Source organism: Apus apus, chromosome 26 (assembly GCF_020740795.1).
Source record: "Apus apus isolate bApuApu2 chromosome 26, bApuApu2.pri.cur, whole genome shotgun sequence".
Taxonomy (NCBI): Eukaryota; Metazoa; Chordata; class Aves; order Apodiformes; family Apodidae; genus Apus; species Apus apus.
In genome coordinates, this window is record NC_067307.1 from 1,852,111 (window position 1) to 1,993,327 (window position 141,217).

The window sequence follows — 141,217 nt, forward strand, 5'->3', positions numbered from 1 at the left end:
TGCCCCTGGCAGAGCCCTGAGGAGCAGGCAGGGGCTGCTCCTTCCAGCAGAGCCACGAGAAGCCTGAGGGGAGACAAACAACAGTTACACGTGGGGATCAAAGCAGCTCCTCCCGGCAGCAGCTGCAAGAACACGAAGCTGAGCCCAGGAAGAGACTGTCCCCCCAGCCAGGCCCAGCTCCTGCCCAGCTCCCAGCCCCAGAGCAGAGAGCGATCCCGACCCCCAGTGCTGGCAGGAGCAGAGCTGATTTCCCGGCCCCCTTCCAGGCGCAGGGAACAAGCCCAGCTCGAGCCCAGCCCCGCAGCCCAGGACGCTCCCTGTCCCGCAGCTGCAGCTCCAGCCCAGTATTCCCTGCTTCACCAGCACCAGTTTCCCAGCAGCACAGACACAACCACGCGTGTTAACAGAGCTCAGGGACCAGCAGCACGACCCCCAAGTCCCCCCTTGCCCACTGGAGGGTGCCCTGAAGTGCCACATCTGCCACATCCCGGAATTCCTCCTGAAACCCCGTCTGACCACACTTAGAACCACGGCCAGAGCCCCCTGAACACGCAGAACCTCGCACAGACGTCCAGCCCTGCCCTGGCAGGCACCAGGGATCTCCCGGGAGCATCTCCCCGGCTCCCCCAAACCCATCAGCCCGTGAAATGCCCCCCCAGCCCCACGGGAGGACACCGGCACCGTCCCGCTCCCGCAGCCCCGGCCCCAGCCCCCGAGAGCCCGCAGGGACAGAGGGGGCTCGGCCGGGCCCTCGCAGGGCCCCGGCACAGCCCAGCAGCTCCCGAGGCGGGGCCGGACTCACCTTGTCCCTCCCGCAGGAGCCACGGCCGGGGAGGAGACGCTGCGCTCGCTTCCCGGGGCAGACTCGGCAGCAAACGCTCTGGGCCTCCCGAAAACAGCAGAGAAAACACAGACAACACAACCAGGCTCCGTCCCAGCTTTTCCTTCCCCCCCAGCCCGTCCCCTGCCCCAGCCCCACAGCAGCACCAGCAGGTACCTCCGAGCGCCCGGGACGCGCAGCAGCTCCAGAGCCTCCGCCAGAAGCTGCAGCCCCTGCCCTGGCTCCTAAATCTCCGGCAGGAGCTCCCGGCAGCCCCAGGGGGGGTCCTGCCCCCGCCCCCGATGGGGCACAGCTGGGCTGGGGGCGGGGGGCTCAGCCCCCCACCAGCTGCGGGCCATCGCCTCGTTAGCACAGCCGGGCTCGGGACCCCGGCCCCCAGGCCCCCCTGCCCGGGGGGGTTCGCTCTGGGGCCCCCCCACATGTCCCCCCCCCCCCATCCCCCCCCACATGTTCCCCCCCCCCCCATCCCCCCCCATGGCCAGGCCGGGAAAGCCGCGTCCCGGCGCCGGGGACCCCCGGCAGGAGCCGGAGCCCCCGGGAAGCGGCGGGGCTGGGGGGCCCTTCCCCGGGAGCAGCCCCCCGCCGGCACGGGGGGCCGGGGCCGGGGCGGCAGGGGCACGGCTGCGGGATCAGGGCTGCGGGATCAGGGCTGCGGGATCAGGGCTGCGGGATCGGGGCTGCGGGATCAGGGCTGCGGGATCGGGGCTGCGGGATCAGGGCTGCGGGGTCAGGGCTGCGGGATCAGGGCTGCGGGATCGGGGCTGCGGGGTCAGGGCTGCGGGGCCGGGATGGAGGGGGAGGCTGCGGGATCAGGGCTGCGGGATCGGGGCCCCGGCCCCTTCCCGACAGCCACGCTCCGCTGCGTTGGGCGCCAAACCCGGGGCGGGGGCTGCGGGCCGGGGAAGGGGGGCTGGAGGCGGCCGCCCCTGCAGAGAAAGCGATGCCGATGAGGTGCCTGTGCCGCCGGGCTCCGCCTTCCAGGGACCGGGATCCGCCCGGGACCGCGATCCCCGCCACCCGATCCCCTCCCGGCAACGTCCCTGGGAAACTCCCTCTCGCTCCCAAAAGCAGCGCCCGGAACTCGCTGCTCTTTGGGCTTCAATGAATGAATTTCCTACCCGTCAAACAACCCCCAAGTATCCACAGATGCAGCCAAGGTCCCCCGAGACACCTCGGGCTTTCGGGACAGCCCTGAGCACAGGTCCCTGTCACAGGGTGAGGATTTTCCCGCTGGACATCGGGCAGGGCTCCCAAATTGGGAGGGAGTCTGGGGGCAAGCCAGGGCAGAGAGGAGACCCACACTGTCCCCATCCCCTGAGGGTGGGACAGGAGGTGGTGGGAGCAGCTCTTCTCCAAGTCAGGCTCCTTCCACTTCCAACTAATGAGATTCCACAGGGAGCCAGCATCCCAAGCTGGTCTCTGCCAGGAGAGAATCCATGGATGTGACCCAGAGGGGTCAGGGATGGTGGCAGGGTCCTCGTGAGCCTTTTCCATCCCTTTTCCATCCCGTAGGGATGCTCAGGGCTTGCTCCAACCAGTTGTGTGTGTGTAATGGGAACCACACGGGTAGGGAATGGGGGGGGGGGTGAGTTGGGAGACACAACACGGACAATCCAGATGCTCCAAAACCTGCTTCCCAGCTCCTCACCCCATGCAGCAGTGGCTCATCCCAGGACACACAGGGAAGCAGCCAGGGCTCCTGCAGCCTCCCCTCTGCTTCTCTTCCTTCAAGGCACCAGCGGGTCAGCAACAAAATATCACTTTATTTCACATCCAATGTCTTTTTTTTTCCGCTCCGCCGCAGCCCTTTCCCTTCTGAGTCTCTTCAGGGGGCTGCTCAACACCCCCACACACCCTTCCCCAGCCTCTCTGACCCCTCCAAAGCTTGCTCAAAGTGACACTCTGAGAGGCCAGCGTCCTGCTGGGTTGGTTTTTGGTTTTTTTTGGGGGGGGGGGTTCCCGGTGTGTTTGTTTCCCCCCTCCCCGCGGCAGTGGCTGGCTGGTGGCAGCAGAGGGCGGCAGCAGCTCGGAGCTGGCACCGAACAAATCCCCCTTTACCCAACACAAGAGCTGCCAAAAACTTCATTGGAGAAGAGCAGCAGAGCCCCCCACGTGTCCCCCCCCCCCAAACACAGAGGTGTTTGGCTCACTCCAGGTCTGCAGCCCCCCTCCTCAACCCCCCCCCCCCCCCCCCAGTTTTCCTTGGGTTGCGTTTCCTTTTGGCATCCCCCTCCTCGCCTTCCTCTGCTGTGGGGTCTGAGCTGCCCCCCACCCACCCACACCCCGGGGTGGTGGTGGGGGGCACCCATCACCGTACAGATGTGCACCCCCCCTTCCCAGCTGTGGGGCAGAGGCGTTTTGCCCCCATTCCTGCTCAAAACAGGGAGGATTCAGAGCGTGGCAACACGTGGTTCCCGGCTCGGAAAGCGCAGCCCAAGCGTCACCCTCTCCCAATGTCTCAAAACATTTAATTGCAATGATTTTACCACCCCCCCACCCGGGGAGGGTCGGGGGGGGCTGCTGGCCCCCCAAGGCACAAAATGAATGGCACAGCCAGCAGGAGTGACCCCCTTTTCCTGCCAGAAGGGAAAGGAGCCTGGGCTGGATCTGGAGCTGGGGTGGGTGCAGGCCCACTCCTCATTTTCTGCTGAGTTGGGTGATTTCCTTCCCCACTCCACTGCAGACCCTTACCTTAAGGAAAAACCTGGTTGCAGGAGGGGCTGAGATGACCCAGAAATCTGGCTGTGTGTGTGTGGGGGCCCTGCTGTGCATCCCCCCCCCCACCCCAACAATCATTTCTCCTGGCAGGCAGGCAGAGCCACAGGGGCAAAGGGAGCTCAAGTCCTCGAGTCCACACGTGGCAGGGGCAAAGGGAGCTCAAGTCCCCCTGAGTGGAGGGGAAAAAGGTGGGGAGCAGCCTGGGGGTTCCCCAGCCCCTTTTCCCTGTCATCAGGATGGTCCTCAGTCATCAGCCACGATGGACAAGGCCCTCAGCTCACTCAGCTTGGCATCGTTCTCCCTCTCCCGCTGCTCGTCACTCAGGCCGGGCCGGTCAATCTGTGCTGTCAGGTCCCCAAAGATCTTGTGCATCTCTGTGTAGTAAACAACCTGGGGGAGGGAGAATCACAGAATGAGTGGTGGGGGTTGGAAGGGAGCTCTGCTAGAGCAGGATCCCCTAGAGCAGATCCCACAGGAACACAGCCAGGAGAGGCTGGAATGTCTCCAGGGATGGAGACTCCACAACCTCCCTGGGCAGCCTGTCCCAGGGCTCTGTCACCCTCAGAGTCAAGAAGGATTTTCTCACATTCAGGTCAAACCTCCTGTGCTCCAGTTTGTGCCCATGGCCCCTTGTCCTGTCCCTGGACACCCTTGAGTAGAGTCTGGTCCCCCCTCCTGCCACCCCCTGGAGATACTGATCAGCACTGAGGAGATCCCCCCTCAGGCTCCTCTTCTCCAGCTGAGCAGCCCCAGCTCTCCCAGCCTTTCCTCACAGGCAGATGCTCCAGTCCCATCTCAGTGACCCACTGAGTGGGGCAGGGGGCTGGGGGTCTCCTCCCCACCCCACCACAGGAGCCAAGAGGCACCCAGAGCCACCCCCCCCCCCCTCCTCTTTAGCATTCCTCTTTCTAAAATAGCTTCCTCCCATGTGTTGATACCACCCCCTTGGATTATTACAACTCAACACATTTTAATAACACGCTGCCCTTCTCTGCTCGCTTCCCATCTGGGGAGCTGCCTGCACGGGGCTGCCACCAGCACCCAGCACCACCCTGCAGCCACCAGCACCCACCCTGTAGCCACCAGCACCCAGCACCACAGCCGGATCATCCCCTCCCTGTCCCTAGTGCCACCAGGACGAGCCCCTGGCCCCACGCTGCCCAGCTCTGAGATGGGGCAGGGGGGAGGCAAACAGGGAAAAAGCATCACTCCTGGCATCGCTGCACCCTGCGTGATGAGGCAGGGAGAGAGTGGAGGGGGGGGGTGTGTTTTAATAACGTGCTAATTAGCACCGCCAATTAACTCCGGCGCGGGAGCCAATGGGTCAGTGCAGGCAGATGGCTCCGGGCTGCCTGGCTCGGGGCCCCCAGAGGGCCCCCAGATTTGAGGGATGCTGTGCCCCTCCCCTTGGGGAGGAGGGTGGTGGGATCCCCTAGCTCTTCTGGGGAGGGACAGGGAATTATTTTGTGGGTGTCCCCCCCCCCCCCCCGATGTCCGTGGTGCCCCCAGGAACAGGCACCCAGGCCCAGCATCTCCAGCAGCGCCGGTGCGGAGACACACACGGTCTCCATGGAGACCAGCTCCCCCTAATCCTGCTCAAAATGATGTTTTATTTCGGGCAGGGATGAGGGGGGATGCTGGGGACCCACCCCCCCAAGCTGCCTGCATCCCTCTCCCCCCCCCCCCCCCCAACCTCTCCTGGGTCCCTCTGTACCGGGGTGCACGGGGGCTGCTCCGGGGCTGGGTCTCCCCACGCAGCGGGTGTCGGGTGATTCAGCATCAATGCTCATTTACACAGTGACTAATTAACCCCTCTCCATGGCAGCAGGGCTCCTCACAACCCCCCCCCCCCCCCCCCCACTCCACCAACACACAGCCCCACCGTCGGGTCACCCCAAAAGCATCCAGAGATGCTGCCCTGCACCAAACATGCCCCAAACACCCACTTTTGGCACCATTATCTCTCAGCGATGCCACGGGTGAGCTGGCACTCTCCATGACCGTGGCTGGAGGGTTGCAAAGGTGGGTGTCAGAGCTCTGGAGCAAGCCCTCTGTGTCCCTTGTCCCCAACCTGGCATCAGATGGGCTTGGTTCAGTCACATATGGCCAAGAGATGCTGCCAACTCCAGCATGGAAAAGGCATCGGCGTGTTGGAGCGTGACAGGGCTGGAGGGTGACAGGGCTGGAGGAAGCCAGGGGAGCTGCTGCCCCTCCAGAATTGCCCCCCCAAGTCCCAGCCACACCAGCAGCATCTCCTCCCTGTTGAACGGCCAAGCCAGAGCAAGTATCCTGGTCACTGCTCCCCCACCACCCACGTGCCACAGCCACCCAGTCCCTCCTGTGGGAGATGCCATGTCCCCAGAGGGTCTCCTTGGGGATGCTCTTCTCCCCCAGTAGGATCTAGTGCTTAACCAGTAGGCAGCCACTGGGGCATCTTGCATGCATTGCCATCCCAGTCTCCTGTGCTTTACCAACCAGATCCCACAGGCACTGATCCCCTGGTGCTTTTCTCTTGTGGAAATGAGGGTGAAATCCACCACCTTAGGGAGGTGGGGGGGGGGTGTCTGTGGGGAGGGGATGCAATCACACACAATCGTTTTGGTTGGAAAAGACTTGGAAAATCACCAACCATTAACCCAACTCGACCAAGTCCAGTGCTTAAACCCTGTCCCTCACCCCAGACCAAGGGACACTGACAGCCCCAGAAGCAGGAGACCCCACAGCAGCTCACCCCACGGTCACCCTCACCACGCCTGCCAGCAGCTCAACACTTTTCCCAGCTATGGATGCCATATGCTCCATCCCCATCCCATCCAATCCCATCTCCAACATGCCTCTTTGAGAGAGAGCCAAGGGCCCTGAGTCCACCTGTCTTGAACTAATTCTGTTCCGGGACACCATGTTCTCCTCATTTTCTATAGATCCCCTTTACAACCCCTCTGTGTTTATGTCAACCCTACACAAAACAAAAGTCACTGCCAGGCCTGGGCTGCAGCAACTCACCCCAGCCCAAAACACTGCCCCACGGCCACTCCTGCCCCTCAAACCCCATCTTTCCCCCCCCCATTTCATTCAAACCATGTTTTCCAGCTGGGAAATCAAACGCGAGGTGGGAAGTTCACCAGCAACGGGGCCCCAAATCCCCCCCTTTCATCTTCATGTGGCCACTTCAAAGTCCCCAGACCAGGGAAACATTTGCCTCCGTTGGCTTGGCCCCGGGGCACGTGGGTGGACAGAAGTATTTGGTGTTGAATGTTACAGCCCCTGTGAGCTCGGGGCATGTCACACATCAGGAGACACCCGGCAGCAGGGCTGGCAGCCAAGCTGTGCCATGGGAACCCACCTGCCCAGAGAGAAGGTCTTGGAGGGGCTTGTTGGGTCAAAGCCATGAAGCTGCTGCTCTGGAGCTGGTCTGAAGCAGGGTCCCTTCCCTTTGCCATGGTGTGTTCCCAGAGAACCATCCATAGTCACAGCTCATCGTCCAGTGCCACTTGTCACACACTTGTCCCACTTTAACCCCCTGCTTTCTCCAGGGACATAAAGAAAGGGAAAAGCACAATGTTTTGCACCCAGGGCCACCTCTGAAAGGTGGATTTGACCCAGGGACAAGCAACCCCAGAGTCACAGCCCCAAAATTAGTGCCAGACACTGGCTGCCCAGGGCCAAGGGCAGAGCTGACCCCAGCCTCTGTGTCTCCAACTGTCCCTTTCCTTGAGGGATGCAACCCTGGAGCCCCACAGGCCAACCCTCACTCCTGGAGGTTGCAAACAGAAATTCCACTAAGAGGAAACCCCTGAGATGCTGAACAAGCTCAGTGAGGAACACAGGGAGAGATGTGGGATGAACTGGGCTGGCCGGGAGCTGCAGCACAGCCTGTCACTGCTCTCATGCCTCCCACCACTGGGATGTTGGGATGGGGATGCTCCTGGCATCACAGCAGCAGCCCCCCTGTGTCCCCCCCAGGGTCCCTGCAGGTGAGCAGCCACCACTGTGAGTCAAGGGCTCCTGGGTGCTATTCCTGGCTCACCACTGGAAGTTACCTTGGGCAAATCACTGCACTTCTCTATTTCAGCCACCTGTGATGGAGGCAACGCTGTGCAATCCCCTGGGAAAGAGCTTCTGAACTGGGGGGGACGTGCCCTGAGCCCAGCCCTGCTCATCAGGGGAAGTGCTGAGCTCTCCTGCCAGCAGCAGAGACAGGGAAGAGGGATGCAGTTCCCATCCAGCTCGGGATGCGACACGCTTTAGCATCCATCAGGCACCAGCTTCAGTCTGGCCTGCAGGAGATGCTTCAGCTTTGTCATGACGCTGCCCCTAAAAATGAGATTTCCCTCCCCTCCTCTCCCTAAAATCCTCACCTGAAGGCAAGAAACAAAACTGGAGGGTTCCCAAGGAAGAAGAGGCTGGGGATGGAATCACGCTCCGTTCCCCGCTCGCATCTCCCGGCACCCCCAGCACGTCGCTCCCCCCTCGCCAGGGCAGGAGCCAACTGGGAGCCAGCAGGGACAGGGTGCCCAAGGACAGAGGGACAAAAGAAACTGCCAGAGGATCCCAAACACCCAGCCAGGACAGGCGGCATTCCAGGTTCCAAGGTCTCATCCAAACAACCCACCCACAGAGAGCAGCCGGGTTGGAAGGGGGGGGGGAGGGTTTGCGGGACAGGGATGAGATTTTGCGGCGGCTCCAGGGAGTCTGGTTATTCCCTCAGCGCTGGCTGGAACTGGGAGCCCTGCTCCCGATTGCTAAGGGAACAGCAAGAACAGCATCCCCAGCACCCACCCGGCGGCGGCAGGGTGCATCGGCACCATCTGCTGGGTGAATCAGCCTTGCAGACAACTTGCTGGCAGCTCCCGGCCGCCCGGGGAGGTTCTCCCGCCTGGGAGGTGAGATGGAACACGTGCTCCTTTGCAAGCTCCTTGCAGCCACCCCGTGTCACCACAGCAGCTCCATTCCCCCCCCCCAAAAAAAAAAAAACAAACCCATACACCCGAGGAAAAACGCCCACTCGTGGCACCTGGTTTTGCCCACCTCCTGGAGCTGGACCACCCCAGGATCCAGGGCACGGCGCACGCCCGAGATGCCAGGAGTTCAAAGCTACGTTAGAGCCTGATAATGTTCCTCTCCAGCCTTTGAAAAAAGAAAAGGGTGAGAGGAGAAGGAAGATGGAGGAGGAGTGGCACAGAAGGAAGCTGGAGGATGGGAATTCAAGCAGGCTGTGGTCTATCTAGGCCACCTCTTCCTGCAAATCCTTGGGTTGGAGACTGCACAACAGCCGCACCTATCCCTGCCAGCTTGGTTACCAAGAGGCAGGAGAGAGCCTAAGGATGAGCCCTGAGCATCCCATCATAGGCTCATGGAAGGCTGTGGGTTGGAAGGGACCTGAAAGATCAGCCAGATCCAAGCCCCTGCATGGGCAGGGACACCTCCCACCAGCCCAGGCTGCTCCAAGCCCCATCCAACCTGCCCTTCAACACTGCCAGGGATGGGGCAGCCACAACTTCCCTGGGCAACCTGGGCCAGGCTCTCACCACCCTCACAGCCAAGAATTCCCTCCTCATCTCCAACCTCCATCTCCCTCTTCCAGTTTCAATCCATTTCCCCTTCTCCTCTCCCTCCCTGCCCTTGTCCCAAGTCCCTCCCCAGCTTTCCTGGAGCCCCTTCAGGCACTGGAAGCTGCTCTAAGGTCTCCCTGGAGCCTTCTCTTCTCCAGGCTGAACACCCCAACTCTCCCAGCCTGTCTCCAGAGCAGAGCTGCTCCAGCCCTCGGATCATCATCATCTCAAACAAGATCCAACCCTGAGCTCAGGGCTACAAACACAAGGACAGGACAGACACAGATGAATAAAGCCACCAAATGCCAGCAGGCAGTGTAGATCCAGGGCTGGAACTGCCCTGGGCAGGGAATCTCCTGGGACAGGACATCATCAGGAGTTTCCCTGACACCAGGCAGAACCACATCAACCAAAACTCACCTCTGCCTGTCCATTCTACCTGACAACCATCACCGCAGGCACCAGCAGATGCCAACCTGCTCTTCTGCCAGGTGGTGACCAACCCAGTGTCCCACCACTGCTTCCCCATTCCCCCATAATTAAAGTCCTGGAGGTACCAGCACTTGGGCAGGGATCTGCTGCGTGTTACACGTGTTCACAAACACTCCACTTCCCCTTGCTCTAGGAGTGATTCACCCCCAGGTGGGACCCCAGAGGCTCTGCAGGGAGGGTGCCCACCAAAAGGGACACTTGGCAGGGCCTGGCAGACTGGGGACAGTGTCTCACCTGTGCTCGGACCAGGGACTCAAAGCTGGGTTTGAAGTAATCGATGCGGCTGCTGTAGAACTTGGGCATTTCCTCCAGGAGCTGCTTGTTTTTGGCTTCAAAGTCCTCCTTGACTGGCCTCAGCTCTTCACGGGCCTGGGAAAGGAGAAAGGATGGGGAGTTAGAAGATGTCCTTGCCTTGGGCAGACTGGACAGAGGCCAGGAGGCTCTGCTTGGACCCAAAGACAACCAGCAACCAGCTAAAGGAGCCTGGTGGGAACCAAGTGACCAGTTAAAGGAGCCCAGTGGGAACCAAGTGACCAGCTACAGGAGCCTGGTGGCACCCAAGTGACCAGTTAAAGGAGCCCAGTGGGAACCAAGTGACCAGCTACAGGAGCCTGGTGGGAACCAAGTGACCAGTTAAAGGAGCCCAGTGGGAACCAAGTGACCAGCTACAGGAGCCTGGTGGGAACCAAGTGACCAGTTAAAGGAGCCCAGTGGGAACCAAGTGACCAGCTACAGGAGCCTGGTGGGAACCAAGTGACCAGTTAAAGGAGCCCAGTGGGAACCAACTGACCAGCTACAGGAGCCTGGTGGGAACCAACTGACCAGCTACAGGAGCCCAGTGGGAACCAAGTGACCAGCTAAAGGAGCCCAGTGGGAACCAAGTGACCAGCTAAAGAAGCCCAGTAGGAACCAAGCTCTGAAAGCCATGGGACACCTAGAGAAGCTGCTGCAGAGATCACAAACCAGCCAGTCTTCTCCCCTTCAGAAGAATGGGGACAAAAACCAGCCCCAAGGCTCAGCCAGGCTGGAGAACATCCCCATCCATGTCTGTGTCCCCTCACCCTACAATCCCCAAGAGCATCTCCAGAGGATCCTGTCCCCACTGTCATTTTTGCCCGTGACCTTCAGCTCAGAGCATCCAACTGCCTTCTTTAAACAGAAGCGTGGGGAGAAAGGGAAATGTCTCTGAGATGGTGTGGAAAAGGGCAGGAGGGGGTGGGCTGTGAAACATTACACCAGTTCCAGTCTGCCACTTAATCCCAGTGCCATTCCAACGGGAGGGGGATGTGGGAGAAAGGCAGGGAGCCCAGCCCAGCAGTGGCACCCTGGGAGGGGTGGCATGGACAAAGCTCCAGGCTGGCAAAGCCTGAAATCACCACAGAATCATAGAGTAGTTGGGGTTGGAAGGGAGCTCTGGAGATCATCTAGTCCAACCCCCTGCTAGAGCAGGATCCCCTAGAGCAGATCCCACAGGAACACAGCCAGGAGGGGCTGGAATGTCTCCAGGGATGGAGACTCCACAGCCTCCCTGGGCAGCCTGTCCCAGGGCTCTGTCACCCTCAGAGTCAAGAAGGATTTTCTCCTCTTCAGGTCAAAGCTCCTGTGCTCCAGTTTGTGCCCATTGCCCCTTGATCCAGGTGGATCATCCCAGGCTCCAGCAGGTCTGAGAGGCAAACGACCAAATCCATCATCTGTCATGAAACAAGGAGCATTTAAACCCCCTGGAGTGGAGCTCAGGTGGGGCACCAAGCAGCAGAAGACTTGGAGCAATGAGAAGAGACACGTTTCCAGCTCAAGAGAAACACCTGGATGAGATTCTATTCCCCATCAAATCCATGGATCACTCAGATATCCCAGGTTCAGGATTGCTTAAGGCTCCTGCAGGCATTTCAGCTCACACAGTGGTTAGTTAAGATGATTTTTTTTGGGGGGGTGGGGAGGGGAGAGGGAACTAGATGCCACAGGAGTTCATTAAGGGGAAAAAAAAGATACATGAAATAACTAAAAGCTGCTTAATCACCAAGACAAAAGCATTCCCATTTTTCCAGGCACAGCTTTTGTCACCGAGGCTAAGCAAAGTAAGCTGCTTACTATGAAATCAGAGGTCTCTTTTGTTAAGGCTGATAGGGCCCTTTTTTTTTTTGAAACACAAAACTGAATTTCTTTTTTTTTTTTTTTTTTTTTTTGGTGGGGAAAAAGTCCTCAGAAAATACGTGTGTGTTTGATGCCAAGAAAGTCCCATCCGGGAGCAAGAAACATTCTGCTGGAGAAGGAGATGTGGGGAGAAATGCTGGGGTAGATTTCATGGAGGGGGTGGGGGGGAAAAAAGGAAAATGATGGTGATTTTGCTAAAATTGGAGAGAAAAGAATCTGGCAGAGCTTCCTGTTAACCAATTACTGCAATTTTCCAAGACGAATTTTTGCAGCAGGTGGCAAATTTAGAGCCTCAAAACTCTCTGATCTTCCCCCCTTCTCCCATCCAGCTGCTTGCTGGGGATGTGGGGAAACCCCCCCTGTGTGTTGGCTTCCTCCAAGTATCCCCAGCTCCCATGGCTTTCATTCCACTTGCTTTTGGGAATCTGGCTCTTTCCCTTCTTGAAATGCCCTAATTCCTGTTACCAAACACCCCAACGTGACAATTTGACATGGAGCAAAGTCAACCTTCCAAAACGTATTACCCAACGGGTGCTTGGCAGGGAGGTCCAACCAACACAAAAGCTCTTCCCAAGCCCTGGGGTACAACCCTGAGGTTTTCCCACTGATCCTGCTTGGAATTTGGGCTCGTCAGCAGTTGGGTACCTGGTGCAGCTTGGCGAGGACAGGGCCAGTTCTCTCCTTCTCCTCATATTTCTCCACCTTGGACTGAAGACGCTTGTAGTCCTGGAGAGTTTGTTCCCGTCTCTTCACTGCCATGTTCAGGCTGGGGAACACGCTGCTGAACCTACAAAAAAGAAGGGAAGAGGTTTTGAGGAGGGTGTTTTAGTGCCCAAATATCTTTGAAGGGGAGATATCCTGGCATCCAAGACAACCCCCTAGCCAAAAAGTCCCCAAATAATCCAAGGATTCAGAGCCAAAAATACCCAGAGGTTTAAACGAAGCCCGTTCCAAACACAAACCCCATTTTCCAGGGGGCTGGAAGAAAGGATTAAATGACAGAAAAAGATTTGAAAGCCTTGCCAAGACACGGTGTTTGAGGAAGAACTAGAAGCACATGTTGCTTTTTTCTTGCAAAGGTCAATCCATGTGTCAAAGGGCGTGTTCTTAAACCAGAATAATAAAAATCGAGCCAGTTTTGCAAAACCTGGTAAAAGTACACGAAGGTCCCATCCTGCTTCTGATTCCTCCTGCCAGCCCTTATGGTTTTACCATTAATTCTTTAATTTTAACCTTTTGTCCACCTCTCTTCCAGCTACTGGCTTTGGGAACGTGGAGAGCTGCTTTATCTGGGACGGGGGACGGAAGCTGCTGCGGAAAACAAAAGCTGTTAACTCCACTGAGCAAAGCAAAAAGGGAAACATAAACAACTTTCCCCCCCTTTTTAGCTCAGTAATGTGATATTTCCCCAATAATGTGTTTGGAAAAGGCATGAGAAGGGAGAGGAGCAGAATGAAAAGTCCTGGGAAAAGACATCTGAAGTGGAAAAAAAGAAACACGAAGTGCAGAAATAAAGAGGAAGTGCAAAAAGAAATACAAAGTGCAAAATAAATATGAACTGAAGGCATTTTGGGGGGGGATTTCTGGGGTTGCAAAGCCCAGCCTGCCATCCAGGAAGGTCTGTCCAGCTGAGGAGAAGCTCCCTACCCCACACAGAAGGATTAACAGCAGCCAAAAATTAGCCAGGCTAAGGGAAGATTCATATTATTAAAATGTGTTACAAATTGAGGAAACATGAACATCTGACAGCAAAGACAAGAGAGGATATTTTTGAATGTGACAGAAGAGGGGAAAGCCAGAAAAACTGGAAGCATTGCTCCTGTCTCCTAAATTTCAGTAGATCAGATTATACCAGAGGGGACTGCTCTGGTGCTGGGCTCTGGGTTCACACAAAACAGGTCAGATATATTCATTTAATTTCCACAAACTATAGGATCACTTTTTGGGGGGAGGGTCAAGGCCAGGAGCAGGTTGTGAAAAGCACATCTGAACAGCCTGGTGATGCTTTTCCCTTCTGAGAGGCAAGAAAACAGTGTTCTGATCTTTTTAGATGGGGGGGAAAAAAAAAAAAAGCCACACAACCAACTCTGTAACCCAAGCTGGAGGCCACATTAGCAACAAGAAAACAAAAAACCCAACGAAAAACACAAGGCAAATCCCACTTCAGCACCGTAATTTGCTTTAGATGTCATCAGATGCAGGGCTGGAGCACTGAGCAGTTGGGTTTAAACAAAACCACAGGCACCAGGGGCCCTGCCCAGCCACTCCAGCCCCTATTAAATCCCCATTTTCCAGCTCCCTGCTCACCCTGGAGGGTGCTAATGTGCCGGACTAGCGGGTCCAGAGGGAAAGCTTTTGTCCTTGAGCTTTCCCAGTCTGCAAAGGGCAAGTGCCAGGAGACTGGGGGAAGGGAAAACATTTGTGTTCGAGCATTTATGTTCAAGCATTTGTGTTCAAGCATTTTTGTTCAAGCATTTAAATCCCAGCATTTACATTTCGAGCACTGAAGTCCAAGCATCCCTGGTTTGAGACGGTGAACCAGGGGCGTGTTCCTGCAATCCTGACAGCTCCAGGAGAACCAGGCTTGGTCCCTGCCCCACCAGTAAAGCTCTCACGTGCTCAGCCCATGATCATTCTCCTTCTGACTGAGGGAATATTGCAGCTGGGGCCGTGGCACGAGGAGCAAACCTGGAAAAGTCATCAGGGAGCTGGCCCAGCGTCACCCTGCCGCCCGCGCGCGGATCAGATGCTGCTGCCCCTGGGATGGCTTTTTATGGTAACCTCCACACACTGCTCCCCATTATATTGAAATGCCACAGCAGCTTATGGGTCCTGGCTGTGCTGGGCTCCATGCATGGACTCAGCATCTCCTGGGCTATGGGCTGCTGCTAAAATATCTCCTCTCGTCTGCAGAAGGTCCAAAAATACGCCGGGAGAGGGGCTAGGGAACTCAGAGTCAGAGAATCCCAGGCTGGTTTGTGTTGGAAGGGACCTGAAAGATCATCCAGATCCAACCCCCTGCATGGGCAGGGACACCTCCCACCAGCCCAGGCTGCTCCAAGCCCCATCCAACCTGCCCTTCAACACTGCCAGGGATGGGGCAGCCACAGCTTCTCTGAGCAACCTGTTCTCTCCACCCTGACATGAAAGAATCTCTTCTTAATATACCATCTACATTTCCTCTCTTCCATTTAAAACCATTAGAGATGGGTAGTAAAGACCACCTAGAGGAAGGGAAGGGGTCCCCAGGCTGAGAGGTCTGAGGACCATTAGAGATGGGCAGTAAAGACCACCTAGAGGAAGGGAAGGGGTCCCCAGGCTGGGAGGTCTCCTTGGTACAGAAGCACAGACGTTCCCTGTCCATGGTACAAGCTTCATGTCAGCAGCTTGAGGCTGCAGCTCCTGCAGAATTTTCTCCCAATGGGCCTGGGCTTTGTGTTCTGTCCCTGAGTTTGGTGACAAGACCACACAACCTCTCACCTCTCCAGAATCAATGCCAAAAGCAGGGCAGGAACAAACTGCAGCTCACCAAGGACCACAGGGGTGAGCTTGAGTTGCTCCTCTGATCCCGGGAAATGCCAGAGAATACAGCCTAGAGCTGGGAATTCCTCCTTTTCCTGGTTTGTGCACCAAACCCTGAGCCACAGTTGTCCCCTCCAGAGCTGCCAAGCCACCAGCATGGCCTGGATGTGGCCACCACTGCCTGCACACCCATCACCTCCAGGAAAACTCTTCTCAACACACCTCAAGAAACACTCAGCCCCTGTGTCAGTTCCCGACACCAGCTTTTCAACACTGTTTCCCTGGTGGCCCAGCCTTGGAGCCCTTCTTCTCACCCACCCCTCCATGCTCAGCACTTCCAGGCTGCTTGCACATTCAAGGAGCCACGAGACACCAGAGAATTAGCACGGAGCCATTTCCATCTCCCACTCTCCACTGCAGGGAAGAGCAAACCCTTCGGCTCCCAAACGCAGCAGATGATTAGCAACACAGTTCCATTCACTTTGAAGTTAAATCTGGTTTGACAAAGGAAAAAAAAAAAAAAAAGCTGGATTTTTACTTTTTCCCACCCAAACCTCCCCCCCCCTCCATCTCTTTTTGTTCCTAGTATCAACTCAGTGTCATTTTTTTTGTGGCCCGGAATGGAAGGACACTGTTCCCCAGCAGTGATTGAATAAAATAGCTCCAGAGCTGGATCTGAAGAGGCTGTTCCTGTGTAGGCACAGCAACTACTCTCTCACAAGGACTTTTCATGCACAGATTATATGCTGAATTTCAGAGGGGGGGGGAGCAGCTCAGACCCACAAGCTGCCATTAATCAAACACACTGTAGCTCTAACCCACCTTCCTGCAGCCCCCGGTACTCCAGGATCCAAACCTGGGCTCTGGGAACATCAGGATGAAGTGATGGGATGTGCACGAGGTGCTCACATCACCCCCTGGAGAGGTTTGAAGGGTTTTAAGTTGGGAACAGCAGCGTTGAAACCCACTTGAGATCCTCCTGAACAGCCACAGCCCAGCAGCAAAGCAGCGTGGGGGTTTCTAAGTCACTTGTAAAACCTCAGGTGGCAGCTGAGGGGGGCTTGGTGTGGTGGTCCTTGACCACCACCACTGGGGGGAAGGATCAGGCTCCTCCAGACACCACCAGCATGCCAACCAAGCTCTCTCTATGCCAACCAAGCTCTTCCCAAGCTCTCCCTGTGAGTCACCTGCTTAAATTTCCACGCAGGATTAGCTCAGCTCTAGCAGGGAAGGATGCTCCTTCCTTGGGCTGACCTGGATTGAGGCAAAGCTGCCTCCAGCTCCTGAAGGAATTACTCCCTCTGAACTCCCCTGTTAACCCAGCAGCTCTGAAATTCACCTGCAGTTCAGGAGCTTCTTGCCCACGTTGAAGTCCTGCCTGGGTTTTTCCTCCCTCTGTGTCCAGAAATATGATCCCAAGCCAAGTGCCAGGGGTGACAAACACCCGTGCAGGCGGAGAGGGAGATCCAGGCTGAGAGGGAGATCCAGGCTCCCACCACTGCCAAGTTATTCTGATGACTTAATAAATTGCTGCATTTCACACGTCACCCCCAGTGCCTTCACAAATATCTCATGCATGTTATTTACAAGTGCTCCTCATGGAAAGCCTGGCAGAAAGGCCATCTGCAAACCTTCCTAAAGCTCTTGCCATCCACAAACACGTCCCTCAGTCTCCCAAGCCCAGCAAGAACAACCCTGTGAGGATCTCAAATCCTTCCCAAAGCCTCTGGCTAAGCCTTCCAAACACCCTGGCAGCAGACATGGGGTGGTGAGCAACATCCAAACAGCATCGACCACTCTAGAAATGACATCTGAACAATTAAACCCAAAACTATAGCATTTGAGCAGGACCAGGGAAGCAAATCCTGCTCGTTTCACCCATCCACTCCCCCTGCACGTGGAGCAAGGGTGATGATTCAGTTGGGGTGTTCAGCCTGGAGAAGAGAAGGCTCCAGGGAGACCTTAGAGCACCTTCCAGTGCCTGAAGGGGCTCCAGGAAAGCTGGGGAGGGGCTTGGGACAAGGGCAGGGAGGGATGGGATGAGGGGGAGGGATGAAAACTGGGAGAGGGAGATGGAGGTTGGAGATGAGGAGGGAATTCTTGGCTGTGAGGGTGGTGAGAGCCTGGCCCAGGTTGCCCAGGGAAGCTGTGGCTGCCCCATCCCTGGCAGTGTTGAAGGGCAGGTTGGATGGGGCTTGGAGCAGCCTGGGCTGGTGGGAGGTGTCCCTGCCCATGCAGGGGGGTGGATCTGGATGATCTTTAAGGTGCCTTCCAGCCCAAACCATTCTACAGTTCCTCCTGCTGCAAAGTGCTCCCAGAAGCACAGATGAAAATCCCTCCAGATGTTTCCTGATAAGCCCAGCACCCTCCTCCTCCTCCATCCACTTCACTCAGACTCTGTTTTTGCAGGGGATGAGAGGCTCTGACATCCATAACCACTCACAAATCCCCAGCACCACCCTCTCTTACTTGAGCCTGTTTTGGGTTTTTTTTTCCTAAATATAAAGCAAACAAAATTGAAGGCGACTTGGAAGAAAAAGGTGGTGGGTAGGGTGGTAAAAGCCCTGAGAAGGTAAAACAGCAGAGCAGGGCATTAAAGCCCCTGCCACCAAAGCAGCTTGCAGAATAAGCTGCTGTTGTTCCCTGTCACTTTTTAGGGAAGGCTGCTGAGAGGGGATTACAGCACAGGCAGCTTAAGAGGAGCAGGTGAGGGGAGATACGCAGGGATAACTACAAGAAAATACAAATTCCTGCTGTGGGGGAAGAGGGGGGACCTGCCCATGAACTCCTGTTAGGATGTTAGGATGACAGTTTAGCCTTGGGAAAAAAAAAACAAACCCAAACCACCTGGTTTTCTGAATGGTAAATCATGTTGCTGCTTCGTCTGCGTGTCAGCTTCCTGTAATTAAGGGATGGGGCTGGAGAGACACTGGCAGGGAAGATAAAAAGTGCCACCAGGATTGCTGTGGCTGCTGGATTTGTTCAACAGTCAGCCCAGCTGGCAAGTGGTGCCTGAAAACTGGCAACTTCTCTGCAGCCTCTCTGGTGGGGAAGCTTTTTGCTGGGGGGGGTGGGATCATCCTGTCACCTCCCTGCCTGCAGTGAGGTCCCCATGCCACCCTCCTCCTCCTCTCCCTCTCCATTCTGTGCCCTTTGGCAAGTGGCTTCCTGCAGCCCATAGTGCCAGGAATTCCCAAGAGGAGCTTTGGAACAGGGAAAAATACTGGTGAAACCTCAATTTTTTCCTGTTGGGAAGTGTCTCAAGCCCTCCTGTTGGCAGTCTCGTGAGCTGGACTGGGCTGGCATGGGTGTGTGCTCCATCCTATGGCATTTTTTAGGGATAACAGGTTGGAAAATGAAAGCAAAAGGAAAAGCAGGGTCTATGGGATGGGGGGAAAAGGCACAAGAGAGCTGGGGAGTGTGAGATGTGAAAGAAAGGAAGTCTGGAGAGGCACAAGGATGGCTCGGCCTTGTGAGCTGAACTAGGATGGCATGGGTGTGTGCTCCATCCTCTGGCATTTTTTAGGGATAACAGGTTGGAAAATGAAAGCAAAAGGAAAAGCAGGGTCTATGGGAGAGGGTAAAAAAGGAATAAGAGAGCTGGGGAGTGTCAGATGTGAAAGAAAGGAAGTTTGGAGAGGAAAAAGGATGGCTCGGCCTTGTGAGCTGGACTGGGCTGGCATGGGTGTGTGCTCCATCCTCTGGCATTTTTTAGGGATAACAGGTTGGAAAATGAAAGCAATAGGAAAAGCAGGGTCTGTGGGACGGGGGAAAAAGGCATAAGAGAGCTGGGGAGTGTGAGATGTGAAAGAAAGGAAGTCTGGAGAGGCACAAGGATGGCTGGGAGAGGCCGGAGCAGCCGGGCCCTGCTGGGGGATTCCTGCCATTCCTCAGCCCCTGCCCCCGCGTCCGTTCCGGGCCGTCCACCCACCAGGAAGAGGGAATGAAAACCAGCCCTTCTGAGGAGAGCAACGAGGAAGAAGAGCTGGGGATTAGGCAGGAGGGGGCCAGCAGCCGTGTGGCTTTGTGCACCAAATCCTCATTAGGGGCTCGTTAAGGACATGAAAGCTGCTTTTCCTGCTTCCGGTTCCTGGCACCCCTGGGGCTGCTCTGGGAGGAAAAGCAGCTCCAGGATCCTGTTCATGGGGAGAAGAAGGAGCCCTCCCTCTGCTCCCTGGGTAACAGGAGGTGGTATCACCTTCAGGTATCTGCTGGCATCCAGCTCTAATAGAATTTATGTATCCTGGGAACGGCTCCTGGGTCAACCTCTGGGATCTCCTGCAGTGGGGACACAAGTCCCAGGTGGTGGCACCTGCTGTGACACCCCTGCCAAAGCCTCTTCCTGTCCCCCAGCAGCCCCTTGGCCTTGGTGGCAGCAGCAGGACACACTCCAAGGCAAGGGGACAGAAATCCACAATCAAGGAATCATTTGGGTTGGAAAAAACCTTTCAAATCATCCAGCCCAACCATTACTCCAGCACCGTCCCTACTAACCCGTGTCCCTCAGCACCACATCTATATGGCTTTGAAATCCTTCCAGGGATGGGGACTCCTCCCCTGCCCCTGGGCAGCCTGGGCCAGGGCCTGACAACCCTTTTGGGAAGAAATTCTTCCCAAGATCCCATCTAAACCTCCCCTGGACAACTTGAGGCCATTTCCTCTTGTTCTGGAGACGGGTGGTACCACACCAGGGTGACCACCACGTCCCAGTGCTCAGGGAGGCTCAGACATCCAGAGTTTGTCAACTCCAGAGCCTGCAGCAAGGAAAATCCGCTCCAAACACACACACACACACACACAAAAAAGCATTAAAGCCTGTGATCTCCAAACCACCTGGCTTATTTAAGCTGCTTCCTTCCTGAAATCCTGCCACACAACATGTCACACCAAGATGACAGCACAGGGGCTGTCACCAACCCCCCATCCAGCCCATCCACCTCTCTCTCCTCACCCCAACCAGAGTGAAGAACTGGAAGACTGAAGTACAAACCAGCTGGTTTTCTCCCCTCCCTCTCCCCCCTCTTTGCCCTAGATCTGCTGATCTGGTGTCAATTTAAGCAGGCATCTCCCAAAGAGGGAAGCAGGACCCTCCTGACCTTTCCCAGCTCCTTGCCCAACCCACAGCTGAAATGTGCAACGTTCTCACCAGAGCTTGGCTCCTTCCCCCGAGTCAAAGGAGCCATCCCCAGAGCCAAAGGCTTCTTGGGGCTCAGAAAAGCCAAACTCTGAAAAACTCCACATCCCCAGAAGCAGAAGGATTTAAACAATATGAGCCTCCACACCCCTCAACCCCTCTAAATCTACCACTGCTTTCTTCTCCATAACAAATCCTCCCATTTTTTTGTCTGAAAACTACTATCTCTGGACAACTGAATGGAGATTTTACTGCACATGTGCCTCTGATTACAATGTACTACCCCTAATGATAATTGTCTGGATTAGACTTATCTGTTTCTTTGGCTAATAAAACTCTACAAGACCACCAGTGAAGATGTAATAAAGTGCAGCTGTTGTAGCAAAAGGCTTTTTTCTAGGTCAAAGCAAGTTTGGGAGAGGCTGGGGAGGACTCTGCAAAGGGAAGCAATACCTAACTGGAAAGAAGAAGAGCTCCTCAAGGCAGCTTGCATTAATCTGAAACTTTTATCCTAGAAATGTTGCTGGGGTTTCTCTGCCAGCAGGACAAGGGGAGGTGCAAACTCTGCATTTCTTCCCTGCATCTCATTAGCCTCAAAATGGACCCTTGGGCTCCTCAGAACTGTTCCTGGCTGCACGACTGGGCCCTGCACGTACCTACATGTTCATGGAGAAGCAAAAAGGAGGAAGGAAAGGAATGGTTTTTTGCTCAGAGTGGAGATGAAGCCTCTCTGAGCATGAAACATAAGCTGTTTAAGAGCACACAGCAACTGTTTGCAGGTGCCAAAGGGCAGGAAAGGGGGGGGGGGGCTGTGGAAAATAAAATACCATATTCAAGTCCAGGGGAAATTTAGGAAGTTGAAGAGAACTGCCAAGGCTGGAAAGCAGCCAGGATGGTGGAATAAACACCCTTACATGAACCAAGGACTGGGCAGATAATTGTTGAGGTGAGTGTTGCCTCTTGTGAGATAAAACCTCCCAAGGAGGAACAAACCAACTGTCCCCATGTCCTACAAAACTCCACATGTGTCCCACCATTTCCCTCCAGCAGGAATAATACACCATGATCTTGCAAAGCTGCCTCAAATCCAAAGCAAGAAAAGAAAAAAAAAAAGAGGTTTCCCCTTCTGGACCTTCTGTGCAGCATCTAGACCAGCAGCCAAACACTGCAGCAATGCAGAATTAAACAGTATGGAAATGGGTTTATTGTCTTAAATTAATGCCCCCCCACACTGCCCAGGGTTTGAAACACAAGGCCAGGTTTGCAGGGAAAGGTATTTTCCTTCATTTCATCAACTCAGACAGGTTGGGGGGGGGGGTGGAAAAAAAAAGACAACCATGAAGATTTCAGAGAATTAAGCCCTTCTTCCAATTTTAACTGAATGCTGGAAGAAGAAGTTAATGTATCTTTCATGAGGACAATCTAGATAATAAGCAACACAATTCCACAGCACAAGCCTGGGATCCTTCTCTTGCTTGCTTTCTTTCCTCCTTGTGGGTTGTTTTTTCATCTTAAATAATCAAGAATTTCTGGTCATGGCCAGACAGCCAAGGTGAAACTTGAGTCACCAAACATCCCCTGGATAGAAACACACCTTAACCTCATGCACTAAGTGGCAGGTGAGATTTTTCCTTTCAGATTTGGGCAACAACAACTTGAAAAATAAAAAAACCCAACCCAAAACAACGAACCACCCCTGTGTCAAACCTAAACTAAAATTGTTATTCAGCAAATTGCAACACTTAGTGTCATATTAAAGACATTTTATTTTCTCTTCTGGTAACAAAACAGCAGAGCTCAGGGTTTCAAGCAGAGGTTTGGAACAGCAAACTGCTAAATGTTGGGGGGGGGTAGAGCCTGTGACACAGATAATGGCTGCAAAAGCTGGGGGAAATGGTGCAGACAGAGGGAATTGCACCAGGTCAGACCAAGGTGACAAAAGTGCCATGGAGCTGAGGCACAACTGAGTCCTGATGCACCCAATGGCACAGCAAGGAAAGGGGGGGAAGCAGGGAAACCTGCTCCCAGGACAACACTGTCACCAGTGCCAGCTCTCTGATAAGGTTTTATTCCCAACTTGTGGACAGGCCCAGTTTGGAGCAAGGTTTGGATCCCAGCCTGGTGACAGGGTGGCTCTTGGTGTCACTCTGCTGTGGGTTTTCCCCCCACGCATGGTCTGAAGCTTTTCCTGCAGAGGTCTGCAAGACTTTCTCCAGGGGGGAGACCTCAAAGCAGCCTTCCAGTGCTTGAAAAGGCTCCAGGAAAGCTGGGGAGGGACTTGGGACAAGGGCAGGGAGGGATGGGATGAGGGGGAATGGATGAAAACTGGAGGAGGGAGATTGAGGCTGGACATGAGTGTGAGGGTGGTGAGACACTGGAACAGGGACTCAGCTAAACCATCCCACCTCCCAGTGACAAAGCAAGGAGGATGCCACAGGGATGTGAACTGTTAACCTCTTCAGGAAGACCTGATTTCTAACCTGACAAGATCTCCTTCCCTGATGCTCATCCCTAAAGCTCACAGTGATGACAAACACTCAGTGTGGCTCACACCGCAATGTTGGTACTTACTTTTTCAAAGGCTCTATGACTGTCTTTTGGATCTGATTCACCTGTTGAAAGCAAAAGGGATGATGATATGTCAGCCTTGCTGGAAAAAAAAACCTGTTTGCACAACGATCCATGTTTGCACAGAGCCTACCAGGGGGTGATGGGGGCTTGTGAGCACAACCACAACGACCAGCAAACTTCTCCTGTGTGCTCGGGATGAGCTGCAACCCCAGCACAACAAGTGCCAGAAGCAGATTATAAAGAAACTCACGTGGGAGATGGTGACAAAAAGGCAAGGAGGAGATACCAACAGCACTCTGGCACACCCTGGTCTCTCCCCTTCTTCAGCCAAACCACTATTTACCTTCTCCTGGTTGAAAGAGTCCATTCTCTTCATGGCAGTGTCGAAGGCCGTGACCATCTCCAGGAAGCTGGGTTCTTGTTCACACAGGGGGTTGGACAGCAGGTCTGAGGAGATCTTGACAGCTGACTTGGACATGGCTGTGGGCAACAGGAGCGTGTAAAGGAAAGCAGAGAGGGTCAGATCTCAGCAGCTGCCTGGTGGGGACAGCCAGGGCTGGCTCCTGCATCTGCCAAGGGTGACTGTGGGCAAAGCTCAGGGAGCTCAGCCACCGAGGGGCACAACTGTCCAGGATGATATTCCACATGGGTGGAGAGAAAGGAAAGGAAGAGCCACCAATTCATTCACATAAACCCCCAGAAAACTGGTTTTCTCTAAGCTAAAACTGAACCACTCCAATGTACAGCTTGTGATGTTGCCAGAAATAATGCCAGGCTAACAAAAGCACCGTTCTCTTAAAAAAACAAAATGTAGATGGAGGGTTTTTTTAATCCATCTTTTCTCAACAGACTATTAAGTGTCACTCTCAGTCTCACTACAACTCTTCCACAATGAGAAAAATCACAGTCCATTAAGTCTTTCAAATGGCTTGACAAAAACATAGATGTGAAGTGGATTTAGTGCTGGTGGAAAAGGACCAGAGTGACAGGACTGGAAGAGGTTTCTCTTTTCCTCTCTAAACAGGCCCTACACGAGCAGCAGAGACACAAGCTGAGGAAGCAACTTCCCTCAAAGAGCCTGAATTTGCTGCCTGTGGGGACCCACCCCACAAAGCCAGGGGAAAATGCAAAGGCTGAAGGTTCTACAGACCCTGAGGCTGCCACCAGGCAACCCAGGGACACCAGGTGACACTGATGGGCTTCAGTTCCTGTCTCCCTCCTGCTTGTTTTCCACCAGACACATCCCTCTTCCTACCCACCCCCTTGGTTTTCTACACCGGGAATGCTACAAAAGAGCAAGAATTGGGGGGAGAGGGGGAAAGAAAGATGAATAAAAAGGCAAGCATCGATATAAATGGGAAGAAAGAAGTAAAAAAAAAAAAAAAAGAAGTCATGGGTGCTAAAATAAAATGTTCTTTTTTGTCAGCACTGTTGCTGGAAGTTATTCCAGTTTAAGATCAGAAAGCCAGATGCTCAAGCCGTGCTACAGATGAGCTTTGGAAAGCCTCCCTCAGATATTAAAAGTTAAAGCCATCTGAATAATGGGGCTTAAGATCATAAATCAAGGGGTTAAACATTCTGATTTAAAGGTTAGACACAATTATACAGAGAGCTCAGAAGCTGAGGAGCCCAGGAAGCTCAATGCAGGAGGAGACGTGAACGACGGAGTAACAAAGCTACCGTATCCGTCTATTATCCAAACATTAAGGGTTTAGGCATTTAAACCCTTAAACAGATGGGATATAATCCATATGTGTGACCACATCTGAGGAAGGATTTGTGCCAAAACAGGACGGAGTTAAGAATGGCAGAACTCCTTCAGCTGGGAGGAAAATGAGTTTCCCTTCAGAAGGAAAGGGCGGAAGGCGCAGGCAGGGGAGCGCTGGGGTCACGCTGGGAGCCCAGAAATTGGGGCTTTTTCAGGACTTTTGGGGCAGGCACTTCCCTTGCCTCGCTGACCTCCCCCGTACAGCTCGAAAATGCAACCAGGGGGAGCTCTGCCCTTCCCAAGGCAGCTCTGCAGACCCTGGTGGGCTTCAGGGGGGTCTGAACGGCACGCTGCTCATAAAGCGTGAGGGACCGGACTCCAACTGAAGGAGGGGACTTCAGAGAGATATGGCTGGTCTGCATCACAATAGAACCACAGAACCATTTTGGTTAGAAAAGGTCTTCAGGATCACCAAATCCAACCACTAACCTGACTCCACCAAGTCCAGTGCTTAAAACGTGTCCCTCAGCACCACATCTACACATCTTTTGAACACCTCCAGGGATAGGGATCCAACCACCTCCCTGGGCAGCCTGTGCCAGTGTCTAATCACCCTTTACCTGAATAATTTTCTTCTAATACCTAACCTAAACCTCCCCTGGTGCAACTTGAGGCCACATCCTCTTGCCTTGCTGCTTGTTAGGAGGAAGAAGAGAGCAACTCCAAAACAAGAGCAGTGGAGAACAGCCAGGCATGCTCTGCCACGGTGATCCAGTGGGTCACCTGCACCTCAATTCAAAAGGACAACTTCCATCTCCAATTAAAGAACCTCCTCACGCTCCTTAAGATCCTATTTTGTTTGGGAAGAGGGTCAAGGAAGGGGGGTTAGTGATCTGAAGCCACAGTACAGAGTGCTGCTAGCAAGCCATGCCCTGTTCCCAGCTCGGGCAGCAGCTGAGCCCCACAGGAACATTTTTGCATGGATGGAGGAATTGGTTTCATCTTGAGCTGAGTCTGGTCTGGCAGAAGACAGAGACTCAAGCCACCAGGTCCAGTTTGTTAGGGAGTGTTTGCAGGCAGCAATCAACCCCCTCAGCACAGAGGTACAGTGGAAGAAATCAGACACTCAGGAGGACACAACAAAGCTGCCATCCTGCCATCCTTGTCCGATGTGGGGGCTGGATGTTGGCTGAGGAATCACCATCTCCTCTTGGGAATGGGCACTGCCAGGTGAGGAAACAAGTCCTCAGTGCTTGATCTGACCTACCTCCTTTTCCTTCACCCATCCCTCAGCAGATCACATTCGAAATCTTTCCTTACACCCATGATTTCATGCCTTTAAATGAGAAATCAGATCTCGCTGGAGTTGGCCAAGGCTCATTTGTGACTCTGCCATGTAACAGAACGGAAAAAGAAAGTCCTCCCACAGCTCCTCTGGGACTTGAAATGCTCCATATAAACAACGCCCACTGCAAGGGAGGGGAGGGGAATCCTTAACAAGGAAAAACTTACCAAAGGATCACTGACAATGACCAAAGCCCCCAGAAAGGGCAGTTTTCACCCTGGAAAGGAGTCCTGGAAGCTCCGGTTCCCTGCGCAGGCACACGCACGTGCCAGCCCGCTGCTGGGAAGGGGGGGAGAGAGCTGGGATCTGTGTTCATATCTGGCAATATTCAAGCATGCCCACAGAGTCACACCCAGGTCAGAGTCTGTATTATGAGAAGGCCCACATTTGCCAGCCCTGCCACTCGTGAAGCACCCAAGGGGCTTCTTCCCCATCCCTGCCCCTTCTCCAAGAGCCCCTCTGCTGGATCGCTCCAGCTTCTCTCTCCCATCTTCCTTTAAAGCCTGAGGTCACACCAGTTTCACAGAATTCCAGACTGGTTTGGGTTGGCAGAGACCTTCAAGATCATCCAATTCCAAATCCATGCCATGGGCAGGGACACCTCTCACCAGCCCAGGTTGCTCCAAGCCCCATCCAACCTGCCCTTCAACACTGCCAGGGCCTGGGGCAGCCACAACTTCCCTGGGCAACCTGGGCCAGGGTCTCACCACAAATTCCCAGTTTCCTACCAGAGAAGCTGTGAAGGGAGCAGGCAGGAGCTGCCATGCCTGGGGACAGGTCACCTGGGGGGCAGATGTCCCCTGTGCAGGTAGCAGCAGGCAGAGATGACTAATGAAATGCTTCCTCCATCACCCACTGCCACAAGGTGAAGCCAAAGCAAGCAGCCACCGAGGGAACACTGTAGGTTATTCCTGCCTGAGACCTGCTGGGCCAGCAGTTTGGAGGTGAAACACACACAGAGATGCCTACATGGTGCCCTGCAGACCCCCAAAGCCTCATCCCACCTTCCTTTGGCTTCAGGTTGCCCTCACTGAGGGAGATGAATATGCATGGCTCGACACAACAGGCTCAGCTGGAGACTGCTCCTGCCTGCCTAAGGTGACATCTGGAATAATAACTCCTATTTTCAGTCACAGAAACTGAGGCAAAGAAAAGAAAGTGACTTCTCCAAGGCCACACAGCAAGCTCAAGAGATAGGGACTAAGCCCATAACATACTTTCTGTTCCCTTGGTTGAGATACTGCTCGGCAGCCCTCATGCAGATGGCCTTGTAACTAAGCAAACTGAGTGGGACTGAGATCTAGATTTGTTTTCCAGACTTGTCACAGATTACTCATGTGATCTTGAGAAAGTCACTTCATCTCGTTGTGGCCAAGTTCACAGTCTATGTATCCTACAGTCACATACCCAAGTCTGCATCTGTGCTTTTCTTCATATCCTTCTGAAGTTTTTTGGTCTGATCTTCCAATCTGAAAGATGAGAGAACAAGGCAAAGCCTGAATCTTGGAAAGGAACAAACTGAAGTGCATCATACGTGCAACAAATCATTTATGGGCTGAATATGCTGGCTTCTGTTGTGAGTTAAAAATATCCAGGCAAGGCTCGATGAAGTTCAGTGCTGCCCAACCTTTGCTGCTTGTTCTCAGATAGTTTTCAACCTTCTCAACTGGGTGACCCCTTATTCCAAGTCACATATTTCCTTCAAGCCTCACACTTACCACAAATGGTAAAAGCCAAATGTTTCCAGATGGGAAGTGTGAGTTTATGGGACACAGTCAGTGTGGTAAAACCAATATTTGTCCTCAGAGGTGCTGAGCTGTTCAGTGACCCCACAGTTTTCTGGCCACTTTCCACTTTTTTACTTGAGAACTACCAGAATCTGCAAAGCCCAACCCCACTGCAAAAAGTTCTTAGGACACCTTGGAATACCCAGTCACTAGAGAAACTCCAAACAATCAGAAATTACAGGGCAGTGAGTGATTTCCTGGGAAGAGCATAAATTTCCTGGGAAGATGCAATAAGAGGGCACAACAGAGAAGTATGCTGCTGTTCCAGTTTAACCAGTGTGGTTGATACTTACTGCTGAAGCTTTCCATATTCCCTTTCAAAGTCTCTCTCCACCTGTGGAAAGAAGAGATGGAAATCAGCTCAAAGCCACTCCAGCAGAGCCTGGAGTGGCAACTACCTGTGCAGGGAAACCTGTCCTCAGGAAATGCCTACGTGAACCCAGGGAAAGCTGCAGCTGGAATGGGTGTGACACTTCAAGAGTAAATGAAGTCTTGGTGGTTGTTTTTTTTTTTTTCCTCCAGACTCTCTCAGTGCAAAAGACACTGCCACCAACTGCCTCAGCTCGTTCCAAGGATGTGCTCCAGCACATGAATTGGAAGCTGACAGTGTCAATGGGAATGCATTAAAAGCAGAGAGATGGCAACTTAGCACGCAGCAACACAGGCACCCACAGCTTGGCTTGGAGCTGCTGGAAAGAGCCTGCTCCTCTTCCAGAGGCACCATGGATGGTCCCAGAAGCTGAGAGGAGTCACTTCTCCCCCAGCAGCCACCCCACAAGGGGCCCCTGTGAGGGGTCTGCAGGAGTCTGACTGTCCTTGGCTGCCAGACCCCCACCCACTTGCTCTCTCCATCCTCCCCAGGATGGTTTTTCTCCCCATCCTCCCCAGGATGGTTTTCTCTCCCCCAAACCCCTCAAGCCAACACTGAGCCCTCCAGTCTCTCTCTTATTTGCTCCTCAAAACCCCCCTTAATCCCACAACAGCTCCCTAAGGTGAAATCCTTGGGCTTCAGCCACGGTCCAAGCCGAACACAGCACCTCACAAAGGGAGGTGAAGAGCACAGAACTAGAGCTCAGCCTTCTCCCCATGCTACATCAATGACTGCTTCCTCCTACTTGCTATCTGGCAGCAAATCTCCAGTGATACAAGATATTTTAAGGAACTTTGCTGACTGTTTTAACACACACATTTAAAACATCCATTCCGCACCTCACCGACCAAATAAGCAAATGGATTTGAATTGACCAGCCAAGAGTAAATACAAGTGGTTTTGTTGTCATGGGATCAAAATTGGGTTCATTTGTGTTGTCAAGCTACCATGCTATTAAGGAAATGCTAAGTGTTGCAAGCAGCCAGGACTAGAAGGATCCAAAGGTTTGTTCCAAATCTTCATGCTGTCCTCAGGATTTCAAACCCAGGCTGGGTGCAACAGCACCATGTGAAAGCAGAACGTTTCCTGGGGACATTTGCTTTTCAATCACAACTGCTATTAAAAGACCAGTATTTTGGGATGGAGCTGAGTAGTCCCAGTTTTCTTGAAACCTCCTTTTCTAAACATCTTTTTGGTTTGCACGCTGAGAGACTCCAGAATGGCAGGACCAACCTGATCCAAAGGGAGCCGTGCCCAGTTTCAGCCTCATCCCAGTGGACAGCTGTCCACACCATCAGCTCCCACCATCCGGGGGGGACACATGCTGGCTGTCCCTGCTGAGGGGGGAAAAAAAAACCTCCAGCCAGCTCCAGCTCCCTTTCACACTGCTAAAAATGGTGTCTGGAGAACAGGCATGGAGTGCTGTGGGGGCAGCTCACACGACTTCTGCCTGGTTCCCAGCAGCTGGTGCCTGCAGGTCAGGTAACCAGCACATAGTAAAAAATCACCCTCCATTTCTAGGGCTGTTCCGGCTGCTAAAATAACCAGGGAGAGTATTGCACCCTATTTATAGGCCTGATGTGTGAATTGTTTTGGTTGCAAACCCCGAGATGCTCGGGCATGGCTCAAAAATATGTCCTTTGGAGGCTGGTGGCATCCTTCCCCTGGCATGGAGCTCCAGCCCTCTCCATGTTCAGGAGGGTCTTCTTTGCGTCTGCTCAGGAATCAGTTCCTCCAAGAACATGGTTTTGGCCTTGAAATGAAACTACCTGCAAAGATCCATGATCACAGAATCCCAGACTGGTTTGGGTGGGCAGGGACCTGAAAGATCATCCAGATCCAACTCCCCCTGCATGGGCAGGGACACCTCCCACCAGCCCAGGCTGCTCCAAGCCCCATCCAACCTGCCCTTCAACACTGCCAGGGATGGGGCAGCCACAGCTTCCCTGGGCAACCTGGGCCAGGCTCTCACCACCCTCACACCCAAGAATTCCCTCCTCATCTCCAACCTCCATCTCTCTCTTCCAGTTCTAATCCATTCCCCCTTGTCCCATCACTCCCTGCTCTTGTCCAAAGTCCCTCCCCACCTTTCCTGCAGGCCCTCTGATTAAAAACATATAAAATTTGATGCAACTGAGTTCTAGGGAAAATAGTTGCCAACTGTTTTTTTTCTTCTAGCCAGAAATAAACTATCTCCACTCTGTACTGTTATGATCACAAGATGTCTATGCCTTCCTTTTGGCTGCTCCATTCCCTCAGTACTGAGCAATGAGCACAGATGAGCTGCAGAGCATAGGAAGGAAGGTGAAACCCTATAATGTGAACCCCCAAATCTTCCAGGCCTTCCCAGCTTCCTCAAAAACACCCAACCCAGTTTCCCTGTCTGCTTTCTCCATCTGATGGAGGTGACTCCCCCCAGGCAGCTCTTCAGCTGCCCGGCCTGACTCACATCTCCAGTGCCATCTCCACAGGGACAGCTGCCCAAGGACTGCTCTTATTTTTCACGCCCACAGTAGCAACTGGCTCCCAGTCATCACAGTCTGCAGGCTGGTGTAGCCCTCCCAGTCATCAGCTGCATTGCAGGAGCCCAGATACACAACAAAACCAAGGCCAGGTTGGATGGGGCTCTGAGCAACCAGATCTAGTGGGAGGTGTCCCTGCACGTGCAGGGGGTTGGATCTAGATGAGCTTTCAGGTCCCTTCCAACCCAAACCATCCCATGGTTCTATGAAGGGACAGGGCCCCCTGTGCACTAGACCCTCTCTCACCACGAGGATTTCCAGGCAGATCAGCTCAAGTTCAAGCCCAGCACATTTTGCAGAGCACTCAGCAATACTCCACCTCCCAGCAGCTCATCCATGGCCACCCCCCCCCACTCCAACACTTCCAGCAAAAAGGTTGGATTACCAGGTTCAGAGTGACAAGAACAAGAAGTACAGGCAAGAAAATGACAATATCCTGAAGGGAAGTTTCCGTGATATTGAAATAATCCCACTTCTCTGCAGCCTCCTTCTGAAAACTCCAAATCAAAACGTGTTTCTGCACTGAACGTTTTTTCTTCCAGGCACAGGGGCTGGTTAATGCAAGTCTCTAGATTTTTATTTAAATCTACATAAAGAACAAGGAGTTCTTAAAAGCCCTGGGATAAAAATGGCATTCTGCTTTTTGCACCCAGCTCTTTTCTTGTTTGCAAACACTGGGACCTTCCACCTGGAATAACATCCCTCCTGCTCTCAGGGCAATATCCTAATCGACACCATGGTTACAAGGCAATGAAGCAAGACCAAAGCCAATACTACAAAGAGATGGAAATAAGGGACTGTGATGAACCTTCTTATTCCCCTGAGGTTAATTTCTTTTCCTGGAGGAGGAGGAGGACTAGCTGATTGCTGCATGTTCCAGTGGTCTCAGCATCTTCATGGGTCTTGGGGAAAAAAGAGGGAAGCGAGTGCTTCCTCCTCCCTCCTCTCCAAAAAAAGAAATGAGAAACCCATATAATTGGGCCAGAAATTCTGCTACAACCTGGAACTTCACTGAGCTTGTACCACCCCATCAAGAGGACATTCGAGGCAGGCAATGGGGGGGAATATTTGCTCTGTGTTCACCAGCAGAGCCCCGAGCCAAAGGAAGGCTGCAGAAGGCAGAGGTAGCTGGGACTTCATGGGCTCCACAAGCTCTCCAAACCTCTGTCTAGCAAGAAAGCTTTCCAGAAAGGTTCCTCAAAGGGAAACTGGATGCACCTTTGAACCACAGAGACCAGCTACATCCTACTGAAGACAGAAGGGAGTGAAGACAAGTAAAATCAATTAACTGGCTTGACTTGATTTCACCCCACCATCTCTGTGACACTGGCTCAGTTGGTTTGGGATTTCCAGCTGGCTGGTGGAGCCCAATGGAAAGGTGTCAGCAGCTGCAGTGGAATCCTCCTGCTCATGGAGCTCCTCCATCTGACATCCCTGGGGAAGGCCGAGCTGCTGGGATGAGTCAAGGCAGGCTTGGCAGGCCCACAGCTCAGGTCTGCGCTCCCTGCCAAGCTGACTCACCCAAGGTTAGCCAGGGAGGAGGAGGAGGGTGAGCCATCTGAGTCAGCCCAGGCCAGAGCTGCTGAGGGAGGAAGGGGTAAACCCGAGCTGATGTGAAGGGGCTGTGTGTTGGTTGTCCCATCCCAAGAGCTGGCTGGCTCTCCTGGCTTCCCACCCGGCTCCGTGCCCCACGGGGACGCACAACCAGCATTTCTACCTGCTGGTTCAGATAACCCCAGCCCTGGTGAAGAGCAGGGAACAACCTCGGGGGGACACAGCTGAACTCCAGTGAGCTGGAGCTGCAGGAGAGCTCAGGAGACAAGCACAAGAGAGCTCAGAAGACAAGCAGGTTCCAGCGTAACCTCTGCTCGCACCGACGTCGCTGTCCTGGGGGAAGGAAGAACATCTCCGCCATAAGAAGCTTCATCTCTGCATGGGATTTGAGCAATAAACATTCTGCAGAGAGATATAATTCTAACAGGTTTAACTCCTATCACTGGGCATTAGTTTAATTGGGCTGTGCTACTGTGTCCTCTGTGGCTCTGCTGACAGCAGGTCCTCTCGGAGCATTAGATCCTCCCACCCAGCTCCCGGCCTCTCGGCGAGCCCGGTGACAGCTGCTCTTTTCAGGGGAGAGGAGGGGAGAGATTATGTTGTCTGGAATTGGATTTGCCCAGGTTAAGGTGGAAACAAAGCAGGGGCATGTCTGGGGGGCGAGAGATCACTTCAGTTCACCAGCTGATATTTTCTAGGGGGGGGTTTCCTTCTACCTGCAGAGCTCACCCGTGCCTGACACCGTGCCCTTCTCCAAGGGATCAGGAACGAGTGGGCACAGGGAGTCATGACTAATTCCCTCTGCAGCCTGGGCAAACTGCTTTTCAGTACTACTCGATTTGACACCAGCCCCAGCATCATTTCATCAAAGAGAAGGAAAAAAAAAAGGCTGGCTGGTGAGCCAAGCCTCTCTCAGCAAAGTGGTTCTCCCCTCTCCTGCACTCGAGTTACACAGCCTCATGGAGAGCCAAAGGGGTTAGATCCTAACAAACAGCTTGCTGCCTTTTTTTTTTTTCCCCTCCCCTCTCTCCTTCCCCTCCTCTTTTGTGGTCCAGCCTCTGTGAGTGGGAGATCATCTACCCACAACCACTTCCCTTCTGATCAGCTTGGGATGCAGCCCTGGAGATGCCACACCTTCCCACTTCCTGCAGCGGGTTCCCCAGCCCAACATCTGGAATATGACAGCCCTGGGCTGCTGCTCCCAAAAGTTCATCCAGATGGAGCATCTCAGCCTGCAACTGGGAGGTAAAGTTGGGGGCCTGGAGTTCACTAAAGCCACAAAGCAGCCTCATCCCTTTCACCCCAGGAGGCTGGAGGCCTCGCTCCCAGGGGAGATGAGTGGTTTCCTGCCATGGGTTCCTCTTTGAAGAGCTGCACTTTGCACTTGCTGTGAGGTTGGAAAGCTTGGAGCTTCCTGGTTGCTGCTTTCCATGGATCTGCTGCTTGCAGAGAACCATCATCCTCAACCCAGGGCAAGTGGAAGCCATTTACAAATCAGCATCTGACTCCTGAGCTGCCGAGTTGTTGACAGAAAAACTTGTTCTTCTTGGGGGAGCTGAGGAAGAGGGGGAAGAAAAGAAGGAAGGAAAGGGAAAAGGCCTGGAAATGCTTGTGCTGCTGAATGAACCTCTGCCTGCTGGGTGTTCTGAGCTGTTCTATTTAACACATATATAAAAGCAACATATTATCTGCCAGCTGCCTCAGAACAGCACAGACCAGCAGCTCAGGAGAAGAGCTCTCAGAGGTGCAACCCTTCATCTACATGGAGCCCAAGCTCCTGCCACAGCTCAGGGACAGCTGATTTCAGCAGCCAGGGAGCCCAGAACAAGGAAAACAAAGTGTTTCAGACAAACCTCTCACAACACCATACGCAGCAGGAGCAGAGAGAAACCAGCAAGTGCTGGCAAGAGAGAAAACAGAGTCCATTTGGATGTGAGAACGGGTGGGATGGGTATGTCCAAGAAAGCTGGCCCAGACACCCAGAGCTGCAGAGCAGTTCTTGCAACAGCCTGGAAGGACACTGGTGTTGGAAACACCAGGGAAGAGGACGAGACGTAAAATCCTGTGGAGCAAGGAAAAGTGGGGGCTCCTGAAATGAACTGAAATGGGTGCAAAGACCTGAGGCTGGTGGGCTGCTTTCCACAGACAGTCACCTGAAAAAAGGGTAGCTGAAGAGACACAAAAAAACACGGAGAGATTTATCAGCCCTTGCCTTCATCTCCTGCCTGGCTTAAATTTTGCACTGACAGTTTGGAGCCATTACAGAAGGTTGCTGCTCCATGGCAGCAGACAACTACCAAATCCTTTCAAACAAACCACGGCACTCGAGCCCTAAAGGGAGTGGCAGAACCAGCCCTCTGCCTCCAGGGGAAAATGTCATGCCCCAAGGAGAAACTGCCCCATAAACGAATGCCCACGCATCCTGAGGAATTAGCCACCATGAGTGTACCAGAGGGGAAGGATCAGAGATGTCAGCCTGTTCAAGGGATTAGGTCACCAACGCCGTTATAAAGACAAGGTCTCCACCACACTCGCTGGCAGGGCTCTTATTTTAGAGCAGGTATGCAGGTTAGTTTTCAGGGACAGCTACTGTGAGGTCCCACAGCTTTTTTTTGCACGGGACCAAGGCAAAGACCATCTGCTCAAGGAGGGAAAATACCACAGCCAGCTGCAAGCAACAGCACTTGGGATAGGAGTCTCAAACGCACGAGAATACAAAATGCTTTTTTAATTTGCTTTTAAAGCAAATGCTGTGCAGCACAAATTAATTCACGCCCGAGCACTAAGCATCTCAGCTTATAAGCCTTTCTTTGGAAACAGTTATATTCAGCAATCTGAACCACTCCTCCTCCTCCATCTGCTCAGAAAGGATGAACAAACAAGCCATTGCTGAAAGAAGGAAGGAAGGAAGGAAGCCCGTTCAGCCATCTCCCAAGGAAAACTGTGCCAGGCCCAAAGAGCTCTTCTCAAACCCCCCCCTCCAAAAAAAAAAAAATAGAGAGATAAAAAAGAATCATTAAAAAAAAATGAAAAATGGATCCCAAACCAAAATACTCTCCTTGGCTGGGGCTCCCCCTCACTCCCTGCACGAGGAACCCAGCGCTGGTCACACGCGGCAACAGGTTCTGCTCGCTCCCTCCTGCCGCCCCCGCGCGCGCACACGCTCCCGCTCGCAAAATGGGACGAGTCAAAAGTGCTGCCTTGACTCATCAGCCACATGATCAAAGGCTGGAGCTAAAAAGGGGGAACTGGTTTACTCACTGTCTTGGGTACAATCTGTTTCTTGGGCTGCCCGATCTTGAACGGTATCCTGGGAATGAGAGAGAGAAGAGGGGAGGTGTGAGCGAGCGATGCTGGGACCCAACAGCCTCGGGGGGCTTGTCCTTGGTGGTGGGTTTTAGGGTGAGTAGGGTTGTCCTGAGGCAGCTCCATCCCTTCCCATGTGTCCCCCCACCAAGCCAGCACCCCCATCCACAGGACCACCCCCCCTTTTCTTCACCCTCCCCCGTCCAAGTATGGCAAACAAACACAAGGGCTGCTCTTGGCAAAACAAACCTCTGAAGAACACGCTCTGTTTCAAAACAAATCTGAAGGGGAGGGGGGGGAAAAAACAATCATTAAAAAAAACACACCAAACCAACAAAACCCTGTAAATATTTAGAAATGTGGTATTAAAAAAAGGAACAACCCCAGTGTCTGGAGCTGTGAGCTGCTTCAAAGGATCTCTGTGATACAACAGCTGTAGGAGCAGCTCACCTGCCAGCAGAACAACCTTCATTCTTAAAATCCTTCATATGGTTGGGAGTAAAATCTGGGTTACCTGAATGATTTTCCCCCCACGAGCTTGCTGAAAGGTGAAGAGTACTCCAAGTAAATTACACAACATATGTAAGGGTGGCTGGGTCAGATAGTTACAGCCAGGCAGCATCCTGAAAATAATTGGATTTCTTTCACCTACCAGGAGAATGAAAATCGGGGGATTCAACTGCAGTTTTGAATGGATTTAATGAAGTTAAAGAGGTGCTGCCTGGTTATAAGCTCCTCATCCAAAATGTCCCCATGATTCCTGCATCATACTGATTTAAATCAAAAGGTAAAATTGATCCCCTAATTAAAAGGGAGGGAAAAAACCTTGTCCCAGAGATGCCTCACCTTGAGGATGCCTATCGCTCATCAGTCAGCATCCCATCCCAAATCCACACCAGGGGCTCCTTGGGAAGGTGCCCCAGGCCTTTCTTGGACCAGTCCAAATTCTCACAGTGTTACCACCCAAAATCTCAGCCAGGAACACACATTTTGGGACCCCAGCTGCTGGTCACACTGCCTCCCAAGTTGCTTTTTCTGACTGCTGGGCAACAAACACGAGGCTGCTTCTCACCAGGTTTCCCTGGTGTCCCTTCCTCACAGGTTCTCCCACTGCTCTAACACAGCTCGACCATCAATTGGAACCCCAAAAATATTTTAATTAGCAAAATGTGCTGTAAAACCAGCTAGGAGCAACGTCACCTGAGGGGAGAAAGTGCTCGTGACAAAGTGCAAAGTCCTGGACATGGGTTCTAACAATTCCAAGCACAAATCCAGACTGGGTGGACAATGGATGGAGAACAGAGCTGAGGAGAAGGACTTGGGGGTGTGGGGTGAGGAGAAGACAAACATGAGCTGGCACCATTTGCTGGCAGCCCAGAAACCAACCATGTCTTGTGCTGTCATCAGCAGCATGACCAGCAGGGCCAGGGAGAGGGATTGTCCCCCTCTGCTTTGCTCTAGTGAGACCCCCTTGCAGGGCTGGGTCCAGCTCTGGGGTCCCCAACACAAGAACACAGAGCTGTTGGGGAGAGTCCACAGGAGACCATGGAGATGATCCAAGGCTAGAACAGCTCTGCTCTGGAGACAGGTTGGGAGAGTTGGGGTGTTCAGCCTGGAGAAGAGAAGGCTCCAGGGAGACCTTAGAGCACCTTCCAGTGCCTGAAGGGGCTCCAGGAAAGCTGGGGAGGGACTTGGGACAAGGGCAGGGAGGGAGAGGACAAGGTGGATGGATTAAAATTGGAAGAGGGGAGATTGAGATGAGACTTTAGGAGGAAATTCTTTGTTGTGAGGGTGGTGAGACCCTGGCCCAAGTTGCCCAGGGAAGCTGTGGCTGCCCCATCCCTGGCAGTGTTGAAGGGCAGGTTGGATGGGGCTTGGAGCAACCTGGGCTGGTGGAAGGTGTCCCTGCCCATGCAGGGGGTTGGATCTGGATGATCTTGAAGGCCCCTTCCCACCCAAACCATCCCATGATGCTATGAACACCACACCATCCCTGCAGATGAAGCCAAACCAAGATCATCCAACAACCCAATCCCTCCTGCCCACCTTTGCTGCTGTTTTCAAACCAACAGTGTAATTAGCCACCAGTAACGAACCAGGGCTGCAACCAGCCTGCACCTCCTGAGCAGCTCAGGTAGCACAAGCCAACCTGAGTCACCAGGTTTAAATTTAAGGTGTTTTTTTTTCTTCTGGAGAGTTTCCTGTTTATGGTTCTCCAGTTGGACTGATATAATTTGAGGTTGTTAACCCTTTCCAGCTCCGGTGGCAGGCCCGGCAGCCCTGAATCACACTTCTTTTATAAACAAACACTTGTCTGGTGTATAATTACCCTGTCAATAACTGGGTGTGTGGTGCCTTACAGGAAGAAAGCAACCAAAAAAATAAGGATTTTTTTTTTGCTTTGTGTTTTCCTCCATGGGTCAAATATAAACTGAAATGAGGCACCTCCCTGACTCCGGCGGGCACAGGATGTCCCAGCCACAGGCAGGTGCTGTCACTTAATGTTTTTGGAAGTGATGGCATCAACCTACCTCGGTGGAAGGAGGAGAAAAAGATGTGGTCTTTACCCAGGGGAGTGAATTATCCCAGGAAAAACCAGTGGGGGCTGCTGGGCAACCTCGGGGCAAGCACAGGTTTCAAGCTGGAGCTAAGTTGGCTCCTAGCTGGAAAGCACAATGAAAAGGGTGATGAAATCATTACCCGTGTCCCCTCTGCCTTGTCTGGTCAACCCTACCAAGGAGGCAATCCCAACTGGAGCTGTCCACTGGGGAACTGGGTTAAACCAAGGCAATTCTGGTAAGAGAGACAGGGAATGGACAAGGCAAAGCCATGGATTGGCATCGGTGCCAAGGGGGACACAGGGAGACACCCGTCCTGTCCCCATCTCTGCACCACAAAGGGGAAGGAGAGAAAACCAGTCCAGCTACTTCCTCCCAGAACAAAGGAAAGTCACTGGAGTGCTTCACAAATCCACTTGGAAGCAGTAAATATCTCTATTAGCATCGTGATGCCAGTTGGCCAATTATGTCTGTCTCAGTCAAACCTCTTACAAAATAACCCGGTGCGAGTTATGCCTATTCCCCAATTATATTTCTTTTTGTTGTTATTTTACAATTGGAGATAATCTCCCTGGGTTTCTGAATCTTTGCCTTTTCATACGGTTCGGGGGGGGGAGGAGGTGGAGGCAGGAGAAAAAAAAAAAAGATGCCTAAGCAAGAAAAAAAGCAGTAAGCAAAAAAGATCAGGAGCTGAGCTTTTAAAACAAACGGATTCACCTCGCGCCTCGAAAGGCGACGGGAAGATGCTCCTGGCACCAGGGATTTTTGCCCCTCCAGGAGCCCTGGGAAACCTTACAACCTTAAAAATTTAAGAGGCAGCAGATGTTTTGTTCTGGCTAGGAAAGGTAGGATAACGGAAACAAGTCGGAAAGCAACCCCTGTTACCTTCAAAGCTGAGCACGGCTCTGTACGCACCGAAGAAAAACCGGAATTGGTGCATTCTTTTTTTTGATCTCTCATTTCTGCTGAGCGAGTGAAAGCTGGGGTTGTGTTTGGGGTGTGAAATCCCTTGAAATCCTGTTCCTGAAGAGCACGAGCACGCTGAGTCACAGCCAAAGCATTCCCAACCCAGTCCACCCCCCTCCCCATACCGGAGCATCTTGGCCCCCGACCCCGCCACCCGCAGCCCTCTCAGGGAGGTCACAGGGAGTTTGGGAAAGTGGTGGGGTTCAGCTGAGAGGGAGGAGGGTGAAGATCTGCAGGGAGGGGTTGAGAAGAGCTTCAAGTAGGAAGAAAAGTGTGGGTGGAGAGAATCCTGCGAGCTTCTACTCGGGGATGCTCAGGAACCCCAGGGAGGGGAAGGTGGGAGAAGCTGTGGCTCATTTTCTCTGAAGTTTCCCCAGCAATGTCATCTATTTACTTGGCTTTTCCATGTGCAAACTGCAGGGCCACACACCAAAGCTGCTCATTCTCCTCTGGATGCACAGGAGAGTTGCAAACAAACCTCAGGGGCAGGGGGGGGATACAGCTCAATGAGCTCTGCGGGGAGCTGGGCTTGAAAAACCAGAGCTCCCCCTCCCACTCCCTGCCAGTCCCCTGAAACCAAGGCAGGAGGAACTGCCAGACTAAAGCATTGTTCATTTAGGGAGGAGAGGGTCCTTCTGCCACTGTTGGACAGAGCAGGACATCAAAACTTGGCTCTATCCCTGGCTTGGGAAGGCTGGAGAGCCCAGCTGGCACTTGGGATAAATAATTAAGGGATGTGACTCTTCCCCCTGCAGCACCTTTCAGAGAATCACAGACTCACAGATTGGTTTGGGTGGGAAGGGACCTGAAAAATCATCTAGATCCAACCCCCTGCATGGGCAGGGACACCTCCCACCAGCCCAGGCTGCTCCAAGCCCCATCCAACCTGCCCTTCAACACTGCCAGGGATGGGGCAGCCACAGCTTCCCTGGGCAACCTGGGCCAGGGTCTCACCACCCTCACAGCACAGAATTCCCTCCTCATCTCCAACCTCCATCTCCCTCTCCCAGTTTTCATCCATCCCCTTCATCCCATCCCTCCCTGCCCTTGTCCCAAGCCCCTCCCCAGCTTTCCTGGAGCCCCTTCAGGCACTGGAAGGTGCTCTAAGGTCTCCCTGGAGCCTTCTCTTCTCCAGGCTGAACACCCCAACTCTCCCAGCCTGGCTCCAGAGCAGAGCTGCTCCAGCCATCCTATGAAGACACCTGAACATCACCATGCAACCCCTTATCAAGCCCCAGAAGACCCATCACTGATAAGCAAGGGATAAACATGAAGCATTTTCACCCACAGCTGATAAGCCCCTGGGGATGCCAGACTGAGCTGCTTTGCTGGGGGGGGAGGGAAGGCAGGATGGACAGACAGATGGAAAAGCAGCAGCTATGGGAAGCAGCAGGGAGAGCAGGGCTGGGACAACGGGCTCCCTCACCCCCAGTTTTGGAGGTGAAATACCCAGACACTATGGAAAAGTGACACCAAGTCTCTGGCACCATCAAAAATCAACATGCTGGACACAGCAGCATGTGCTGGGGACCTGCAGGCATGAGCTGCTGGTAACAACCAGTTCCCACCAGTAACACCGGCACCATCAGACCTCCAACTACACTCACATTTTGTGCCAAGTGCCCATGGAAAGTTTCAGGGCTTCTTTTTGGTTGTTGTGTTGTTTTTTTTTTCCAACCAACACCCCGAGTGCCAGCACAGCCTGGGTGGCTGCCAGAGCTCTTCACTCCTTGGATTGCCACCCAAACTCTCAGTTCTTTCACAGCAAAGAAACCACTCTCTGCCTGCAGCCTGGAGGACAACACCAGCCTCCTGTGCCAGCCCACTGAGGGTTGGGCTTCCCAAAGATTTCATAGAATCATGGAATCCTTTTGGTTGGAAAAGACCTTTCAGATCATCCAGTACCATTCAGCCAGCACTGCTGAGGCCACCACTGACCCCTGTCCCTCAGCACCATCTACATGGCTTTTCAAACACCTCCAGAGATGGGGACTCCACCACTGCCCTGGGCAGCTTATCTTTCTATGAAGAAACTGTTCCTCATATCTCATCTAAACCTCCCCTGGACAACTTGAGGCCATTTCCTCCTCTTCTATTACTTGTTATTTGTGAGGTGGCATGCTGAGGGCTTCTACAAAACCATCCATTTATACCTGTGAAGCCAAAAACTGTCCCTAAGCTACCCCAGATATTCCCTCTGTGAGAGTCAAGGCCCTTTCCTGAGTCCTTCCCTTCTCCCAGGCTGTGCCAAGCTCCAACTCTGGGAAAGGACTTGGCTGGAGGCATCATTCCAGCCAGATCACCTGCCTGTTCACAGGACTAGCCACTATCAGGGAGAGATCAAAGCATTCCTACGAACACCAAGAGGAAGGTTGAGAGCACCCAAGGAGGATGCAAAAGGGGAAGTAATGACTTTCACTTTCTCGTTGCCATTCTCGAGTGAATTGGAGTGAGGATCCCCAGGGCTGGGGGTGAAACATCCCCACAACATCCTTCTGTAAGAATCACCACAAGATTCCAAGTATCTGAAGGGGCTCCAGGAAAGCTGGGGAAGGAGTTGGGACAAGGGCAGGGAGGGAGAGGACAAGGGTGATGGATGAAAACTGGGAGAGAGAGATGGAGGCTGGACATGAGGAGGGAATTCTTGGCTGTGAGGGTGGTGAGAGCCTGGCCCAGGCTGCCCAGGGAAGCTGTGGCTGCCCCATCCCTGGCAGTGTTGAAGGGCAGGTTGGATGGGGCTTGGAGCAGCCTGGGCTGGTGGGAGGTGTCCCTGCCCATGCAGGGGGAGTTGGATCTGGATGATCTTTCAGGTCCCTTCCCACCCAAACCACTGTATGATAAAACATCTATGTTGGGAAAAGAGTTTTCCATGATTGGATACGGGAAAGCCAGAGAACCATGGAAGTCCAGGGGCCACCCTCAGTAGGTGCTCATCATCTCCTTAGTTCCTGAGTCCTAACAAGCTCTGAAGGCAGCATGCACAGGACCTGAGGAGAGGATGAACACGGTGCAAACCCAACTCCAGGATCACAGGACCCACCGCTTTGGACTTCCTAAAAATCCCCATTAAAGCTGCAGATCAGTGGCTGGAAGGGCTGCCCTGGAGCCAGGAGAGGGGGATCCCAGCCCTGCCCAGGTGAGAAAGGCAAGAAAAGGCAGAGGAGGGGGGGGGGGGTTATCCATGAATCCCAAGCAAGGCTCTGGATGCCTGGCTGTACTACATGGTGTCCATGGCAACCACATGAACCGTCCCACCCAGCTCCCCCCAACCAAGTAGGAACTCATGGCAACGGCTCCAAACACAGCACCAAGGCACAAAAAAAAGGGGGGGGAAAAAAAAGAATAAAAAAAAAAAAAGAAAAAGAAATTATTCAAACAGATCACAAACAGCTTATGTCGAGGGAGGCTGTGCCAAATCCTGGTCTGGGTTTTCTCTCGGGTGGAGGGGAGAGAGGGGAGGTCAAGGGGGTGGAATGTGGGTCCCTCAGCAGTAAAGGCATCCAAGCTTTTCCCTAGGAACTTGCAGGCATGAAACCACAGAGGGATGTCAGAGCGAGCCCCTGCAGCAGGGGAGAAGGAAAACCAGGAGGAAAACAGCCCCTTGCTGTTGGTTTAGGAGAAACGAGGCACCTTCCTCAACTTCAGCACAGGAGCTCGTCGGAGCAGGGGCTGCTCCTACCTCTGCATCCTGCACGGAGCCAAGCACAGTGTCAGTGCTCAGCAAATCCCAAATAATGTCAGAAATCGACTCTTCCCACCCATTCCAAGATGAGCATGAAAAAAATAATGATATTTTACTCACCCATCAAAAGAAAATTACTCACGCCAGGCGCGTGGGCGAGCAGAATTTTGCAAGGCTGTTTTAGGCCCTGACTATGCTACAAAAATATCCATGTTAAGCATCGTTGTGAAACACAGTTGTGGCTCAGCTAGAACCCTGGGTTTTAGCTACCTGCACCAAGGAGGAGGAGAAAAAAAAATCAGCATTAAGAAATGACCATGTGCTAGTCAGGCTCCCGGGACCAAGCTGGGCGCTGCCATCTCCCACCTTGGCTCATGCTGGCTGCTTCATCCAAGGGGATGCTGCAGGGAGCTGAGGTGCTGGCACTGCCCAGCTGGTGAAAGGGCAATGCCAGGGATTTGCTTTCACTGTGATAAAATCCTCTGGGATGTGGAAAAGCTCTGGGATGTGGAAAAGCTCCTTGCACAGGTGGTGCAGGAAGGCAGGGAGGTGCTGGGGAGCTGCGCGCACCTCGCTCAGCGCTTTGGTATCCAAGTTGCTTCATCCCATCTAATTTTATCCTGTGCTCATCTCCAAATCCCAGTTTCACTGAAACCCAAAGGGGAAGGGGGGAGTGTTGCCATTGCCCACGAGGAGACTGTGATTTGGGGCAAAAAAAAAACCCAGAAGAAATCAATCAACGTTGATTCACTGGAAAGAAAACGGCGCCTTGGTCTGTGCTGGCATCGCACCTGCCCGTGGCCACAGAACAGGGAAAACAAACTGGAAAACCCACAAACCTCCTCCCAGGCTACAACCAGCTATGCCTGCCACCTCCCCACACTCTCCCCATCCTGGGGAAGCAGGCACAAAACCATCCAGCCAACCATCCTTCCTGAGACAGGCAGCCCGACCCCTCTTCACCCCCATCCCCAAATATCGCAGAACACTCTGGATTGCATCCCATCAAGATCCGGGGTGAGGGGGGTTAAATATCACCCAACCACCCAGTTCCACTCCCAAACTTCAACTGGATGCCAGCTCCTCAGTCCACTTAGGGACATCTCCCTGCCAAGAGACACCTGGATTTGCAGCCCAGCAGCAGCAAAGCCCTGTGCAGACCCTTGACACGTGCTTCCTGCTGCTTCGCTTCACCATCAACATTTGCTCCACCTACTTTCTTTTGCTCCCAGTAAATACCAGTTGGTACTGGGAAGCAGCACTTGGACACCGAGCTTTTACACTACTGAAAAAAAAACCCCTTCCAGTTTGTAGTCACCTGCAGGAGCTGGGAAACATAAAAAAAACCAAGAGTGACTTAGGAGCTGCAGAGACATTTGGCTTTATGGGTTTAAAAATCCTTAAGATGGTCAAAAATGAGATGCAACAATTGAGGAGTAAAAGCTCTGACTCCTCTTTATTTTTTTAAAAGGAGTGATGGACTATTTTCCCCTCCCTCTTCCAAAACACATGCCTGCAGGTGAGGAAGAGGACACAGACACATCCAGGAGTCCCCAGGCCATGGTGGGAAGCCTCAGGAAGCTCTGCTGAGCTCTCATCTGTCCATGCAAGGCTGCTTCCCATAACAAGCCTGCTCCTGCTCTAAATAAAGCTCAGCCTCCAAAGACAGCACTGCCTAGTTGCCTAGGAGTTGGGAATTTGGGGGTTTCATCCAGTTTCTCTTACTCTTTACTCCCTGGAGCAAAGTTTTCCCCTGATGGGACAAGAGGCATCGCTGTGTTCCCAGTCCTGGTGCAGCACAGAGAGCACTGACCACAGAGGGAGGGAAAAGCAAAGGATTAACCACCCCCCATTCCACAAGGAATCTCCTCCCATCCTGCCTCTTTGCCCTTTTAATCTCCCGGGATTTCACCCCCCAAAAAAACCCCCCCCAAGACTGGTGTGATCTGCACACCCTCCCGATCCCACAGCCCCATCCCTGGGGAAAAAAAAGGGGGTTTCATCCCGGGTTTAATGGCACATGCAAACTAAGCAAACACAGGCTGGAACAAAACTTGCCCCCTCCGTGGGGACAACAGGGTGGGGACAACAGGGTGGTGGCACCAGGGCTGGGTTGTGACGCTGGAAGAGCAGGACATGACCCTGACACAATCAGCTCCCCCCTCAGCCCGGACGTCACGGCGAGCCTGGCCCTGCCAGCTGGGTGCTGACCTCCAGCCCCCCATCAATGGGGTGATTCATGGGTGGGGGGGATTAAGGGCTGGGGGGGTGACAGGGGGGTTGGCAGGGCTGAACTGAGAGCAATTGTGTCCCCAACGTGCTGCCCCAGGCCAGCAGGCTCCCAGCAGAAGCAGAGCCACGACACCGTGACGCTGGTGGAGAAGAAAGAGGAGCTCAGATCTCAGCCCCTTCCCCCCCCCCCAACCCCCCCCTTTTCCTGCAGTGACCTTTGCTTTTTCCCCAGAATTAAACAAAAAAAAAAGGGCCCAAACTCCCTCATCTCTCAGCAAAAGCCACGTGTGTGTGTGTCACAGAGAAGCCACCAGACCAGGCCCAGAGGAGGAAGCATCACCACTCTCTGCCCCAATGACTCCATGATGATTTATATTGATTATAAATAAATATTTATTATAAATCCATTGGTATGATTCTTTCTTCCTTACTTTTCAGCCCTGTGACTCCTCCCAGCAGAGTGGAGAAGGCCTCCCCCACCAACCAGAGCTGCCCACAGAGGACAACCCACACCCTCCTCACCCAACACCATCTATAATCATTACTTACTTCTCCCAAATAAATAAAACAGAACCAAACCCGGTGGATAAGTGTGTATTTTTAACCAAAAAGCCCCATTTTCAGGGGTATTTCTCTGTGTGTGTCACTATCTTGTTCAAGTCTTCCCAGACCACAACTTCCCACCCCAAAAACCAGCTTCATTTCCCCCCCTTTTCCCTGGCAAACTCAGCCCCAAAACAAAAATCAGGCCTGTTTTTTTTTTCCCTCCTTAAACCATCACATCCTTCAGCTCTTGGGACAGTGGGACGAGCCAGGATGAGAAAAGTGCAGCCAAGATTCATTTCTAAATCTAATTAGTGCAAATGAGGGGCAGGGAGAGGTGCAGCAGCACTGAGGTAACTGAGCCCTTCACCAGGCCCATCGAAACACACTTGGGAAATCCTTGGGTTTCACCCCAAAACGACTTGACTTTCACGGAGTTGGAGGTGGGTTTAAGACTCAGGGAAGCACTGGGGGCAGAGGGGAGGGTTGGGGACACCCCTTCCCCCCTCTGCAGAGCTGGGGGGCTCATCTGGGATGAGAGGCAGGGAGGTCCCGGGAGGGATGGGGGGGGGGGGGCTTCGGGGCAGCTGCACCGGGGCCAAACGGGGCCAGGACCGAGGGCAAACCCAGCCAGAACCGGGGCTTCCTCCGGGCCAGCTCCGAGGCCAGAATTGATGTCAAACCCGGTCAGAACCGGGGCCAGCTCCGGCGCAAGAACTGGGGTCAAACCGGGCCAGAATCAGGGCCTGCCCTGGGCCAGCTCCGAGGTCAAACCCGGCCAGAACCGAGGCCTGCTCAGGGCCAGCTCCAGGGCCCGATCCGAGGCAGCACCGAGGTGAAACCCGGCCAGAACCGGGGCCTGGTCCGGGCCAGCACCGAGGTGAAACCCGGCCAGAACCGGGGCTTCCTCCAGCCCAGCTCCGGCACCAAAACTGGGGTCAAACCCGGCCAGAACCAGGGTCTCCTCCGGGCCAGCTCCAGGCCCCGTTCGGAGCCACCTCGGGGACCCGATCCGAGCCAGCTCTGGGATCCGACCCAAGCCAGCACGGAGGTCAAACCCGGCCAGAACGGGGGCTTCCTCCGGGCCAGTTCCGAGGCCAGAACCGGGGTCAAACCCGGCCAGAACCGGGGCTTCCTCCGGGCCAGCTCTGGGATCCAATCCGAGCCAGCTCCGAGGTCAAACCCGGCCAGAACCGAGGCCTGCTCCGGGCCAGCTCCAGGTCCCGATCCGAGCCAGCACCGAGGCCAAGGCCGGCCAGAACCGGGGCCAGCTCCGGCGCCAGAACTGCGGTCAAACCCGGCCAGAACCAGGGTCTCCTCCGGGCCAGCTCCAGGCCCCGTTCGGAGCCACCTCGGGGACCCGATCCGAGCCAGCTCTGGGATCCGATCCCCCAGAACCGGGGCCTGCTCCGGGCCAGCTCCAGGTCCCGACCCGAGCCAGCACTGAGGCCAAGGCCGGCCAGAACCGGGGCCTGCTCCGGGCCAGCTCCAGGTCCCGACCCGAGCCAGCACCGATGCCAATGCCGGCCAGAACCGGGGCCAGCTCCGGGCCAGCACCGAGGCCAGAATTGATGTCAAACTCGGCCAGAACCGGGGCCTGCTCCGAGCCAGCTCTGGGATCCGATCCGGGCCAGCTCCGAGGTCAAACCCGGCCCGAACCGGGTCCCGCTCGGGCCCAGCTCCGCGCCCCAGCAGGCCCAGCCGCGGGGCCTCCCGAGGCCGCAGCGCCCGCCGCGACAACCCGCGGCCTGGCGGGGCGGGCAGGCCCCGGGGGTGCGGAGGACGGGCAGCCCGGCCCCGGGGGGTCCCGGGGGGTCCCGGGGGGTCCCGGGGGTCCCGTCCCGGGGGTCCCGCACTCACCAGCTCATGGTTCCCCCGCCGCCCCGCGCCGCTCCCGGAAGTGCCGCCACCTTCGCCCCGCCCCTTCCGGTTTGATGAACACCCACCCACCCCCCCCGCCGAGGGTGTGACGTCATCGAGGGGGGGATGGCGTGACGTCACGGGGGGATGGCGTGACGTCACGGGGCGGGGGTCCCGGGGCGGGGGGGAATTGGGGGGGAAAAAAACGATTTAGAAACGGGGAAAAAAGGTAAATGAATCTGCTGGTGTGGGTGGAAATGGTGGGAGGGGGGAAGGGGGGGGGGGGGGGCAGGGGCTGCGGGACCCCCCAAAGTGGGGAGGGGGCTGGGCGGGAACATCCCAGGGGTGGGAGAAGGGGAAAGGGTGTCCAGGAGGACTCTGGGGGTGCAGGGTGGGACACAGACACACAGACACACACACAAGGAGGGGGAACGGAGAGTTTTTTGGGGAGAAGCCCCCCCCCCCCAAATCTGGTCCCAGAGGTTTGGGGGGGGGGGGCACCCAAACCCTGTGGGTGAGCAAAAAAATAACACCCCCCCACCCCCCGCCCATGGCACCCACCATCTGCCACCACCAGCCGTGACCTGGGTGGGGGGATGAACCAAACCCCCCCCCCCCCAATTTCTGGGACCCCCAAAACCCCCCTCATCGCCACTCTGGGGTGATATTTGGGTTGTGGGGGGGTAGTGGGGGGGGGGGGGGGGTGGTGCTGATGGCACGTGCCACCCCCACGGGGCTGAGGGGAGCAGGCCCAGGCTGGGTGCCAAGGGGTGGCTTTATCAATTAGCAGGTGGAGGTAAAACAGCGGTAATTAACAGGCAGGGAGGATGATGCTAAACTGGGAAAGTGTCACCGACACCGCTGAGGACAGAGGATTAGCAGGAAAAGAGCCAGGGTTGGGGATAGACACGGGTGAGTGACCTGGGGGGGGGACTGGGAGGGGGGGGTGACAGTGGCCAGGGTGGTACAGCCCCCCAGTTTCTGCTGGGATGGGGGGAAGGAGCTGGGGTGGAGGGAAGGAGGGGCCATGGGGGAGGGGAATGGGCGTTGGGGGGGCTGAGGGGGTGTGGGAGCAGACGGAGAGGGGAGGGAACCAGGAGGACCCCTCCGTGTCCCCTGGTGGAGGGTGAGGAGGAGGAAGGATGGAGGCTGGGAAGGGTGGGTTGGTGGTTCCCACGTCCCAGTGGGACACGTGGCTGCTCCCAGCCACAGGCTCCACCACGGTGCTGGGACGCAGTGAAGATGGGCTGGAAGAAGAGCTGGGAAGAGCAGGTCCTGGCAGCCGGGTGTCCTGATGGCCACGGGATTTTGGGGGGCATCTTCCATGGAGGCTCTGCCCTGCATCTCAGGTCCGCCCTCTGAAAGCAGGGAGCTCAGAGCAGGGGTGGAGAGGAAGGGGAGGCAGGTCCACGTGGTGGGAGACGAGGGCCAGGTGATCCAGAAAGCATCCAGGCCTTCCTTCTGCAGCAGATGTCTCCTGCCAGGGCAGCAGGAGAAGCTGAGCCAGTGGCCAGAGCCCGAGATCGAGGAGGGATCCCACCAACATCTGTGGCATCAGGATTTTACCAGCTGCAAACCAGGAGCTTCTGGGTGTGTGTCCTCATCACTCCCCACCCCAGGGGACAGGGTCTCAGCTCTCCGTGCTCCCCGGGAAGCAAATCCCATTCCTTGGAGATCTCTTGGCTTTCAACAACCACTTCCAAAGCCCCCCCCCCCCAAAAAAAAAAAAGACCCTCAGCAGAGCAGAGCGAGGTGCTGGTGGCCTCCTCAGGAACCCGGAGCTGCCGTGGAGAAGGGAAGAGCAGCAAGTGGGGTTGAGCTGGTACGTGACTGGCAAGCCCTATCCCTCCTCCCCAGAACACAGATAGCCCAGAACGGGGATGGAAAGTGCCGTGTTTCCGTAGCAACCAGCATCTTCCTGCGAGGTGCCGCACGCGCTCCACGCGACTTTGCCACCCAAGGGTGCTCCTCACCTTCCTGCTCCCTGCAGGGTGGGCCTGCCTGGTGGGATGGCTGCACACGGGTAGCAGAGCAGGTCCATGCCCTGTTGGCACCTCCTTGGCTCCTTCCCTCCTCCTCCTCCTCAGTGAAGGAGCCCGAAGTGTTGGAGCAACTTCTGGTGGCTCCTCGGCGTGTGGCTTCTCCCGGGAACCTGTGCTATGTCTCCACCAGCATCTCCCAACGTTTTCCAGCACAAGCCACCACTGGAGATGGACAAAACGACCACCCAGGCACCTTCAGGTGATGCTGGAGGCCACTGTGGCTCTTCCTGCTGCGTCCACGGCGGCTCCAGGTCCTGCTCATCCGCCTTGGATTGTCCCACGCCACAGGGACCAGTGGCTCCAAAGCCAACACGCAGCCCCAAGGTCCTCAGAGCACCCAGGGAAGGGCTCACCAAGCACAGCAGCTCCTGCCACCCTTCCTGCCCTGCACCAAATCCAGCAGCTGCTCCAGCCTCCTCCGATCCACCAAAAGACTCAAACCCCTGGGAAATCGTTCGGGAGCACGGGAGCTCACCCAGCCCAGCCCCTGGAGGCTCCAGAGCTGATTCCCCAGTGCCACAAGGTCCAAGTCACCAGGCAGCCACCCCGGCCACTGCCTGCGCCTGGTTCTCCCCCAAAATTAAATCCAGGGAGCTCAGCGATGATCCAGGGATGATGGGCAGGAGCAGCAGCTCCTCTGGGACCCAGCTGTGGATGCAAATCAAAGTCAGGGAATACGAGGGTGGTGCTGGTACCTCCATGCCCTGGGAACATTGGGAAAGACCACGGTGCCAACACCTGGAAGACCACGGTGCCAACACCAGGAAAGACCATGTTGCTAACACCTGGAAGACCACAGTGCCAACACCTGGAAAACCACGGTGCCAACATTAAGAAAGACCACAGTGCCAACACCAGGAAGACCACGGTGCCAACACCAGGAAGACCACGGTGCCAACACCTGGAAGACCATGGTGCCAACACCTGGAAGACCATGTTGCTAACACCTGGAAGACCACAGTGCCAACACCTGGAAGACCATGGTGCTAACACTAGGAAAGACCATGGTGCCAACACCTGGAAGACCACGGTGCCAACACCTAGAAGACCACGGTGCCATCACCGGCCACCAACACCGCCGAGCCCTAGGACCAGAGGAAGCTTGTGGGACACTCCATCCCTCCAGCCACACTCCAGCCCAGAAGAGCTGGCCCCACGAGAACCAAGGGATCCTCATCCTCCACCTCCAGCACAATCCCAGCCCCAGGAGAGCCAGGCCTCACCCCAGGGCTGGATTTAACCGCGCGCCCACTCCCCACATCCGCAACGCCTCGCCCAGCAGCTTCTCCCACCCGTCCCTCGTGCCCGTCCAAGCTCCAGCTTTGAAACCCAGCGGGTTATTTTTATCCTGAACATCCCAACCTGGGGAAAAAAAAAAAAAATCCCCTCTGGGCTCCATCCTGGGGAAAAGGCCCGGGAGCATTACCGGCTGAAGCAGCACGATCCTCTTTCTCCCCCTTCCTTGATCCGACAGACGCAAACGAGAAACGGTGACGGGGTCAAGGCACGAGCCAAGGGGGGGGAAATAAGCCACAAGGTCAAGGATAAGCCAAGGACGTGACAGTTTTAGAGTGGGGGGGGGGTTGTAGGATGCACCCCATCCCCTTCCATCCCTGGGAAAAACCCCCTTGGGGAAAAAAGAGAGGTGGGATGGAGTCGCCTTTTGGGATCCCCCGTCGTCCTGGTGTCGTCCCGGGGATGGAGCTGGAGGAGAGAAATTGGGGGGGGGGGAAGCTGAAAAAAAAAGGGGTTATTTGGGGGTGTTTTTCACCCAAAAAAAAGAGAAACAACTTCAGAAAATACAACGCTAGGGAAAAAAAATGAGTATATATATATATATATATATACACACACAAAGTTCCCCGTCAAGCAGCACAACACCCACCACCCCACACATTTCAACCCCCCCCCATATTTTTTTTACATATTAAAAACTGCTTTTATTCTTTTTTTGGCTTGGGGTGGTTGTTTCCCAACCCGTCGAGATCTATTTTTTTCTTTTTTTCAATTGAAAAAAAAAAAATAAAGCAAGGTAAAATAAAGATATTTACTACAGCTTTTGATTGTCAGCAAACACAATATATTTACTGCATTAGCATTTGCTCACAGTGCAAATGGTACAAACAATACATCGGTTCCATAGTTCTGGGTTTCGTGTGGGTTTTGTTTTTTGTTGTGGTTTTGTTGTGGTTTTTTTTTTTTTTCCCCTTAAAAATGCTGTATGCATCCAACTATCATACCTGCAGTACAACATGACAAATGAGCAAATGAAATGTGTGTGAAAATTATCACCTTTTCACGATATCGAGCATAATTATCTTCTTTTTTTTTTTCTTTTTCTTTTTTTTTTCCTTTTAACCTTAGTATAAGGTACTATAAATCCAAGAAATAAAAACATCCACAAAATATATTACATCTGGTATGATTCTTTTTTTTGTCCTTTTTTTTTCCTCTTTTTTTTTTTTTTTTTTTTTTAAACTCTTAAGTACTCAACTTGATACAAAAGTCTCTCAAAAAATATCATTCCCTTAGGTTTTGTGTGGCGAAACCTGATTGTGGTTTTTGTTTTTATTTTCAGTTCACATAAATTAAACTTCATTCTTTCTCTCCTCTTTATTTCCTTTTAATTTTTTTTGTACTTTTTTTTTTGTGTGTGTGTGTGGTTTTGTTGTGTTTGTTGTTTTTTTTTTTCACATGCAGACATCAAACCTGGATAGCACGACCTTTTGGCAACAAAGATTATTATTATTCTTCTTATTATTATTTTTTAAAGTCATTATTCTTTTTGCTTAGTTTAGCTTAAATGTCTGAGCACAGTTTTCTTAAAACAAAAGAAGAAGAAAAAAATCAGAGCAGTCATGCAATGACATGCACATACCAGGAGGAGAAAGAAGAATAGAAAAGAAAAGAAGAGGGTTAATTGATATTTTTTTTTTCCTCCTCCGTAGTTGGTTGATTGGTTTAAAGTGACCAAATAAAAATAAAAAGATCTCACATTTTTTTTTTTATATATATATATATATATGTATTAAAAAAAAAAGGATTCAGCAAAATAGTGGGGAGGGAGGGGAGGTTGTTCTGTCAAGAATTTCCCTTCTGCTGAAAAAAATTCCAAGGAAAACAAACAAACAAACCAACCAAAAAAAATAAAGCAACCCAACCCAAAAGAAACCCCGAAGCTGCTGCCGGGTTGTTGCTCCCTGGAGTTTAGGGGGAGGGCATGAAAAGCTGCACACACACCCCACCCCCCCCCCCCCCTTCCTCCTGCCCCGCCAGCCCGGCTGGGGGGGCCCATCCCGCTTACCTCGGTGATTGGGGAGGGGGGAATGTGGGGGGATTTGGGGGAGGCACGGGGGGCTGGATCCAGGCGGAGAGGAACCGGATCGGTTCCATCCATCCATCCATCCATCCATCCATCCATCCCCTCCCGCATCCAGGCGAGCCCAGCCCCGGGGGGAGCCGGGCGGGTGGGATCTAGGAGGGGTCCGATCCTGCCCAGCCCAGCCCTGAGGAATTGGAACTGGATCGCTGGGATCCAGCTCAACCGGGATCCCGGGAAGCTGGAAGAAGTCGGGTAGCCCGGATTCGGGCCAAGCTGGAGGCTGGGAGGTGCGGGGTGTGGGAAACAGGGATCCGGGAGAGCCGGGAGCCGGGAGAGCCGGGATCCGGGAGAGCCGGGATCCGGGAGAGCCGGGTCTGGGCAATCCAGGTACAGGCAGCGCGGGTAATCCGAGTGCAGGCAGCAGGGATCCGGGCACCGGGGTGCGGGCACCAGGCGTCAGGGCACCGGGATGCGGGCAGCGGGGATCCGGGAGAGCCGGGTACAGGCAGCAGGGATCCGGGAGAGCCGGGTACAGGCAGCAGGGATCCGGGCACCGGGATGCGGGCAGCAGGAATCCGGGTGAGGCGGGTGCAGGCAGCCGGGATGCAGAGAGTGCAGGTCCAGGCAGCCAGGATCCGGGAAGTGCAGGTCGGGACAATCCGGGTACGAACAGCCGGGGTCCGGGCAGTTTGGATGCAGGCAGCCGGGATCCAGGCAGTGCCGGTCCTGTCATTCCAAGTGCAGGCAGGATCCGGGTGCAGGCAGCCTGGAGCTGGTCGGTCCGGGTGGCCCCGTGCAGCGCAGCCCCCCCCAGGCATCCTTAAACCAGGACAAGGGGGGGTGGGGGAGGCCACCCCCGGGGGTCCCCCAGAGAGGAGGAGAAGGGATGCCACCGCAAGCAACGTCCCTCAGGCGCACGTGGTGACAGCGGGGGCGAGGGCGACGGGGGGTGAGGTGGTGGCGGTGGCAGCAGTGGGGGGCACGGTGGGGGGCTGGCCGGCCGAGCCCTTCTCGGCCTTCTTCTCCTTCTGCTTGAGGTGGATCTTGGCGTGCCGCTTGCGCTCGTCGGAGCGGGCGAACTTGCGGCCGCAGAACTCGCAGGCGAAGGGTTTCTCGCCGGTGTGGGTGCGGATGTGGGTGGTGAGGTGGTCGCTGCGGCTGAAGCTCCTCATGCAGATGCGGCACTGGAAGGGTTTGTGGCCCGTGTGGATGCGGAGGTGGCGGGTGAGCTCGTCGGAGCGGGAGAAGCGGCGGTCGCAGCCCTCGGCCGGGCAGGCGTGGGGCCGCTCGTGGAGGGGCGTCTTGCTGGGCCGGTTGGGGTACTTGCGGGGTCGGATGGGTTTGAGGGTGAGGGGCGGTTGCGGTAGCCCCCCGAAACCCGGGTGGATCTGCTTGTCCTTGAAGGCCTTGATAGTCTCCAGAGGGGTGATGGGGGGCGGGTTGACGCGGATGGGATCCAAGCTCTGGAAGGGTTTGTGCTCCGTGATGGTGCCCATGTCGTTGGGGTGGTGGTAGAGGTTATAGTCTGGGATCATGGGGAAGAGGTTGCTGTCCAAGGCGGGTTTGGCCGCCTGGTAATCCTGGGGGGAGTAGGTGAGGCCGGGGTTGCTCTGAGGGTCGTGGAAGGAGACGGGCTCTGGGTAGAGGTCACTGCAGGAGGAGTAGGGGGGCAAGGCGGGGTACATCTGGTCCACCTCGCCCTGCGGGGGCCCCATGCTGCCCGCCGAGCTCTGCGTGCTGGTGAGCGCGCCCGACGACGGCGGCACCCCCAAGATGCCCGCGCTCATCAGGCTGATGATGTTGTCCTGGCACCAGTTGGAGGGCGAGTCGAAAGCGAATTTCCCCAGGTAGGTGACAGTCTTGTTGCCCGGGGCGGGTTGAAAAGTCCCCGAATAAGAGGACAGTTCCTGACCGGCCTTTTCGTTCGCTAAGCCAATGTCCATAACATTATCTGCCAAGTGAGAGAGAAAACGGGGCAGGGTGAGCCGGGAGGGCCTCGGCCACGCTGGGTAGGGGGTCTCGGGGATGCACCGGCCCCCCTCACCCCACTCCCTCCTACCCCTTCGCTGCTTTCCCCCCCGCTCTCCCGCGGCGCTGAGTACCGAGGGTCCCGGCGATGCGGGGCCGGGCTGCTGCCCCCGCGGGGAACGGAGCCGGGGCTGCCCCGGGGGATGGGATGAGGAAGGGGAGGGGGGGGAAGGCGGGAGTGGTGGTGGTGGTGGGGGGGGACACACGGCCGCCTCCCCGCAGGTGGGGCCGGGGGGAAGGAGGTACCTGCGGCTACAGGTAGGTTTCCTCCCCGTCCAGCCCCCGGCAGCGCTGGGCACTCCGCGGAGCCGGCTGCGGCCGCCGACGCCGTTACCGACTCGCCGCCTTCCCTGCGCCGAGCCCCGGCGAGGAGAAACACGGGGTGCGGGGGGGTGGGGAGTGGGGGGGGGGGGAGGTGGGTTTAGCTCGGCGAGGCTCCTGGTGGGAGCCCCCCCCCCCGCCTTTCACCTGTGGCCCCCGTTTATGTCCCCTTCCCTCCTCAACCCCGCGCTCCGGGAAAGTCGGCGCCGCGTCCCCCCGGGGTGAGGGATGAAGGAGGCAGGGAAGATGGGGGGGGGGGGGGGGCGGCTGCCACGGCCACGCGTGTCCGCGACGCCTCCGCAGCCGCGCGGATCCCTTTGCCGGCGGGTGGCCCTTCCGTGGCCCCCCTGCGTGTGTATGTCTGTGCGTGTGTCCCCTCCTAGTCCCCATGGCCCCGTATCCTCCTCCTCCTCTTCCTCCCCACGGAGCCCGGCCGCCCGTCCCCGTACCTGCGGCGGCGGCTCGGCGAGCAGCGCTCGGAGGAGCCCTGCAGCGATCGAGCGGAGACACAGCGAGGAAAGGGGTGGGTGGGTGCCGGGGGGGGGAGCACACACACACACACACACACACACACACACACACGCTTCCCTTCCCTCCGAGGCTCCATGACACCCTACCCACAGCGTCCTCCTCCTCGCCCCACCGCGCCCTCCCCCCCCCCCCCTTTCCCCTTCTCCCCATTTTCCTTTCCTCCCCCCCCACCCCCTTTTATTTTTTTACCTGCAGCCATCTGGTTGTAGTGAGCCACCGAGTCGTTGCTGCTGGAGAAGATATTCAAAGAGTTGGGGATCTCCTCTGGGTACAGATTGTCAGGCAATTGGTTCATCAAAGTGTTCATGGTCCCCGGCAGCTTCTCCAGTAGTTTGCCTGTCATAGCACTGGAGGAAAAGGCTGGTTCAACGTGGCTCCGAGCTCAGCTCCCGAGGAAACAACATCCGAGTGGCAAATCCGTGCGAGGGAAATCATGCAAGAAAAAAAGTTGGGGGGGGGGGGGAACGGACGGACGGGGGGGGGAACCGGGAAGGAGGAGGAGGAGGAGGTTGGGGGCTGGGGGGTGGGGAGGGGGAGCCGGGGGTGGCCGCGGAGGAGGTGGGGGGGTGCGGTCCTCCGTGGGTCCCCGGTGGTGTTTCCTCGAGGGGAAGGAGGAGGAGAGGAGAAGGGGGGGGGGGGGGGGGGGAGGTGAAGCGGGGGGAGGAGGGAAGGGGGGGGGGGGGGCGATCTGGCTGGCAGATGTGGTTGTAGAAGCGGGTGGGAGGATTTAACCCCTCCTTCTCTTTTTTTCGCTCGCTCCCGCTCTCCCCCGTCCCCGCTCCCTCCCCGCGCTCGGCTCCGGCTCGCAGGTTCCCTTCGCTGCCGCCCGACTGCTCCGCCGGGGACTCCGCAGCCCATTTATCCGGGCGGCGGGAGCGCTCCGTGACGTAGCTGCCCATATATGGACAGACAAAGCCCAGCCGAGCCCGAGACGTCACAATGGAAGCTCCGCACAATGGAACATTAGAAAGCAGGAAGCGGGGCCGGCCAGGCGGGGAGAACGGGACCGGGAACCCTGCACCGGGCAGCGAAAAACGGGCACGGGGTATTGGGGACCGGGGCACCGGCAACTAAAAACCGGGTACAGGGCACCGGGGACCCTGCACCGGGAACTAAAAACCGGGTACAGGGCACCGGGGACCCTGCACCGGGAATTAAAACCGGGTACAGGGCACTGGGGAGCCTGCACCGGGAATTAAAACCGGGTACAGGGCATCGGGTGCCTGCACCGGGAACTAAAAACCGGGTACAGGGCACCGGGGAGCCTGCACCGGGAATTAAAAACCGGGTACAGGGCATCGGGTGCCTGCACCGGGAGCTAAAAACCGGGTACAGGGCACTGGGGAGCCTGCACCGGGAATTAAAACCGGGTACAGGGCACTAGGGACTCTGCACCGGGTACCGGGCAATGAAAACCGGGGACCCTGCATTGGGAACCGGGCACAGGGCACCGGGGACCCTCGCACGGGGAACCGGGCGCAGGGCATCCTGCACCGGGAACTAGGAACCGGGCAACGGAGACCCTGCACCGGGCATCTTGCACTGGGAATTGGGCACCGGGCATCCTCTACCGAGCACCGGGAGCCGGGCGGGAGCGGGGGGTCCCCCTCCACATTCCCGTCCCACCCGCCGAGAGATGCCGCTCCCCCCGGGATGCCCCGGTGCTCTCCCCCGGGCAGGAACGGGGGGGCTCGGGGCAGCCCCTCAGGGCTGCCGTGCCCACCCCTGCGTCCATCCCCCGGGGATGTTCTCCTCTTACCTGCAGGTTTTATCCCTCCCCTCCACTTCCCGGAGAGTTAGGGGGAGGGGGTTTCACAACCCCCATCCCCGGGAGAAGCGGGATGGGAGGAGATGTGCGGGGGGAAGCACAGCACCAGGCAGAGCCTGGGATGCGGGGGGGGGGGAGAGGGTCAGAGGGGAAGGTGCTGGAGCTGCAAGGAGCCCAAAATTCCCTCTCTGACCGGTGGGGACCGAGGCTTTGCACCGGGCCGCCCCCTCCCCAGGGGTCCCGTGGAGAACGGTGCTTTGAAAACTTGAACACAGGTAACACTTGTTGGTCGCCTGTGATTTTTTTCACCTTCCCCCGGCTCCCCCCCCCACGCCCCGCCATCCATCCCCATCCCTTCCCCTTTTAAAAAGTTTGGCACTTCCAAGGCGTCAGTAATTAGGTGGTTTCGTGCTAAGTGTGCCAACTGATGCTATCTTTAAACCCCTCCGAGTTATACAGCAAATGTATGGAAAAACGCTGTGTTGCAATAGCTCCACTTACCCAATTCCTGCAGGGCCGGCTTTGCAATGGGAGTGAAATCCCTCCTGCTACGGGGAGTTGCTGCAGCTGGAGGGGACCGGGCACCGGGCACCGGCTGCGGGGAGAGGGGGGGTGTTGTTTTTTTGAGGGGGGAGGCAGAGGAGCTGAGGAGAAGGGGCCCGGTGCTGCCAGGCCTGGGGACTTTTGCTCTGGGGTGCCCGCAGCCCTTCGGTTTTAGGGGTGGGGGGCATGGACTGGGAGGGGTGGGGGGCAGCGAGACCCCGTGGTGACCCGTTTGAGAGTGTGTGTGGGGGTGTCCGTGTGCTCTTATCCCCTTCAGGATGCCCCATCCCCTTCAGGGCCCCCCATGTTCTTCAGCCCCCCCATACACTGCGCTCCCCCCCCCCCCATCCATTGCAGTGGCACCCATCCATCGCAGGACCCCACTTTTCGTGAGAAGCTCTCCCCCCCCCAACCTGTGTAGAGCCCCTCAATCCTTCACAGAAACCCCTCCATCCTTCACGGAGCCCCCCCCAATCCTTCACAGAGCCCCTCCAATATTTCACAGAGCCCCCCCCATCCTCCACAGAACCCCCCCAAATCCTTCACAGAGCCCCCCCAAACCTCCACAGAACCCCCTCAATCCTTCACAGAGCCCCCCCATCCTCCACAGAACCCCCTCAATCCTTCACAGAACCCCCCCCCCCCAATCCCTTGCAGCCCCCCTCCATCCCTTACCACCCCCTGTTCTTCATAGGGCACCCCCTTTCTTTTGCATCCCCTTCAATTTACACCCCCCCCGTCCCCCATCACCACCCTTACCCCCCCCTTCTAGACTCTTCCCCCCCAAAATCCCTCCCAAATCCACCCCACCCACTCCCCCCCCCACCCTTGGCCCGGGGTTGGGGGGGGGGGGCGGGGGGAGCGCGGCGGCTGCGGCGGCGGTGGCGGGGGGGGTGGGATGAGGATGAAAAAGGGGGGGGGGGGGGGGGGAACGGGCGGGCAGCCGAGGGGAAGCACCAAACAAGGTCTGGATCCGGCCCCGCCTCCGCTGCCTTCTTTGGCTCCCGGTTCCGGCGCCCCCGGCGCTGGGGAGGTGCGGGGCGGGTGTGCGCGGAGCGTGGGGTGTGGGGGGGACACGAGGGGACACCCACCGCCCGCACCCCTCTGGGTGACACTGCCCAACCTGGGGGGAGGAGGAGGATGGGGGGGAAGGGGGGGGGATATCCTACCGAGACCCCCTCCTCTCCTTTCCCCATCAGAGCTTCCCACAGTCGGAGCATCCACGGGGATGCTGCGGGTCCCCCGCGGCGTGTCTGCCTCCCACGGGCAGGGAGATGACAGCAGGGACCTCCTTCCCCCCGCCCCCCACCCCCCAAAAACAAACAAACAAGCAAACAACCTTGCTGCCCCTCCCCGACCATCTACCCAGTCTGGTACCACCATCACAGCCCCCCCCCCTCCCCCCCCCCCCCCAACTCTGGGTCTGGGGGGTTGAGGGTTTGCTCGGCCTCATTGGTGGGCAACCTCGCCTTGGGAATTGGTGGTCCAGAGCACCTGGGCACTGGCCCAGCTCCTAGGGAGCAGCCCAGGATCCCAGTGGATGCCAAGCAGCCCAGTATCCCAGTGGATGCCAAGCAGCCCAGCTTTGTTTGGCTTGTAGCAACCCCAGTGGGCACCTGCCTCCCTGTGCACCCCCCCCCTGGGTGGAGAGGTGACAACATGCACCCCATCCCCTCCAAGTGGCACCTGCTCCTGGTGGGAATGCATCCATATCCCACTGAATCCATCCAGCATTAGCCCACCGGACTCTTGCAGGGTAGTTTGAGTCCCACTCCCCAGACTCTGGAGCCACAAAGTCCTGGATGACACCAGGAGTGGGACTGGGAGAGGGTTGTGCCAGAGCCCAGTGGTGGGAACGGCCTCATCCCAGTGGTGGGAATGGCCTCATCCCACCTGGACAACGCTCGGTTACCAGCAGTGGTTTGATGCCAGTTGATGGGGAAGGGTTTCCAACCAACATCAACTGAGGCAGCCTCAGACTGGCAGGGGAACAGCCACGTGGGGGTTGACCCAGCTTGGTTCCAGCTCAGTGGAATGGGTTGGAACCTTCCGAGCAGAGCAGTTCACCCTCCCCCCAAAAAAGAAGACATTCAAATCTCACCTGGGATGTTCTGACTGGGTTTAAAGCACAACTTGGGCTGGATGGAGTCTACAGCTGGGAGCTTTCACTTATTCTGGTCATCATCCCACACGCCTGCCTCTTAGGCTGGGCCAACCCCATCGTGACTGGGATGTCTCTGAAATGCAAATAACCATCTCTGGCATCAAGGCTTTCACAGCATGGATCCACACGGTCCCTTCCACAAAGCTGGTGAGTTTTGAAAGCTCCTTGTTTTACTTGAGTCGGGAAGGCAGAGCTGGCCAAACCACCAGCTTGTCCCCTGAACCTCCTGCAGCTTTCCACCTAGAGATAATGAGAGGGATAATGCTGTGACACCCAGACCAGCCCCACCTCCTCCTCCCCTGGCACCCATCTCTGTCCCCCTGCACCTCCTTGCCTGGGCAGAGAGGTTGGGACAAGCCCTGACGTTACTCAAATGTCCCAGTGGGCTCAGTCCCCACACCAACAAAGTCCTGGCAGCTTCCCTGGAACCAAAAGCACCCACAGCCACGTGTGGGAGCACCCAGAGCCCCCCAGTCCCACTGCCCCCAGCCCCTGCTCCCCTCTTTGGGGCTGCACGACGCTGAGCAGGGGAGATGTGCACCCACCCTAACCCCCTCCAGCACCCACAGCCGGGTCCCTCTGGGTGCTGTCAGCTGATGGGTGATTTCTCCCCACTCCTCTCAGTCTTGTGACCAGGCCCTGCTGCTGATTCACTTGCCAGGAGTCCCACAGGTGCCACGGCTGTGACGAGAGGCCAGGCTGCACCCCAGATCTCCTGGGATCTCTAGGGCTTTCAAAAGGGGAACTATTCAGGGCTTGGTCACCTACTTCATGACAGCGTGGATGTACTTATAGGGAGGAGAACACAAGCCTGGCTTTCCTGCCCCATGGTGAGGCAAATGGGGTGCTCGTTCCCCTTGAAATCATGTCCAAACCTTGCTGGTGGCCTTGAGCTGAGCTCAGGCAGAGCTGAGCCTGGGAGGCTAAAGGACATCATAAGGTGCTCATCACCATCCTGCTGTGCCATTGGAGGGGTCTCAGGAGCTCTGTGGCTTTCAGGCTTTTTGGGACCTGCAGTGATGGCGTTTCTGGTTCTGGATTAGAGGATGCTCAGACATGAAGCTTGAGGCACTTACACGACCAGAACGTGGAGGTTTTCCTCCCCAGCCCTTTGGATTCGCTGGAGATGTAGATCTGATGCTGGTAAGGTCAGAGAGTTATAAACAGAGTGTGGCTGGTGGGGACCTGAAAGGTCACCTGCCTCCTACCCCCCAGGCACGTCTGTACCAGGGCCATCTGTGTAGGTGGCTGCTTGGATGGTCGACAACACAAGATCTTCTCGAGCAGCCTGGAGAAGGGAACAAACAAACCCAGAGTCTTTCAGCCACCGAACCACAAGGTGGGTGTCGTGGAGGTATCTGATGAAGCCTCTGTAGTTTCTCAGGGCTTATGAGTGTTTTGTTTGCAAGCAGTGAGGTTGCACGGGTGGGATGTGGTGCTCTGGGGGTGTCACCTCATCCCTTCCCCCCCCCCCAGTCAACACCACCTGCCCTGAGGTGGCAGATGCTGCATCAGCAGCAATTTATTCTCTGGGCCTGGACATGAGAGATGCTCAGCACTGGTAGGAATGGGATTCAGGTTAATCTGTCATCTCTGGAGGAGGAGAGACTTTCCCCTCTGCAGTTAGGCGTGGGAAATGCTCATTTTAGGCCAAACTGTGGCTTGGGAGAACTTCTCCCTAGGAGAAACTGCTGGGCAGCTCTCCTGAGCCCGGATCAACAACCTCCCAGCTCTGCCTGCATCTTTCCACAAGCCTGCCTCTCCCTCCTCACCCAGGTTTTCCTGATTTGCCTGTGAAAACTCCACACCCTCCTCCTCCTCCGGAAATCTTCTGAAACACTCACACTGAAATATGCATGGCAATGGGGAGGGATGTCTCCCTGCCTCCTCCTCCTCTTTCAGAGGGTGATGGGACCTGCAGGCAGAACTTCCTGCCCTGGGGGGGTGTGTGTGGGGGGGTGGTGTTGCTGCCTTCTTTGCTGGGTCTGTCCCCCATGTGCTGACCCCCCCCAGGGTGACCAGGCAGTGGGAGCATCCCGGGTGGCTGCGGGAAGCCTTTCCCTGCCTCAGTTTCCCCCTTCTGGCAAAAGAGAGAGAGAGAGATCAGCAACAGGATGAAAAGTTCGGTGGAGGGAAGAGATGGGAGCTGTCGACTCACCCTGCCCGGAGCAGCCCTAAGCACCCTGAGCAAGCAAATGGGTGCTGGGTGACCTGGGCCAGTCCCTGAAGGTGGCAGCACTGGGATCCGGCTGGATGCCAGGGAAGCACCCACAGCAGCAGCACCAGGAGCTGAGGGTGCTGCCAAGGGGAGGCTCAGCCTGCATCCCCCCCCCCACACACACACCTTGTCCCCCACATCACCCCCCCGGCAGCAAGGACATCCCAGCTGCCACCCCCCCAAGGGTATCCCACCTTTTCCCTCTGCTCCCAGGGTCTGGGGGTGACACCTGCTTGTGGTGACAAGGGCCACGCTGCAGGGAGCTGAGAACCTCTGGGTCATCTGAGTCCAGAGAGTGGCTTCACTTTGGTGAGCCCGGAGGTCTTTCCTGTTATTATCCAGCCTGGAGCAGGGGGAACAATAGAGGTGGCTGCCGAGGCAGTGTGACCCGGAGATAAGGAGACTGGGTGATTAGCAGGAAAGCTAAAGAGTGAGTCTGGAGCTAGAAGTGATCCCGAGGGAGCAGCTGGGAACCATGGCAGGGCTTGTAGGCAGAAGACCAGGAGCAGAGATCAGGCACAGAGGTGGCAGAGCCAGGGACAAAGCACAAACCTTGGAGTTGTGGCCCCAGCCAGGAGGAGCTCAGGAGTGACCAGGCTTTGGTGAGGGGTTTGCAGAGAGCAATCACAACAGCTTGCTTTCTTTTTTTTGACCTGAAACCAAGAAAGAGAAGAGGAAATGGATGCTTGCACTTCAGAACTTGTGCCATGACACACACGACGCCTGAGACGGGAGTGGTTCCTTGATGGCAAGAGGAGCTGGTGGCACAGCCACACGTGGGCTCTCTGGATCCACCACATCCTGTGGAGGTGCCAGAGAAGGGGCTCGACCTCACTGGAATAGGGGGCAAATCCAGCTCCAGGCAGGGACAGGGTATCCCCCTTGGAATGCTGTGCCAGGGGATGGATGCCCTCTTGGCCAGCCACAGGCTGTGCAGCCTGGGAAAGTGCTGCTCCCAAAGGGTTGCTGGGCCCTTCTTCAACCACTGAAGGAGAAACTGGTGAGAGGCCAAAGGCAAGAACTCTGCACATCCACTGAAACCAGCCCGGGGGGGAATTAGCCATTTCCTAGCAATGAGGAAACGTGGGGTTAGCTGAGGACCTGCAGGGCTGCCAGCAGGCAAGGGGAAGCCAGTGGCTACCAACAAGTGAGGACAAGCCAGCCAGGGGCTGCAGGGTGAGACCATCCCCTGCCTGCTCCACAGGCAGGAGAAGCTGGCAAAGCCACCCAGCCCCTTCCCCCACAGCCTTAGGTGCAAACCCCAAGAGGCATCTGCCTCACCCTGCAGGGAGCTGGGCATAAACAGGACACCCAAAGCTTGGTGGGCCAAGACCACCACATCAACAACCCTTTTTTTGGGTTGGTTTTGGTTTGGTTGGTTGTTTTGTTGGGGTTGTTGTTTTTTTTTTTCCTCTCTTGCTCCCAAGGAGTGTTTGGGTGCAAACCACATCTGAAGGTGCTCGTGCTCCCAGCAGGGTGGGTGAGGCTGAGCTTCCCACTGCCACAGCCCCACATGGACAAACCCAGCCCCAAACTGACTGGGAGAGAGAGCTGCAGGAGGAAACACAATCCCAGCACAGTTTACCTTTGTTTAGCACCCTTTGGTGGGGTGACTGGGTGTCCAGGGGAGCACCTCTCACCTCTCCCAAGACACCTCCAGTGAGTGAGATGGAGGGACCAGGATCCCCAAACCAAGCAAACTCTGACAGGGCAGCAGTGTGTGCTGTGGGCCTCCAGACAACCCCACAAAGCACGAGAAGCAGCATTTTGGAGGCCCGATAAGAATCATTATTGCTAATTAATCAAACCATCACACCAGAGCAGCCTGCATCCCTCCCCCCACCTTGCTGCCTGCTGAACCCCCTCCAGCTGCTGGCACAGCTCCCCAAAGGTGGGGACACCCAACCCCATCCTCGCCTCACCCGGTTGCTTCAGGAGCCCTAAATTCCTGTCGCAGCCCAGGTTGCCCCTCCCAGGGCCCGCCCCGGGCTCCGGGTCACCGCAGCATCCACCGCATCCCGCAACGAGTGGCCGCTGGAGCAGCCGAGCAAAGCAGTCCCACTACACGGACCCACCGCAAACCCCGGGGGTGGGAGTGGGGGGAACAAGCCGAGGGGGACCCCCTGAAGGGCCCATCCCCCCCAAGCAGGTCGGGGGCTTCTGGTATCCGCAGCAGGAGGCTGGGAATTCGACACCGGAGCATCATCCCGGCACCGCAGCATCATCATCCCGGCACCGCAGCAGCATCATCCCGGCCCCCAGTTGATCCTCACAGCCCTGTCCCTGGGGGGACAGCCGGGGTGGGGTGGTGGTGGGGGGGGGTTGATGCCGGGGCTCAGATCTCCTGGAAAAACCTCCCCCTCGGCTCCCAAACCGGGAAGAGTTGTTTGGTGATCCCCGCGTCCCGCAGCCGCGTCCCCACCGGCACCCGAGGATTAACAGCCTTGACCTATTTCCCTGGGGGGGGGGTGAGGGGGATGGAAAGGTTGCAGCAAAGGCTTAATTCGCCGAATGCTTGGGGAGAGCGAGAGATCGGCAGATAGAGTCATTATAAAGGGTGAGATATCATGAATTAATTCGCAGGTTGATCGAGTTATGCGCTGAGATCATCAGCAGCTGAGCCTGCTAATCCCTGCTTGTGCAAGGGGGAGCTGCTGCCTGGCATCCCTCTGCTCCCAGGCGAGTCGTGTCTCCTCCCCCCCCCCGCCTCATCCCCACATGCCACCGAGGCCAGGAGGTTGCAGGGGGTGGCTCCTAACCCCTGCACCTTCATATTCCCTGCATTTTTCCAGGGTGGTCCCATCAAGGGATGGGGCTCAAGGCTTCCTCCTCTTGAGCCAGGAGGCTGAGACCTTCTTCTCATTAGGGCAATTATTTCAATAATCACTGAAAAGAGGTAATTATTACCCTGTTAACTAAGGAATTGTGTTTAGTGCAGGCTTCCTCTGGCCTCCAGCCCAGTTTGGGAAAGAAACACCCCCCCCCATGTGCTGCTGGGAGCTGCTGTTGCTCACCAGAAATGTTCCCTTTTCACTTCTATTTTGCAGCCCCAAGTTTCCCCCTTCCCTCAGCCATCCCATCAGGCAGGTGGGTTCGACCTGGGAAGGGGCTGGAAAGGTCCAAACCTGCTTCCCAATCCCCACCCTGGGGTCAGCAAAGAGGAAGGCAGCTCCATCTCCCAACCCCATCCCACATCACACCCCACCGAGCCTCAGCTCTCACCCCCCCTCTCATTTTTCTCCTGCCCCCCCCCCCCCTTTCCTGGCCCTGCAGATGAAAACAACAAAACACACAGACACCCAAAAAAAAATTTTAAAAAGCCACGACAGTGGAAAGTCGAGCTAACAAACACAAATAAAACTTCCTCTGGATGCTAAAAATGACACGTGTAGACAGAGAGAAGAAAAAAGCAACGGTCTCGGTGACAATAACAGAGCGTGGAGCTATTTCAGTGCTGGGCTGTTCCATTGCAGCCCTCTGAGCTGGGGTTGTGGCTGCTGAAAACCAGCCACTTCCCCAGGGACGTGACGTATTTCCTTTCCATCACCAACTGATTTTAGAAGCAAAACTTTCTACATTTAGGCAAGCCAGAGGCTCAGCTTCTCTTTTCTCTCTCTCAGCCGATGGTGAGCGAATGGAAGGAGAGATAAAGGGGGTGGGACCAGAGCAAAGTGACTGTAAGTGGCTTCCTCCTTTGTTGTTCTTCTTTTTTTTTCTTTTTAAATGATCAGAAAGTGAACCACAATTAATATTTTTCCATGCCGTGAAGGCCCTGAGCGTGTCCAAGTGTGGTTTTGTGGCTCTGGGCTGGCTGGTGCTCTGGGTGTTTGCAGGCCTGCATGGACCCAGGCACGTGGTACGAGGCCAGTGGTGCCACATCCTGTGTCCCAGTGTCCCACCACTGTGCTCTGGACCATCCCCATCCCATCTCCACATCTACATCTCTCTTCCCTGCCTCCAGCTCCAGCCTCATCTCCATCACTGTCCCCTGGCTCCAACTCCATCCCCATCCCCACCTCTATCCCAATCCCCTTCCTGATTCTCCATCCTCATCCTCATCTCCATCCCTGTTCCCACCTTCAGCTCCAGCTCCACCCCCATCCCCACCTCTATCCCAATCCCCTTCCTGATTCTCCATCCTCATCCTCATCTCCATCCCTGTTCCCACCTTCAGCTCCAACTCCACCCCCATCCCCATCTCTATCCCAATCCCCTTCCTGATTCTCCATCCTCATCTCCATCCCTGTTCCCACCTTCAGCTCCAACTCCATCCCACCTCTATCCCAATCCCCTTCCTGATTCTCCATCCTCATCTCCATCCCTGTTCCCACCTTCAGCTCCAACTCCATCCCCATCCCCACCTCTATCCCAATCCCCTTCCTAATTCTCCATCCTCATCCCATCCCCGTTCTCCAGCCCCATCCCAATCCCATCCCCATCCCAATCCCATCCCAATCCCATCCCACCAGTGCCACACAGGGCTGAGGATCCATTTAGGCTCCAGCTTAAATTAAACCCAAGAACGATGGTGATGATTTCCTAGAAGGACAAACACCCAATTGCCTTTTCTCTCCCATCCCACCAAAAATAAGCACACCAGCCACAAGGAGTGACAGGCAGGGAGGAAAAGATGACTCCAGTTTGACTGCAGGATGTCAACACAGGGTGACCTTTCATTTACACCAGTCCCTCCACGCTGACCTAACGGGGCCAATTACACCCTCAGTGGAGGGGAAGTATAGAAAAAGAGAAGGAGAAAGCCAACTTTAGCTGACTTCCATGACATCTCTAAGTGTCATTTCCTCTGCTGCTAATTTTAGGGCTGATGGCAAACTGGGCAGAGTGGTTTGTGTTTTTCTCTTTCTTTTCTATTTCCCTGGGCTGTGGTATGTTACCCAGCTTCTTTGCTTGATTTCTTTTGCTGCTTTCCTTCCCGGGGCATCCTGCAGCTTCTCCACCCCGTGGTGTGTGCCTGGGACCTCCCCCCCCCCAGCTCCTGCATCCTCCTTGCAGCCCCTCACCCTGACCCTGCAACAGAGAAGCTGTGGCTGCCCCATCCCTGGCAGTGTTGAAGGGCAGGTTGGATGGGGCTTGGAGCAACCTGGGCTGGTGGGAGGTGTCCCTGCCCGTGCAGGGGGGGGTTGGATCTGGATGATCTTGAAGGTCCTTTCCCACCCAAACCATTCCAGGATCCTGTGATCCTATGATCCTTCCTGGTGGGGGACAGGGGGTTGGCAGAGCTTTGCAGGAGGGATGTGACAAGCTGGGGGGGGGGATGCAGCCCCAGTGAGGTAAACACCCATTTCCTGCTGCAGGGAAAGTCCCAGCCACGTTCACCCCCTCCCTGGCATGGATTGAAAGCTGCTCTTACTGCTGAGGAGCCAGGGAGGGCGACCACCTGGGCACTTTTTCTCTCTTACATCAGGAGCAAGTTGCTCTGGGACAGACCCAGGGCCTGATGCAGGGCTGAGATTCAACAACAGGAGCATCACTGTCCCCTCTGAATGGTGCTAAGCCACCCTGCAGAGCCCTGAACAAGCCATTCCCTCGTGCCTCAGTTTCCCCAGCCTGAAAAAAATGCCCCTCCAGGCTCTTGCTCCCCATGGTCCAGGTGCTCCTGGGTGCAGCCCCAGCCAGGGGTGGGACAGCACCAGCTTTGTCACAGCAGAGCCACCAAGGAGCTGCTGCAGGGAGGACTTGCCAGCGGCTGAATCCAAGCCTCAGTGAAAACCAGGTCTTAGATGAAAGCCTAATTAAAGAGCTAATTAAAGGAGAGGTCCAGCTAAGTGGCCAGTAGGCAGAGCTCCTCTGATTTATGGCTTTAATTTTGGTTTTGCTCTCCAAGAGAAGCGGGCTGAGGCAGAGGGTGAGGGCAAAGGTAGGGCAGGGCTGGAGTCAGGCCGGGGCATTGCCTGGTTCCCACGCTGCCACCCTGCTTGGAACCACCAAGGGACCCCCTGGGTGGGCACCCACACCCTGCCCTGCAGCCCCTGGGCCACACTGGGCCATGCCTGGCATTGTCACCACAAGGGTCTTGCTGCCAAACACCCCTCTCCCCCTGAGCTGCAGGGGGTCTGCTCCATCCCAGGGGGTCTGCTCCATCCCAGGGGTTCTTCTCCATCCCAGGGGGTCTCTCCTCCATCCCAGGGAGTCTCTCCTCCATCCCAGGGAGTCTCTCCTCCATCCCAGGGGTTCTTCTCCATCCCAGGGGGGCTGCTCCATCCCAGAGGTCTGCTCCACCCCATGCAGCTGCCACGGATCCCAAAGCAACCAGACTTGCTTTGTGTGCTCCATCCATGTTTTACTCTGGAAGTTACAGGCATTAAAACTCAAGATCCCCCCTCCCTCCCCGAGATGGGACCTGCTGGGGGTCAGGACAGAAACAGGACAAGAGGAAAAGAAGGTGTTGCCATCCTTCCTGGGAAACCTAGGGTGAGCTGGGACACAGCTTGGGATGTTAACCTTGGATGGAAAGAGAAACCCCACCAGGTTTTGGAAGTGGAGGGGCTAGGGTTTCTGCTGGGGATCTGGGCTGGTAGGAGAGTGGGTGCATCCTCGGTGGGTCTGGGGTCTCCTCTTGCCCCTGGTGGAGGTGGGGATGGGGTGCAGGGCTGGGCTGCAGGGAGGGGCAAGGCAGTGGCTGCTAATCCTCGTAGTGTTTGGTGAGGAACTGGGTTGAAGCCACCGGAGAACCCAGCTGAAACTTCTCCACGAAGCTCTCCAGAGCCCAGGAACCTGGGGGAGAAAGGGAAAAGGGGTGAGGGGGGGGGGATGGGGGGGCTGTGAAGCACCCAGAGCGGGGTGTGGGGGGGTGGATGCTGTGGGACCCGATCCAGGCTGGCTGCTGCTCTGCCCAGGGAGCTGCCAAGCACATCCTGCAACCAGCAGCAGCCACTGGGCTCTGCCCCGTGGGGCTGCAGGGCAGGGACCCCAGCTTGGAGCATCCCTGGGTGGAGAGGAAACAGCCTTGGGTCCCCTTGTGCCACCCTAGTCCCCCCCCAAAAACCTCCCTCTGGAAAAGCCCTTCCCAGGAGCCCTCCCCGGGGTGCCTGGCAATCCCCCGGCAGCTGGTGAGGAGCAGGCAGGAGATCCCCCCAGCCCCTTTGCCTGCACACACCGAGCTGCTGCTCCCTTGCAGGAGGGGGCTTCATCCCTGACAACCCCCCCCTCCTCTGCCTCCTGCCGAGGGGAGTGGGCTTCACCCCCCACCCTCCTCCTCCTCTGCCACCCGTGGATGCTCCAGGGACAGCTGCGAGTTTTCCAGCGCTGGGGGAGGCAGGGAAACCCTTCTTCCCGGGGTGCCGGGCAGGAGGGATTCCCTTGTCAACCGGCTCCGTGGGCCAAACAAAAAAAAAAATAACAAAATCCCCTCACAGCCTGCCAGGATCAGTGTCACGCGTGGGTCTGGCTGGCGGAGCATCTTCCTTTCCCCCACCCGAGGGACTTTCCCCGGGGACGGCGGCGACTCAGGCTGCCACCTCTGTCCCTGCCTGGTAGGACACTGGATGGGGCCAGGGTTGTGGTGGCAGGACGGGGAGGGGTTTGGGGTGGGGGTGGGGGGGTGGAAAGGGGCCCGTTGTTGATGTGAAACCCGTCCTCCCCTTCCTGGGGCTGCTCTTGAACGTCAGGCTGCAGCCCGGCAGCTTTGATCTGCAGGCGCAATCTCAGCCCCCCAGACTGGAGCAAACAGCCCCCCCCTCGGCTGCCTGCAAAAGTGCTGAGCAAAACCCCAGCTGCTGCTGCTGCAAACGCCCAAGCTGGGGTGGCCTGGGGTGCTGGTGGAGCCCAACTCCCCCCCCCCACCCCCACCCCGGGTACAGAGTCACCCCACAGCCAAAAAGCCCCCCCCAAGGGGTTCTGTGGATGCTCGCAGGGCTGCAAGAGGACATGGCCAGGGAGATGCTCTGGGGTGATTGTCCTGGGATGCTCAGGCTAGATCACCCAAGCTGGGGAGGAGGGGAGGGCTCCCAGATGTCTTCACATTATCACCATCACCTGCTGAGGACCCAAATCAAGGCAAGGACCAGGAAAACCCTGCCATGTGGCACCAGTGTCACCACCAGCCCCATTCCCAGCAGCTCTGGCTCTTCAGTGCAGCCCAAGCCAGAGGGGGGAGATGCCCACACGTGGTCCTAGGGGGGCTTTGGGCACTGCTGCCAAGCCAGGCAACGCCTGCAAGTCCCAGCACACAACACCAAGCTGTCCATCCCCAAATAACCCCCTGCTTTGGGGTCTCAATCCATCCCCCACCCCAGCTCTGGGGACCCCGCATGGTGCCCGGGGAAGGGGTCTTGGATGGTCGGGGGGGGGAGCTGCTCCCACTGCACCCACAGCCCTTCAGTGGGTGCCTTTCATCTGAGGGGTTTCAAAGCCCTTGGAGATCCCGAGGGGAGCACAGCCTGTGTCCCACGGGATCAGGGTGAGGCTGAGACTCAGCAGCCCCCTCCCCAACTCCCCGGGGGTGCCAGGAGCTGCCATTGATGTTGGCAAAGTCTCCAGAGAGATGTGGATGAAAGGATCCTGGGGGGGGGGGGGGGGCTGGAGGAGGCAGAATCCCAGCCCCAGCTCTCACCACCACGTGTGGGGCCAGGGTTTTTCCTGACCTACTTTCCTCCCTGCCCTGGCACCAGTTGTGCCCGTTCCCTCTGCTGGAAACCAGGACAGGCTGCAGGGAAAGCCCCGTTGGTCCAGCAAAAGGGGTGATGCTACCTGGTTGGGGTAGCCAAAGCCAACCAACCCCTTGGGCTGCTCCCCCAAAAGCAGGTGCCCCATCCATGCCTGGCACACAGGGTGACATCCCAAATGGTGCCTCCAGGCTGGCACGGGCCGTGAGTCACCGGGAGCACGGAACCGGCCGGGGGAGCTGAGGTTGTGGTGCCACCACCCTCCCCTGCTCCCTGCCAAAACAACAGGGCCTCTCATCTGTGGCTTGGTCCGTTCTCAAGCTCATTTCCCCAAGGATTATATCATCCTCCTCGGCCCTTATCTGGGCACCTCCAGAGGAAGAGGACTGGCCACTGCCACCCACACCTGCAGCAGCGCCGGTCGGGGAAACTGAGGCAGGAGGCGGGGGACCCTCCATCCCCAGAAGTGATGGGGACACGGGGCTCCCACAGCCCTGCCCCCCCCCCTGAAACGCCCCCTCCTCGCCTCCCCCCAGCCCCCGGGGGGCACGTCCCTGGCTGTAATTGATCAGCCTCATCAGTTTTCCTTGATAGGAGCCCTGATGCTTTTCTGCCGAGATTAATGATGTCCCAGCCGAGGTGGGCGGGAGGCCACCGGCTGCTTGGGCCACCAGCCACTGCCACCTGGGGACCTCAGCTGGGCCCATGGGCTCCTCCTAGCTTGCTGCTGCCTCCTGTCCCAGCCACAGCCTTTCCCTCTCCTCCCGGAGCCCGGTCCAACCCGATTTTCCAGCTGGGTGGATCATCGGAGGCACACGAGGTCGGCTCATGAGTCAGTGTTGCAGCCCTGATGTGAAGCTGGGGATGGAGAGGGATGGAGGGAACAGGGAACTGGGCTCAGCCCTGGGATGGAGAGGGATGGAGGGAACAGGGAACTGGGCTCAGCCCTGGGATGGAGAGGGATGGAGGGAACAGGGAACTGGGCTCAGCCCTGGGATGGAGAGGGATGGAGGGAACAGGGAACTGGGCTCAGCCCTGGGATGGAGAGGGATGGAGGGAACAGGGAACTGGGCTCAGCCCTGGGATGGAGAGGGATGGAGGGAACAGGGAACTGGGCTCAGCCCTGGGATGGAGAGGGATGGAGCCACAGGGAGGGAACTGGGAACTGGGCTCAGCCCTGGGATGGAGAGGGATGGAGCCACAGGGAGGGAACTGGGCACAGCCCTGGGATGGAGCCACAGGGAGGGAACTGGGAACTGGGCTCAGCCCTGGGATAACAGGGAACTGGGCTCACCCCTGGGATGGAGAGGGATGGAGCCACAGGGAGGGAACTGGGCTCAGCTCTGGGATGGAGCCACAGGGAGGGAACTGGGAACTGGGCTCAGCTCTGGGGTAACAGGGAACTGGGCTCACCCCTGGGATGGAGAGGGATGGAGCCACAGGGAGGGAACTGGGCTCAGCTCTGGGGTAACAGGGAACTGGGCTCACCCCTGGGATGGAGAGGGATGGAGCCACAGGGAGGGAACTGGGCTCAGCTCTGGGATGGAGCCACAGGGAGGGAACTGGGAACTGGGCTCAGCTCTGGGGTAACAGGGAACTGGGCTCACCCCTGGGATGGAGAGGGATGGAGCCACAGGGAGGGAACTGGGCTCAGCTCTGGGGTAACAGGGAACTAGGCTCACTCCTGGGATGGAGAGGGATGGAGCCACAGATAGGGAATAGGGAACTGGGCACAGCCCTGGGATGGAGCCACAGGGAGGGAACTGGGAACTGGGCTCAGCCCTGGGATAACAGGGAACTGGGCTCACCCCTGGGATGGAGAGGGATGGAGCCACAGGGAGGGAACTGGGCTCAGCTCTGGGATGGAGCCACAGGGAGGGAACTGGGAACTGGGCTCAGCTCTGGGGTAACAGGGAACTGGGCTCACCCCTGGGATGGAGAGGGATGGAGCCACAGGGAGGGAACTGGGCTCAGCTCTGGGATGGAGCCACAGGGAGGGAACTGGGAACTGGGCTCAGCTCTGGGGTAACAGGGAACTGGGCTCACCCCTGGGATGGAGAGGGATGGAGCCACAGGGAGGGAACTGGGCTCAGCTCTGGGGTAACAGGGAACTGGGCTCACTCCTGGGATGGAGAGGGATGGAGCCACAGATAGGGAATAGGGAACTGGGCACAGCCCTGGGATGGAGCCACAGGGAGGGAACAGGGAACTGGGCTCAGCCCCAGTTCCCCAAGGATTTGCTGCTTCCCGGGGCCAGCATTCCTGGGAGGCCAAAGTCCATTTCCAGTTGTCAAAGGTCTTTTGGTGCTGGAGGAAGTTTGGGGGTGCTGGGGAGCACCTCCTCACGGTCACTGGAGCTGGTGGGGCACAGCAAGGTGGGAGCACAGGGAGACCCAGCCCTGCCCGGCGGGTGCAATTCACATCCTCGGCTCATGAAAGTGCCCCCACAAGGAAAAGGAAGGAGGTGGAGGACAAAGAGTCTCCATCCTCTGCGGGCTGCAGCCGGGGGAGAAGATCCCCAGCTCTTCCCTGCCACCCCACCCTGCCAGGGACCATCAGGTGCCCAAATTTCCCTGGGGGAGGGAGTTCCCCCGGGGCCGGATGGGGAGCTGGCAGCCAGTGCCACCGCCTGGGGACACGCTGTGACATTTTGCAGACCACAAACTCTTATCTCCACATCTCAGGCAAAACACAAGCAGGGCTCAGCCACCCTCCGGCCGGGGGGAGGGGAGGGGGGAGGGAAGTGGAGAGAACGGGGCTTTGTTATCACCTGGTGGTGCCCAGCCAGCCTCGGGGACACCCCACGGGTCTCCATCCTCCGTCCCAAGCAGGGACAGAGCCAGGGACAAATCGTGGCAGAGTCAAAAAGCGGAGTGAACCAGACTCCAGTGGGGAAACTGAGGCTGCAAGAAGGGGTTTTGCCCAGGGTGATCCAGGGAGAGAACCAGATGGGTCAGATCAGACACTCATGGAGAAGGATCAGGGCTCTTTTTCCCCCCCCCCCCCGGATGAACCAAGCCTTGTTGCTCAAGAGCCACCCTGGAGAGACACCTCTGCCACCACCACCAACCAGTTTCCCCATTGCCAGCAGTGGCAGGGGTGGGGGGGACACGGCAAGGGGCTGCAGCCCCCCCAGTTCTAGCTCTGCCACTGCCAGCCCCTGTGCCCTTGGGGATGGCACCTGAGCCACCAGTGCCATCCCAGCAGGGATGTCCCCACCACAGGGTGGACACTGGGGCCACCACAGAGCTGTCCTCACTCCCTCTGAGCTGCAGAGCTGGGGGGGGGGTGGGGGGGGAGAGGGGAGGGAGGAGCAGCACTGGTTTATTTTGATGAATTTTCCACCATTGCTCCTTGCCTCTTAATTTCCCAGGGATTTAGTGGCTCTTTCTGAGGAGCAGGGATGTGGCAGCAAGGACAGGGGCTGGTTTAGTGCCCTCTTCTGGAAGTTCCACCACTGAGCTCCTGCCATCCTGCCTGGCACCTTCCCCAGTTTGGCCCAGTTAGGCCCAGAACCTTTTCCCAGTTCTGCTTCCAAAGCTGCAGCCCCTGGCTCTGCTTGGGCAGAGGGTGATGGAGGGAGCTTGAGTGGTGAGAGGAACACTCTGGTGGGGCTCCATGTTCTCCCCGAGCTCTACCAGGGGGCAAACGGGCAGAGGGATGGGACACATGGGCCAGGAACGTGGCACTGGATGCAGCCAGAGGATGGGATGGGCCAGCTCTGCTCCCTGCACCTGCTGGGTGCTGTGGTTGGGACATCTCTCCCTTCTCTGAGCTTCTCAGCCTTGCTGAGATGGAGATACCACTGCCACCAGAGGCAGGGCAAAAGAAAAGCCACCAGAAGAGGTGGGTTTAAGGCCAAGCAAGATGGAAAAACCCTGAGCAAGGCTGGGTGGCACCTGCAGCATTCCTGGGACAAGTTTTGCACGGCAGGGCCAGGGCAGAGCTGTGGAGGAGTTGGTTGAGCTTCTCACCCATGGTCTGCTGGGGTCAGGGTCAAGGTTTCCATGTTTCCACGTGCCACCTTTGCTCCTCTCCCCCAGGCTTTCTCCTCTTGCACCACAGGGGCAGATCCCAGCACTCAGCCACACAGGGCTGGATGCACCCATGGTCCAATTCCATGTTCCTTTGGGGTGGATGGATTTAAAACCCTGGAGACACCAACACCTCCTCCTTTGGCTGCTTTTAGAGCTCATGCCCCTTTGCTGCCTGCCCTGGGAGTTAGAGGGGTGCACCAGACAAGCCTGTGATGCAGCAGTGAAATGGTTAAGAAGAACCTTTGAGGAACTCCTTCCACAACAGCCTCTGCTGGGAGGAAATCTCCACTGCCCTTTTTACTGGGTCTTTCCCAGGGAGCCTGGGAAGGGCTGAGAAACTTGAGGATGGGGTGGAACTGGGGAGATCTTCTGCAGGACACGTGGCTCTGGAGGCTGAGCCCCTTTGGCTATGACATCTGGGGGCTGGAGCCATACATAGAGTCCTGGAATGGTTTGGGTTGGAGAGACCTGAAAGATCATCCAGATCCAACCCCCTGCATGGGCAGGGACACCTCCCACCAGCCCAGGCTGCTCCAAGCCCCATCCAACCTGCCCTTCAACACTGCCAGGGATGGGGCAGCCACAGCTTCCCTGGGCAACCTGGGCCAGGCTCTCCCCACCCTCACACCCAAGAATTCCCTCCTCATCTCCAACCTCCATCTCCTCTCTTCCAGCTTAAAACTCTTCCCCCTCATCCTGTCACTGCAGCCCCTTGTAAGAAAACCAAACCCAACACAAAACAATCCTGCTAAGAAGAGGATTTACCTGGAAAACAAGCCCCTTGGTGGGTGTCCCAGCCACCCTTGGATCCTGGGATGGGTTGGATCCATGGGGATGTGGGTGACAGCAGTGGAGCCCCCTCCTCCCACCACATGGGGGACAAGGGGCTGCTCTCTGCTGGCAGGGGGGTGGCTTGGATGTCTGTCATTAAGAAGCAGAGCTAATGAGCCAGAAAGCAACCCAAGGGCAGAAATAACCCGCAGAGACACTTGGCAGCAGCAGCTGCAGCTCCAGCCACGGGACAAACATCCTTGTCCCACACTGGGTTGTGGGGTCTCTCCTGGGGGGGACCTGGGGACATTGAGCTCCTCCCTGGGCCAGTGTTGGTTAACAGGGCTCAGGGGTGAGTCAGGGTGTGCAGATGAGCAGCACCACCCTGACCTACCTGCCTGGCTGTGTTCCTCTGCTCCCAGCTGGGAAAGCTTGGAAATCTTCCTGGCTGAGGCCTCGTGAGCTGCAGCTCCTCGTGCTCCAGCCTGACCTGCTCCAGCTCCATCCAGGAGGGCAGGAACCCACGTTTCTGCCCTTTGCAGGATGGTTCCTCACCCATCCGGGTGGGTCCCACAGCTGATCCCACTTCCCTGGGTGTTCCCAGCAGGGATGGTCCCATGGTGTCCTGTTGGGGGGGTCTCAGCCTCTCAACCTCCACCCCTGCAGGACCTGGGGAGGTGGCAGCCCTGGCCCTGCTCGGCTGGGGGGGGGGGGAGGAAGGAGCTGGGAGTTGGCAGGAGTTGTGTCAGCTGGCTTTGAGCAATCCTTGCTAAACCATCTCCCCCGTCTGACGGATCCTTATCTGCCCCCTCCGAGGTGCTGGTGATGCAACTCCCGCGCTGGCTCCGGGTGGGATGGGCCTGATTTCCCAGCCTGGATCTCTCCCTGCTTCCCATCCCGCTAGCCAGGCTGCTCCCAACCCTTTTCCCCCCCAGGATTCCTGCAGCTTTGCAAGGATCTGACACCCCCAACCACGTCCTGCCTGGAGGATTCCAAGCCCCCCAGACGAGCATCCTCAAGTCTGGGACCTCTGGAATGCCAGGATACCAGGAATGCCAGGATACCAGGAATGCCAGGATACCAGGAATGCCAGGAAAGCCCCTGAGGGCAGAGCTGCTCCTTACCCAGCGAGACCCTCTCCCGGGAGCTCAGGGTGATGAGCTGCTGGGCTGGCTGCTCGTAGAGGCGGAGCTGGTAGCGATGGTACCCGCTGCGGGGGGGGGGGCGAGGGCCGGACATAATCTGGGGGGGCAAAAGAGAAAGGCTGAACATCCCAGAGAGTGGAATCTCCTTCCCACCACCACCCACCGGGGGCCCTCGCCACGCCGTGGGGGGAGAAAACACTCAGCAGCTCAAGGGTTTCACGGGCAAGAACAGACCTTGTGCCCCCCCCCCCCCCCCCAAAACAAAACACACCTTCCCTCTCCCTTTATCACTGCCTGGATCCCCCCAGCCCTGCCCTGGGGGGGGGGGGCAGCTCCTGTTTTCCCTCTCCTGAAATAACCTGCCCCCAGCTCCTCTCTGTGCCAGACACCACCCTCTCCTCCTCTTTCAACTTCAGAGCCCCGGGGTGCTCCTCACTTGGTGAGCTCCCCATCCCTGCCATGCCCCTCCTTCACCCCCCCCCCCCAAGCTGCCTGCAGCCTCCCCTGGGTAGGGCCCTGCCTTGGGAGGGGACAAGCCCGAGAGCCTCAGCACCCCTCACCTCCCCAGCTGCCCCAGAGGGATTTGGGGTGCCCCACAGAGCAGCTGCCAGGCTTTTGAAGCCCTCCCGTGCCCATCCTCCCTGGGGGAGGATGCTCTTGGTGGTCCAAGGTGAGGGTTTCTCAGGTGCTGGAAGTCCAAGGGTTGTTTCCCCACCTGGCTGCAGATGTTCAGGATGCAGGTGGGGCAACACCCTCCCCCTCCCCACCCCAGGGTGTGTGCTTCGTGCCACCTGCCTGCCCATCAACCCTGCCAGGGTGGGAGCAAGCAGGGCACAGCTGCCCAGATGTGGGGCCCGCAGCTGGGTCAGGGTTTAGCTCCAGCATCACCAGCTGGTGAGGACAGGGAAGGCCTGGGTGTCCCCAGGAGAGGGACATCCCTGGGGAAAGACCCACCCCTCACCCTCTGGGGACATGATGCCAACAAACCAGGGGCTGCAGCTCCTCCAGGGCTCAGTGCCCACCCCCCCACACCCCCCCATAGCAAGACAAGCCCCCCCCCAAGCCCCTCTCCCCAACTCCCCCAGGGTGCAAAACCCCACGAGCCACGTCTGGTTTGAGCTGCAAGTCTTTGTTCCTGCAACATCACACAAGTTGGTGGGATTCACCTGCTTTTATCTCGTGGGTTTTCTTTTTGATTCTAGTTCCTCCCCACCCCCCCACCCCCCCCCACCACCTCCCACCTCCCCCCCTCCCAGCCCCAGCTCCATTTTGCACTGGTTTGGAAGGATTCCAGCCTCTGGGGAGTGTTTTCAACCACTTTTGCCTGGAGAAAAAGAAGAGAGAAAGTGGCTTCTGTTTCAGGCTGTGCCCTGGTGGGAGCCCCTCCTGTCCCAGTGTCCTTGTCCCTGTCACCTCATGGCAGCTCCCAGCCAAGGCTGCAGGAGACCCCCATCTCCTGGGGGGGGGGAGTCTGCACTCACCTGTCAGTGTGTCCCCTTTGATGTCCCCAGTCCTAAGATCTTCACCCTGAAAGGACAAGAAGGGGTTGAGGTGCTACCAAGACCCCTGGGAGAAGGACGTGAGGGGGGATGGAGCCCTCCTGCCCCCCCCTCCACTGCAGCTGCTTCTCCCCAGGGATTGGATAGCCAACATTTTGGGGGGGTTTTCCTGGCCAAGATCAGTAGGGAACAAACATCTCCGGAGGGAAGGAGTGAGCCAGGGGCTTTTTTTGGGGGGTTTATTTGGGATTCAGGGGCTCCACGCACAGTGCCCTGGCACGAGGGAGGTGCTGTCACCTGCACAGGGAGGCCAACAGGGATCTGGTGATCCCGACCAGTGCTCCAGGCTGTGGCAGACTGGGAAAGCCCCAATGGCTCAGTTCAAACCCGCTTGGCCCACTGGTGTTTGGGTTGGGGGGGGGGGGGGGGGGGTGACCTGTGCTTGGGTGGGAAGGGGTTGAGGATGGAAGGGGCTGCCATCGAGTTTTGCTCTCAACCAAAAAATCCTCCCTGGCGAGCACATCCCAAACGGGGCTGGCACTTCATCCACGGCCTGGGACAATTCCCTGGAGGAAGGAGGCTTTGCCAAGACCACCCAGCATCCCCCTTGGGATGGGTTCCTGGCCAAGAGGTGGGAGCAGCAGCTCCAGCCACATCCTGGCCCTGCACAAGCCACCTCACCCTTGACCTGCTGTGCTATTCCCGGCCATCTCCCACCTCCCACCCATCATCAATCCTCTCCTACAGCACCCGTTATTCCAGTCCTGCCCACACACACAGGTCCTGCTGCCAGGGCTCCTCTGTCCTAACCTGCCCTGGGAGTTATTACCCCCGAAAAAAAAAACCAACCCAAACCCCAAGAAGATGCCTCAGATAAGGTGGAAGGAAAAGTGCACGCGGGGAACACGGTCGTTTCCCTCGGCTCGGGGAGGGTGGAAACTTTCCCCCACCCCCAGAAAAAAAAGAGAAACAAAGCTGCTCTGCACTGTGTCACAGCTGGGGACAACCTCCTGCCAGCTCAGCTCACCAGGGAGCCCAGTGGCTGCTCAGGACCTTGGCTACCAGCTTCCCAAGGCTGGCTAGCAAATCCCCCGATGGCCGGGGTGGTGACTAAGATTTGGGGCAGCCCTGGGCAGGGCTGGGGGCTTGGCTGGCAGGGGAGGGGTGGGCAGCAGCCAGGGAACAGCACCCTGGGGTGTGCTGGGGGGGGCACGAGGCCACGGGGCTGCTCTGGCTCCTCTGGGCCTGCCTGCTCTGGCCCAGATGGGAATGCTCAGTCCACCCAGGTGTGAGTGACCACTCCATCCAGATGTGAATACCCACTCCACCCAGATGTGCATGTCCACTCCATCCAGGTATGAATGCCCACTCCACCCAGATGTGCACGCCCACTCCACCCAGATGTGCATGCCCACTCCATCCAGGTATGAATGCCCACTCCACCCAGATGTGCATGCCCGTTCCACCCAGATGTGCACGCCCACTCCACCCAGGTGTGCATGCCCACTCCATCCAGATGTGCGTGCCCACTCCATCCAGATATGAATGCCCACTCCACCCAGGTGTGCACGCCCACTCCATCCAGACATGCACCCCCACTCCATCCAGATGTGCACACCCACACCCCCCCAGGTGTCCACAGCCCAGCCACCCCCATCCCTCCCCCATCCAGCTGTGCACATCTGCTCTCCCTCCCAACCCCAGCCCTTCCAGCTGGGCCAGCCTCGTGGCTGGCAGAGGAAGCTCCCAGCTGGCTGCCAACCCCCTGCTCTTTAAAAGACAGGGACCCAGGGCTCGTGCTGCCCCAGGGAGGGCAGCTCCCGGGCAGGGACCTCGTTGCTCTCCCTGCCTTTGCCACAGGCTGGGCAGGAGAAGCCGGGACCTCCTCCCTCTTCTCCTCCTGATGTGGGTTGCCTGCTCACCCCCAGCTCCAGTGGGTTCTGCTTAGCCCCAGGGCTGGGAGAGTCAAAGGATAAAGAGAACAGGAAGAGGGCAGGAGGGAGAAAGTAGAGATGAGCACTGTAAACTGCCTGGTTTGTTTTTTTTTTGGGGGGGGGGATTTGTTTGGGGTTGGTTGTTTTCCCCAGTAGCAACCAGCTCTGCTGGGAGCCGGGGAGCAAACTCTGGTGGGGCGGAGTGTGGAGCCCCACTCCCTCCTGCCTTTCCCACCTGGGATCTGCAGGGGAAAGGGGATTTTTACTAGCGTTGGAGGGGGGACAGGGAGGGATGAACCCCCCTCAGCAGCCCCTCACCCCTTGCCTGAAGTGCTGGGGAGGGTGACAGGGCCGTGGAGCACCCCAAGTCCCTGCCACGAGCCCGAGCTAATGGACGCTGATGAGCTGCCGTGTTTATTAATGCCCTTTTATGAGAGCTTTAATAGTTCTTAATGACACCATTTGAGCTTCCCAGCCTTTTATCTTCTCTTTCCCTCTTTCCCCTGCTGAGGACACAGTGTAGGAGGTGGAATTAGATATTTCCACCCTCCGGTCCATGCTCTGGAGTGCTGGTGGAGCACGGGATGCTGCTGAGGAGACCTGGATTCAAACACTATCTGTGCCACACCATTTCTCTGCCTGGAGCTCCTCTTTTCCTTGGCCAAAAGAGGGGAGAAAACGATTCCCCCTCTTTCGTGACCCCCTTTTTCCAAGCTGGACCCCAGGAGTGCTGAGACTCTGGTAGATCCCAGCCTGTTGCACGTAGGGTGGAATAAACAAACACAAATAAATTCAGGAGGCAGTGAGTCACATTTTGTTTTCCTCTTGATCTTTTTTTTCTCTTTCCCTTTTTCCCCCCCCCCCCTCCTTTCCCTTTCTTCCCCCTTCTCCTGAACGTGTCTGATCCCATCAGAGAGGAGGGGAGAAGGGATGGGGTGACTCGCCCGGGCGAGGACGGAGGGTTATGGAAAGTGGGTGTGGGAAATCGGCACAATCCCTGGCAGGGGACCAGGACAAACAGATGACGGATGGGACCCAGGGCTGTGCTGCAGAGCAGGCTTGGGTTGATGCCACCAGGCTGGCAGCAAACCCCCAGCACAACCCTGGGGACCCCCCCTTTCCCCCCCATCCAGGTGACAACCGAGGCGCTCGACCCGGCGCTGATCGAATTCACCGAGTCAAGTCAGGGAAGTTAATCCCCAAAGAAGCAGGGATCCTCCTGGGCACTGTATTTTTTTTTGGGTGGGGGAAAAGAGGTTTCAAAGGCAGCACCACCAGGAGCCCACCTTTGTTCTTCTCCCTCTCTGTGATCTTTCTAAGGAGGTGGGGATTTTTGGAGTCGGTTTTCGGGAGCATCCCGGGAAGGACGGAGCCGTCGGGGCAGAGGTTCCAACATGGAATAAAAGAATGGGATGTGCATCAAAGCTGGAGCTGTGAACCCTGTGTGTCCTTGCAGGGGAAGGATTTTCCTCCTCTCCACCAAAACCAGCACCAGTGTTGAGGATCATTCCCACCCCAGCTCCCACCCTGCTTTCCAACGAAAAGCACGTGAGGACAAAACCCCGTCCAAGAGAAACTTTTCCCTCCAATTATTCCAGCACTTGGGGGGGAGGGAGGAGGACATGAGAGAGCAGGGCAGGGCTCAGCCAGCTCCCAGCATTCCCAAACTCCTGCTTTTCCCAGCTCAGCTCCCCTTGTGCATTTTTTCATTCACTTCCAAACCCATCCCTGGGATCACAGAATCACGGACGGGGTGGGATGGGATGGGATGGGAGGGGATGGGGTGGGGATGGGAGGGGATGGGGTGGGATGGGGTGGGATAGGGTGACATGGGGTGGGATGGGACATTGTGGGATAGGATGGGATGGTCCTGAGCCACCCAGACCCTCTCCCTGCCAGCACAGCTCCAGAGCATCCTTGTTTTCCACCATCAAGCTGGGATTTTGTGCCCAAATGACCCTGTCACTCCCCTAGCGTGTAAATCCTGAGATTTTTTGTTCATTAGAAATGTCACATCCTATTCAGCCCGAGCCTTTAGGCCACTGAATTCAAGCTTGGAGTGGCCACGGAGGGTTCTCTCCATCAGGAAAGGAATTAGTAGGAACGGAAAAGTAAAGGAAAAAGAAAAGATGCGGCAGGAATTCCTGGAAGAAAAGCCCCAAGAGAAGGTGGGGATGTCACCTCCAGCTGGGAAGTCCCTGTGCTGCCAGGAGGGGAAGGGTCTCCCCCGGCTGCTCTACTGCTCAGACAAGTGTTTTAGCAGCAGATTCCCAAGAGTGGGAATGACTTAGCACGGACATGGTGGGAAGAGGCCCTGGCTCAGCACATCCCAGGGGTGCCTGAGCCCTCTTCTGTTTCAGCTCCACGTGCTCAGCCCCAAGCTGGGAGAAACAGGGTCAACTCTTTGCAGAGGTCCCCAAGGCCACCCATGAACCCACAGCCAAGGCCAGCAGAGCACCCCGAGCTGCTGCTGGATCCCATCACCCCCCACATCTAGAGAAACCTCCCTGGCCTGCAGGAACCAGACCAGCTTTCCCAACCCCAGATGTTATCCTCAGCCTCCTGCTCCCTGGTGCTTCCCCAGAGCCCCAGTTCCTGGATCCTCAGGATGACTCAGGGCCTTCAGCTTCTCCCCAGAACCAGCTTCACCACCCCAAAACAGCCAGGGACGTGAGACAGGGGACACAGGGCACAAGACTGACCCCCAGCAACTCATGGCCACCAAAGCACAGGCACCACTTGCCTCCAGACAAACCTTCCCACCCTACTCTAAGTGGCCCATCCACGTTGCAAATGCCAGGAGATCAACCTGCTGCTCCAGAGCCTCCTGCTCCTCTCAGCAGGGTCCAACAGGTCCAGCACCATGTCCCTGGGGACATCCTGAGAAGAGTGGAAGAATGCATTTTCTTTTCCTCCAGAACCTCAGTGAGTGGGCAAGAAAAGCTAAACCAGGGCACACTGGTATCCCCAAGAGTCTGGATCCACCTGTTTATGGGCTGACACTTCCACCAGCACCAAAACTGGGTGGTTTTAATCCCATTTCTCACCAGACAGAGCCCACCAAAGAGATGGTGTTGCAGGACCTGGACCTACACACCACACGGCCTCATCCCCCAAAATGAGCACCCCCAAAAAAACCCAAAACCATCCCAAGGGCTTGAAGGAGCCTGAGAAAACTCACTGCCAGGCCCTGAGGAGCAGAAGCAGCACGAGGGGTCCCCTGGTCACCCCTGGGTCCCTGAGGCACACACTGCTCTGCAGGAAGGGGTGGCCACGTTGGGATGTCACCTCTCCAAAGAACTTCTCCTCTGGCTTCCTGAGCTCAGCATCCCCAAGGATTTACCCCAGTTGCTTTTTGGATTATTCAGCAGCAATTCCAGCCTCTTTTCATGGCCCACCTTGCTTCCCAGATCACTATAAATGGGGAAGGTCACCCTAAAAATATATTAGAAAATAAATAATCGGGCACGGTTGTAACTTAAATGAATGCTTGGCTGATACACCCTCATGCCCCAGGGAAGGACATGCTATAGGGTTATTAAGGAAGCAAAATAAACATAAATCACTTGGGTGTTTGGCTCTTTGCAAGGTTTTTTTTTCATCTAGGAGCATGAAAGCCACAGAGACAAAATGCTGCATTTAATAACCTGAACTGTTCCGGGTCCGAAACCTTCCCCAGACCTCCTGCTTCCCTCCCAGCAGCTCCAGGATGGTGTTTCCAGCACCAGTAGGTCCCATTTCAAAAGAGGGAGGATCTGCTGGTGGATTTCTAGCCTGAGCCAGAGACCTGCCCGGCCCAGGAGTTGCTGGCACAAGATTTGCATCCTCAGCCATCTGGGTGAGGGGTCCAAACGGGCTGGGCGGAGGCTGTGATGACTTGGAGGGTTTGGAAACTTCAAACAAAACACTCGTGTTCCAAAATAATAATGCTAGTAATAATAATAATAAAGGAGGGTTTGGTTGGGTTTTTTTTCTAGAGAGGCAGAGGGTAGTGCTGAGAGGGGAGGGAAATGGGATGCAGGATGCTGGGATCTGACCACAGATGTGCAGCCAAGTGGCTGAGGGAGGGGACACGAGATGTGGCTTTGCCAGGACACCCCCAGTGTGGGGGTAAGGGATGGAGCTTTGGAGCTGAGGTTGGCTGGCTGGCCAAGAAATGGGGTGAAGGAGTTTTCCTGCTACCCCTGCTCCCCTGGCTCCCCGGTGAACAAGTGTCAGGGTTTGACTTGAGCGAGAAAACTGGACCAGTTGAATAAAAAAGATTATTTACTGTGTCCAGTTCTGGAGCCCCCAACATCAGAAGGACATGGAGCTCCTGGAGAGAGTCCAGAGGAGGCCACAGAGATGATGGGAGGGCTGGAGCAGCTTTGGAGCCAGGCTGGGAGAGTTGGGGTGTTCAGCCTGGAGAAGAGAAGGCTCCAGGGAGACCTTAGAGCACCTTCCAGTGCCTGAAGGGGCTCCAGGAAAGCTGGGGAGGGGCTTGGGACAAGGGCAGGGAGGGATGGGATGAGGGGGATGGATGAAAACTGGGAGAGGGAGATGGAGGTTGGAGATGAGGAGGGAGAAGGGAGCAGGCAGAAGGGAGCAGGGAACAGGCAGGAGGGAGCAGGGAAGAGGCAGGAGGGAGCAGAGAAGAGGCAGGAGGGGCACAGGGAGCAGGGAACAGGCAGGAGGGAGCAGGGAACAGGCAGGAGGGGCACAGGGAGCAGGGAACAGGCAGGAGGGAGCAGGGAACAGGCAGCAGCACCCAGTGAGGAGGCTGCAACTCATCACACCCAAAAGACCCTTTTATTTCGAGGGCCAGAGCTGCAATCTGGTCCCGGCAGCTCCACCCCAGTCTCCCAGCCCCCGGGCCTCTGTTGTAAACTGGGATGATAAATGCTGGATGGGATTGCTCAGAACAACAGGGATGTTGATAGCAACCCCAGGGGTGTGTTAGGAAGCTGCCTGGATCCCGGGGCTTGGCTGCTGCCTGGGCTTAATATCCCGGTGGTGTTGCAATTGTGGGCGAGCTGGCGGTGGAGCTGGTTGCCAAATGAGTCACCCTGACCCACTGGCCTGGCCGAGGGGACAGCCAAGGGTGGGCTTTGTCACACACAATCCACTCAGGACCACCCCCCCCTCCCCCAAAGCATCCCCTTCCCCCCCTGGTGCTGGAGGGATAAGGGAGGTCGCAGGGCTGGGCTGGGCAGCGGCGCTGGAGGAGGGAGAGGAGGAAAAGGAGGAGGAAGGTCTGGGGGTGGTTCAGGTGGGGGGGTGGGGGGGGTGGGGCAGAAGGGGAGGGGCAGTTTTTGCCCCTCCCTGAGGTTTTTGCCCCCTTGCTGTCCCCCCCTCTGCAGGGTGGCACCACTCAAACGCACCGCTTGAAACGCCCGCCTGTCCCCCCACGGGTCGGGAACAAAGCCTGGTCCTTCTCCAGGAGATCCACCAGGATCTCCCCCCCCTGCTCACCCACGGAGCTGGGGGTGGGCAGGAGCCCCTCAACTCCCTCAGTGCTTGCTGGGGCACCCCCAGTTCCGACCACCTGCAAAAAGCTGCCAACACTCCCTGGCAAGGCAGAGTACAAGAGGTTTCAAAGCCGTGAGCAAAAGCCCCTGAGATTCAACACGAGGAACAAGCTTGAACTGGTCAGGAGAAAGAAAAAAAAAAACAGGGCTGGGTAGGACTGAAAAGGTCTTTTCCACCCCAAGCCTCTGCAGTTCTGGAGAGTGGAAAACTTGTTTGCTCTGCGTTGCATGTAGCTTTAAGATGAGCTTGCTTTTCCAGCAGCAGATTTCCGGAGGACTCTTGGAGAAACATCAAATTTTGCCTAATTCAGTCATTTCAAGGCCTGTAGCCCAGTGCTGTGTGGAGGAGAGCAAAGCCTGGGCTGAAGCCTTCTCCTGGGGTCAGGCACAGGCCAGCTGTGGGGATGCAGCCATGGGAGGATCCTGCTGGGCCTTTGGAGATGGGAGGTTGCTTTGGTGGCTGCAAAGTGCCAGCACGTTCCCAGTCCTGCCACCATCCAGGCATCAGGAAACATTCCCCAGCAGGTCTGTGGGGCTTGTGGGGCTGAAGATCTCGTGAGGGAACTGCACAGCCCTCTGTGAGGCATAGCCAGGATGGCAGAGATCGTAGAATCATGGAATGGTTTGGGTTGGAAGGGACCTGAAAGATCATCCAGATCCAACCCCCTGCATGGGCAGGGACACCTCCCACCAGCCCAGGCTGCTCCAAGCCCCATCCAACCTGCCCTTCAACACTGCCAGGGATGGGGCAGCCACAGCTTCCCTGGGCAACCTGGGCCAGGCTCTCACCACCCTCACAGCCCAGAATTCCCTCCTCATCTCCAACCTCCATCTCCCTCTCCCAGTTTTCATCCATCCCCCTCATCCCATCCCTCCCTGCCCTTGTCCCAAGTCCCTCCCCAGCTTTCCTGGAGCCCCTTCAGGCACTGGAAGCTGCTCTAAGGTCTCCCTGGAGCCTTCTCCTCTCCAGGCTGAACACCCCAACTCTCCCAGCCTGCCTCCAGAGCAGAGCTGCTCCAGCCTTAGATCATCCCTGTGGCCTCCTCTGGACTTGCTCCCAAGATGCTGTGAGCATCAATCTGGTCCAAAGGGGAAAGGATGGTGAGGAGGGCAGGAGCCTGAGCAGGTGCTGGAGGAGTCATGGTGTTTCTCAGACACAACAAGAGGCTTTTAGAGATGAAAATACAGCCCCTCCACCCCACATTGTGCTGCAAGGCTTTGGGAGGACAGAAAAACCTGCAGTTTCCCAGCCACCAGTCACTCTTCCCAACAGAATCACCCCCTTCCCACCTCTCCGGGGTGGCCCTGCCTTTCAGGCTGGGGTTTTCCCACCACTAATCTGACCCAAAGGCCGCGTCGACGCCGAGACACCAACCACAACCTGGGGCTGAAATCCCCAGGGTGTGAAAGTGGGGTCACCTACCCCAAACTTCTGGACCTGACGCCCCCGGGACGACGGGGTCGGGAGCTGGGACGTGACATCCCACCCACCTGGAGAAGGGCACAGAGGGCTGGGGGTGGGTTTTGGGTGCCGAAGGGTGGCTCGTGGGGGCAGGCAGGCCACAAACCTCCTCCCCTGCAAATTCCTCCTGCCTGGGGTGTCTGATCCCCAGCCCGGGCACCTTCCCCGGGCGCGGGGGTGGATCAAAGCCCGCGCGTGCCAGCCCTGCTCCCGCTCTGGGCCAACTGGGCTATTTCAGCTTCATTAATCTGATGGGAACAGAGGGGAGAGAGAGGCAAGGAGGTGGGGAAAGAGGCGTGCGTGTGTGTCGGGGGGGGTGGGTGGGTTGTATTTATTTTTATCTTTCTCTTTTCTTCCCCTTCGGGCTCCTTCCCTGGGCCCAAAAAATAAAAGTCGCCCCTCGGCGTCCGATGATATTCCCGGGAAAGGGGGGATGTGCTGCCTATTCCCCCCCCCCTAAACCAAACCAAAGCACACACACCCCCCCCCCCCAAGCATCCGGGCTGCCCTGGGCTCGGCCTCACCCTTTCTATGCGTGTCCCCCCCCCCCCTTTCCAAAGCAGCTTCCTGACGGCGGGACTTGGCAACGCTGGGAGGGAGAGTCCAAAGCTGCCCCTGGGACGGGAGAAACTCCAACAGGAAACATCCTTCTCTGGAGCAGAACGACTTTCCCCCCCCCCCCCCCCCCCGCTTCCCTCCTGTTTGTTAGTCCAATTTTTTTTCGGGATGGGGCAGGGATGATGCTCCGAAGGGATGAGATCTTTGGGATGCTGCTCAGAGCCGGGCGAGCCGGCGTGATTTGTCTGGGCTGCAGAGCCCCCAGCTCCAAATAAAACACCCCAAACCGACCCCCCCAGCCCGACCCAAACCCGTCCCAGTCTCCCCCCGAAGAAGGCAGGAGCTGTCGGGCAGGGGATGAGGGGTTAAACGGCGGCAGCTTGTGCGGCTGCTGGAAGCGGCGGCTGCCAAGGCTGCTCCGCTGCCACGAACTTCCCTTCCTACCATAAAAGTCCAACCGGATCCGGGATCCCACGGGATGCTCTGGGAAGGAGGGGGGATGAACCGCCCTACCTGGGGTTCCTGCAAGCGCCGGGGGCTGTTTGGGTGATGCCCAAAGTGCCTCCTCCCCCCTCCCCCCCCAAATCAAAAGAATAACACCACCCCCTGGGAGCCATAAAGCAGCTCTCGCCTCCCTCCTCCCGATCCCGGCGAGGGAAAACGCGGGGTTTTCCTGGATTTGGGGGGAGACAAGGAGGAGGGGAGAGGTGGGAGGTGAAGGCAAGACACGTGCTGCTGCCCACAGCCTTTCATCCTCACTCCAGCAGCCCAGCTCCCATCCAGGATGGGGCTCAGCCCCCCCCCCCCCCCCAGCTAGGCACCCAAAGGGATGCAAAGGCCACGGAGAAGCTTGTGGAGAAAAGGGGGAGAGGAAAACTGGAGGGGTTGTCCCCCCACCAGGAATGCTGCTGGAGGCTATTTCTGCACTGCCTCCTTTCCCAAACTGAGCTTTCCTGCCAGTGGGAATGGGACATTCCAACCCCCCAGGCCCCAACAGGAACAGCTCCCTGCCTCCAGCAGCACTTGTTTCAGGCCACTCGAGGGTGGTGGTGCAAACAGAAAGGCCAAGAGGTTCCTTCCCAGCCCTTTTCCCAAATCGAGGGGTCCAGAAGGTATTTCCCCAGCTGCTGGGATGGAACAGGAAGGATGCCAACAGTGCCAACAGTGGGAGCTGCCACCACCCCCAGGGATGCTCAGGCTGACCCAACCTGCACCAGTTTGAATCCAAACCCCAGAGCCTGAAGACCCGACCACCTCCTAACTCCTCTCAGCTTCTAAACCAGGACCCACCACAGGTCTGTCCATCTGGGGGGAGGGCTTGGCTCTACCCAAACCCCAGGAGCAGCTCCCAAACCTTGCTCCCCCATATCAGTGACAGCAGCAGACGAAGATGTCATCACACCCAGAGGGCCTGGCCTTGCATCACGAGTGCCTTGCAGAGGAGAAAGCCAAGTTTTTTAACAAGAGCAGCACACACACGCTCCCTCCACACACACACACACACACACACACACACACACACCCCTCGAGCCTCGGTAATTAACTTAATAGGTTTCTTACAGAAGTGCCCCGTGAGTGATGCTCAACATATTCAAGTGTTGACAAGACGGCGCTGAACCCGACGCCTACACACCGGGCAAAGCAGGCACCCAGCTCAGACACACCTTCCTCGTCTGAAACTCGTAGTAAAACTCCAAACCCGCCCTTGTGAAACGGGAGACGAGCAGATGGGGCTGCGGTAACCCTTTGTCTGCCGGCAGCCTGCCGCAGAGCCCGGCGGGACCCGTCCCGGGTCACCCTCCCCCCAGTGGCAAAAACCAGGTGATGGGCGTTGAAAATAGGTTAGAAGGCAGCCCAGAGCTTTTCCTGGAGGTGTTTCCCTACAGGAAAGCTGGGGAGGGGCTTGGGACAAGGGCAGGGAGGGGTGGGATGAGGGGGATGGATGAAAACTGGGAGAGGGAGATGGAGGTTGGAGATGAGGAGGGAATTCTTGGCTGTGAGGGTGGTGAGAGCCTGGCCCAGGTTGCCCAGGGAAGCTGTGGCTGCCCCAGCCCTGGAGGTGTCCAAGACCAGGTTGGATGGGGCTTGGAGCAACCTGGGCTGGTGGGAGGTGTCCCTGCCCACACAAGGGGGTTGGATCTGGATGATCCTTAAGATCCTTTCCCACCCAAACCATCCCGTGGTTCTATGCTTAGGTGGTTGTAGCCCACCAGGGCCCTTCACTGAGCCCTGCAATCAATCAGCAGCTTTACATTCCCCTACAAAGTTCTTCACCCCTTTGAAATGCACTGTAAAACCAGGGGAGGTGACACACGGTGACATCCTCTGGATTTGCTCCAGGTCAATGTTTGGGCCATTAGGATGGAATCATGGAATCATTTTGGCTGGAAAAGAAGTTCAAGTTCATCAAGTCCAACTGTTCACCCAGCCCTGCCAAGGCCACCACTGAACCACGTCCCTCAGCACCACATCTACTGCTAGAAATGTAAAAGAACACAAAATGAAGATGCTAAAATAGGCAGGACACAAAAATATAAATAGAATACAAAACACAAATCTAGTGCATGATGTAAATATGATATAAATATGTGAATATGCTATGAAATCTAAATCTAAAATTAAAATCTACATAAAATAGGCTGAGCATCCCCCAGCCTCTCCCTGTGTCTCACCTGGATTCACCCACCTCCCAGGGAAGCCCTTCTCTCCTGCCTCAGGGAAGTATTTTTCCTACAAATGCCATGGTTTTGGTTAATCTGTGCTCGTTGCTGGGGTGGCCTCAGCCCCCCCCAGCTGAGGAGACCCGAGTTGTATCCATGTGGCCTGACACCAAACACCCTCCTGAAGAGCCAACAGTACCCAAGGTCACCCCCCACCTCCAGGAAAAAAAAAAAAAGGGGGGGAAAAATAAATCTCTAGATGAGGGATTAATGGGGAAACCTGTTTGGATGGAGATGTTTTGTAAGAGGCAGCAGAAAGTTGTCTCCTGCTGACTTGGGGTGGGATCTTGAGTCAGGAAAAATTGCTTAAGAAAAGGGTGGTCGTTTGTACAGGTTTCTCCAGGTTGGGAAACCTTCTCCCAGCAGCTGGGACCCGCGTCGAGCAACTGGTGGAGCAATCTCCAGAGCTGTCATCATCATCAGGCTGAGGAGCTCCCAAACCCGTCAGGCTCCCTGGGTCCCCAGCTGCACCCTCTGCCTATCACACAGGGATCAGCTCCAGGCGTGGGGGGAGGGTTTGGGGGGGGGTTTGGAGGGGGGGGAGGGGGGGTTGGAAAGTCTTTCAGCAGCTGCTGGTGATGCTTCAGAAGCTGCAGCACCACCTGGAGCAAAGCACGGGCTCATCCCAACATGTCACATCACCTGGAAGAGTTTTTCAGAGGAAAGGAAGGGCTGGGACATGGATAAAAATAGCCCCCAAAAAAACCCCCAACCCCCCGAGGTTTGGGTGGCTCCTGCTCTGTGTCTCCCATTCCCCCCCCACACACACACCCTGCACCCCCAGGGTGATCCCAGAGCATTGCAGGCCCAGAGGAGCTGTCCTTATTCCTATTTTTTTTTTTAAAAAAAGAGCCATTTCAGCTCTTTTCACCAACTCAATCAAAACCACCAGAACCTGAAACGCAGCCATTCGAATTCACTTTTCCCCCAGGATCAACCCAAAACCTCACCCAAAGAGCACAGATGCTGCAGCAGGCAGGAGGTGCAACCAAGACCTGGGCTGCAAAGAGCCAAATTCCCAGGGCTATGGTGTGCAGGAATTAAGGACTTAGCTGGGAGTCATCCCTGCATTGTCAGGGAATTAAAGGTTTACCTGAGCGTTGCAGACAGAGGCTTAAAGGTTTTAGAAACACTTGAGAGATTTACAGCTCCCCAAAATGTCAACACCCTTGGGTTTACCCCGCCAGGGAGGATTTTGACCAGGTTGGGATGTTCCCCTGATTCAATGTGTCTTGGTGGGAATGGTGGTTGGGGGTGATGGGGAGGGGGGGGGGGGGAGATCCAAAATCAACCCCCAACCTTGCAAAGATCCTGCCAGGATTGCAGGGCTGGGGGTGAGTGGGATCAGATCCTCAAGAGAGCCTTGCAGTGGGATTCAGGGCTCCTCCAAGAAGGAATCTTTGCACTAAGGTCTCTTTTCCCTCCTCCCCCCCCAAAAAAAAAGCACCTGGGAAAGCTGGAGGCTCCTCTCCTGGTGGAATCTCCACCAGCAGTGGGTGCTGGGGGGGGGGGGCTGGTTTGGGTCCTCAAAGCAGAGAACTGAGGTGAGACCTGGAGGGGGTTGCAGAGAAGCAAAGGCAGCAAACCCAGCAGCACCTTCTGGAGAGTTTTCGAGGCTGAAAGTCCAGTGGGGTGCAAGGAAAACACATCCCAAAACACCCTGCAAAGCCAGGGCTGCAGGGGGGTCTGCAAGCAGCTGCCCAGCAGGGATTGCACAGGGGAAGATCATAGAGTCATGGGATGGTTTGGGTTGGAAGGGACCTGAATGATCATCCAGATCCAACCCCCTGCATGGGCAGGGACACCTCCCACCAGCCCAGGCTGCTCCAAGCCCCATCCAACCTGCCCTTCAACACTGCCAGGGATGGGGCAGCCACAGCTTCCCTGGGCAACCTGGGCCAGGCTCTCACCACCCTCACAGTCAAGAATTCCCTCCTCATCTCCAACCTCCATCTCCCTCTCCCAGTTTTAATGGTTTTGGTTGGTCGTTTTCTTTTTTGGGGGAGAGAACAAGGGGAAATGGATTGAACAAGGGTAGTGGAATAAACAAGGGGCAATGGATCAAAAAGGGGGCAATGATTCAAAAAAGGGACAATGGATCAAAAAAGGGGTAGGGGATCAAACAAGGGGTAGTGGATCAAGCAAGGGGTAGTGGATCAAGCAAGGGGCAATGGATTAAAGAAGGGGGCAATGGATTAAAAGAGGGGCAATGGATCAAACAAGGGGCAATGGATCAAACAAGGGGCAATGGATCAAAAAAAGGGGCAGTGGATCAAACAAGGGGTAGTGGATCAAGCAAGGGGCAATGGATTAAAGAAGGGGGCAATGGATTAAAAAAGGAGCAATGGATTAAAAGAGGGGCAATGGATCAAACAAGGGGCAATGGATCAAAAAAGAGGTAGTGGATCAAGCAAGGGCAAGTGGATCAAGCAAGGGGAAATGGATCAAGCAAGGGGAAATGGATCAGAAAAGGGGCAATGGATCAAACAAGGGGCAGTGAATCAGACAAGGGGCAATGGAACAAGCAAGGGGGCAATGGATCAAACAAGGGGTAGTGGATCAAGCAAGGGGCAATGGATTAAAGAAGGGGGCAATGGATGAAAAAAGGAGCAATGGATTAAAAGAGGGGCAATGGATCAAACAAGGGGCAGTGGATCAAACAAGGGGCAGTGAATCAGACAAGGGGCAGTGAATCAGACAAGGGGCAGTGAATCAGACAAGGGTCATTGGCTGAAGAGGGCAGCCTGTTGCATGCAGGGGATGCAAGGAGCCTGCAAGCAGGGCCAGGCAGAGGGGCAGGAGCTGTGCAATGCCCAGCCCGGGGCTAGCAGGCTCATCCCCAGGCTGGGAATGGGAGCTCAGGGGTGCCAGGATGAGCCCTGATGGCAGCAGGATAAGGCTGCCCTTGCGCAAGGCTGGGGTTGCCAGGAGGGTGCTGGCGGGAGCAGACTTGCTCTGGCCCTGCAGCCCAGCCCAGACCATCCCCCTGGCTCCAGTATGGATCCATCCCCACCCCAGCACACTGGGACACGCAGCACCAGGCACTAGCAGGATGCAAATCCAGGTCCTATCCCAGTCCTTACAGTTGCTCCCTTCCCACTCCTTTGGTACAGAGAGGTGCAAAATAGGGTTGTTGTTGGCTGGTGATTATTAATAATAACTCAGCTCCTTCATGTTCCAGTTTCCTCAGCTTTTTGGCAAGGAGCCACCAGGGCCCAGGTGATTTAGTGCAACTTAATTATTCCCAGTGTTTCATCACCTCTTGTTTTTGATGTCTGGGCCTCTGTCAGTGCCTCACCTTCGTGACTAAGAGAGCCAGGGAAACAAAACTGCTGGAAAAGGGAGAGAAAGGGGGAAAAACCCCCAAAGTTGGAGGGTGGGGAGGTGTCGTTTGGTGGGGAGGGGCTGGAAAGCATCCCACGGGGATGTTCTGAGTGTTCCCACTGTGGCACAGGGGATACCTGCCTGGGGAACCTGGCTGTGGGGTGCAGGGGGCTCTCCCCCAAACCCACCCATGGTTTCCAGCCTTGGCTCCCAGGAACAGGGGGAGGAACAGTCTGTGCCTGCTGCTCAGCAAAGGGAAAGGGCAGCCTAGGACCTCACCTGCTCCTCAAACACCCCATGGGGGGCTTTCCCCACCTTGGGAAGTGTGGGACTGTCTGGATTTGATACCCAAGTTAATGGGGCTGCCAGATGGGGGGCTGGTAACAGGATTCCTGCAGCTCCTGATCCTCCATCCCTGCCACCAAGGCCAGGGAACGAAGTCAGGAGCAGCTCCCAGGATGGTGCCTTGCACCCACCTTGCACCCATGGACACAGGGGACACTGGGGACATGCAGGAGGACCCAGAGGTGATGCAGGGATGCTCCTGGGGGACAAGTTGCCCCATAGGAAGCCAGGCTGGGGGCTGGCAGGGTGAGGACCACCCTGCAGGAGTGGGGCTAGAGCAAGGATGAGGGATGCCTGGCAGGGCCTGGTGCTGCCCTAGAACTCCAGGTTTTTTCCCTGAAAAAAAAGCCAGGGCCAGGCAGGGCGAGGTGGCCACTGTCACCTGCCTGGCATTCCAGCTGGGACAGCCAGGAGCAGCGACAGGAAATGGGAAGAGTCTTTTTGAAAGAGCTCAAGGGTGCGACGAGGGTGTCAAAGCTGGGTCTGCCACCTGGTCCTACATCCCTCCTTCTCCCACCTCCTCCTGCAGCCCTCATTCTCTCACCTCCTCCTGCAGCCCTCATTCTCTCACCTCCTCCTGCAGCCCTCATTCTCCCACCCCCTCCTGCATCCCTCCTTCTCCCACCTACTCCCACATCCCTGATCCCCCCCTTGCCACAGAGGGGGGACGTGACGGCCGGATCATCCCTGCAGCAAGAGCCACTTCTCAGCATCACTAAAGCAACCAGCAGAGCAAAGGGCCCAGGCTGTGTGCTGGGCACTGTGCTCAGCTAAACTCCCTTGGAAGCACCAAAACTTCCTTTTCCGATAGTATTTCCCACCCATTCACTCCCAAGCATGTCAGGGAAGTGGGTGGGTCTCAGGAGCCACGTTTTATAGGTGCGGAAACTGGTGTCAGTGCTGGGATTAAAGCACCTTCCCAAGCTGACAGGTTCCTGATCCCAAGCCCAGCCCTTGTGGCATTGTGGTGTCCAGGTGGGAATATCCCTAACCATTCCATGAGAGATCAGGGCTTCCCTGTCTTGTCCTCCTGGGTGGCTTGGCCAGCTCGTTAGGCAGGAGCCTGCCCGTGTTTAATGAACTCCAGCAGCTTCGTGCTTCCAAAGGGAGCTGAGGGGGAACCATCCCTGTCTGCTCAGGAGGGCTCCTGAGGGATGGGGTAGAGGATGGGGATAGAGGGCTGGGATGTAGCTCTGGGATGTGGGGTTGGGATGTTGGGTTGGGCTGTGGGGCTGGGATATAGCAGAGGGGTGCAGGGTTAAGATGCAGGATTGGGTTGTGGGGTTGGGGTGCAGGGTTGGGATGTATCATTGGGATGCAGGGCTGGGATGGAGCACTGGGATGCAGGCTGGGATGCCCACCCTTCAGGGGACACAGAGCAGCCCAGCAGGTGCCTGGCCAGGGCTGTGGATGCTTCCGGGGGCAGAGCAGAGCCACGGGGCTGGGCTAGCTTAGCACTGCATCCCCAGGATGGGCAGGGAAACCCAGGATCCACACCAGGACAAGGGGCTGGGATAGCTCAGCATCCCCAGGATGAGCAGGGAAACCCAGGATCCACACCAGGACAAGGGGCTGGGTAATCCAGGATCCACACCAGGACAAGGGGCTGGGTAATCCAGGATCCACACCAGGACAAGGGACTGGGTAATCCAGGATCCACACCAGGACAAGGGGCTGGGATAGCTCAGCATCCCCAGGATGGGCAGGGAAACCCAGGATCCACACCAGGACCTGGGGCCAAGCTGGCTCAGCACCCCCAGGATGGGCAGGGAAATCCAGGATCCACACCAGGACAAGGGGCTGGGTAATCCAGGATCCACACCAGGACAAGGGGCTGGGATAGCTCAGCATCCCCTGGATGAGCAGGGAAACCCAGGATCCACACCAGGACAAGGGGCTGGGTAATCCAGGATCCACACCAGGACAAGGGACTGGGATAGCTCAGCATCCCCAGGATGAGCAGGGAAACCCAGGATCCACACCAGGACCTGGGGCCAAGCTGGCTCAGCATCCCCAGGATGGGCAGGGAAATCCAGGATCCACACCAGGACAAGGGGCTGGGTAATCCAGGATCCACACCAGGACAAGGGGCTGGGTAATCCAGGATCCACACCAGGACAAGGGGCTGGGATAGCTCAGCACCCCCAGGATGAGCAGGGAAACCCAGGATCCCCTCCAGGCAACCCCAACCCCTGCAAACCTCCATCCACCCGGGGAGCGAGGGCCGAGCGCGCCAGGAATCGTCACGAAAAAAGGGGGAGGGAGGAAAAAAGAAGAGGAAATAAAAAAGAAGGCAAAACTCTTCCCAGTATTTCCCTCCGTGTCTTTGGCCTGGTGCAGCCCTTCTGCTCACGGCTCTGTTTATACATGATAGACAACTAATTAACATCCAAGCCTCTTGAAAGGTCTTTTCAGAGGTAATGTACTGACAGAGGATGTCAGTAAGGAGCAGGGATTTGTCTAAGCAGTGATCACATTGTTTCAGACTGAATGAGGTGAATATTAAGCTGCTTTAAATGCACTCTTCATAAAGCACTAATTACATACTCCCGGGGGAGTACGGGCAAGGAATACTAAACAGCAGAAAAGTCAACAGAGAGCTTTTTATAGTATGTTGCTGGGTTCTGTGTTTTGCTGTCTTTCTTTCTCTCCTGCGCTCTCCCGCGCTCCTTCTCTCTCTCTCTCTCTCTCTCTCTCCCTCTCTCTCTCTCTCTTTTACAGTAAAATCTCAGCACGCTGAGGAATACACATTTATAGCACAATGCTTCACATCTAATTACATGGCAATCATTAGTTTTAACCTGGCTGGGTTATATTTTCTTTGCTGGATTTTCCTCCCCCCCCCCCCCACCTCCCCGGCATCTCTTTTTTCTCTCCCTCCCTTGGAAAACACACACACACACACACACCCCAAAAAATAAAAGTGCTTGTAATTTCTTGGATGATTTCTTTTTTTTTCCCCCCTAAATCAACCATTTCAATTGGCAGGGATAAAAGGGGCAAAGAGGGGAGGAGGAGAAAGGGGTTGAATCCCAAGCAGAATCTGGTCCCACCCCTCTAGGAATCGTGCACTTTGTTATTACCAAGGTAACTCCAGTGGGTTTTAAAGGCAAAACAAAAAAAAAAGAGGGAGGGAAAGATAGAATTAATGAATTCCTGCAGATTCCTGGTCTGCCTGGGCCTGACATCCTGATGGGTGAACAACTGCTCCGTGCATTGTTTATTGTTCTCGTCGTTGGGGGGGAAAGGGAAGGAACCACAAGCCCTCCCTGCACAGAAAACCTGAAGATCCTCTTCTCCAAGAATAAGGTGGAGGGGAAAAAGGGAAGAGGAACATGAAGCTGGAGCCAGTGTCCTCAAGGAACCTGCTGCTTCCTCCTGTGCATGGAGGGGAAAAAGGGAAGAGGAACATGAAGATGGAACCAGTGTCCTCAAGGAACCTGCTGCTTCCTCCTGTGCCTGGAGGGGACAACAGGGAGGTGGGGGAATGGGGAGAGGGGCCATTTGGCCCCTGAATTCTATAGGGGATGGCTAAAATGGGCTGTGTGGGGCTGAAATATAGAGGGTATGGCTGAGGTGCACAGGAGGTGGCTCAAAGATGATGCAGGAGGTGGCTCAAAGATGATGCAGGAGGTGGCTCAAAGATGCAGGAGGTGGCTCAAAGATACAGGAGGTGGCTCAAAGATGCAGGAGGTGGCTCAAAGATGCAGGAGGTGCTCAAAGATGATGCAGGAGGTGGCCCAAAGATGCAGGAGGTGGCTCAAAGATGCAGGAGGTGGCTCAAAGATGCAGGAGGTGCTCAAAGATGATGCAGGAGGTGGCTCAAAGATGCAGGAGGTGGCTCAAAGATGCAGGAGGTGGCTCAAAGATGATGCAGGAGGTGGCTCAAAGATGCAGGAGGTGCTCAAAGATACAGGAGGTGGCTCAAAGATGCAGGAGGTGGCTCAAAGATGCAGGAGGTGCTCAAAGATGATGCAGGAGGTGGCTCAAAGATGCAGGAGGTGGCTCAAAGATACAGGAGGTGGCTCAAAGATGCAGGAGGTGGCTCAAAGATGATACAGGAGGTGGCTCAAAGATGCAGGAGGTGGCTCAAAGATGCAGGAGGTGGCTCAAAGATGATGCAGGAGGTGGCTCAAAGATGCAGGAGGTGCTCAAAGATACAGGAGGTGGCTCAAAGATGCAGGAGGTGGCTCAAAGATGCAGGAGGTGGCTCAAAGATGATGCAGGAGGTGGCTCAAAGATGCAGGAGGTGGCTCAAAGATGATGCAGGAGGTGGCTCAAAGATGCAGGAGGTGGCTCAAAGATGCAGGAGGTGGCTCAAAGATGATGCAGGAGGTGGCTCAAAGATGATGCAGGAGGTGGCTCAAAGATGCAGGAGGTGGCTCAAAGATGATACAGGAGGTGGCTCAAAGATGCAGGAGGTGGCTCAAAGATGCAGGAGATGGCTCAAAGATGCAGGAGGTGGCTCAAAGATGCAGGAGGTGGCTCAAAGATCATGCAGGAGGTGGCTCAAAGATGATGCAGGAGGTGGCTCAAAGATGCAGGAGGTGGCTCAAAGATACAGGAGGTGGCTCAAAGATGCAGGAGGTGGCTCAAAGATGATGCAGGAGGTGGCTCAAAGATGCAGGAGGTGGCTCAAAGATGGAGGAGGTGGCTCAAAGATGATGCAGGAGGTGGCTCAAAGATGCAGGAGGTGGCTCAAAGGCCCAAAGTGTGGCTCAAAGATGTAGAGGAGCTGGCTCAAAGCTGGGGAATATATTTGAGGGTATGTAGGATATCTAGAGGATATGGCTCAGACACACAGTGTAGGGCTCAAATCTATAGGATGTGGCTCAGATCTATAGAATGTGGCTCATATATATAAGATATGGCTCCAATATAGAGGACCTGGCTCAGACACACCATGTATGGCTCAAATATATAAGATATGGGGCAGATATATAGGATGTGGCTCAAATCTATAGGATGTGGCTCATATATATAAGATATGGCTCCGATATAGAGGACCTGGCTCAGACACACAATGAATGGCTCAGATATGTAGGATATGGCTCAAATACATAGGGTAGGGCTCAGACACACCATGTATGGCTCAAATATATAGGATATGGCTCAAGTATATGGCATATGGCACAAATATATAAGATATGGCTTAAATATATAAGATATGACTCAAATATACATGATATGGCTCAAATATATAGGGTATGGCTGAAATATATAGGACATGGCTCAGACACACAATGTATGGCTCAAACATACAGGATATGGCTCAAATCTATAGAATAGGGCTCAAATAGATAAGATATGGCTCAAATAGATAAGATATGGCTCAAATATATAGGACCTGGCTCAGACACACAATGTATGGCTCAAATATACAGGATATGGCTCAAATATACAGGATATGGCTCAAATATATAAGATATGGCTCAAATATATAGGATATGGCTCAAATATGTAGGACATGGCTCAGACACACAATGTATATCTCAAACATACAGGATATATGGTTCAAATCTATAGAATAGGGCTCAGATATATAGAACATGGCTCATATATATAGGATATGGCTCAAATGTATAGGATATGGCTCAGATACACAATGTATATCTCAAACATACAGGATATGGCTCAAATCTATAGAATAGGGCTCAGATATCTAGAACATGGCTCAGATATATAGGATATGGCTCAAATATATAAGATATGGCTCAAATATATAGGATATGGCTCAGATAGACAATGTATGGCTCAAACATACAGGATATGGCTCATATCTATAGAATAGGGCTCAGAGATATAAGATAGGGCTCAAATATATAGGATAGGGCTCAAATATGTAGGATATGACTCAAATATATAGAATAGGGCTCAAATATATAAGATATGGCTCAAATATATAGGATATGGCTCAAATATATAGGACATGGCTCAGACACACAATGTATGGCTCAAATATACAGGATATGGCTCAAATATACAGGATATGGCTCAAATATATAAGATAGGGCTCAAATATATAGGATAGGGCTCAAATATGTAGGATATGGCTCAAATATATAGAATATGGCTCAAATATATAAGACCTGGCTCAGACACACAATGTATGGCTCAAATATATAGGATATGGCTCCTATATATAGAACATGGCTCAAACACAATGTATGGCTCAAATATATAGAATAGGGCTCAGACATATAGAACATGGCTCAGACATATAGGATATGGCTCAAGCATATAGAATAGGGCTTAAATATATAAGATATGGCTCCAACACACAAGGTATGGCTCAAATATATAAGGTATGGCTCCAATATATAGGACCTGGCTCAGACACACAATGAGTGGCTCAGATATGTAGGGTATGGCTGAAATACATAGGGTATGGCTCAAATACATAGGGTATGGCTCAAAACAACAATATGTGGCTCAAACATATACAATAAGGCTCAAACATATAGGATCTAATGCAGGATATCACATATAGGGTATGGCTGAAACACAACATATGGGTCAAGTATATGATATGGCTCAAACACATAGGGTATGGTCCAAATATATAGGGTATGGCTCAGACACATAATGTATGGCCCTAGAACATGGCTCAAACACACCACGTATGCCCCAAATCTATAGGGTAGGATCCAGGAACACGGTGCATGGACACAAGAGGGTTTTGGTTCAAAAGCAGAGGGTATGGTCACACCCCCAAAGTATAGCTCAAATCCATAGGGTCTGGCTCAAATCCATAGGGTAAGGCTCAAATGCATTGGATGAGGTTCAAACGCACAGGGTAAGGCTCAAATCCATAGGGTGAGGTGCTCAAATCCATAGGGTAAGGTGCTCAAATCCACAGGGTACAGCACAAATCCACAAGGTACAGCTCACATCCATAGGATGCAGCTCATATCCATAGGGTACAGCTCAAATCCATAGGGTTAGGTGCTCAAATCCATAGGGTACAGCTCAGATCCATAGGGTAAGGTACTAAAATCAATAGGGTAAGGTGCTCAAAACCATAGGGTACAGCTCAAATCCAGAGAGTACAGCTCATATCCACAGGATACAGCTCGTATCCATAGGGTAGAGCTCAAATCCATAGGGTACAGCTCAAATCCATAGGGTAAGGTACTAAAATCAATAGGGTGAGGTGCTCTAAACCATAGGGTACAGCTCAAATCCATAGGGTACAGCTGAAAACCATAGGGTACAGCTCACACCCATGGGGTACAGCTCACATCCATAGGGCACATCTCACAGCCATAGGCTACAGCTCACATCCATAAAGTACAGCTGAAATCCATAGGTACAGCTCACATCCATAGAGTAGAGCTCACATCCATAGTGTACAGCTCAAATCCATAGGGTACAGCTCACATCCATAGAGTAGAGCTCTAATCCATAGGACAGAGCTCAATTCCATAGGGTACAGCTCAAATCCATAGGGTAAGGTGCTCAAATCCATAGGGTAGAGCTCAAATCCATAGGGTAAGGTACTCACATCCATAGAGTACAGCTCACATCCATAGGGTAATAGGGTGCAGCTCACACCCATGGGGTACAGCTCACACCCATAGGATACAGCTCACATCCATAGGGTCCAGCTCACATCCATAGGGTCCAGCCCAAAGGCACAGCAGTCAAATGCCTCCCTTTTGGCTCTGTCCCACAGGACACAACACAAACACCCCTGGACCAGCCCAGGCCCTGCAGAGGGTCCCTCCAGCCCCATCTCCCAAGCCCAGCTCCTCCCTTGTCCCCACCCTCCCCCAGCCACTCCCAGGACCCCCCTGCCCAGCCAAACCCACCCCCCAGGCCCTGGATGCTCCAACCACCCCCAGATCCTCCCAACCTTGGGATCACTCCCTAGGGAACGAGGTGCCCACAAAGTCTGACCAGGAGCTTCATGAAGAGCTCAGAGACACGACTTCCTTGGAAAGGAAGAGTCACCCACCCTTTAGATTTCTTTTTCTTTCCCTTTTTTTTTAAATATCCTTTAAAGAACATGAAAGAATCTGATAATTACTTCTATCTACCACCCAACTGTACTAATTACCAACCTATTTCTTCACAGTATGACAGACACAGGCTCTCCAAAACACATAGAGATAAATTAGCACTAATTGGTTTTCCTCTGGCTGTTTGAATTAGTATTTAAAGCTCCAATTACAAAGCAGAATAATTACTATTAATGTCCTGTCACAGTACAAAAGGCAGATATCTCCAGAACAAGTCCAGGTGTATTATTACACTGATTACAGAATATTTAACCTGGCTCGTTAAGACAAAGACAAGGGGAAACTTGGGGGGGGAAAAAAAAACCCCACCAAACCAAACTCTAGAAAGGGGAGAGAAAAACCACAGATGGTTGCAGGTCCCTGCAGGGGATGGGAAGTGGGGGCTCTGAGACTTGAGGTGAGGGAAGTCTGAGGAGGAAGAGGAGGGAGGGATGGAGGAAGAGCAAAAAGAAAGGTGGAGAAAAGAGGAATTCTGCCAGGAGCCAGGGGAGATGGTGGGGGGATGAGGAGGGATAGAAATGCTGCTGGAGCAGGAGAGGGGACAACTCTCTGTGGCCATTTGGCTGCTGAGAGTTGTCCCATTGTGTCCCTGTTGCCCCATTGTCTCCCTGGTGTCCCATTCCATCCCTGGCGCCCCATTATCTCCCTGGTGTCCCATCCCTGGTGTCCCATTCCATCCCTGGTGCCCCATTATCTCTCTGGTGTCCCATTCCATCCCTGGTGCCCCATTATCTCCCTGGTGTCCCATCCCTGGTGTCCCATTCCATCCCTGGTGTCCCATTCCACCCCTGGTGCCCCATTGTCTCCCCGGTGTCCCATCCCATCCCTGGTGCCCCATTCCACCCCTGTTGCCCCATTATCTCCCTGGTGTCCCATCCCTGGTGTCCCATTCCATCCCTGGTGTCCCATTCCATCCCTGGTGCCCCATTATCTCCCTGGTGTCCCATCCCTGGTGTCCCATTCCATCCCTGGTGCCCCATTATCTCTCTGGTGTCCCATTCCATCCCTGGTGTCCCATCCCATCCCTGGTGTCCCATTCCATCCCTGGTGCCCCATTATCTCCCTGGTGTCCCATCCCTGGTGTCCCATTCCACCCCTGGTGCCCCATTGTCTCCCTAGTGTCCCATCCCACCCCTGGTGCCCCATTCCATCCCTGGTGCCCCATTGTCTCCCTGGTGCCCCATCCCATCCCTGGTGCCCTATTCCATCCCTGGTGTCCCACCCCATCCCTGGTGCCCCATTGTCTCCCTGGTGTCCCACCCCATCCCTGGTGCCCCATTCTGCCTCAGCCTCAGGCTTCAGCCATCCCTGGAAAATCAGAACCTGGGGACTCCTCCAGGCCAGGTTCTGGTGCCTCCAGCTCCTCTGCTGCTTGCCCTGTGCAGACAGGACTTCACCTCCCACGTCCCCACCAGGCGGGGTGACATCCCACGCCGGCCAGGATGGCTCTGGGAGGGAGGGAGAGTTCTTTTTGGGAGTGGGCATGGTGGCCTTCCCCCTGGGAGGTTTCAGGGGTACAAAGGGGGGGGCTTGCACACCCCCAGCAGACAGCCTGCCTGCCCTCCTGGAGCCTTGGGAAACGCTTTGCCTGGCATTTCATCACCTGGACGAGGTGCAAGAGGACAAACCAGCAGTGCCCTCTGCTGCTCCCCATCCCCAGCCACCAACCTGGCACTGTCCCCACCGTCCCCAAGGGGTCGTGGAGTCTGAACTCTGGTCCCTTCCCCCCCCCACCTGTGGGTTGTGATAACGGGGGGCACCTCCCCTGGCACAACCACCCTCCGGGTTTTGCCTCAGCTCCCTCCCACAACATCCTGATCCCAAAGAAGGCACCCAGGAAGCGAGGGGAGGGGGGGGGCAGGATTGTCCCACAAGCCAAGGAGGGCTGGAGGGGCTGGTGGGTGTGCAGTGAAGGGGAGGGGGGGAAGGACAGGGAGGGATTTCTTTTTCAGAGCTGAGGTGGGTGGCGTGCGGGGATGCCAGCTGGCGAGGGGCTCGGTTTCTCCTGACAAGGCTTTACCCTGGAGGTGTGAGGAATTCCAATGAAATATTCAGCCTATTTGTCTGTGTGTGGGAGAGGGTTTTAGCTTGTGCAGGAGGAAAACCTCGCCTTCAGCTCCGCAGCTAACCATTAAGAGAGAAATTAGCTCCGTTCATCAAGGGAAGCCAGCCCAGGGTTTTCCCTCCCTCTCCTACCTCCTTCCCGGCCCTCGTTCCGAAGCGACAGGGAATCAACTCGTTCCCTGAGTTTTACCAGCAAACTGGCCTGGAGAGGCAGATGCCAACCTGGGAAAAGTCTCTTTTTCCCCTCCCCACCCCCAAAAAAAAAGCCAGAGAGGGATGTGATCCCAGCAAAACCTTCTCCATCCTTTCCCCTGAGGCTGCAGAGCCAGATCGATGCCGGGGGGTTGAGAGAGACGCGGGCGCCGCTGATTTAATTACTCTCACATTTACCTCCTTTCCGAGTCATTTACCAGGCACTAATTAATTGTCGGGAAGCAAAAGCCACAAGATGATCTTTTGAAGCCCACTGGGATCACCCCAGGAGAGTCGATGCTGTCTCGGTGAAGGGTCTTTTGCTGGGGCAGAGCTGGCCCTGGGATCGATGGGGATGCAAAGACCCTCCCTGCCCACGCTGGGGTGGTTGGGTTCTGGGTGGCAAAATCCCCCTCGGGTGCTTCCGTGACACTGCTTGGAGGAGAGGTTGGGGTGAAAAAATAATGGCATTTTGGGGACTGGAGGTGCCCAAGAGGAGGTAGGATGGGGTCAGATCCTGCACCAGCCACAGGGAGAGATTTGGGAGGCAACTGCCTTCCCCAAACCAAAACCAAACCAAACCAAACAAGCCACCATCAAACTGATTTCACCAGGTTTTGGAGCTCGAGGTGGGTTTTTGGGTTTTGGTGGGGTTTTTTTTTCCCTTTTAAAATAACTTCCAGTCTCAGAATATCCAAATTTTAAATAGAAAAGTGACAAGCACGGGGCGGGGGGGGGGGGGGAGGGAATAAAAAGGACTTTTTCACAAAACCACAAATGATATCCTGTTTCCCTCCTGCACGGCGCCTCTGTTTTGGGGAAGAAAAGTTGTTCCTGACGGGAATGAAGCTGTAATTTTCTTCTCCTGAGGGAAAACCAATCCCCAGCTGCCCCCCCAGGGATGGGCGGTGTTGGAGGTTCAGCCCCTCCCACCCCCTCACTTCTATTTCAAGTTGAAGCCCCAGCATCTTTTGGAGGAACATGGAGCTGTAGGGGATGGGTGATGGGTGCTACTGGGGGGGGGGGACACACATGGGTATCCCCCCTCTCCATAGGGGGTCCTAATGTTGGCCCATCCCCACGGTGATCAAACCAGTCCATGGCCTGACTGGGACCAGAAAATGGCTGGAATGGGCTGATAAATCCTCACTGAAAAAAACTACAGGTGGAAAAATATGAATCTTTTTGGTCCAATTCCAGTTCTGCCAGCTCTGGGTGAGCTGACCCAGCCATGGAGCCTCCCCCCGACCCTGATCCCAGGGACATGGTCACTGGTGACTTCCCTGATGCATCTGAGATGGATCCAAAGTCATCAGGGAGCAAAAGCCTTGGCTGGATCCCATGGGATTCTCCCTGCCACGCTCAGCTTTCCTACCCCTTCCAATCCAGAGGATGCAGGGATGAGTTTTCCTACTTCCTCCTCATCCATGGGATGCAGGAGCCTTATGGGGTTTCTTCACCCCTACCAAACCTCCTCCAGCTCTGCTTTAGGGCACAGAAAGCACCATTTGGGGACTGAGAACCCCCATGGAGGAGCAGAACCACCCCCATGGAGGAGCAGAATCCCCCAAGGACCAGCCCTGCAGCCCCCTCTCCAACCCAAACAGCAGCACTGGCAGGTCTGGCTTTGGGTTTGCTCCCTATAAATACATATAGATACATTTAGGTGCTTTAGGGGGCAGAAAGCATCATTTTGGGGCTGAGCACCCCCACGGAGGAGCAGAATCAGCCCATGGAGGAGCAGAATCCCCCAAGGACCAGCCCTGCAGCCCCCTCCCCAGCCCCGACAGCAGCACTGGCAGGTCTAGCATTGGGTTTGCTCCCTATAAATACATATATTTAGGTGGCAGAAAGCACCATTTTGGGGCTGAGCACCCCCATGGAGGAGCAGAATCAGCCCATGGAGGAGCAGAATCCCCCAAGGACCAGCCCTGCAGCCCCCTCCCCATCCCCGACAGCAGCACTGGCAGGTCTGGCTTTGGCTTTGCACCCTATAAATACATAGAGAGAGACATATAATTTTCTCCCCCCCCCCCAAAAAAAAAATAATCTTTTCTTGAAAAATCAGAAGCCAACAACTCCATAGCAACCCGGGGCTGACTCCAGCGCTCGGATCTCGCTGTCGTTCCGTTCCAGGCTGCAATCCCGGGAGGTGTGAGGAACTCCAGAGGAGCCTCCTCTGAACGGGGCGGGGAGGGGAGCGGGGGGGGGACACACACACACACACACGGCGGGGACGGTTGCGGGGGAAGGGGAGACTCTGCTCTCGCCGTGACTAATCGCTCCGTGTCTGTGGCACCAGGGGAGGGCAGGGAGAGGGTTTTCCTTCCCCGTGCAGCTGCCTCTGCATTCCCTTTTCGGGAGATCTTGCAAGTTCCCCGCCGGGTTTCCAAACGGAAGCTGGAAAGATCCCAAAGCATCTTTCCCCGGCTCGGATGGGGTTTGGTTTTGTTGGGTTTTTTTTTAACCGAGACGCTGCTGTTGCTGCCGGGGTTTTGCTGCTCTCCCTTGCGCAGCCCCCGGGGAAGGGGGACGTGGGGTTTTGGTGTGGGTTTTGGTGGTTTTTTTTAGAGGAAAAGCACATTTCTGGAGTCTTTTTTGAAGTTGGTGCCTCCACCCTCCGGCCAGGGCTTGAAACGGGACGGGCAGCCCAACGTTTGGGCGAGCACTCTCGCAACCGGGATGCCAAGTTATCCGGCCCTCGCCTGAGCTCCCGCGGGAGGAAAGGATCCCACCGACAAGCCCAGCCCCCACCACTCAGTCCCACCAACTGGGCAGCACCCAGAGCCTCCCCGCCAGCCCGCAGGGCAGAGCCTCAGCATCCCTCCCCTCATCCTTCCCATTCCCTAGGGAGACAACTCCTCTCCACGCACCCACCCGGCTGACAACGACGGGGCACAGCATCCCCCCCCCCCCCCCACCTAGAGCACCCCAAAACCCATCCATCCCCCCTTTTTCCCTTTGCAATTCCCTAGGGAAGCCGGGGGAGGTGGGTTGGGGACCGAATTGGGCGCAGAGATGAGGGATGAAGATGCCGACGAAGGCACCGACGGTCCCAGCGAAGCCACCCGAGCGGGCTGCTTCTGGAAGAGCCTTCAGGAGGAAGGATGAAAGGCGAGGAGCAACCCGGTGGTCCCGGCTGCAGCCCCCGCTCCCCGGGGGAGGTGACACGGGGGCCGGCGCCCGCCCCCCGCCACCTCCGTGGGCAGCAGCAGGATGTGCTGTCCCTCCCCTGCACTTCCCAGCGAGCTCTTTACATAACTTCAGCTGCTTAGTCACAGCTTCTACCCTTCTCTCTTCTTTTTTTTTTTTTTGTTTAAATCTTTTCCCTTTTTATTTTTTTGGAGCGATTTGGTTTTTTTTTCCTCCCCTTCGCCGCCGCATCGGAGTCATTTCGGCAGGGAAGTCCCTTCTTTTCTTCCTGTTCCCTTGGTAACTGCACCGATTTCGCTTCACCAAATGATTCACGACCGGGCTGCTTGTAGGAGTTCCCTCCTCCGACACAAATCGCTCCCACACAACCACACATGCCCGATTAATCACTGCTTAACGTCCCTGCCACAAGGTAGACCCGGTGAGCTCCTCTCTCCTCCTGCCACCACCTCAAGGTGTCCCTGGGGTTTGGTGTTTTTTTTTTTTTAACCCAGAAATACAGAAAATATCCCCTGGGATGGCAGGGGGAGGATGTACCAGGAGCTCGATGCCACCAATAAAATCAGAGCTCAGCTCTGGCTGCAAACGACGGGTTAAACCCCCCCAACAATTTCACCAGCACGACTTGATTCTTCAGCTCGTTCTTGTTTGCCCTGCAACCACCTCAGGCTCAAAAAGCAGCCAGCAGAACCAGAGGGAAACAGGGCCTGAAGGGTGGAAGGCAGCAGCAGGGGAAAAAGAAAAGCCAGGAAAGTTCCTTTTTGGACTTAAAAAACAAGGAAGAGCATCATCCAGCACACAGATCCCTCCACTGTGGCTCAGGATGGAGCCAGAAGCTGGTGAGGGTCTGGTTGCCAAGAGCTTCTCAGCTGGAAAATGAAATGAATCTGTAAACTCTCTCCCTACCATTTTGGCAGGTTTTATCTGATTTGCTCTCTCCTTGTTAGGAGGAGCTAATTAACAAACCACCGTTTAAATAAACAGCAGTGAGAGTGTTTGTAACCTCCACTTCATTGAAGGGGGACAAATCATCAGCCTTTGCATGGTAAATGAAACAGAAGCATCCAGGGGAGGGGGGGAAAGAACCTCAGTTCCCATCTGCATAACCATAGAATCATGGAGTGGTTTGGGCTGGAAGGGACCTGAAAGATCATCCAGATCCAACCCACCTGAACAGGCAGGGACACCTCCCGCCAGCCCAGGCTGCTCCAAGCCCCATCCAACCTGGAGAAATGCTGATTTGCAGCCCAGAGCTGGGAGGGATCCAGTGTTGATCCCAATGGGACCCTTCTAGGTTCTGGTAGGGATGATCTCTGCTCCTTTCCTCCCATAAATGAAGGTAAAACCCAGCCCAGGTCCCTGCTGGCTTGGCCACACTCCAGCCCTGATGCCACCCGTGTCCCCCCCCATCATTCCATGCGTGCTATGATCTGCTGTTTTTTCCTAATCTGAGTTAATTAACCTCATCCATTATAGGATCATCATCACGGGATGGTTTGGGTTGGAGAGACCTGAAAGATCATCCAGATCCAACCCCCCCCTGCATGGGCAGGGACACCTCCCACCAGCCCAGGCTGCTCCAAGCCCCATCCAACCTGCCCTTCAACACTGCCAGGGATGGGGCAGCCACAGCTTCCCTGGGCAACCTGGGCCAGGGTCTCACCCCCCTCACAGCCAAGAATTCCCTCCTCATCTCCAACCTCCATCTCCCTCTCCCAGTTTTCATCCATCCCCCTTGTCCTCTCCCTCCCTGCCCTTGTCCCAAGTCCCTCCCATGGCACCTGCTGTGGACACCAAAGCAGAAGGAAGGATTTCTGGGGCAGGTGAGCACAAGAAACCACCCCAAATAAGCCCCAAACCAGGCGTGCTTCTGGGTGCTTCAGCACTCCAGCTTCACCCTAAATTCATCCTTATGGAGTGGCAGGGCTGGAGCAGAGCCCAGAGCACCCGTGGGACGGGGCTGAGGGGAGAAGGCTGCGAGCAGCTCGATGCCACCAGCCCCTGCTCACAAGAGCCTCTTTGTAGCCTTCATAATCATCTCTCTCATCATGAAGCCTTGGCAATATAATGATTATAATCATATAATGCACGTCTGTGCAGAGCTTGTCATCCCCAGCGAGTCTGCAAGGAGAGGAGGGGGCTGAGCTGAGCCAGGCACGGGGGAGAGGGCTGGGACAGGCTGGGAACAAAATGCTTTGGGATCCCTGGAGTTTTCCCTCTTTCCTCCCAGCCCCAAAACAGGATGGAGCAAGAAAGGTCCCCACGACCAAACCACATCCCCAGGGTCGTGGGGTGGCCCAGGACACGGCAGAGTCCCTCCCAGTGTCCCCAGGGGGACAACATTTATGTGTGTCCCCCCCACCCGTGTTGGGTCCCGGGGGAAACTGCTCAGTGGCAGCTTCTCAGGGAGTCTGGGAGTGTAATTACCTGGGAGCATTAATTACAAGACAGGAGAGCAGCAACCCAAGCAGCAGCTCCAGAAGAGCAGCAGCTCAACACGGGGCGACAGACCCAGGGTTTCCAGGATGGGTTTAATCCTCCTCCCCACCAAATTTCCTCTGGGAAGGGATGGAGCACCCCAGGGATGACAGAGTGTGGCACCAAAGGGCAGGAAAAGGATGGGCCAGGCTGCTCCAGGCACAAATCCCACTTGTCCCAGTGGAAAAGGAAACACAGGGAGGGATTTTCCCTGCGATGGGTCAGCACAGGTTGCGAGGAGCACCAGGGGCAACCGGCTCATGCCCACAAGGGCCTCGTGCAAACACACGTGTGCAAGGACACACACTCGTGCAAACACATCCAGATGTGCTTGTGCAAAGAGCACAGCTCCCCCTCCCTCCCTGCTCCTGAGGTCATTGACTAAAGGCTGCATTTCAAGGTCGCACAAACAGTTTGCTCTTTAAAACACAGCTGGTCCGTGATTCCTACACATCGTTTCTGTACTTGAATTTGAAAACAATTCACCAAAAAGCCCTTTCCAGGTGGTATTTGCAGAGAGCCTGACAGCCACAGCAATTCAGCCCTGTCTGTTTGCAGAGAGGGAATAATAAGAGTTGACACCCAACTTGGAATATTGCTCAGAGGAAACAAATTCCACCCAAACCCCCTCCAGGAACGACAATCCCAGCCCTGCCGGGGCCTTTCAGGGGGACTTGACCTTGCCACGTGCCTCCAGACAACCAAAAAAGCTTGAAGTGCCAAGAAAACTACACCTGAGCAACAGTCTCCTGGGCTGCTTTTGTTTTCCCTTAGTTGTTGTGGTGGTTTTTTTCCCCTCGTATTAATAAAAGCTTCATTAACAAGCAGCGAGAGAAACTCACACCAGGGAACTGACTATTCCAGAGAGCCAAGTTATCAATTAAACCAACATTTCTCACTGTTCTTTCCCTTTCAGCCCTGTGGTTTAATCACAAAAGGGCCCTGGTGAGGAGGAACAATATCCCAGCACTGACTACTCCATCAGCAGATCTCGTGGCAGATCCCAGGGCATTGCAGAGCCAGCAGCAGCTTGGGGACGTGGGGACTGTGGATGGTGGCAGGACCAGGAACCCTGCCCTGACACTCCAACATCCCCCAAAACAGGGATCCCCCTGCCCGTGGGATCCCCCCAAAGCTGATTTCCCCCCCCCTACACACACGGTTAATATCAACTAACTATCCAAAGACATTCCCTGCTCCTCCAGGGTTTTCCTCCTCCTCCCTGGCTGGAGACCCCAAGCCCTTGACCAAAGTGACCCCAACTTGTCCCCATGGAGCTTCACCCACCAGCTGAGGTCAGAGCAATCAATTAACTGCCCCTCTCTATTATTTTTAATAAACCCAAGGGTTTTGGATGAGCAGGACCCCCCCCCCCCCCCCTCCCAAGGGCTGTGGATGTCACAGGGGAAAAATTGGCACAGGAGCACGGGTGTCCCTTGGGATGGGAGCAGGAGACCCTGCTCCCCCCCCCCCCCATCTCCCTGCCCAGCCTCTAATCAAGCAAAGAACCCCTAAGTTGGGAGGTTAATAAACCCTTGTTTGCTTCAGATGGCACCTGTTTCTATGGTGACACTTGCAACCTGGAGCCTGTTTGTCAGCCAGAGAAACGCTCTCACCACCACCACGGCAGGAGAGGACCAGGAGCGGGGCTGGGGGACCTCTGGGACCAGGCAGGGATGCTGGGGGTCCCCCCCCCAGCACCCAAAACCACCCGTGGGCTCCCCATCCCACGGGAGCACCCACAGCCCCAGAGGCTGGAGCTCAGCACACCCCCCCAGGGGAGAAAAAAACCAGGGAATGGGAACACCTCCTGTTCAAACCCCTTGGATCCACCTGCCTTATCCCACCAAACTGGTCTCTGCTCCGTGCCTCAGTTTCCCCAACCCCTCCACCGTAGGAAGGAGGAAGCCAAGCAGCGTCAGGCAGCCCCATCTCCTGGTGGGCCCTACTCCATCCCAGCCTGGAGCAGGATCTCTCCCACCCAGCAGAACTGGTTTCCATAACGACTTTCTGCTACAAACATATTTTGATAAAAATAAAGTTAAAGCAACGAGGCTTCAGTGGAGTACAAATCCACTGCTCTCCCCCTCCCCCTTCCTCCTCCCCAGGGAAGGGGAAGCAAGATGGAAAGCAGGGCAGGATTTTCTCCCTTCTTTCCCCCCCCATCTGAACCCCAAATTGTTTACTGGGTTTCTCCAAAACCAAACCTCTTCTGACTCTGCCTGGTTACCTGATGCTCCGCAGCCTATCCAGGATAATGCGATAAATTCATTTCCAATTCACTGCATTATCCTTTGAATATTTTAATGACTCATTGAATGGAGTAAGGAGGAAAAAAAAAAAAAAAAGAAGAATAAAAAAAATAAATAAAAAAAAGCTATTTCAAATGAACAATTATGCTGCATTAGAGTAAAGGCTGATTATATTTAAACACTGCTTGCACGGATAACGGGACATATCGACCTCCGCCTATAAGAGCTAATTTGGCTCTTATCTCTAAATAATTTTACACTGCAAATTACCATGAAAACCTAAAGGGCTTGAAAAACATTCATCAAAAGATATTATTCCACTTTGTAGCAAGGTTTTTGTTTAAATTATTTTGAATGGGAGCGAAGGCATCTCCGTCGTGCTCGACAATCGGGAGGAGCGGCGGAGCAGGCGGGGAGGGAACGGTGCTGCTGGGATGGGATGGGATGGTGCTGCTGGGATGGGATGGAACAGCACTCCTGGGATGGGATGCTCCAGCCCCAGACCCACCTGGGAAAGTCAACTCCCAGCCCTGTCCCAGCTTTGGTGGCTTGCCAAGGTGCTGCAAGCCCCCACGGCGAACGTTTAGCGCCTGTGAGGCTGGGGATGGAAAAGCTTGGGAGATGCTGCTGGGGTGATGCTGGGGTGATGCCAGGGCATGGGGGCTTTGTAGCCCCTCAACCGTCCCACCGACCACCCCAACCCTCCTGGGAAAAGGGACTTGCAAGCCCCTCTCTGCAGGGAAGCAACAGAAGGTGTCACGGCAAACCCACACGGTTATTTTCGAGCCAGTGTGCAAAGAAGCCTGTCAGCTGAAGCTCCTCGGAGCCAAGACTCCCTTGTTACCCCCCAAAGATCTGCATTCCACCCAAATCCCATGTGCTGGAGCCTGGGGGGGGTCACAGGGATTTGGGGCTGGGGGTTTGGGAAGGGAGGGGATGCTGGGACCCCCCCCTGCTTGCACTTGCAGTGATGGGGAGAGATGCCAGGGCTGGGACAAGGGGATGAGGATGAGGTTGGTGGGATCTCATGGTGCTGGGGAGGTTTATAGGTGTATAAATGTGAGATTTAGGGAGATAAACACACAAGATACAGGTATAGATATAAATATAGAAGATATAGATATAGATGCTATAGATATGGATGATATAGATAGATATAGATATAGATTAGATATAGATATAGATATAGATGTAGATATAGATATAGATATAGATAGATATAGATATAGATATAGATATAGATATAGATATAGATATAGATATAGATATAGATATAGATATAGATATAGAGATAGATATAGATAGATATAGATAGATATATAGGTATAGATATAGGTATAGGTATAGAGGAGATATATGCCACAATATTATATACATTTTTATATATCATATTATTCTATGTATTTGATGTATAAAATGTAATTGAGTATCTCAAGTTGGGAAGGAGCCATAAAATAACCCAGTCCAGCCCCCTGCTCATAAATAGATCTATTTATCTCATGATAAAAAGCTTCAGGACAAGGTGGGGCTGAGATCAGCCCCATCCCTGGCAGAGACAGCACACCTGGAGATGGGAAAGCCTTTCTGCTCCCCCCAAAATTCCCATTTTTCCCCCACCCTGCAAAGAGCTTTCTGACCTTTCACACTGCAAATGGCTTCACCCAAACGGCAGGGAAAGAAATTCAACAACAACAAAAAAACCCCCACGACCTTCCGTTCACACCAGCCACCTGGTTTTAATCCCACATTTCCCTCCTGGGCTTGAAAGATCTTGACAAAATCAAGGGAAAAAGGAGGAAAATCAAAAAAAAAAACCAAACCCCACACACAATAATTAGCAAATGCCTCGGAAGGATCTGTGTACAGAAGGGAAAACAAGAGCTTGGGCTTCTTTGCATTTAGTAAATATTAAAATTAATGAGAGACTTTCAGGACCCTGTTGTTAGAAATTCAGAAGGATTAAACAACAACAACCACCAAAACAACAAAAAAAAAGAGCCCTGGACACAAATCTCTGCAATTATTCGAACTGCTTTCAATTTTTCAGCCAATTATGGAATTCATGGAAAGTACCAAGATCCCATTTTAATTTGCTCAATATTCCCATTAACAATAAAAAGTCTAATTAAGGTATCTGCACACACAAAAAAAAGCCCTTAGCAGTAATTTCAGAGAATAATAGAGGAGAATGATGAGATATTTCTTGTGAAATGCACGTTGCAAATTAATTGATATCTTAATTAGACTTTAGTGCTAAGATTGTTAAGGTAGATTGATTCAGGGCTGAAACACCTTCTTTTTTAAAAGATAAGAGCAAGCAGGAAAAGGAATACATTGATTTTCCAAACCCTTTGGGTTTTTTTGGAAGCCAACCAGGGATAGGGCAGGATATTTTGGGATTGATGCCCTGCTGTGAAGACAAGGGCTCGTCTGTCCGTGGCAGCAGGAATTCAACCCAAACCTGTTTCCCTGTTTGATTTCCCTGGCCTGGAAACCTTTTTTCTCACCAAAAACTGGACCAAACATTCGGCACCGACGAGATTTCCCCCCAAAATCACTCGGTTTTGAGCCAAAAAAGAACCAAGAGCAGTAAGAGAGGTTTGAACCAACTGGTTGGTTCTATGGAGAAACTGGTGGAGACGAGTTTCAAGGGAGGGGTTTTTTTTCAGCAATTCCTTAGGAAAAAGGGGGGAAAAACCACAACCCAGCAGTATTTTTGGACCAGCTTGGCTCTATAGAGCCTGAGGAAGCTCTTCCCTACCTACACCAGCTACATTTCTCCCACAAACCCTCATCCTTAGGGATTTCACTGCACGGCGCAGCCCCTGGGAACGCTGCCCTGTGGGGCAGGAATTCCTGCTACATCCCCCCTGCTTGGGAAGACCCTGAGCTGCCAGGCCCTGCCACAGGGAACCCCCGAGGGACTCACAGGGATTTCAGTGACCAGCCAGTGCCTCCAGAAACGTTTCCTGGGATTGGCTCTGTTGGGAACATCGGGATCCACCAGCACCAGCACGTACTTCTTGCTCTGCAAGAGAGGAGGGGAGAGCGCTGTGGGCACGGAGGGTGGGACAGGGGGGTTGGATCTTTGGTGTGGGAGCCAAGAAACACCCTGCCAGGAGTCTGGCCAGCCCCAAAATATACTTCCCTTTCCCCAGGCACACAGATTCTGACGGTGACACTCCTGCAACATGCACAGGGGAGGCGAGCAGGGCGACGCGAGGACCGGTCGCTCCTCGGGGTCTGATTTTTTTCACCAGGAGAGGAAGAAGGAGGGTTTGCTGCTTTTTCCAACCCAAAGGCACCAACCTGAGTGCCCTTCCTCCCTCTCGCCACATCCTGCAGCAGCCACGGTGCAGGGCACCTTCTCCAGAAGGTTTCCATCCCTGGGAGAGGGAGATTTGGGGGGCTTGAAATCCAGTTCCAGCCCTGGGTTGATGGCTGAGGAGCTTTGCCCAACGAATCCCAACCTAACCCCAAGGTGCTGCAAGAAGGCAGCACCCGAAGGGCTGGGCAACCTCTCCTCGATGGTGGCAACCAGGGAAAGGGAGCAGGGATTCATGGATGACCAGCTCAGCCCCCCCAGCATCCCCACCAAGGCCCCCCAGCACCCAAGGGTGCGAGACAGGGTGGATATTTCGGTCTCCGCGAGGATGGAGCTGGGATTGAAGTGACCTCTGGAGGCTGTGGATAGAAAACCCGAGGATCTCAGGGGATTTGGCAGGACCTCAGGCCCCAGCTTACCCTGCACGCACCCCGATTAAGGGATCTCTATCCTAATAAGACCTCCAGGTGCATCTGTCAGCTCGCCAGAGGTGCCACTCACCGCTCCAACCTGCCCCGGGGTTTCGTAAACGACCCAGGGATTTAGCCAAGCCATTCCCACCAAAATTAGCTGGAGCTCTGGGGCTAAATCCCTCCCAGTCCCTTGTGAAACCAGGCAGGGATTTTCACAGCGAGATCAGTGGGGCTGGAATAACCTTTTAGTTTTATTTCTCAACTCCTGGTTGGGTTAAATGGGGTAAGAGAGTCCCCGGGGGTGTTGCCAAGCCCAGAGATCCCCTGTAGCCCCTTCCCTTTGCAACCCACTGGAGCAATGCAACTGGTTTCGCCAGAAGAATGGGGATTTCAACCCATTTAGCAACCAGCTTGCAGCAGTTGCAGAGAAAATCCCAAGCTTATGGAACAGCCCTGCCTGGGAGCACGGCTGCTGCTGCCCTGGCGCATTAATCCCAGGGGTTTGCATCCCAGGAGTTAGGTGAAGGACACAGATGTGGGGATGGCATCACAGAATCACAGGGTGGTTGGGGTTGGAAGGGAGCTCTGGAGATCAGCCAGTCCAACCATCTAGTAGAGCAGGATCCCCTAGAGCAGATCCCACAGGAACACAGCCAGGAGGGGCTGGAATGTCTCCAGGGATGGAGACTCCACAACCTCCCTGGGCAGCCTGTCCCAGGGCTCTGTCACCCTCAGAGTCAAGAAGGATTTTCTCACATTCAGGTCAAAGCTCCTGTGCTCCAATTTGTGCCCATGGCCCCTTGTCCTGTCCCTGGACACCCCTGAGCAGAGTCTGGTCCCCCCTCCTGCCACCCCCTGGAGATACTGATCAGCACTGAGGAGATCCCCCCTCAGGCTCCTTTTCTCTCAGCTAAACAGCCCCGAGAAAAGGGGCTGGGGATGATGCCACCACATGAGGCTGAAGATCAGGACCTGGGAGCAGAGCTGCCACCTCCTTCCCATCCCCACTGGCAGCTGCAACCAGCCCTGAACCTCCCAGGGGTTGGGAAACCCAAAAAAAAAATCAGCACCATCCCTTTGCCTGAAATCAAGCAGGAGGAGGGGAGGAAGAAAGAAGCCCAACAACCCCCCCCAGGGATAAAAAAACAACCAACAAAACACACCCTCCACTGGAAGTGTGAAGGAATTTGAGCTCTAACTTTGGGGAGGGTGCAGGAGCTGAGCTCCACGTCTCTGACTCTCTCTCATCTCAGAGCAGGGAGCCCAGCTGGTGGGAACAGAACGTGTAGTCATGGGACTGTCATCATGTGCTGTCCAGGTTAACATGTAGCATTTCTATTACTATTAACAGACTTTCTGCTCCTCACTCCATCTGTTCTTGGAAATAATTGCAGTTGTACAGACCATGCCTTCGCTGCAGGCAGGCTCTGGGGAGAGGATAGTGCTTTTGTGAAATGAGAAATAATAATAAAGAGGAGAGGAGGGGAGGGGGGGGGGGGGGAAAGGTGTTAAAAAATAACAGCAAACAGCAGAAGAGAGTGCAAGTGGAGTTAACAGCAGGCTTGTCATTCGGTGCAGATTGTGGCTTAGAAAGGTGGTGGGACACAGGGTTGGGGGCTGGCAAGGCCAGAAAAACCCACCCACCACCCCCCCCCCCCACCCCACACACCAAGGGATGGGGTTGGGGTCAGTGGCCCTGAGCTGGGACTGAGGGATTTTCCTCTGGATGGAGGGATTTTCCTCTCTTGTTACCTGCTGGTCACCCTAAGAGCCACAATCCCTCACCTGCCACCTAAAGATAGCAAAGCCCTCCACGACCTGAGGTCACCTGGTGCTTAGGGGCCACCAGCAGCTGGGGGCTGCTCCCAGACCCCTCCAGAGATCACCCCCCCAAATCTGAAGACCCCCAAAGCGGGGTAAGGTGGGTTCTTGGGTTTATTTACCCCCCCCCCCAACTGGTTCTGCTTGCAAGGAGCAGCCCAAGCTGTGGGGATTTTTAGGGGTGGGTTTTTTTTCATGCTGAAAATCCCTCCTTGACACAGACTAACAGCATTAGCTGCTGTCAGGGCTCCAGATGGAAGGAACCAGCCCAGAGTGACACGGGAGCCACTCGGCTTCACAAGCACCAACCACCCCGGGGGGGGGGGATCTCTGGAGAAGGCAGAAATCGGGTTTAGATCAGAAAATTCCTCAGTGCAACAAGAAGAAGAAGGGGAGAGGGGAAGAAAAAGCCTTTTTGGGGGTTCCCGCAGCTGAACTCTCGGGGTAACCAAGCACCCCCAACTCCTTGTCACCCTCTTTCTGCTCCCAGGGGGGAACACGTGGGGACACGGGGTGTCCCACAAGCAACGTGACCGTGGGGAGACTGCTGGGCTTGTGTGAGGAACACCCTGCCATGGGACACCCTGCCAAGGGACACCCTGGCAAGGGACACCCTGGCAAGAATCACCCAGCCAAGGGTCACCCTGCCAAGGGACTCGCTGCCAAGAGTCACCTTCCCAAGGGACACCCTTCCAAGGGAAACCCTTCCGAGGGGACACCCTGCCAAGGGACATCCCTCCCTGCTCCCCAGCCCTTCTTCTCCTCCCAGGGGCTGCTTTGCAATCAGCATCTTAACCACTGCAAGGAGGGCTCAGGGCTGCAGCTGCAGCCACGTCCCCAGGTGGGGGACACCCAAAGCAGAGCCAGGGCTGGTGGCAGGTGACACCTGCAGGTCCTGTTTTCCCTTCGGATGGTTTCTAGAGGGAAGCAGCAAGGAGATATCCAGTTATTACTGCAGGAAGCTGCTCTGATTAGCCACAGGTTTAGGAAACTTGCTCCCAGCAGGCAGGGACTTTCCAAGAGGCAGGAGAAGGGTTTGTGAGCTGAGGATGCACAGGCAGCTCGAGCTGGGGCTGCACAGGAATTAAAGACTTATCCAAATGAAAGCAAGGAGGGTGTTAAGCGACACACATGTAGAGAGAGCTGTTTCCTTGGAAACCAGAGCACATGGAAGTGGCACACATGCAGCACCCCAGCATTTTCAGCAGCTCCAGGGTGGATTTGGGGCTCTGACCCACCAGGGGTGTCTGCAAAGCCCCGTCCTGCTGGGAACGGACGGCAGGGAAAATGTTCCCTTCCCTTCGGGAGGGAGTGGATGGTGCCCAGCTCTCCTGGCCCAGCTGGCCTTGGGAATTCAATCCCAAAGCTCAGGAACAAAGCCCAGGTGATGGGCAGAGCCCCAGTCAGGCTCCCAGCCCAGCTCCTGCTTCCCAGCACAGGGTACGAAGGGGTTGGGTTGATTCGGAAAAGTCCATTTGGATCCTGTCCGGCTCATCCTTCCCTCTGAGCTGCTCCTCATTCCCTGAGCAAAGGCTGTTAGTAGCATCCAACCCCTTGGCCTGCCAGGAAATAGGAGAGACTTCCAGGTGACCTCTTGCCACCCGTGCCCCTTTACAGCTGGGAACAGGGTCACCACAGCAGGGAGCTGCAGCAGAACAGACCACGGCGCTGACGGATTCAGGTGGGACCTGAGCCAAGCTCCAGCTTGGCATTGCCATGGCCAGTGTGACATCCCTGCCAAGGATCCCAGGGTGACCAGGGGCACGGGATGACCAATCCTGACCAGTCCCTCTGGTGCAGAGGGGGGATGCAGGGACGCAGAGACGGGATGCAGGGATGCATCCCAAGAACCCCACACCTTGCCCCCCCGGCGCGATGGCCGGGGCAGAGCCGGGTTTATACAACCCAGAAAATCAAAATACACCCTGAGTGACCTGGCACGAGCTTCTGGGTGGGCAGGGAGGTGGGCAGGGTGCCCAGCAGCCTGGGAAACATCCCCTTGGCTCCCTGGATGGTGGCTGGAGGGCTCCAGGTTGTGTCCTACAGGAGCAGCTCCTCCTGGCGAGGTGGAAGCGCCGCGAGCACCAGCTGAGAGCCGAGACTCAATCTGGGCTCTTCTCTTGGCTCATCCCCAGTCCTAAAAAGTTTCTATAACGGGCGCAGAGTTAGCAATTCTGCTGCTGATGCTTTGCCAAAAAAGAAATTCTAGCTCCTTCTTCAGTGGCTGACAGCACAGGGGGGAGACAGGCAATAAAAAAACCAACAACCCACCACGTCGTGTTTGCAATCGCAGCCGAGTCGGTTGTTGTGGGTTTGGGGAAGAGCTGAGGAGCAGCAGAAGGTTTCACCACCTTCTTTTAAACCTGCACCTCATCACTTCCCTGCTCCTTTTCCCCGGGCAGAAACAGGTCAGCAATTTTAACCCTACTCTGCAGGATTCGCCCAAGGGGACACACGGCATCATCCCACCTCCACCCCCCAAAGCCTCAGAAAAGAGCTTCATTGACTTTCCAACTCTCTGCTGCTCTTCCCAGCTCTTCCCTCTCCCCAGCTCTTCCCTCTCCCCAGCTCTTCCCTTCTCCCCAGAGGCTCTCTGGCCAAATATTTATGCAGCCTGATCTTCTAATAAGGATTGATTAATCCAGGGTCGTTAGAGCGAGCGCGTTAAAGGTCTGTTCTCAGCTAAAGGTCTCGAGATGCTTCAAGAAATGGTTTGTTTGCAATGAAGTAGCAAATAAATGTGGTTTAGTGGTGGGCTTGGCAGTGCCAGGTGAGTAGTTGGATTGGATGGTCTTAAAGGTGCTTTCCAACAACAAAAATAAATCAAGTCTATGATTCTGCAAAAGGAGAACGGTTGGGTTGCAGAACACACCAGGTCCTCACCATAAAACTGTGTGACACCAAGTGGGAGACATGCTCTGGGATGCTGGGAATCCAGGTTTTGCAAAGAGGAGCTGCAAACTCGGGGTGGCTCTCAGCTGGGTTCCCCCCCAAAACCATCACCATCGTCATCAGGACCTCTGAGCTGGCTGCCAGACACCAAACACCAGGGCAATGGGACAGCCCAACACTGCCCACCTTCCAGCCAGGAGAGAAACCCATCCAAAACCCACCAGGCCAAGTGGAATTCACACCTCAAGAACTCCCCAGTCCAGCTTTTGCTTCATCCCACCCCCTTTTCCCACCACCTTCCTTCTGGCCTTTGGGGGTGACAGAGCTCGGGGGGTGAGCAAACAAGCCTTGCACACTTGTCCCCAAGCTGGGGACATCAGGGCAGGGATGAAGTGGAGGGACAGAGACACATTTTCTGAGCAGTGGAGGTGGAGGAGGAGGAGGAGGAGGGGGAGGCAGCATCGAGCAGCCTCGGTGGCAGAGCTCAGCCTTCCAGCCCAATTATTATCACACAGGGGGACACATGGACTGGGGACATTTGACATTTGCTACCAAATATTGTGATGGAAAATGGCACCTCTGTCAGGAATTATTTTCCCAATCTTGGCTTTTGGGTGGGTTTGTTGTTTTTTTTGGGGGGGGGGGTTGGTGGGGTTTTTTTTTTGTGTGTGTGTGTTTTGTTTTGTTTTCAGGGTGACATTTGCAAATGAGCAAAGGGAAGGGTCAGTCTTTCCCCCCCCCCCCCCCCCAAACCAAGGGGGCCTGGTGGGTGAAGCAAACAACCTGCTGGGGATGGGGATCAAAAGCACCCCCAAAAAGTCCAAGCTTTGCTCTGGGCCACGCACAGAAGCACCTGCTGGACCCTCAAGGGGCTTCTCCTCCCTTTGCTCCCACCTTCCCAAGGGAAGAAGCTGCCCCTACCAAACCCCACCCCTTGCAAAGCAGGGGTTACAGGCTCTGGGAAGTGCTGAACTCAGCCCTACCCGCCACCTCGGGAAAGCTGGAACGACTTTAAATGCCTAAACGTCCTACAACAAACCCTGCAACAATTCAGCTCCTAACTCCTCTCCTGCTTTCCCCTCCCTCCTCTCCCTCCCTCCCATTTTGATGGTTTCCAGAGCTGTTTCACGCCTCATTACCTGCACACTGTGAGTGATGTCTGTCGGTCCTAGAGCTGTAAATACCTTAAATCATGGTTCATTAAGAATATCTATGGTGCTATTAAAGAGCTATAATAGACAACGAGTTAACAGATGATTAAATATGAACTCCATTTGTGTCAGTCACCGGCGTGCAGGAAGAGGCTGGAAGTTTTTTCAACTCGCTCTCATTATCTGGGGAAGTGGGGCTTGTGGGGGGGGGAGGGGGGGCAGGGGTGGAGGGGGAGGGTGGGATGCTCCTTTGGGATGGAGGGATGGGGTGGAGGGATGCTCAGCCAGGGATGGAAGGATGCTCCTTAGGGATGCTCACACCAGGGTGGAGGGATGCTTGTATGGGATGCAGGGATGCTGGGATGGGATGCAGGAATGCTGGGATGGGATGTAGGGATGCTCACAGAGGGATGCAGGGATGGAAGGATGCTCAGCCAGGGATGGAGAGATTATTACAGAGGGATGGAGGGATGCTCCTCAGGGATGCTCACACCAGGGTGGAGGGATGCTTGTATGGGATGCAGGGATGCTGGGATGGGATGCAGGGATGCTTGTATGGGATGCAGAGATGCTGGGATGGGATGCAGGGATGCTGGGATGGGATGTAGGGATGCTCACAGAGGGATGCTCCTTTGGGATGCAGGGATGGGATGTAGGGATGCTCACAGAGGGATGGAGGGATGCTCAGCCAGGGATGGAGAGATGATCACATGAGGGATGGAGGGATGATCACAGAGGGATGGAAGGATGATCACATGAGGGATGGAGGGATGAGGGATGGAGGGATGATCACATGAGGGATGGAGGGATGCTCCTCAGGGATGCTCACACCAGGGTGGAGGGATGCTTGTATGGGATGCAGGGATGCTGGGATGGGATGCAGGGATGCTCAGAGAGGGATGCTCCTTTGGGATGCAGGGATGGGATGTAGGGATGCTCACAGAGGGATGCAGGGATGGAGGGATGCTCAGCCAGGGATGGAGGGATGCTCCTCAGGGATGCTCACACCAGGATGGAGGGATGCTTATATGGGATGCAGGGATGCTGGGATGGGATGTAGGGATCCTAACAGAGGGATGGAGGGATGGTCATATGGGCTGCAAGGATGCTCAGCCAGGGATGCAGGGATGGTCACAGAAGGATGCAGGGATTATTGCACAAGGATGGAAGGATGCTCACAGAGGGATGGAGTGATGCTCCTATGGGATGCAGGGATCCTTGCACAAGGATGGAAGGATGCTCACACAGGGATGCAGGGATACTCATATGGGACAGAGGGATGTTCAGACGGGGACGGAGGGACGGTCCCACAAGGATGGAGGGATTCTCACCTAAGGATGCAAGGATGCTTACATAGGGATTCAGGGATGATTACCTAGGGATTCAGGGATACTCCTGCCCCAGGAACACCCGGGAGGAACAGCTCCTCCACTCTGCAACTCGGATCTACCCATCCCAGCAGCACTTTGCTTGGCAGTTCCCACCCGCACAGGCAACACGTGCACCACACCTCGAGCTTTTGCAGCCACAGACTACAAAGTGAATAAAATCAAGGAGGAAGAGGACAATGAGGGGCTGCTTTGCATGGGATGGGACGGGGAGACGGGTGGGTACCCAGGAGGAAGGGCTGGAGCTGCTGGGGTGGACTGGGCTGCAAAGCGGGCTGAGCGTTGCTGTGGTTCTGCTCAAATAACAGCTCAGCACAAGTGAATTGCCAAGGCACAAATTAAATACTAATTAATATTATTAAAATCCCACGAGTATATGAAGTAATGAGTGTTTCCTTATTTTCTGGATCAGATTTTCCTCCACAGGTAGAAAGAACCATCTCCCCAGCAGCTCCAGCAAAAGGGGATGATCCCACCACCACAGGCCGAGCTTGGGGCTGGGGCTGAGCCCCAAATGCCCCTTGGGCACTTGTGTCCCACCACCGAGCTGGCCACGGAGAAGAGGGGGGAAGAGGCAGGAAGACAATTAGCCCTCATTAGCAAATTGGCCCTTGTCAGAGGGGAAACCTTCGGGCAACGGCGGCAGCAGCCGGTGAAGAGGCTCTGCCTCACCCTTTGGGATGATGCTCATCCCGATGGAGAAGATGCTGCCGAGAGGGTACAGCACCCCCTCCCTGGCCACCACATCCTTCCTCCCACCCTTGAGCCAAATCACCAGCTTGATTCCTTACAGGAATCCCAGCAGGACCAGCTCCTACCCCAGCCCACGCCCGGCGCTCCGCCACCTCCTTCATTTCTCGTTCCTCAACACTCCTCGAGCCCTGGCTGCTCTTCAGGGACCCTCGGCCGCCCCCGAGGTTGGGGGTCGGGGTGAGGGGGGTGCTGGTTGATGACAGCAGGGCTGGCAGAGGGGCTGGGGGGGGGGACAGTGACACTCAGCTCCCCCGGGAAGGCGCTGGCGGGGCCGGTAATTGAATCCCGACGCTTTGCAATGAGCCGGAGCCGGCGCTGAGATGAAGTGAACTGGAAATGCCATTTCCTTCTTGTTCAAACACTTAAGGGCCCCACGCTCCCGATCAGCTGCTGCTTGGCCCCTCTGCTCCTTTGCCCCGACCTTCCCTCCCTCCCCGGCGGCGGGGTCAGGCTGGGACAGCCCCCGAGGTCACCGGAGGAAATTAATCCCGGTGTCCCGAGGGGGATCTCAGCAGCGGTTTGGTGAGGGCTGGGAGGGGAGGAGAGCTCTCCTCCTGGTTTGGGGCAAAATTAAAAGCCTTTCAGGAGTGGCAGGAGCTTCTCTGTCCACCTCCATCCCCGGGGGGGTGAAGCTCCAGCTCACCCAACTCCCTCCTGCCACCATTTACTCCCAGCACCCTGAATTTTTCTGCTCCCTAGAGCATCCTAAAAGTGGATTTGGGTGTTGGTTGTTTTTTTTTTTTTCTCCACCCTCGATGCACCATCACCCCCTGGTGATCCACACCCAGGCACTGCCTTGGCAAAAACCTCCCTGCTCCACAAACCTTGCCAGGAACAGGAGGGAAAAGATGCTCAGCTCAGAACTCCCCTCCCTAGTCAAATATTTAATAATAAACTAAGAAGGGAAGCCAACTGTCTCCCTTGGATGTGGTTTTCATTTGGAAGTTAATAGGATTTGTATTCCTATCCAACATCTCACTCTCTTTCCAAACCCCCCCCCCCCCTCCTTAATGTATGTCCTGTTTTAATAGATCCATCTTGTCACACTAAATAAACCACAAACCACATGGATGTAGCCCAACCAACAGGGATGTCCACCCTTGTCACACTCCATTTGTCTCCAGCCACCCCCTCCCAAGGCTCCTGCCCCTCATCCCTCTGCTAATCACCACCACCCAAAAAAACCCTCCCACTAATCCTTGAAGTGAGGACACGGGCCCCGTGAACGTCTTCGTTCCCACCACCCTGCTCTGAAATCCATCACCAAGACATGAAAAAAAAATAAAATAAATAAAGGAAGCTGAAAAGGAGGTTGGGGAAAAGGGAAAGTGCATCATTAATGCAGCCAGGGCTGGATCTCGGAGCACAGCAATTACCCACTGGTGAAACACTGCAAGCTGTGAAGAGCTTTCATTACCAGGGGTGCTCCAGGTCACTCACCTCTGCCCAACCTTCCTCTAAAACAAGCATTTTCTGCACCACGGATCCCAGCTTCATTTAAATCCCTAATTGCTTTGATTTCGGCACATAGGGAGGCAGGGGGAACTTCATGACTAAGAAATCTATTAGTCAATAAGTTGGCTACTTTTTACATCTGTTTTTTTCACCTGGACCTTTAGTCATTTTGCCCTCAATCGCTTCCCAAGCTGGGAGATGGATGGAGATGTTGATTTCCATGATGGGTGTGATCTGCCCCAGCTCCCCTGCTCTGCAATTATGGGCCCAGGTCACCCGGGGGGGAAGCGAATCAAGGAGTTGAGATGCTGCTTCTGCCTGGAAGACACAATTCCCAGCCCCCCCACAAGCCTACAACCAATATTTGATGGGTTTGCCTTGTTGCCCAGGTGCTGGGATACTGGGAGGCACGGGACCACTAGTGAGAGGAGAAGGGAGAATGGATGAAAACTGGGAGAGGGAGATGGAGGCTGGAGATGAGGAGGAAATTCTTGGCTGTGAGGGTGGTGAGAGCCTGGCCCAGGCTGCCCAGGGAAGCTGTGGCTGCCCCATCCCTGGCAGTGTTGAAGGGCAGGTTGGATGGGGCTTGGAGCAGCCTGGGCTGGTGGGAGGTGTCCCTGCCCATGCAGGAGGTTGGATCTGGATGATCTTTCAGGTCCCTCCAACCCAAATCATTCCATGACTTTGTCATTATATTACTAAACAGTTGCTACATTACCTCACACAAGCAGCTATTTTTGGATCTAGATGATCTTTCAGGTCCCTCCAACCTGAACTAGCCTGGGATTCTACAATTTTCCTCCCCTCTGCATCCCCTCAAGACCAAACAGCCCTTTGGGGAAAGGAGAAAAAATGCCTTTTATGCTTTTCTAACACCACCCAGAAACCGGGCGACTCGACTCGGAATCAAGTAGAAAACTCCCTGGTTTAAGAGCTGCGGTTCCCACCTCTGGAGAAAACCCCGGGTGAATCGAGGGTCGTGGGGTTATCAGCTCCTCCCCGGGTGCTGGAGGAAAGAAGAGACAATAGTCTATTGTCCTCCCCAAGGGTTCCTACCCATCCCTGGATCCAAGTGCCTTCCAGGAGTGCATTAAACGCTGCGATTAAACACCCGTCACGTGCGGCTCCGTCTCTTTTCCCGTCTCTCCCGGGGGAAGGAGCTGCACGTGCAGGGAAAGGGGGTTTGTTTTGGTGCTTTTATCTCCCCCCTTTTTTTTTTTTTCCCTTCGGAAATGCAGCTCCCTGACTGGAGCAGGGCTCCCCAAGGTCAAACCCCAAGTTATTTGGGGGGACAGACTGAGGAAAAGAGCCGGTCGTGACGCCGAGGGGCTGGAGGAGCCTGGAGTGAGGGCACTAAGGATGTTCCCAGGGCTGGATTCCCACAGCAGGAGCTTGTACCCCCCCCCAAAAAAAAATATAAGTTGAATCCTACCCTAAACAATGCTCATTTCCTGCGTTACCCTCCACACATTTCCATTTGGGCCCTGGCAGGAGCTGAACCTGCTTTAAGCAACCCCAAACCGTGGCCCAGTCCCAAAACCAACCCCAAATCCCACCCCCCGTGGTGCAGCCACAGAGGTGCTGCCTCTGTTCCCTGTCCTGCCAGCACCTGGAGCAAACCCTCAGCCACCAAAAACCCGCTGGGATTCAACCCCAAGCAGTGCTGCTGGAATGCTGTTGGGAAGCAATGCTTCCAGCCTCTGGGAAATTTGCAAGGAGGGAACAAAAGCAACACCCTGGTCAGCCCCACTTTTGGGGTGGGGGTAGAGCCCTGTTCTGCTTCTTAGAGGGATACTTGGCATCTTGTTGCACCCCAGCAACGGGATGGTGGAAGGATGGGAGACTGGGATGCTGCTCCAGCAGCTGGGAACCTCTTTGAATTGATTTCTCATGGTGTCTTGCCTCCTCCTTTTCATTGCCAGACAAACATTTGCTGTTGCAAGGATCGTGCAAAGATGATCAAGCTGCCAAGGGGGTGTCTTTGGGTCATATTTCCTCATTTCTTTTAGGGCAGGAGACAACTGTGCTTCCTGCACAGATGCCTGGGGATGTAAATGTCATCCCCAGGTGGGTTTTCTTTGTGGTGGGGTTCGGGTTGTGGTGGGTTTTTTTGGTTCAATATACTGAGAGCAGAAAGAAAAGTGCCTTCCAGCAGCTCATCCGGGGGTGAAATAATCCACTCAACATCCAGATTATCAGCTAAGGAGCATTTGCATTAGAATAGGCAAGAAGAGCTCCCAGGATGGAGCAAGATCCCTACACAAGTGGCAACTGATCCTCCCCCTGAACACAAAACCCCCCCCTGGATGCAGCCTCTGACCCAGCTGGCAGGGAATATTCCTCAGAAAGGGGAAGCTGGGATGGGATTTCATCATCACTTGCTTCAATTTGGGGATCAGGGGGAAGGAAAAAGCAGAATTGGCCAGGGCAGCTCATCTTGAGCCACAGTGACAGATCCTTGGAGGATCCCCATGGGTTCAGGTGATCCCCATGGATTAAAAACCCCTTTGCTCAGAGAAGCTGTGGCTGCCCCATCCCTGGCAGTGTTGAAGGGCAGGTTGGATGGGGCTTGGAGCAGCCTGGGCTGGTGGGAGGTGTCCCTGCCCATGCAGGGGGTTGAGACTGGATGATCTTTCAGGTCTCTCCAACCCAAACCATCCCATGATGATGATCCTATGATGGATGAGGTTAATTAACTCAGATTAGGAAAGAACAGCAGATCACAGCACACACGGAATGATGAGGGGGGACACGGGTGGCATCAGGGCTGGAGTGTGGCCAAGCCAGCAGGGACCTGGGCTGGGTTTTACCTTCATTTATGGGAGGAAAGGAGCAGAGGTCATCCCTACCAGCACCTAGAAGGGTCCCATTGGGATCAACACTGGATCCCTCCCAGCTCTGGGTTGCAAATCAGCATTTCTCCAGGTTGGATGGGGCTTGGAGCAGCCTGGGCTGACGGGAGGTGTCCCTGCCTGTTCAGGTGGGTTGGATCTGGATGATCTTGAAAGTCCTTTCCCACCCAAACCACTCCATGATTCTATGCCCCCAGCTCAGCTTGAACCCACCAGCAAATCTCTGAGCAGCAGCTGCATCCCAGTTGAAAAGAAGTCAAAAAAAGAACTGGAGAGAGGGACAAATCCTGCACAGGGAGCAGCCTGGAATGGCTTTGGGAGCCTTGGGAGCCACCACAAACCCTGACTCTGCACCTTTCCCGTGGCAGCTGTCAAAATGAAGCTGTAACCCTGAGGAGGCTCCTCGGAGCCTCGTTAAAAATGTGCTGGTCCCCTTAGGCTACCAAGGGAGACATGGGCAAATTAATGAGGATGTGACAGAGTCCACGGGTGGGATCAGGTTCCTCTCCCCATCGGCTGCGCTCGGCACGAACCTGGAAAGTGAGGGGAAAGGAGGGGAAGGGGAGGGGGAGGGAGGGCCAGGGGTTGGGGGAGAGCATGTGCGCTCACCAAAAGAGCAATCCTGTACTTGTCATAATTAATCAGAGGCTTGTTAGACAAGCAGAGAGTTCTCTGCCTCACCAGTGAGGGGAGGGGATGAATCCCTCACCTCCTCGCCCCATGGACCCAGCAGCCCTGGGATGCTCTCCACACAGAGCAGGTTGGGAAGCTCAGCCTTCCAGCTCTCCTGGCTTGATTTCTCCCTTGCAAAAGCCAGGAATGGAATTCCTTTGTCATTCCTCCCTTTTTTTTCCCCTCCTTGCTCCCATCTGGAAAGCAACCTGCTTCCAGGGAGATGCTGGAGCCATCGGCTCCCAGGTGTGACAAGGAAAGGTTTGCACCCCTGCCTGAAACTACATGGAGCACCCATAGTCCCAAGAAATGGGAGTTTGGTACCTCCTGAAGACACGTGCAAAATCCAGCCTGGGAACACCCAGGAGTTAAATCCACTTCTGAAAACCCCATCCCCTATAGCACCCTACATACGTAGCACCCTAAAGCCCCTGCCTGGCAGGGAGGGGATGGTGGTTCATCCCTCTCCACCCACCCCAGCAGCTCCTGGGGGGAGCAGGAAGCTTGGGGAAGCACTGAGAGGGTCCCCTTGGAGGCCACCTCCTCCATCTCAAACCCTAAAAAGCCAAAATAAAGCTCCAAACAGTCCTGAACCAACCCCTCGAGCCCAAACAGCAGTGAGGTTTGGGAACCAGTCCAAGCTCTGCAGCTTAGGCCCATCTCCAAATATCTCCCAACAAGTTTATTTATGGAAAATAAAATCAGTCCAAGACTTTCACAGCTCAGGAATATTTAATGCTATTTGGTGAGAAAGTATTTCCAGGGAGGAGGGAAGCACAAGGCTCCCAGGCATCACACTGGGGACTGGGCTGGCACGGACCCACACCAGTCACCCCGGGAGCTTGGAACTGGTCTGACTGGATCGAATGCTTCCCTAATTTAGTTCATAGCACTCCTGCTTAATTCATGAGGTCTGGAGGCATCCAGCTGGGCTGCCTGCTCAGGTGAGCCGTGGGAAGAGCCAAGGGCTGAAGCCAAGGGGGAAGCATCACCCTTGGGTACCCACCGCAGCACCCGCCCACTGCCTGGGGACCTGACCACAGACCTCTCCCCTTTTCCACACACCAGGGATGGGAAAGGCAATTGGCATCCTTGGGAAGAGGAGGAAATTGTGGCAGAGTGAGGGATAAACCAGAGGATGCTCAGATGCAAACCCCCCACCCTCCCAATCCCACCCCGCTCGATGCCGCCGTTCTGCCCACAGAGGGTGGCAAACCCACTTTTTGGACCCAAAAGGGGGGGGAAAGGGACAAACCACCCGTCCCCAAAGAGGAGGAACACACAAAGCACAGCCTGCTGACCCCCCTGCTGCTGGGATCAGGCCACCGACAAGGAGCTGTCTGCCAGGGCAGCCCCAAAGTCAAGGGCAGGCCAGACACGGCGGTGATGGGAGTCACTTTAATAGACACCTGCCACCTGATGGGGACCATTAACGTGTCCCCCTGCTCCTGCTGGACACAAGATGAGCATCCTCAGCCCGGCTGTCACCTTGCCAAGAGAGATGGGGACACCAGCAGGGGGGGAGAGAGGCCAGGGCAAGGCCCTGGCTTTTTACAAACAGCTCTCACATCCCTGGAAGGCGTCTGGGAGTCATGCACAGGGTTGGAAATGTGGCTCCCATTATCACGATGAGTCACTGGTGACTCAGTGACATTTGTGGAATTAAAAAGCTGTCCCTGGCCCAGCCCTTTGCTGCCCCACAACTTCTTTTGCATGCTGTTCCCCCTCCTGACCCATCGCCCTGCCCGTGCAGCAGCTCAGGGACAGTCCCCTGGGATGGCAGGTGTTGCCTTCACAGCACAAATCATTCTGGTGGTTGGTTGGGTTGGTTTTCCTCTCCCCCCCCACCACGTGGGAAAACCTGGGGTCTGAGCCCACCTGGGTTGCAGAGCCCAGGTGATGTGTCCATCCAAGGAGGCAGGAGCAGCTCCAGGGATGGAAGGAGTTGGGGGGGAATTTCCTGGAGTGTCCCAGTCAAACACAAACCCCTTCAGATAAAGCAAAGCAACTTGTTGGGTGTTTCCAACTTGGAAGAAGCTTGGAGGGATGTTCAGAGGGTCCCAGATGCTCAGAGGGGCTGGGATGCTCACAGGAGGGAATGCTTGGGAGCAAGGATGCTGAGGAGCTGGGATGCTCAGAAGATCTGGGATGCTCAGGGGCCAGGATGCTCAGGAGGAGGGATGCTCAGGGACTGGGGTGCTCAGGGGCCAAGATGCTCACAGGAAGAGGTATTTAAGGTGTCTGGGATGCTCAGGGCCTGGGATGCTCAGGGAATGGGGTGCTCAGGGAATGGGGTGCTCAGGAGGAGGGATGCTCAGGGCCTGGGATGCTCAGGGTCTGGGATGCTCAGGGCCTGGGATGCTCAGGAGGAGGGATGCTCAGGGAATGGATGCTCAGGGGCCAAGATGCTCACAGGAAGAGGTATTTAAGGTGTCTAAGATGCTCAGGGCCTGGGATGCTCAGGGCCTGGGGTGCTCAGGAGGAGAGATGCTCAGGGACTGGGATGCTCAGGGAATGGGATGCTCAGGGAATGGGATGCTCAGGGAATGGGATGCTCAGGGCCTGGGATGCTCAGGGCCTGGGATGCTCAGGAGGAGGGATGCTCAGGGACTGGGATGCTCAGGGCCTGGGATGCTCAGGGACTGGGATGTTCAGGGACTGGGATGCTCAGGGACTGGGATGCTCAGGGAATGGGATGCTCAGGGAATGGGATGCTCAGGAGGAGGGATGCTCAGGGAATGGGATGCTCAGGGAATGGGATGCTCAGGGAATGGGATGCTCAGAGTCTGGGATGCTCAGGGCCTGGGATGCTCAGGGCCTGGGATGCTCAGGGCCTGGGATGCTCAGGAGGAGGGATGCTCAGGGAATGGGATGCTCAGGGAATGGGATGCTCAGGGACTGGGATGCTCAGGGAATGGGATGATCAGGGCCTGGGATGCTCAGGGAATGGGATGCTCAGGGAATGGGATGCTCAGGGTCTGGAATGCTCAGGAGGAGGGATGCTCAGGGCCTGGGATGCTCAGGGCCTGGGATGCTCAGGGTCTGGGATGCTCAGGGCCTGGGATGCTCAGGGCCTGGGATGCTCAGGGCCTGGGATGCTCAGGGCCTGGGATGCTCAGGGCCTGGGATGCTCAGGGAATGGGATGCTCAGGAGGAGGGATGCTCAGGAGGAGGGATGCTCAGGGACTGGGATGCTCAGGGCCTGGGATGCTCAGGGCCTGGGATGCTCAGGGAATGGGATGCTCAGGAGGAGGGATGCTCAGGAGGAGGGATGCTCAGGGAATGGGATGCTCAGGGTCTAGGATACTCAGGGCCTGGGATGTTGAGGGCCTGGGATGCTCAAAGACTGGGCAGGATGAGCCACATTCCCCAACATCCCAATCCCACCACCCAAACAAAGCTCCCGGGAAGCCCAGCGAGGCAGCATCCTGCAGCTCGGGGGGGGGGACCCGTTCCCCAGGACTGGGGGGTTTTGGGAATCCCACAGGATCCCAGCACACTGCCAGAGCCCTCCCTGCACACCCCCAGCAGCTGACTTGCCAGCCACACGGTGGCCAGAGAACGCCAGGACAGAGCAGGGCAGGAGCAGCCGCGTCCCTCCCTCCCACCCCCCCCCCCGACTCTTACTTTTCAACTATTATGTCTGAGAAACGACGCCTCTTATTTCGTCTTCTCGGATGATTGCATCGCTTGGTGATGAGGGCTGCCTGGCTGGGATACAACAGAGCTCTGGGCATCGCCAAAAGAACCGGGGGGGTGGGTGGGGGGGGGACCTCAAAAAGGAGGAGGAAGCAGCAGCAGCGACGCTGATTGACAGGGAAGGAAAAGGAGCGGCCGAATTTCCTTGGAGTGGTTTGAAATCCCGGGACGCCGGGGAGAACTGATGGCTCCTCTCCTGGGCTGTTGCCTTCCCACCCTTCTTGAGAGTGCCCTGGGGTTTTTATGGGTGGCTTTGGTTGGGGGGGGGGGGGGGTGGGTTTTTTTTTGCTCTCCCCTGCGCGTGGTGTTTTAGTTTTCCCTCCTGGAAAAGGGGTTGGTGGGTTTTTTTTTTGGCTTTACCAGGCTGTGCTGGAAAGTGGTTGGATGTGTCAGGAAGGGCACAGAGGAGGTAGGAGCCACCAGCCCCAACACCTTGGCCACCACAGCCCTGCCTGGTGGCCTCAGGCCTTGGCTGAGAACAACCCTTAAGTGCTCTTGCCTTTTACAAACCTGGATCATTCAAGGCTGAGGTTTGAGAGAAGGGATTTTCCTGGAGGAGAAAAAACCAACCACCCGAGTCAGTCAGGGCTCCTGAGAGGTGTCCCTGTCCCAATTGCTGGATCTCTGCTGGGAAAACACCGAGGCTGTGGCCACCCTAAGGGACAGGGCAGCTTTGCACATGATGTGCAGCTCCCTGGGAGCATCTCCCCTGTGCTCCCTGCTACCCAAGAGCAGCCAGTGGCACCCGGGGTGACATTCCAGCAAGGGAAGTGGCAACAGGACTTGTTTTCCAAGCCTCCCTTCCCTTTCCAACGGGGAAAAGGTGGCAGGTTGGCAGGAGCTGCAGTTCCCAGGGCTCGGGTCAGCTTCCCCCTCTGCTGGCAGCTGAGCCCAGGCTGGCTCATCTCACGGATGGCCCAGGAGAACTTGGAGCATCATCCCAGAGCTGGCCCAGGGCAGGCAGTGACACCCCAAAGCACTCTGCTCCCCACATGCCAAGAGCCCTACTTCTTCCTCACAGCCAGATTTCCACGAGAATTCCCAGGCTTTTCACTCCAGCTTGGAAGAAACCTGGCAAATCCATCCACTGCACACACAACCTGTCCCTGGGGAAGAGGGAAATGTCCTGGGAACCAAGGGTTCCCAGAGGGATGGGATGAAGCCCAGCAGCTGCTGGGCAAACTGGAGGCAAAGCCCTGAGCAGGGACCAAATTCCAGCCCAAGGGATCAGAGCGTGTCCCCCACTTCCACCCGGGATCATCACCCTGGAAAAAGCAGCCGGGTCCAGACAGAGCAGGAGGAATGAGAGGAGTTGGGGAAGAGCAAAGCTCTGCTTTTTGAAAACCTGAGGGGTACCACAACACCACGGTGTCCCCACCCCCAGGCTCCTTTGGCACCAGTATCACCCTCCATCCCAGTTGCTGTTTGGCTGGGAAGGGACAGGGCAGGATCATGGGGGGGGGGGGGGATGCAGGATTCCCAGGGGAATACAGGATCCTGGGGGGATACAGGATCCCTGGGGGGATACAGGATCCCAGGGGGCTCCAAGGTCATGGGGGGGCTCCAAGGTCATGGGGGGCTGCAGGATCATGGGGGGGGACACTGGGTCTGGGGGTCTTGCAGGGTCATGGGGGGGGATACAGGGTCATGGGGGGCTGCAGGACCATGGGGGGACACATGGTCCCGGGGGGACAGAGGGTCATGGGGGGGATACAGGATCATGGGGGGATACAGGGTCTGGGGAGGGGGCTGCAGGATCATGGGGGGATACAGGATCCTGGGAGTCTCCAGGATCCCTGGGGGGATACAGGATCATTGGGGGGGGGAGGGGATACAGGATCACAGAGGGACACAGGATGCCAGGGGGATATAGGGTCATGGGGGGCTGCAGGATTGTGGGGGGACAGAGGGACACAGGGTCACAGGGGGACACAGGATCATGGGGGGGGACACAGGGTCCCAAGGGGATACAAGGTCATGGGGGGGATCCAGGGTCCCAAGGGGATACAAGGTCATGGGGGGCTGCAGGATCATGGGGGGGACACTGGGTCTGGGGGTCTTGCAGGATCATGGGGGGGGATACAGGGTCCCAGGAGGATACAGGGTCATGGGGGGCTGCAGGACCATGGGGGGACACAGGGTCTGGGGGGGGGGGGGAGCTGCAGGATCATGGGGGGATACAGGATCCTGGGAGGGACACAGGATGCCAGAGGGATATGGGGTCATGGGGGGCTGCAGGACCATGGGGGGACCCAGGGTCCCAGGGGGATATAGGGTCACGGGGGGGGCTGCAGGGTTGTGGGGGGACAGAGGGACACAGGGTCACGGGGGGACACAGGATCATGGGGGGGGGACACAGGGTCCCAGGGGGATACAAGGTCATGGGGGGGATCCAGGGTCCCAGGGGGATACAAGGTCATGGGGGGGATACAAGGTCATGGGGGGGCTGCAGGACCCCGGGGCGGGGGCAGGGGGGGTAGTGGGGTGCGTCTCGTGCTGCTTTCCCTCCTCCCAACACTCCCCCAACATTTAATTAACTAATGAGGGAATCCCTGTCACACGTGGGCTCCGGCGCTGGGGGGAGGGGACACACACACACTCCCCCCACCCCCCCCCCCAAAAAAAAAAAGCAGCCACCCCCGAGGGTGCTTTGATCCTCTCTTTCATTCCCCACTTCCCATCAATATCCAATCAGGAGCTGCTGGGATGGAGGGAGGAGTGAAAAGAAGAGACCAAAGGGATGGGAAAGGGAGAAGTTTTGTTGGAAGGTTCTTCACCCCGAGCCAACAGCACCCTCTGCCCCCCCCAAAAAAAAACAACACCAAATCATCCCACCCCAGATCTGGCCCCTTTCCTTGAGACCCTGCAAACTCATCACAGCCCAGAGAGGGAGAAGGGACCTTTGGGGCTCATCCCCAGGGATGAGCTGGTGCTGATGAAGGGTCACCTGAGGGTGGAAGGGGCACAAAAAAGTGGCTGGGGGGGTTGGTACCCCCATAATATCCTCACTGGGCATCACCCCCTGCAGCAGGGGAGACCCCCCCAGGGGGGAAATTCATAATATGATATGATACATAATATAATAGAATATAATAAAATATAATAAATTAAAATACAACAATATACTATAATAAATATAATATAATATTATATATTATATTATATTATATTATAGGAATATAAGGAATATAAAGAATAGAATACAAGGAATAGAAGGAATAAAATATAATGTAATACAATGTAATATAGTATATTACAATATAAATATATATAATATAAAAAATCTGACCTATTATTTGATTAGAGGCATCCCAAGAGAAGCTGCAGCACTTTTCCCATCACACAACCCCCCCTTGGAATGAGGGAAAACCAGGGAATTTGTATTCCCAGCACCAAAACCATCCCTTGGGATGGGCAAGAGATCCATGCCAGGCCAGAAAGAGGGATCTAAGGAAACCCCCAGTATCCAAAATCAAAGGGGGAAAAGCCAGGAGCCACAAAAAGCTGATGATTCCCATGACCATGAAAATGTATTTTAGTAGAAAATGGGTCTTTGATACCAAAGAAAAGCAACAACCAGGGATCCAAAACCCCATCTCTGTGTGGGGCAGCACCGAGTTGTTAAATCAGGAGATGAATGGTTTGCACTGCAGGTAACTGCTCCAGTTAGGAGGAAAAAAAAAAAACAACTGCTGGCAACTCACTCTTTGCCCCAAAACACTTTTCCTCCCCCTCATCCCTGGGCTCCTCCTTTCTGGAGCTGATAAAAAATTCAGGAGGGGAAATTCTAACCGAAGTGAAAAGCTAAATATATAGGAAAAAGGGTGAATTTAGAGGAGCGTGGGGTTGGTTTTTTGGTGGTGTTGGGGTGGGGGGGTTTTTTTCTCCCTCCTTCCCCCCTTTTTTTCTCCCTCCTTCCCCCCTTTTTTTCTCCCTCCTTCCCCCCTTTTTTTCTCCCTCCTTCCCCCCCTTTTTTAAAAACACCCAGAGGAAGAGGAACAAAAATAAGCCAGGTTCAAGGGTGAGGAAGGAGGGTGTCAATGAAGGTGGATTCTTATGTAGAAGAGCCAGGGCAGCAGCCCCCGGGGACTTGGCGCCAGGGGTTGGTTTTGCATGAATAAATAGGTAGGAAAACCTTCAGGTCGCCAAGAACTCCCCCCAACCCTGAAGCGAGAGGGTGATTCCCAAAGCCTGGAAGCAGCAGCAGCTTCCCTGGGATCAAGAAACGGGCAGGCAGGGAAAAGCTTGAATAGCCACGGGTGCAAATCTCCACCCCCCCCCCCCTTTCCCCGTCTCTCCAAGATATTCAGGCCAGGGGTGTCACCCACTGGTGACAGTGACAAATGTCACTCAGGATCAGGCCAACAACTCCCCCCCCACACACAAAAAAATCCCCTCTGCAAATATTTGCCCCAGCTGAGACCCCGAGAGACAGGGATGCTGGAAACCAGCTCCTGCCTGGATTGGTTTCACACACATCCTTGGCTGGTCATGGTGCCCACTGGGCAGGGACTTCCCAAGCATCAACTCCTCCTGAACCTCTCCCATATATCCCCCCCACCCCATCCTGAGCAGCCCCAAACCTAACCTGAGCATCCCAGCTCACTCCCAAGCACCCCCAAATCCATTCTGAGCATCTCCAACCCCGTCCTGAGCATCCCAAATCCCTCCCAAACATCCCAAACCCCAGCCTGAGCCTCCCCATCCTCATCCTGAGCATCCCACACCCCCCCCAAGCATCCTCAACCCTAACCTGAGCATCCCAAATCCCTCCCAAGCATCTCCAAGTCTCTCCCAAGCATCCCAAACCCCAGCCTGACCATCCCAAACCCCAGCATGACCATCCCAAATCACTCCCAAGCATCCCCATCCTGAGCCTCCCCATCCTGAGCATCCCAAACCCCATCCTGAGCATCCCAAATCCCTCCCAAGCAACCCAAACCCCATCCTGAGCATCCCAAATCCCTCCCAAGCATACCCAAATCCTTCCCAAGCATCCCAAACCCCATCCTGAGCATCCTAAACCCCATCCTGAGCATCCCAAACCCCATCCTGAGCATCCCAAATCCCTCCCAAACATACCCAAATCCTTCCCAAGCATCCCAAACCCCATCCTGAGCATCCTAAACCCCAGCCTGACCATCCCAAACCCCAGCCTGACCATCCCAAATCACTCCCAAGCATCCCCATCCTGAGCCTCCCCATCCCGAGCATCCCAAACCTGCCCCAAGCATCCCCAGCCCTTACCTGAGCATCCCAAATCCCTCCCAAGCATCCTAAACCCCAGCCTGACCATCCCAAACCCCATCCTGACCATCCCAAACCCCATCCTGAGCATCCCAAATCCCTCCCAAGCATCCCAAACCCCAGCCTGACCATCCCAAATCCCTCCCAAGCATACCCAAATCCTTCCCAAGCATCCTAAACCCCATCCTGAGCATCCCAAATCCCTCCCAAGCATACCCAAATCCTTCCCAAGCATCCCAAACCCCATCCTGAGCATCCTAAACCCCACCCTGAGCATCCTAAACCCCAGCCTGACCATCCCAAACCCCATCCTGAGCATCCCAAATCCCTCCCGAGCACCCCAAACCCCATCCTGACCATCCCAAACCCCATCCTGACCATCCCAAACCCCTCCTGATCATCCCCAACCCTAACCCAAGCCCCCCCAGCCCCCTCCCAAGCCCCCCCCAACCCCTCAGGAGGCACCACCAGCCCCCCCCACCTGCCTCCCCTTCCCCACAGCCCATCCAAACCAACCCAACTCCTCCCTGCCCGGCCCTTCCCTTGCTCCCTTCACCTCCAGATACCCCAGTTACCCCCCCCAGGCAGGCTCTCCCAAACCTCCCCCTCCTTTTCCTCCCCAGATCCAGCATCCATTCCCAGTTACACAACCCAGCTCGGGAAGATCCTACGTGGGCAGACGTGGGTTTTTCCTCTCAACCACCAGCAGCTCTCGCTGCAGCTCAGCAGAACATGAGCAGCTTACATAAACCACCAGAGTTACCCTGTTTTGGGGGGGGGGGGAAGCCAAGGAGACACTTTTCATCCCTCCCCCAACCCCCAATTTCTTGGGTTTTTTTAATCCAACAACCCAAACCCCATCGTTGAGGGGGGGGGGGGGGGAAACGGCGGAGCCAGAGAAGAGAGAAATGACTCAAGTGTTTTGTAACTTGTCACATTCGAAAGCTGCAATTTGGAGGCAGGAAGGAGGGATCCAAAATAGTCCCCCCCCCCCAGGCTTGTATAACTGAGATATCCCCCCTCCCCCCACCCCTCCTCTTCGCCGGGGAAAAAAAGAATTTAAAGATATATAAATATATATATATATATATATATATAAAAGGGGGAAATTTCTCCCCGTGGATTGGCAGGAAGAAGCAGGAGAACCCAGGGCTGTGACAGCTCAGGAAGGAGCCCCCAAATTGGGAAGAATTACTCATTCAAAGGGAAAAAAACATAAGCTCCTGTGCTGGCACCGGGGAAGATGCTGCAGGGGAGGAAGGTTCCCCGGGGGTGGTTGCTCCGGATGCTCCAGAGCCCGGGGGTGAGGTTGGGTTTGCAGAGATTCCCGGGATGCCAGAGGTGATGGTTGGGAAAGGCAGGTGGAGCAGGAGAGCAGGACAGAGAGGGTTTTCCCCTGTGGAAAAGGGACCCTGTGAGGGCTGCTCCTTCATCTGCTCTAGGGTGTTTTGTATCTCCCAGCCCGGTGGTAAAATCAAATCCAGAGCAGGCTCAAGCCTTCCCAGACACTGGGAAGGGATGGGGGGATACTGGGATAATCCCATGGGAGGGCTCCTGCAGGGTCAGGGTGTGTTTTCTGGACAAACATCTCTCCTGGTCAGCACTTTCCTCCTGGCTCTCCCCCTCCACCCAGGTCAAAGCCACCAGCACTTCCCAGCTTTGCCTCCACATCCTCAGCAACTCCTCAGGTTGTCCCAAAAACCACATCCCAGTCAGACCCACCAAAGTCCAGTTGCACCCTCTGGCTACCAAACCCCCCATGGGATAAAGTCCAACAGCACGTGAAGGGGGGAGAGAGGATGAGGAGGGTGCAAGGAAGCCCTGCCCAGCTCACCCCCTAATTAAAACATGAATTCAGACACCACAAATCCCATTTTCAAGGCACAAGAGCCAGGAACATCTAGAGAAACCTCCTGCTAGAAACTCCTGCCCACCCAAAATGCCTCTAATTCCTCAGGAAAACGTCCAGGCAGGTCCTGGGGATGGTAGGAGCTGCAAGAAGTGTGACACCTCAAGGCTCATTGATCTGCCAGCAACCGTGGTCTTGAACCTGACTTGGAAACCCCAGCTGGGCTTTGGCCTCTGGCTCCACGTTTTGTGGGGGCAGAAGTTCCTCAAGATCTCCCCAAAGATAAACCAGGGAGTTTTAAAGGAGGGAAGAGCTGAACTTTGCAACCTTCTCTCAGCTGTCACTCCAGCTAAGGACAGTGCAGGGCTGCTGCTGGCAGCCAGAGCATCCCAGGAAAATCTCAGACAGGGGGTGGGGGTAAAAAAAATAAAATAAACTAATAAATGAGGTGATTTTCAAGAGATTCATTTGCTTCTCCAACTCAACTTGGCTTTGCAATTAACAAAATCACTGGTTTTTCACCCAGCAACGGGGGCATCGTTGCAGCCTTCGGAGTCCAACCCAAGTGGTTCCAGAGGTGCCCTGTGCTGGCAGGGACTTGCCCCTCCCAAGAAACTGGCCTCACCAAAGATTCCTGACCCCTTGGCTGGTGCACAACCACACGGTTCCTGGGATATGCCCACTGGGATTCCCACAGAGCCCCTGGGACATCCCAGCTCCACACACACACACACACGAGCGCCGGCTCCAAACTGGGTGATTCAACACCAAGTAGACACCTGCAGAAGCAGCACAATTATCTCTTGGAGTTATGCCTTGATGGATAGAAGTTTTAATTACCAAACCTTCTCATCCTCCCCCACACACCAAAAAAAAAAAAAAGTGTATTTTCTGGCGTGTTTATTTAATAATAAAATCTGATCAAATTATATGTTAGTGGAGTAAGTGTGTGTAAAGCACAAGATGAGCTGAAGTCTGTTTTGTCACCAGAGCTGAAAATATTAGCTCCTTTGATCTCTTAGGGCTCCAAAGCAGCCCTAGGAGGAGTGAAAGGCACATTGCATGGCACATCCAGCCCATATTTAGGGGGGGAGGGAGCCCCAGGACCCCCTCAGATGCCACCGTGCTCCCCGCTCACGCCGGGCGCTGGAGGGTGACAGCGCCTGGTCCCACACACGTCCCCAACTCCTGATTTACCCCAAGAGAAGAGCAAGCACCAGCTGCCTTAATTGCCACAGACAAGGCTAAAGGCTGGCCCTG

The 141,217-nt window shown here is 55.5% G+C and overlaps 3 protein-coding genes across 3 annotated transcripts in view; all 3 read right to left on the reverse strand.

Moving 5' to 3' along the window:
• Positions 1–3,292: 3,292 nt before the first annotated feature.
• On the reverse strand, positions 3,293–47,462 carry BIN3 (bridging integrator 3). Its single transcript, XM_051640931.1, has 9 exons — positions 47,418–47,462; positions 35,532–35,580; positions 28,118–28,158; positions 27,445–27,506; positions 23,328–23,464; positions 22,985–23,025; positions 12,403–12,544; positions 9,838–9,972; positions 3,293–3,949 (listed from the first exon to the last, which is right to left on the reverse strand). The coding sequence occupies exons 1-9, from the start codon at positions 47,423–47,425 to the stop codon at positions 3,803–3,805; spliced, it is 762 nt and encodes a 253-aa protein (XP_051496891.1). The 5' UTR covers positions 47,426–47,462; the 3' UTR covers positions 3,293–3,802.
• A 6,227-nt stretch (positions 47,463–53,689) lies between these two features.
• Positions 53,690–57,951, reverse strand: EGR3 (early growth response 3). The gene is made up of 3 exons (XM_051640924.1): positions 57,931–57,951; positions 55,851–56,008; positions 53,690–54,732 (listed from the first exon to the last, which is right to left on the reverse strand). The coding sequence occupies exons 2-3, from the start codon at positions 56,002–56,004 to the stop codon at positions 53,690–53,692; spliced, it is 1,197 nt and encodes a 398-aa protein (XP_051496884.1). The 5' UTR covers positions 56,005–56,008; positions 57,931–57,951.
• Positions 57,952–114,565: 56,614 nt separating this feature from the next.
• The window catches only part of PEBP4 (phosphatidylethanolamine binding protein 4), a 49,309-nt gene continuing 22,657 nt past the window's right edge, over positions 114,566–141,217 (reverse strand). The window contains exons 4-5 of the mRNA XM_051640746.1: positions 115,370–115,468; positions 114,566–114,574 (exon numbers count right to left, since the gene is read on the reverse strand). Coding sequence (XP_051496706.1) covers positions 114,566–114,574; positions 115,370–115,468 — 108 coding nt within the window. The remainder of the gene's footprint in view (positions 114,575–115,369; positions 115,469–141,217) is intronic.

What these genes read in the sequence shown, in the direction of transcription:
- BIN3 (XM_051640931.1), bottom strand. An exon ending in AACAGATTGTACCCAAGACA is followed by an intron (nt 28,159 to 35,531) that starts GTGAGTAAACCA and finishes TTCTTTCCACAG; the next exon opens with GTGGAGAGAGACTTTGAAAG. An exon ending in AGTCCCTGGTCCGAGCACAG is followed by an intron (nt 3,950 to 9,837) that starts GTGAGACACTGT and finishes TCCCTCCCCCAG; the next exon opens with GTTGTTTACTACACAGAGAT.
- EGR3 (XM_051640924.1), bottom strand. Translation starts at nt 56,004, where the DNA reads ATGACAGGCAAACTACTGGAGAAGCTGCCGGGGACCATGAACACTTTG. An exon ending in CTACAACCAGATGGCTGCAG is followed by an intron (nt 54,733 to 55,850) that starts GTAAAAAAATAA and finishes CTCACTTGGCAG; the next exon opens with ATAATGTTATGGACATTGGC.